This window comes from Mytilus galloprovincialis, chromosome 11, assembly GCF_965363235.1.
Source record: "Mytilus galloprovincialis chromosome 11, xbMytGall1.hap1.1, whole genome shotgun sequence".
Classification (NCBI taxonomy): Eukaryota; Metazoa; Mollusca; class Bivalvia; order Mytilida; family Mytilidae; genus Mytilus; species Mytilus galloprovincialis.
In genome coordinates this window covers 55,256,725-55,400,903 of record NC_134848.1, presented here as the reverse complement: position 1 = coordinate 55,400,903, position 144,179 = coordinate 55,256,725, and the positions used below count along the sequence as shown (strand labels likewise).

Here is a 144,179-nt window from a genome sequence, read left to right as displayed (position 1 = left end):
TTATAATTATGTTTTTATATTAAAAAACAAAACAACATGTTGATTTTATGCCGTTTTCCATCTCTATTTCTAAAGTAGAAACTTCGTGCTCATCCCAAAAAACAATTTAAATAATTTTAGAGAAACTTTCCTATGGATATTTATAAGATCCCGAAATGACAAATGTAAAACAGCTCAAAGGAAAACTAACAGCTCTAATTAATGTACAAAATAATGAACGAAAAACAAATATGTAACACAGCAACAAACGACATACACTGAATTACAGGTTCCTGACTTGGCATAGGCACATACTGAATGTGGCGGGATTAAACATGTTAGCGGGCGCAAAACCCACCCCTAACAAGGGACAGTGATGTAAAATAAGAACAAATTATAAAAATCAGTTGGAAAAGCCTTAACTCATCAGATGGATACAAATAGAAATACATCTTACAAAAATACAAAGTGGACGTGGCCGGGTACTTGTATATCCCAACAACAAAAAGACACTATAAGTACATATATGAGAGTACTTGCAGTTACGGACAGCTAGTTCGAAACCATTAACAACTAATTTAACACTAAATTATCAGTACATATCCAACATTAAATGCCATTGGATTTAGTGTAAAGACGTCATAAACAGTCAAAGAGAAAATATGACCCTGTGCAATGCCAAGCCACATGTAACAAAAGATTGTAGAGCCATTAAAATGCATATGTATATAACAAAATTATTTAGTATGCTTTTAATTTACTGATAACATCATCAATATTAATACCAATAAGCAATATTTAAAAATCTATTATAGTGTTCAATTAGTAACCTTTTAGGATAAGTTTATTCAAGAGTCGAAAGGTTTACAGGGATCGTTTCTTAATTTCCGAGCACGGTGAACAACATCTCCTTAAAAATAAGGATGTGCTATCCCGTTTTAAATAAGTTTTTCTACAGGTACAGGCAAACTTCAAAACCAAATCTTTATATATAATAAAAAAGAAATAGTGGATGTGGTGTGTTGTTGTTACGTATTTATATTTTGTGAGATGTGGGTCACTTTCTTCCTTGAAATGTTTTTACAATTGTTTCTGTTGTATATTTGTAAGACTCAGATCGACGTCCAGTCTTTAATCGACTTCCGTTCCTTTAATGGACGTCACAATAAAATATCTTTCCAAATCGGTGTCCAATTTTTTCATACATAAATAATATGACGGGGTTAAACATGTGTGTGAGCACTAAGCCTAGAACATTACAACATAAAACATAAAGCCAATGTCTTGCGTACAAAATGTATATGTTACCAAAATATAAGACTCTAAAAACGATTGACTGTACTTCTTTTTTGGTCTATTGTTGAAGATTGAAAAATGCTCTCTAGATGTCGTTTGGTTGGTTGGGTTTGTTTTTTTTTGTGTTTTTTTTTTGTTTTTTTTTGTCGTTACGGTGCTTTCTCCTTGACAACAATACATGCATGTCATTTATTAACATGAATAGGAATGACACACTACTATGTAGATTGATTCGATTATTTATTTTAACAAGACAAACTTTAATATGCACGATACCTATTTCGGATTGAAAAAAAAACAACTATATGGAAAGTATGTATAAATGTTTGAACCCTACAAAACATGTACATGTACACAGCTACTTTTGCATTAGTACTATTTCTGTACTAAAATATGCAGTACTGGAAATTTACTTTTAATATTTAGTACTATCTCTTTACTTTAAATTTATTGTAATATTTAGGTACTTGTACTTTACAGTACTTGATTTGTACTAAATATTTTGGTACAGGAATTGTACAGTATTCCATGTTTGAAAATCATAATTTTAAGAGATTTGAAATAGAAAAACTTTCAAAATGCTGAAAATGTAACTGTAGTAATCCAAAATCTGTAGTACCTAACTTTCAAGTACAAATCAAGTACTGTAAAGTAAAGGCACCTAAGTATTACAATAATTTTAAAGTAATAAAATAGTACTGAATATTAAAAGTAGATTTTCAGTACTACAGAATTTTAGTACAGAACTAGTACCTATGCAAAAGTAGCTGTGTAAAAGTGTAAACAATTTTAAAGGATTGTGCCTGATATTCATATGAAGAAGACATAATCTTTCAATCAGTTTAATTGAGGTCTGGAGCTGGCATGTCAGTTAACTGCTAGTAGTCTGTTGTTTTTTTATGTATTATTGTCATTTTATTTTATTTTCTTTTGTTACATCTTCTGACATCAAACTCGGACTTCTCTTGAACTGAATTTTAATGTGGGTATTGTTATCCGTTTACTTTTCTACATTGGCTAGAGGTATAGGGGAGGGTTGAGATCTCATAAACATGTAAAACCCCGCTGCAATTTTGCGCCTGTCCCAAGTCAGGAGCCTCTGGCCTTTTTTAGTCTTTTATTGTTTTTAATCTTAGTTTCTTGTGTATAATTCGGAGTTTAGTATGACGTACATAATAACTGTACTAGTATACATATTTTTAAGGGGCCAGCTGAAGGACGCCTACGGGTGCGGGAATTTCTCGCTACATTGAAGACCTATTGGTGGCCTTCGACTGTTGTCTGCTCTATGGTCGGTCTGTTGTCGCTTTGACACATTCTCCATTTCCTTTCTCAGTTTTAATATGACGTGCTTCTTTCGCTTTGTGAACAAACCCATGCTCTAAATCCAATAAAATTTGTTTACACATGCGTATATTGACTTCTGTAGAATAATGAATTTTATCAAATTATCATGCATTTAATATATTTTCTTAACTTTAAAACACTTTCAAACTCTTAAATGGTGCACCTGATGTTACTGATACATTTATTTTGACTGTAATGGGTTGCATTCCGACATATTTGGACGTCGATTAGAGAAACGGACGTCGATTTGAGGAACGGACGTCGATCTGAGTCTAACATATTGATCGCCACCCCCACCCCTTTCCCCCCGGTCACTGAGAGGGGACAAGGGATTATTTCCCCTTTTTTCGGCAAATATTGACAATACGAAAATGAAAATTTAAAAGGACATTAATTAGCCTCTAGATAAAATGACTGATAGAAAGGCTTGTATTTTTAACTTTTAGAAGTTTGTCATACCTCCCCCTCTAGTCTAACATGAGCGTCAATTTCAACCAAACTTGCAACTTGGTAACTTAGGCAAAATAAAATAAATATGTATGCAGGCTAACGGATTTTGATTAAAATGAGTTAAACCCATACCAATAAGTATTACAAAAATAAATTGCCCGTAAATGATATTGTCCTATAAGAAGATATTGTATGAATGCCAATGAGACAACTCTCCATCAAAGTCACAATTTGTAATATAGGTCAAAGTACGGAACATTGGCTCAAACCGAACAGCAAGCTATAAAGGCCCATAAAATGACTAGTGTTAAACCATTCAAACGGGAACACCAACGGTAAAATATATATATAAAAAAACTCTTATGAACCGCACCAAACGACAACCACTGAAAATCAGACTCTTGACTTAAGAAAGATGCATACAAATTCAGCCGGTTTAAACGTTTTAATACGTACCAACCTTCACTCTTATCTGAAACAATAGCGTAACATCGAAACATAAAAAATACACATTATATAATATCAATTCATTCAAATGGCTTAACTCAATCAAAAGATATGTTAACACAAGTGAACATACACTAATAGAATAAATTTGATCTATGATACAATGTAAATACGAAATCAATAAAATACGGGATAAAAAATAAAGGTAACAGTATTATACCGCTGCAAGATATTAAACTATTTAAACCAAATATATATACAGGTAAATGGAAATAATTTTCTTGTTAAGTAAACCGTTAAAATGGAGAAAGTAAATATGTTTTACAAAATAAATAATTTTGTTGTTCATAGCATGGGTGAGTGAAAATTTATAGTCATACCAAAAACCTATCAAAGCTGGTATATAGAAGAGATATAACTGTGAATAAAACATTTATAGTCCATTTGTTATCCTCAATTATATCAATCACATCTTAAGCCTCTTCTATGTTCTAATATCCGATACATACCATAAAAATCCCAGTCATGATTTTGCGCGTTTTGTTGGTCAACAGCAGACGTTAACCAATTACACTGCTGCGTCTTGTTGTTGAAGAAAACTGATGTACAATTCCAGTATAAACTACAATGTATGACACAACTAACAACCGATGAATGAAATAAAACATCCCCTTCGATTTCATTATACCCGAAATCAGGTTTTAAAAGAAATCTTGAACCTGCTTGCACAAAGGATGCATATATCAGAACTGACATAATTCTTGGTTCAAACATTCTCACCACTTTGAGAGAGCCTACTTAAAACGTAAAGACAGTATTCTGCAAAGGTAGGTATGCATACAGGCATATCAAAGCTTATCGCCAGCTTATATCTTACAAATTTATATATGAATATTTAAATACGATCAAATCGATATTAGTCGTTATCTTCCTATATTTGATACTCTGTCAAGATGTAAAAGAAAGTGAACATATATATCCGAGGGTTTTCCGGCTATAGTAAATCAAAGACGGAATACAAATACTTTAATTTTAATAAGCATGATCCGGACAGTACAAGACCTAGGACCTATACCGACTTCAAAATAACATACAAAAGTATATATAAAAAAACCAGTATCTATAGAAAAGGATTATTGTCCAAAGAAATTAACTACTTAATATCATCAAGGTTGTTTCCATTCCGACAAATATCTTTTCAACAATAGAATTAATTAAACCAAAGAAATGTAAAAAGTTAGATAAACGGATTACCAAATTGTCAATATAGCACTGAAAATATAATGTCTGAATTTGTTTTATTTCTAAATCACTTTGTCCAAATCTTCCGGGTTATACATATTTGAGAAAAAATTATGTTAAAATCTATCATGCAGATACGTTATTAAAAGATTTTAATTCTTTAACTGTTTTTATTGCGGCGTAAAAAAAGTACTTGACATGTGTATTTTTTTAAACACTTTTAGCATCTACAGTTCTCATTGTTTTTATTTGATAAAAAGTGAGAGGTTTAGTTAACTATAAAACCAGGTTCAATCCACCATCTTCTACATAAGAAAATATCTGTATCAAGTCAGGAATATGACAGTTGTTATCCATTCGTTTTGGTGTATTTGATGCTTTTGATTTTTGCCATTTGATTAGAGACTTTCCGATTTGAATTTTCCTCGGAGTTCAGTATTTTTGTGATTTTACTTTTCAATATGTACTACATTCAACACCGAGGTTACATGCATAGTAAACTCAGCTTCAACTAGCCCCGATATGAAGTAATGTGAGATAATTTGTTTAAAAGAGAGGTGAAAAGGACATTAAAACTATAAGTCAAAGATAAAATGACAACGGCATGGCTAAAATGAAAAATACATGAATGCAGACAAATAATCGTACACAAAACTTAATATAGAAAATTAACGACTGAACAACACGAACCCATTTAAACTCAGGAATTTCAGATCTATGATGGCTGATATTCTGACAATAAGAGTGATAATGTATGAACCGATGGCTGATATTGTGAGATATGCAAATAAGTTAAACTTGATTATATTTGTTTTATGTTAATTAGTTTATTAAAATATTATTATTCTAAATATATTATAATGTACATAATATGATTCACTTTTCATGAATATGACCTTCCGAATTAGTATATTTACCGGGTTTGTAATAAATATGAGCAACACGACGGATGCCAGATAAGGAGCAGGATCTGCTTACCCTTCCGGAGTATGTGAGATCACCCCTGTTATTTTTGTGGGGGTTCGTGTTGCTAAGTCTTTACTTTTCTATGTTGTGTCATGTGTACTATTGTCTGTCTGTTTGTCTTTTTCATTTTTAGCCATGGCGTTGTCATTTTATTTCAATCTTTGAGTTTGAATGTCTCTCTGGTATCGTTTGCACCTCTTTTATGCTTCATATATATGTAGGACTCTAAAGTGCGATGGTGTACGCTAAAGTGCGATGCCTCGATACGCTAAAGTGCGATGGTCCACGAAAGTATAGACGTACGAAACTTAGTTGGATTATGACGTTAACAATCGTTTATACAAACTAAAAATGAACACGCTGGAAGATAAATTACAAACATTTGATTAACAACTTATAAACCAAATGTCAATGACTAAATTAATTAAAACCTATTAAACCGTGCTTTGTCTTCTGAAACATTTTTTTTTATTTTTATAAAGGGCTTGTGTCCTGAAGTCGACCATTTTAATATTTAGATACAAAACAGTATTCGCATAAATATCCTGTATCTTGCTTTTATTGGAAGCGAACGAATACATAATTAATATCATTGTTTGTGTTGCAGTTTACTTTGCGGTCCCCGTTAAAATATTGTCGCTTTTATTGAAAAGGAACGTTGTTAAAAAAAATGTATACTAGTATGTTTGCAAGCGTAAATTATAAATTGTAGACTATATACATGAGTGTGTGCATTGTAGGAAATTATAACATGTATGTGATCTCGCTACGAAAAAGGGTAAAGCTCGGTGAACACCACCGTTTTCCAGCACTTCAATAAAAGCTTGTACAAATAAATATTTATACTTCTTAATGTTATTCCGACAATGACCGAATTTTATATTTGCAATTTAAAATTACGACTGTAAGGGGAGGTGTTCACATTAGTAATATACCGTGTGAACTGGATGCTAGACCAATTATCCAATACGCCCTAATTATTAAAAACTCATTTACAGGAAACATAGTACTTTGTGACATCTTTTTTTAGCAATTATTACGTTGTCAAACCTCTTAATTTAGATACAATTAAGCCTACCGGTAAATTATAAATCCTATCACATCATATGTTAAACCTTAGTATACTAGCTTTTGCAAAAAGACTTGTTTTTAACATCTATGTCCTTTCATGTTTTAGCCCTTAAACATTAACCTATTGTTCCATAGCATTTTAGCGTGCTATACCATCGTACTTAAGCAGACAAACAACCATCGCACTTTAGCGTAAGACACCATCGCACTTTATAGTACCATCACACTTTAGAGTCCTACATATATATCACATTTATTTCATTATAATATGATCATTTCAAATAAATTAAAATATTGGTATTTTAGATTTTTCACTTGATGTAATCATATAATTGTTATTGACATACAATTTTGTATTAAAAATTGAAGTCTGATTCATTATTTTTTTTCTTTTTTCGCCGATTTATTTCTTAATAATTTCATAAAAGAGGGACGAAAGATACCAAAGGGACAGTCAAACTCATAAATCTAAAATAAACTGACAACGCCATGGCTAAAGATAAAAAAGGCATAAAGTATAGAGGAATCGTAAAACGAACCTTAAATACGAATGCATTTACAGCCGTATTGATACAATAAGTCAAGACATTAATTGATTTTTTAGATATATTAATCACGTTTGGCATACTAGAAAAAGACAAAAAAAAAACATTTCTATATGTATATAATGATAAAAATGAAGTTGCACTTACAGATTCAGTTGGTGTAATTGAAAACAAAACAGGATATGTTTCTGAATGTTATACGTATTATGAACAGAAAGGGCCTTTTCAAGCAATTATATATTCCCTGAAGGAGTTGATGTATTAATTTTGTTTGAAGCGATAAACTCGATCATTTAAAGGTTTATATTCAACAATGACGACTGCTGTGCTCATATTTTTGACATTTTAAAGATTAGAGTCCAAAGAATTAACTACTTTTAATATCATCAAGGTTGTGTCCATTACGACACACATCTTTTTAACAATAGAATTAAATAAACATACAGAAATATAAAAAGGTAGATAAACGGATTACCAAATTGTCTCTATAGCACTTACAATATGATGTCTGAATGTGTTTTATTTCTTATTCACTTTGTCCAAATCTTCCGGGTTATTAGATATAGGACGATGTGGTATGAGTGCCAATGACACAACTCTCCATCCAAGTAACAATTTATGAAAGTAAACCACTATAGGTCAAGGTACGGTCATCATCACGGAGCCTTGGGCTCACACCGAACAGCAATATATAAAGGGTCCCAACAATTACTAGTGTATAACCATTGAAACGGGAAAACCAACGGTCTAATCAATATAAAAACGAGAAACGAGAAACACATATGAACTACATAAACAGACGACAACTACTGTACATCAGATTCCTGACTTAAAACAGGTGCAAACATTTGCAGCTGGATTAAACGTTTTAATGGAACCAACCCTTCTCCCTTATCTATAACAATAGTATAACATCACAACATAGAAAGAACCACTATAAAATCTCAATTGGAAGGCTTAACTCAATCAAAAAACCCAAATTCCTGTATTGATTAATCGATTGACCGAATGATTGATTGATGAATTGAGCGATTACTAGATTGATAGATTGGTCGATCTATTGATTGTTTTTGAAGATTAATTGATAAGTTTGTACAAGCTATAAGAAAACAAAAAAAGTGTTTCCATATGCATCTTTTATGAAATAAATAAAAGTGCACTCACAAAAAGAGTGGGTGCGATTGAAAACAAAACAGGAATTAATTCTGACTGCCATAAGAAATATAGTAGAAAGAACATTTTCCCATTGACTGCATTACCTTAAGGAATTCATGTATTAAACGTATCATGAAGTGACAAACACGATCGGTGTGATATACTATGATTTGGTGTGACTGCCGTTGAGACAGCTGTCCACCCAACACTTAAATGATTTAAAAGAACAGAAGAAGGTACTCATTCGGATCCGTTTTAAGGAAATCAATCAGATGTAGCTCCTATGTTTAAATTGTAATATCAAAAGATGTAAAAATCGCAAAATTGAAATTACAGAAAATATATATAAGGAGATCAACATTGAGTTAAAAACTATTAGAAAAGGGACATCATAATGAATTAGGCATATTTAGTCACAGTAAATTGTTAAGGAACTTAAGATCTACTGTAATCAAAAGATCTTTTATAAACAACAAATTTCCCTTGAAGCAAAAAAACAAAATCCTCTGGTTCTCAGCATAAGAAACAACTGGCGTGGAGATTGAGAGAGAATGGAACACGAACTTGCGCCTGTGTAAAACTGGCCATAGATATATCGACTATCCTATTCATCCTGATTAACTAAACAACAAACTGAACGTAAAACATGCTTCATTAATAATTTCAATGTTATTCTTTAAAATTCACAAGACAGGGATAGATAATTCAGAATGATCCTATGTATCAGAAAAATAATCAGAACAACCAAAGAACCAATGGAAGATTAGACAACAGAAAAAATCATACAGCAACAGTCATTTGTTTTGGTAGAAAATATATTTTGTTTTCTTTACTTCAAGACCGATACTTACTGGCTACTGCTACCCTTACACACGAATCATAAAAGATGGTCTGAATGGAGAATGATGGAGCAATGCACTTATTTGAATAAAGAAGTACCATTCTTATTGACTGGTATTACCTGTAAAGTAATGCACAGAATTAAATCATGCCTTTTAGCATGTTCAAATGACAGTTTGGATTTAATTGAATTGTAATACCATTTTATTTGAACTTTTACAAGATAAGATTCTCTTGACAGCAGTCGTCCATTAACATTTATAAAATTGATATGCTCTTACACCACTGCGACGTTTGGAATAACATTGTGTCTGAATAATTCATAGAAAATATATCTTGTAGATGCTCTCAGGCAATTAAAACAAGATATGCTTGCAATTAATATTAATTTTTTTTAACTCTACAGTAATGACATTATTTAAGATAAGAGATCGTGGAATTTATGTAGAGCCCTGGTATTTAATGGAGATGTAACGTGCGTGTATGTGCATCAATGTGACATATAAAGAGACAAAAAAAGGCAAAATTTAAATGCGTCTTAAGATGAAAACATATCAAATAAATGAAAACAACTGTCATGTTCCTGACTTTGTACAGACTTTCCTGATGTAGAAAATGGTGGATTAACCTGGTTTTATAGCTAGCTAAATCTCTCACTTGTATGATTGTAAATAGTTATCAAAGGTACCAGGATTATAATTTAGTACGCCAGGCGCGCGTTTCGTCTACATAAGACTCATCAGTGACGCTCAAATCAAAATATTTATAAAGCCAAACAAGTAAAAAGTTGAAGAGCATTGAGGATCCAAAATTCCACAAAGTTGTGCCAAATACGGCTAAGGTAATCTATGCCTGGGATAAGAAAATCCTTAGTTTTTCGAAAAATATAAAGTTTTGTCAACAGGAAATTTATAAAAATGACTACATTATTGATATTCATGTCAACACCGAAGTGTTGACTACTGGCCTGGTGATACCCTCGGGGACGAAACGTCCACCAGCAGTGGCATCGACCCAGTGGTGTAAATAGCTATGAAAGGTACCAGGATTATAATTTAGTACGCCAGACGCGCGTTTCGTCTACATAAGACTCATCAGTGACGCTCAAATCAAAATATTTATAAAGCCAAACAAGTAAAAAGTTGAAAAGCATTGAGGATCCAAAATTCCACAAAGTTGTGCCAAATACGGCTAAGTTAATCTATGCCAGTCGCACACAATTCCATTCTTTTGACAAGAATGTGTTAACAAAACAAAACAGACAAAAAAGGTAAAAACTTCAAAACAGGAGTACAGCAATCAACATTGTGAAATAACGTTATTCACTGTAAAAACAAACAATTTTTTCAAGATAGAAAAAAAATGGCATACAGACAAAGCGCATAAGCAAAAATGAAAGACAGGAATACACAACATGACCATTGCATGACAAGATATTGGCGTGATGCAGAATTACCGAACAATGCATTAAGGATATTAAGGATATTACAATAATGAACTAAACTGTTAGAACATTAGTAAATGTTAATAGTTTACAAAGATAAATAAAAGACCTCTTTAGGGCCTTTAAGACGTAATTTAGATGATTAATTACTTCAGTACCTAGAATCTATACTTCAAGACCATCAAGCATCATTAGTGAAGTTGATACGGAACATTTATCAACAAGGTATCGGTATCTTCCAATAAGAACCTGAATTGCAACTGAAATATCTTGAATGCCGAATGAGAATTGCAACTGAAATATCTTGAATGCCGAATGAGATAAACTCATCATAGATACCAGGACTAAATTTTGTATATACGCCAGACGCGCGTTTCGTCTACAAAAGACTCATCAGTGACGCTCGAATCCAAAAAAGTTGGAATTGTATATCATATTGCGATTATGGTGGGGACTTTAGTATTTAGTAATTTCAAAATTAAAATTGTCTCGTTTATCATAACTTCTGGCATTGAAATGACGTTGTATGTCAAATTCCAGGTATGTGTTTAATAATATGGTGGAGGAAGCCATCTCTGTTGTTTCTTTAATTTCGAGTTCGGGGGGTATGTTAATGGAACTCAATCAGAAAAGTTTGGACTGTTTATCATGTTTATGGAAAACATCACGTATGGTATCCCAAAATATAAAAAAAAAATAGAGAGTCTGTTACAATTGTCATATTGAGAAGCATTGTGGATTATGTTTTTAGACGACTATTGTTTTTCACCTCGAGAACGGTGGTAAACAGGGTTGAAAAATTTAAAGTTTTGATAAAATTTATTACAAAAAAAGCTCGAGATTTAGAACTACACAGGAGTTCTTTAGATATTTTTTTTAATTTTCACAGTATTTCAGGAGACTCTGTTTCACTGTGGACAACATTTTTGCCAATCTAATGGCTAATTTCTTTGTAGAACATTACGATGAGCAGTCAATATATCTTTGTTTTGTAAAGCTTGAGTTTCAAATACAATTAATGCAAGTCGTCAGATTTGCTGTACAATGTAATGATATCTTATTGAAAAACGACCTTTTTCCATGTTACGGTTATTCTTCAATAATATTATCAATACATAAATTACCGTTATAATTAACATAGATTCGATTTTAACCACTGCGTCAGTACCAAATCTGGAGTACTATGGTTATGATATTCTTATTGTATTTTAGAAGATATTGGACAAATGTGACTATTATAGTACTGATATCTTAAGGAAAGATGACATTTTTCCATGTTTCGTTAATTTCTTCAAAAATATTACCGTTATTGTTAGCATAGATTCGGTTCCCCCTATTTTTCATTAACTACAAAAATCAACAAGATGCCATGTGAATACCGTAGTTCCTATTGTCTGGTGACACTCCATTTTCTAAAAACTGCCATTTATGTATTTTACAATTTTAATTTTGGTACATTCTGCTTTACTTGCTGAATTCATCAGAAACGCTCAAACCAAAAACTGTAATGTCAAGAATATCTACTAGATTAATCCATGATGTGATTTATCACGTATTTTGAGGACGTACCTTAGAGGATAGGCAAAATCTACCCCAAATAAACGTTGCCGCCTTAAAAATATGGAACCATAAAAATAACCACATCTTGATCATGTCAACGTTGCCGCCTGCAGAATTTATAACCTTAAAGTATAAACAAACCTTCTTAAAGTCAACGTATATACCGTCCGAGGGACTTGGAACCTTAAAGGCTAAAAAAAATCTTTCATATCAACGTTGCCATTTAGCGGACTTTAAACCTTAATAAGCAAAAAACTACCTCATGTTAAAGTTGCCAATTCAGGGACTTGTATCTTAAACAGTCAACATCTACATCATGTTAACGTTGCCACCTAGGGGAATTGGAACCTGAGAGATTTACAACATGAAAAGTTAACCAAATTTATCTCAGGTCATCGTTGCCGATAGAGAGATTTACAACATCAAAGGAATGATCAAATCTACATCAGGTCATCGTTGCCTTTTGAATTAGAAACCGTAAACAATTGAGATTGGTACCTTAAAGGAAATTAACCAAATCTACTTCAGGTCAACGTTGTCGCTTACAAGTCGGAACCTCAGGTTCTTAAAAACTCAAAGATTTAGGATTTAGAAAAGGTATTTTGTTCACCATATAACATGTATCAGTACATCAGCATGGACAATTAAGCCGATACCTCCCCAAGTGACTAGTAGCGTACCAGAAACGGTATTTACCTATATGAAGAAAAGAAAAGTAAAATTTAAAAGAAATTTCGGCAAATTGATAGACAATATCTAAACACAATACAATTTGCATTTCAACTTTCGAATGTTCATTTTTCAAATATAAATCTCCATTTCACACAGGGATAAATACTCAGGATACCATCCCATCACGATTTGAGCACGGACAAATCGTCCAATTGTATTCTCCTGGCAAAACATATTGACGCTTTCTCCCGTAAGACCAGGTCCCTCGAAGGTTCCACAGATTCCAGGAAACGATACACCGTCTAGACTAGCTCTCACTTCAACGTCATGCAGCCTGTCACCTGTTAAAACATCAATTAAATCAAATTGACAACTTATTCTCTCGTTTATTTGTAACTGCCATTAAGTTGCAAATTTATTGAAATGTTGGTAATCGAATTCACTGAAAAATACATATAAATGAGTACATGTATCGTTACTCGTAACGATCCAACACCCTCGTAAGAGAGATCGATGACTGATATCTAGACATGTATGTATATATAGTACGAAGGCGCTTTATCGTTACGATTACATGTACAAAATAAATGAATTATATAAACACCTAAATTAAGGCAACAGTAGTATACCGGTTTTCAAATGTCCACAAAACAACACTTATAATAATAAAAGGAAAACTCAAATTTAATTATCTATAAATATTTCGAATAATAGATATCCTTCATTAGTATTATTGTGATATGAAATGAATCATATCGATGTATTCAGAATTAACTATATCAATTTTGAACTGATACAATTAAAACCAAACACAAAAAGGCTTTTTAAATTCTAAAATTTTAAAATGACGTAGGTTATAGTGTCTGAAAGGAGGTCCCCCGATTTTATGTTCTTCATGTTTGGCCCATCATTCACTATTCTTTATCATAAAATCCACATCCATTGTTTGCTGATAAAACGGTGCTGCAATACAAACTAAAATTATCTTTTGTATCGTAACTAACTTAATCTTGCCAAATACTTTACCATGTTCATCTTGTCTATTAACCAGGACAACTTTCTTTATTTCAAAAGTATCACGAAGGTCAATTCTAAGCCATGGATTAAATTCACCACGTGTATGCGTACACCAGTATCCATTTTGGAGTTGCAGGACAAGACCATCCGTTGCAAAGGCTGCGCCATACGTTCCTACTGCTTCAAACGTAGAGCTCTGTGTTGCGGGCTTTAACAAAGCGACGTTCACTTCGGCTGATCCCATTTCTAAAAAACAAACAAGTTTGAGCTGTCTAAATATCTGTGGACTGCTTCGCTCTATCATAGTTTATGGTAATATGTGTGCATCTGGTTGTTGATATGGTATTGGAAATGTGGTATTTTAAGATAATGATTGATATTAAATGGATATCTTCGATAGGAATAACAATTTTTGAACCAGCTTCAACCCACCATTTTTTTCTTAAAATGTCCTGTATCAAATCAGTAGTAGGTAATTCATGTGTAAGAATTTTCATTATAATATAGAAAATGCCATGTTTGATCATATTTATGATTGTATTTTACAAAAATAAGAATTCTTTTGTTTGATTCATTTTTTTCCAACTTTGTCAAATAAGGGGAGGCAACTCAAATGCAAGGGCAGATAATTCAGATAATGTTACTTTTACAATAGAATGTGTAAGGAATTTACCCATTTTTACATGTAGCAAGAAAACGAGTCCGGTGACCCCATTTTTTCTTTTTCTTATCTGTAAGCATAATATTGAAGCTATCTTCTCATATTTTATCTCAAAATTCTATGGTGTGGTTTGCATTTTATGGCGGAAAAATGGGTTTTCCATGCATAATCTATACAAAATCTTGACAATTTTGAACAACCTGTAGCGTGAAAATAAGTCCGGTGACCCATTCTTTTTATTAATGTTTTTATACAAGCAGGATATGAACTACATTTTGGCAAATTATTAAAAGATTCTATGGATTATAATTTAGACACCCCATCTACCTTAAGATGAACTTTTCTGAAATTTTAAACTCGCTGTTTAATGCTTAGTTGTCAAAGTGTTTTTGTGGAGTGTAGTTTTCTGTTCTTTCAGCTGGTAACAGAAAATGTCAATAACCACGGTCTAATATTTCAACACCCCATTCTCTTTCTTTTTGTTGATCTTTTTTCTTTTTTGTTTAATTTTTTTGTCCATTTCTATGTTTATTTGGTCTATACTTTACTTCTTTAAACCCCATCCAAAGACTCATTGATGGCTGATATTTTTTTCTGCTATCCTTCTTCCACTTCTGATGATCATTTGCAATATTACTTGTACCACTGATCCTTACAGAAAAGAGGATCAAAAGGCCGTGTGGCTTTGACGAGGATCGTGATGGAGAGAAGGAACGAAAATGTTGTATTTTTTTAAATTTTTTGTCAACTTTTATTTTCTCAAAAAAAAAAAATTTATTATTCTAATAGAAAGACAAAGGATATGGTCCTGTATTCTTGTTATTGCATTATCTTATAATGTTGTATATGTTCCAGACCATATGAGTATTTGGACCGTACGCGTACGGTCCGGACCGTATATGTATACTCGTACGGTCCGACCATACGCGTACGGTCGGACCGTATGAGTATACGCGTACGGTCCAGCTGATCATACGTTTTGGGATCATATGGGTTAAATTTAAACAAACATTTATCAAAATCTTTATTTTTAGTTATACAAATTGTTATTATTACAAAATAGATGGCCGATGATAAAGTGAATAAGCGAACAATTGAAATTAAATATTTGCTTAATTGTATATCCGTGAATTCTATTTTGTTACTCTGGCCGAAGGTGACACTTGCTTCTAATAAGTACGTCGTATTTTTTACATTTACATGTTTTGTTAATGCATGTTCCTTTGCGTATGCATTTCTTTTGTAAAGTTCATAAATATTCTAAAACAATTGTCCTCCCACATTATGTTTACTTCCGATATCTTCAATTTTAATGAACATACTGAGCTGCAATTAATGAATAACCGGCCTGCAAAATACAGGAGATTAACAGATTAAATAAGCGTGATCTTTTTAAATAGTTAGTCTAAGAATATTAAGTTTTTATGTAAAATGCTGTTGAACTTTTTATATTAATTGGAGATATAAGTCATGTTGATATGTTATATACATTTGTATCTAATAAGCTTGACCAACTTCTTAATATCAGTCAGACCGTACGCGTACGGTCCGACCGTATGCGTATTTTGAAAAAGTACGCATACGGTCCAGACCGTACGCGTACGGTCCAAATACTCATACGGTCTGGAACATATACACTATTGTTTTGACAATTTCCCTATATTATTCTGTTAACCCATACAAAACCCTCTTCTATTGATCCATAATCAATACATACCATAAAAATCCCAGTCATGATTTTGTGCATTTTGTTGGTTAATAGCAGACGTTAACCAGTTACACTGCTGAGTCTTCATGTTGAAGAAAATTGATTTACAATTCCAGTATAAACAGCAATGCATGATACAACTAACGACCGATGGATGAAATAAAACAGCACCTTCGATTTCTTTGTACCCGATATCAGATTTTAACAGAAATCTTAATTCCGACTGCACAAAGGAAACATAGATGAAAACTGATAAAAGACTGGATTTAAACATCTCAACTCTTTGCACAAACAGGTAAACAACGTTAAGACAACATACTCCAAGGGACAAGTATATAAAAACGCCTAGTCAACGATATAAATATGAATATTTAAATACGAGGAATTCGATACCATTCTGAATTTTATGTGTCATCCCGTCTTTAATACACAGCTATAATTATGAAAAAATTAATTCTGGAATGGTTCTATTGTTGTTCAAATAAAATATTTGTTGATGCAAGTCGAATGGTGATTAAGGCGAAGTGACCGTAATTTAACTTCTCAACAGATTTTTTTTTAAATAATTGATACGTGTAAATTCTGCTTGTGTTAAACGTAGCCGGCCTTCTGTCCGTCCTATTATCGTTTAAAAACTTCAACCCGCAAAATGTACGTGGGCATTCATGTCTTAATTTTTAAAGATATTTTTTAAGTTTTATATTACTTTTTTAAAAATATACGTATATCAGCAGAAGGATGATCAAAAGATATTAAAGGGATTTTCCACTAAAAAATCGAAAATGAACTGACCACGCCAAACGCTAGGACATGATAATAGACATCATAAAGTTAAAAAAAAAAAGGAAATAAAACACATCCTTAGACAGATTCCTTGCATGTCCTTTGTCTGTTTGGTTCTAATAGCTGTAATTTGCATGGGAAAAGCTTGAATAAAACACGTGGAATTATGGCATTGATAATAAAAGGTAAAATAATAAAAATACAGAACTCCGTGGGAAAGTTTATACGGAAATGGCAAATCAAAAGCTCAAACACATCAATCGAATGGATAACAAATGCCATATTCTTGACTTAGTGCAGACATTTTCTTAATTTTTAGAAAATGGTGGATTAAACCTGGTTTTATAGCTAGCTCAACCTCTCATTTACTACCATTGTACTACTATTTTACCCTGTTTCGTTCTTTTTTGTGTATTTGTACTTTTAACTTCCAAACGAAAACCATCAAATAGTAAACAGCATGTGTTAGAAACAGTTACTTATGTCTTGGAAACAAACCCTTTTTTCATTAAATTATCTCATAAACCTGATTTAAAAAACTTATTATACAAATTTAGAGGACACCGGCTGAAAAATTATTTATTTTTGTGCAAATAAATGAAGTATAATTGCCAACCAGGCAACTTTTAATTCGTCAGAATGTATCAGACGCTTGTAAAATAACGTTGACTTTCAAAGCAACTATGATCATCCGTGGGTACGTAGTTGTCTTTAAAATGAGCGTTCCTACACCGATTCGTAAGGTCAGGTAAGGCACAGATACCCGCTGTATCATAGACTATTATACTTGTCAGTTAACTCCGAGTATTTTCAGATATGTATATAGTGTCTTTATGTTGTTGGGATGTACAAGTACCGGGCCACGTCTACTTGTATTTGTATTCATCTGATGAGTTGAGCCTTTTTCAACTGTTTTTTATAGTTCGTTCTTATGTTTTACTGTTATACCACTATCCCAGGTTAGGGGATGGTTGGGATCTCATTAACATGTTTAACCCCGCCACAATCCATATGAATGTGCCTGTCTTAAGTCAGGATGCTGTAATTCAGTGTTTGTTCGAGTGTTACATATTTGTTTTTCGTTTATTTTTATGTCCCAACTACGATAGTGGAGGAGCATTATGTTTTCTGATCTGCGCGTCCGTTCGTTCGTTCGTCTGTTCGTCCGTCCGTTCGTCCGTCTGTCCCGCTTCAGGTTAAATTTGTTTGTCAAATCAACTTGAAACTTAGTACACATGTTCTCTATGATATGACTTTCTAATTTCATTGCCAAATTAGAGTTTTGACTCCAATTTCACGGTACACTGAACATAGAAAATGATTATGCAAGTTTTAGATTAAAGTTTTTGGTTAAGTTAGTTTTTGATCAAGTTTAAGTCCAATCAACTTGAAACTGAGTAAATATGTTCCCTATATTGATCTTTCTAATTTTAATGCTAAATTCGAGTTTTTATCCCAATTTCACGGTCCACTAAACATAGAAAATGATAGTGCGAGTGGGGCATTCGTGTGTTATGAGCTCATTCTTGTTGTACATAAATTAGGCCGTTCGTTTTCTAGTTTGAATTGTTTTACTTTGTCATTTGGGGCCTTGTATAGCCGACTATGCGGTATGGGCTTTGTGGAGAGTTTTCTCATTGGCAATCATACCACATTTACTTTTTTTTTATATTTACCGGGTTTGTAATAACATGAGCAAATCGACGGGTGCCACATGTGGAGCAGAATATGCTTACCCTTCTTGAGCACCTGAGATCTATCCCAGTTTTTTATTTGGGTCTGTTTTGCTTAGTCTTTAGTTTTCTATGTTGTGTCATGTGTACTATTATTTGTCTGTTTGTCTTTTCATCATTTTTAGCCATGGCGGTGTCAGTTTATTTTCGATCTATGAGTTTGACTGTCCCTCTGGTATTTTTCGTCCCTCTTTTTGCATTGTAGTTTCAGAGGAGAAAAAAAATTGGTAAAAGTTAACGGACGATGACAACGGACGACGGACAGGGACGTCTATTAAAGAGAAAAGATCACTTGAACCATTGGAAAAGATGAGCCGAAGAAGCGAACTTAGTTGTGCGTCGAACAAATACCATTTCAAAATAGATCCATCCATAGTTTTTAATTGTAATAATTGTTGGAATAACTCGAAATTTAAAATTAAAAACCAATTGTTCAGAGAACAATTGAAGGTCTTTCCACCAGTAAGAATCTATTTTAAAATGAAAATATTAAAATTTGATTTTAAATGTCAGTTTCAGCGTCAAATGACAGCTTATTGTACGCTGATTCCAAAAATATATGGTTTCTATATAAAAAAAAGGGAGATAATCTTTTACTTCCGGTTTAAAAAGTTTACTTCCGGTATTGTTTAATAGTTTACTTGACACTGATTCCAAAAATATAAGGTTTTATATACTTTTTTACATTGATTTAGTACAAAAAATAGCTACTTCCGGTTTACAAAATGTCACTTCCGGTTGTCTTTTTAAAGGTCACATTGCTTACAACCTAATGCAAAAAGTCCCATGGTTTTATCATGTGTACATATGTGGTAAAAGCAATGATCAAAATCTAGAACGTTAAATAAGCACATGACCTTGAGCTCAATTTCAAGGTCATTAACCAAGGACCTCAAATCAAAAGACTCTAGTCCTCTACTTCATATTGTTAATGAGTTATATTGCCTTATGTATGATATTAGATATAAAAAGGGGGAAAACTCAGGTCAAATGTCTACGTACCCTTTCGACTAAGATTTATGTGTTACGACATGTCGTAACTTACAATTTTGTGAAAATATTTTGTCGATATCTTATATAATTTCTGAAAATAAGAGATAACAAGCCAAAATCAAAAATTTGAACATGACCTTGACCTCATTTTCATTTTTTTGGACCAAGGATCTCAAATCAAAAGACCCTAGGACTCTATCACTTATGGTTTTCCAGTTACAAATTTATTTAATTTATTTCAATATAAAAGGGGAAATAACTCTCATATGGAGTCTTCGTAAAGATTCGGTCAAAATAAAACGTAAAATCCTGAGGATATAACGAGCAATTTAGAAAAATAAATTTGTCGCTTTCTTTTACGGTTGCGGAGGAGATCTGATAACAAGAAAAACAGTGTTTGGGGAGATAACTCTTACAAAGAAAAGTGTTCGGTTAAACAGGGTTAGTTTCAAAAGCGTATCTATAGACTGTATGATATCATATACAAAAAAACTAAGGCCACACCCATTTGATTCCTTGTTCGACGGACCCGCCCGCACCTATTTTTTTCAAAACAGAATTTTTTTATTTTTTTTTATTCCCGCTTCCCGCATCCGGAAATGTAATCATGTCCATTTCCCGCACCGTTGTTTTTGAAATATTATAAAAAGATATCAACATTTGTTTTTATAATCAGTCTAACCTGTATATAACGATTTTAAACATAAAAGCACCCCACCACACTTTGTAAATATCTGTGAAAATATTTGTTTCAGCATGAAACCTAATTATCCAAAGCGGGAGTGCTCCGAAATAAATTTATAACCGCGAAAATACCTGTAAAGAACAAAAAATTGGTTACTTTCCCCTTTATACTTATATTACCTATCAAAACATGTTCGTTGTTAGAATAAAGTACAAAGAACTTCTGAAGGATTTGCCTTCAACTGCAATTATATTGTATGCTGGTGAAACAAAACTATCCATAGCCGCTGCATGTTTATGCACCTGTCCTGATTGATTGAGGGGCCTGTCGTTCAGCAGTTATCGTTTGTTGATGTTGGTATTTTCCCGTTTGGATATACATGATATATAAATTAGATCGTTGGTTTTCCAGTTCGAATCGTGTACGCTAATAATTTTGGGGTCCTTTATAGCCTGCTGTTTGGTCTGTATCAAAGCCCTGTGTAAAAGGCCGTACTTTGACCTGTGTTTGTTATTATCAGTTTGAGAACAACCCTCCCTCAGACAAGGGGTCATTTTACTGATGTTGAAAAGAAAATAGAAATACCAAGGATTTGTATAGTTCTTCTATACAAAACCTTTGAAAAATTAGAATTTTGTACTTAAAAAGAGGAGAGTAACATCATATTTTAAACAACTTTTTCTAAAAGAGGGGTCCACTTATTTTGAATAATATTAAACTGTTAAAGTAAATGTGTTAACATGGTTAAAGTCCAGGAATATTACAAAATTCTTGGACATGTTTTGACCATTTAATACCAGAAAGATATATAGTTCTTTGAGAAAATATGAGCCCTTTTGTACAAACAAATATATTATAACTTATATTGATCCCTCATAAAACATGTAAAAAGGATATTTATAACATTAACAGTAAGGGGTTGTCCCCAAACTGATTATGACTTGGATGGAAAATTATCTCATTGTCAGTCACATATACATAGACCAGATTTAATTATTTCTTGGTGAACAGGGAAAAAATACTTCAGAAATTAAAGAAATGTCAAAGTAAAAGTGATAAATCAAGCTTTAATATTGTCAAAACCTACTATTTTATGTTTACAAAAAAAAATTATAATCGCTCGCCTTTACTTTTCAAGCTTCGCCTCAAAAATTAGCAAATTGAATATTTTTTTATTAAAATTTTCAAATCGCTCGCTCGCCCCAAATTTTGGAGTCCAAAAATCCGTAGAACAAGAAATTAAATTGGTGTGGCCTAAGCGACATCTTTTGAAACATTTTTACACCGCAAGAAAAAAATTAGGCGGAAGAAAAAAAATCAAAAAAAATCATCAGAACAAAATCAATACAAGTCTTTCCACACGGAAAGGTGGAAAGACTTAATTATACGCATATACAATTACAGAAATGACGATCATGATGGTAGATAAACATAACGGTCTAGGTTAATCTACAAAGATAGTATTACACTTGAAATTAGAGTGAAATCATTAACAATTGAAGGGAGATAGATTGAATTGGTAATATAGGAGACAAAGATCTTCTATTATTCATTCTTAGCAAACAATCAATATTCATGAAGGATCTACGGTGACAAAGAAAATATGATTCCTTTTTAAAGGGGAAATAAATAGTGTTTTCTTTAAGGGAAAGTTATGGTGTTCTTTATAATGATTTAATAAATTCACAACCCTGAAATGTCACGTTTTATCTTTCGTCTGTATTAAATTATTGTGTGTGTCTTTTTCAAAATTCCCTGCAAAATCAATGAAAGGGATTTAACATGAAATTGTCATTGAATATCAATAAGTCGGTCATTTTTATAAATTTACTGGTTGCAAAAGTATAAATAATTCCAAATACTAAGTATTTCCTTGTCCAAGGCATAGATTACCTTAGCCGTATTTGGCACAACTTTTTGGAATTTATGGGTCCTCAATGCTCTTCAACTTTGTTCTTGTTTTGGCTTTCAATTTTGTTTTTATCTGAGCGTCACTGATGAGTCTTATGTTGACGAAACGCGGGTCTGGCGTATAAAATTATAAGCCTGGTACCTTTGATAACTATCATAGACTTCTCGACTCCAAATAATGTTGATTTTCGATGGAATCTTGTTATCGTTCTCACCTCGAGTATGTCGGAGGTCATAGATTTAAACAAATATTTTTGAACTTGACTTTTGTTTACATTTCCGCCAATCATGCGCGCGACTCGGGCGTATGACACACTTAGAAAGGTGTTACATGTATGTCTTCCTGCAGACTGTTAGTTTGTGAGCTAGCAAATGTCGACTCGGCGTAGACATGGTCTATTACAAAGCAGTTTGTATCGCGTAAACATATGTTATCAATCTGTATATAAATACATACTTGTCGCTGGCTAGGTCGCTGGTGGTTAAAAAGACATAATTTAAATCAATCTTATTTTCACGGTCCACTGAATATAGAAAATGAAAGTGCCGATGAGGCATCCGTGAACTATAGACACATTCTTGTTTTACCAATACAACAGGGTCTGCATTAGGGTCCTTTATTTCTTTTCTTTTTTAATTTTATGATAGTTTAACCTATTGATACAGACATTAACAACTCTGGGTAACCGTACAGTCTTCAAAAATGAGTATAGCCATACCGCAAAGTTCCGTTAAGACCCGAATTGAATAATGTTGAATAATGTTAAACAATCATCATTACAATGATACACAACAACAAACAACAAGCACTGTACCATTTCATGATAAATATGTATACACCAGAAACATGTGCGATTGTGGTATTCATAGGCGGATTAAGGGGGGGCCCAGGGGGCCCGGGCCCCCCCCCCCTTTTTGGGAAAAAAATTGGTTGCTTATATAGGGAATCACTGAAGCGTGACTGGAGTGGGCCCCCTCTTAGGTCAGTCAGTGGGCCCCCACTTATGAAAATTTCTGGATCCGCCACTGGTATTATATGTCTCCGTATACACTTAAAGGAACAACACTGAGACTGTGGCAGTAGTGTACGACTCCAATATTAAGTGACTATGAAGTGTTACTTTTTCTGGAGAGGGTTTTATCTAGGCACTCCGGCTTTCTTCTCCAATAAAAACAGCAAAAGTATGGTGTAGTTGAAAAATTTATACAAAGTAATCATAACAGAATAAAAACCAAACGACCTGAGGTATCCATTCATGATACATCATGTAAATCAGTACACATACACAACAACAAATATACAAAAAGGAAGGGAACATTGACTTTATTGCTGTTCGTCATCTCAGAGTACGTCACAGTAAGGGCTCAACACGGAGCAAAAAAAACTCTCACATCACTGCAAGATTGAGACGGCTCCTAGCACCGGCTAAAGCGGAATTATATGCAAAACTAATTTGAATAGACTTTTTAAGATGTAAAACCACTTAGACGGTCCCGGTCAGAACGTTTGTGATGGAAAAGAGTCACAGTATCTGGTTCACTTTAGGGTCTACCGTAATAAACCAAGAAAACCTATGACTTTTTTTAATAAAGAGCGATGACGTCGGTTGGGTGAAAAAATAAAGACTGATGTGAAATTTTTTTTTTTTAAACAAACCAAGCACCACATAAATTCTTTGTCAGAATTTATTTTATTTTGATGAACTCCACATCTTGTCGTACCACGATAAACTCTGTACACTTGATCCATCTTTCTGATTGGCTGTAGACATAGAAGTGTCTTTTGATAAGGACGCGATTTCTGAAATAACAACAGATATATTTATAAAGTTCGCCAAATAATAAGTTTATGGTTGATTTTAAATTTTAAGATAAACTAATGGTACTAACAGTTTCGTTCTATTTAATATTTCAAAGTTACCTCAAGAATGAACAAATCAATAAGAAAAAATAGAAATAAAAAGTAGTTTTACACTATATTCAGCTATTACTTATGAAAATCCATACGGTAAATATAAATGATAGTAGATGTGAAGTGTACCTAATGAGATGGAAGCCCAAAGTCGACTCCCTCAATCTCGCTTCCCCCCAAAAAAAAATCATAAAAGTAAACCCCTCCCCTTAAACAACTAAAGCAATGATATAGACGTGTTTACACATAAAGTCAAGCTTTTAGTCGTTACAAGATATAGAGAATAACGCATTTTCTTGAAAATAACCGTCTCTTTATATTTGCACTTATGCTTTGTATCTGACTTTCAAGATAATTATACAGGTGTGTATTTTGTTAATATAAAAAAAGAAGATGGGGTATGATTGCCAATGAGACAACTCTCCACAAGAGACCAAAAGACACAAATTAACAACTATTATAGGTCACCCAGCGTGGCCTTCGACAATGAGCAAAGTCCATACCGCATAGTCAGCTATGAAATGCCCAAAATCACAATGTAAACTAATTCAAACGAGAAAACTAACGGACTAATTTAAGTATAAAAAAATAAACGAAAAACAAGATATATGTAACACATATAAACGAGAACCACTGATTTATAGGCACATACATACAGAACGGGGCGGGGTTAAACCCTCCTCCTAACCTGTGACAGTGGTGTCACAGTACAACATAAAAAAGAACTATAAAAATCAGTTGAAAAAGGCTGATCTCATCAGATGGATAAAAATACAAATACTACAAATATTAAGACATGTTTTCTTTCATCATTAATGATTTTACCTACGTTTACCTGATTTTTAATATTTCTTGTATTTTCATGTCTCTTTTGGTCATATATATATATTAATAAAAAAATGCAGTCTAAAACATCAACATAATATACATCTTCCCGTCTTTTGGTACTCAGTGGCGGATCCAGAAATTTTCATGAGTAGGGGCCCACTGGCTGCCTACGAGGGGGCCCGATCTCGTCACGCTTCAGTGATTTCCTATATAAGCAACCATTTTTTTTCTCAAAAAGGGGGGAGGCGGGCCCCCTGCCCTCTCTAAATCCGCCTCTGGTACTTATATTTTGTTCATACTGTAAACCAACATTTTTCAAATGTTCTTTATGCAGTTCAATAAGGAACAATGCAAGATTTATATTTATTCCTCAGATTTTTAATCGGGTCATATGGCTACAATTGCACTGTGGGAAAGTCTCAAAAATAAATTACTTGAGAGAATTAAGTTGTTTTACAGTAATTGGCTTTCATACTATTGGCCTCCAGCATTCCTGGAAAGTGTAGCTCCAAGTAAACTGCATCAGATACACTAAATGTATAAAATGTTATTTTCATTTTTGTATACTTAGCATCACATTACAACTTTGTTTCGTTGTCCAAAAAGCTATCTGTCATCGACGCTTTTTCCGTCTTTAAGCCATTGTTCCTGTTTCAACATAAACTATCATGATAAACGACATTTAAAAAACGATCGATCCTTTTAGAAGGTAATCCTCGTACATCTCTTGCGTAATACTATAGCTTGGTCCTAGAGGTCACCAATAGCTTGGTCCTTGTTCGAACGTCATAAAATTTTTGTTCTGATGTTAAAAATTATAGATGTCTACTTAAAACTTTTGAACATCTTACCGTCCAACGAACAGATTGGACACTGGTTTTAATCAATTTTTGAAAATCCCAGTGGACAGTCATCTAGAAATAGTGGACATGGCGTGGCCCCTACAAAATATGACACTCAACTACAGTTGAGAAGGTATGTCGTTCATTGAAAGGATTCGAGCGTCACTGATGAGCCTTTTGTGGACGAAACGCGCGCCTGGCGCAAATACAATATTTCAATCCTGGTATCTATGACGTGTTTTAAAATTATTACATTTTTGTTAGCACATATTGGATTTATAACATGTAAGAATTAACATAAAATTACAATGTGACAAGTACATGACGGACGACAGATACTTGCAATATGGAACAGGAGAAGGAAAACAGAAGCATATCAGGTACCAGAAACCGAAACCCACACGTGGATCGAAATTTTTACCGCGAGTTTGGTTGCCCCTCGTTTCATTCTCGGAATTTGATCGGGTTTTTTTTACTCAACCTCTACCACCAGGTATCCCGGTCCAAAGTCCGTGGAATTGTCAGAAACTTTTTATATCGTTTAAAACCGCTTACTTTTTTTAAGCACGTTCCATGTTAACTGATATCGTGTAAACAAAACTAGTACTTCATGCAATTTGCATCAAAATAAAGTGGCATTATCTACGAGGTATAGAAACATAAAATATGATTTTTGTTGGTCTAATCAAATAATGAAAAATAAATAGAGATATAATAAATCGATTTTAGCAGCCATTTTGGTACAGTTTTGTCAACATAAGCAAAGAAACATCGCTAATGAATTATTCACTTGCAAGTGAATTAATAATTCGACCACCTTAAATCCATGTTCATGTGATATTCCCTGGTACCCATGAACAAAGCATGTTCAGCTATTAAAAAAATAAAACAATGTAGGGGGGTAAACCATTCGGTTGGCTGATTTTGGCTCTCACGTCATACGTTTAAGTTATACTAATAGTATCTTACCACAGGAGCAGACTGTACAGCCAATATCATCAAACATCACGCAGGATTTAGGGCAGTTTGGTGGCAGTGACAAACATTTCCTCTGTCCTGTTTTAAATATGGACAAGTATATAGTCATTTTTATAAAATTTTCGTAATTTTTGCACATTGATTATATAACCTCCAAGAGTTACTTGATAATATCGATGAAAAAAGTCAAAGTTATCTAGAAGCTAGAATAGTTTAAAAATACATTCGTTAGAACCCTTATACACAGAAAAGTCTTTTGGCTCATTCATCCGATGAAATTCAAAAATTTGCAATGCTTATAGATTAGACCGTTGGTTTTCGCGTTTGGGTGGTTTTACACTGGTAATTTGTGTTCCCTTCATAGATTGCCTTTCGGTGTGAGCCAAGGCTCCGTGTTGAAGGTCGTACATTGACCTAAAATGGTTTACTTTTTTAAATTGTTACTTGGATGGAGAGTTGTCTCGTTGGAACTCATACCACATCTTCCTAATATATCTATTAACATAGGCGGACCAAGGAGGGGCTTGGGGCCCGCCCCCTCTTTGCTGGGAAAATTTTGTTGGTTATATAGGGAATCACTGAAGTATGACTGGAGCGGGGCCCCTTAGGTCAGTCAGAGCCCCCCCCCCCCCTAATGAAAAGTTGTCAAATGTGTGTAACTGTGACTGTAAACTTTGCCCAATGCACATAAAAATAGTGGTATGGGTGCCAATGAGACAACTATCCTTCCAAGTTACAATTCAAGTTATAAAAGTAAACCATTATAGGTAAAAATATGGTCTTCAACACCGAGCCTTGGCTCACAAAAGTAACAGTAGTCAGGAAGACATGTCAGCTTACTGGAACATATTTTTCCGACTCCGAGCCGACCAGTCTTTGCTCTTACCCCTTATGACGCGTGCTTAGTGGAGAGGCAGCAAATACCAATTTTATAATAAGAGTGAAATGGCACATGAATTTTATGATTTGAAACATCAATAGAACACACTTTTATATGTGTATCATTACCTTGTTGAAGTAGGCCGTCTTTTGAATTAGACGATGGTGGTCTTTTACCTTCAATGAATTACAAATATACATAGATATAATTAATATTAAAAAGAAGATGTGGCAGAATGCCAATGAGACAACTCTCCACAAGAGACCAAAACGACACATACATTAAGTTCATTTGGTTGACCGAATACAGTTATCATGTAATTAGAGAAAAGTAATTATTTTTAAAGATAAACAAAATTGAGTTAAAAATTAATGAATACAGAAATGAATGACCCCTAACCTCCATTCATAACCTCATTTGTGACTTCCATATTAGATATGCTGTCGTCCAACACTTGAACATATATGCCAAATGAAATGTTACTAGGGGTTTACGTTGAGCTATTATAATGTTACCACATTTCAATGTTTAGAAAGTGGACAGGGGGACTAAGGGGACATGAGAATAGGGGCGGGTGTGGTAGTGGTTGGTGCGGGAAGCAAGGGGAAAGAAGTGTGAGTAAAGATGGAGGGAACTTGTGGAAGACGGGTAAAAATAGTGATACTAGAATCTGTGGATAAAATTGATTAATTTTCGTCCTTGAGTAACGGGGATGGAAGTGAGAGCGGAGAGGTAATTGGGAGTAGAGTGGTCTCAAATTGGAGTTGGGGAATATAAAGGGAAATGGAAATCAGAGACACAATGTTCTTCTCCTCAATTTTATGTCAGCAACTTTACGATATTAAGAATCTAAGCACACCAAAACAATTGTACCCAGAACGAATTTTAATCTGCATCTGGACAACTTCGAACACACACATTATTTCTTGTGTTTGTGTAGTGTCAAATAACACTATCAACTAAGCAATATTTAAACAGTATTTTTTTTTTACTTATAATGGTTTGTGACTTGGATTGAGAGTTGTCTCATTGGCACTCATACCTCATCTTCTTATATCTAAATATAGTAAAGTTAAGATGATAACTTTCATAGTGATTGTATAAATTATAGTATATTTAAAGTGATAAACAATATTTTAAGTTTTATTTCAGAAGTATTATAGAAAACTTTAAACAACATAACAGCCTGAAATAAACTCACAAGAACAAGATGGACATCCGGTTTTCTTGTCCACTGAAAAACAATTCTTTGGACAGTTTAGCCAGTTCAGGCCACACGTGTTTCCTACCACCTGAAGTAATATATTCTTTAAATTATCTAAAATTGAAAACAAATAAAATTTATTCTATGTTGCAACAGAAAAGACAAATGTAAAAAATCTTACTAAAATTGTCTTGAAGTGTTCAAATGCACAATTGGATGTTCCTGACCTTCAGGTTAACCACGAATCAAATCCAAGTATATGCATAAAGGTTAAACTGCACCTATTTTATTTTGTTTGCAGATTTCTAAATTAATTACACTGCTGGTCAAACGTAAATACAATCCTTAGTCAAACAAGTATATTAGTGTTGTTTGCCCTTATATGGTTTTCCCGTTTGAATGGTTTTACATTACTAAAATTTTGGGGCCCCTTTTTAGCTTGCTGTTCGGTGTGAGTCAAGGCTTCGTGCTGAAGGCCGTACCTTGACCTATAATGGTTTACTTTTATAATTTTTATTTGGATGGAGAGTTGTCTCATTGGCACTCATTCAACGTTTTCCTATATCAAGCAAACCAAAGTCTTAAAAGAGGGACGAAAGATACCAAAGGAACAGTCAAACTCATAAATCTAAAATTAACTGACAACGCCATGGCTAAAAATGAAAAAGACAAACAGACAAACAATAGTACACATGACACAACATAGAAAACTAAAGAATAAACAACACGAACCCCACAAAAAACTAGGGGTGATCTCAGGTGCTCCGGAAGGGTAAGCAGATCCTGCTCCACATGTGGCACCTTTACAAGGCTGCATTAGGGAATTAGCTCTAAAGAATTACCTTGGTTGCCTTTAACAGATGCTTGAACTTGGTTGGCTGACCCCTGTACATTTTCATGTCCTCTATCACTTTGTATAATTCTCTGCATTCCGCCATTTCCAATCGTATTTGTCATACTTTTAGAAAACGGATTACTCATCAAGTTTATAGAATTCGAGGCTCCACTACCAGAATACATGTTTTTCATTCCATTGCCTTGTTTTGATTTTGAAATATTGTTCTGTCCGTTCGAACTTCCACCAAGCATATTCCCAGAAAGAGGTTTGCCGCCATTTTGCATATCGGTATTTGAAATCCTTCCCTGCAATGACCCACCTTGTCCATTTATAGAACTCGACTGCCCCGAATTTTCTGGGTTCATGAAATTCAGTAGTTCAGAATTCCCCATTGTCATCCCAATATTTCCACTGTTAGAATCGGTATTTTGTTGAACGATGGCAGCCATATTGGATGGATTATATCCTCCATTGCTGTCGATGCTTTGTTGCTGTTTATATAATGTAGAGGTCAAAGTATTAGTCTCCTTATTCTGATGCAGGTTATTGTATAAGGTTTGTGATTGGCTGGATTTCTGTTGCTTTAGCATACAGGCAAATGGTAATCCATGACAGTCTGTCAACATCTGGTCCAGGAAAAGACCTGTAAATTAAACAGATACGATTGAGCACCTTACGAATCCAAATTTTGCCACAAAAAAACAAACTAGTGCTTTTATTGCTGTTTTCTATCTTAAAGTTACATTGCGGGCAGCTTACATCAAATTCAAAACTGCCCTGGAAACCTTTTGGGGGATTGTTTGATAAATGTCGACACCGATAAATCTGTACATTGAAGTCCACAGTACACTGTATACGGTCTATAGCCTTAAAGTACCAAAATATATGGGGAACCTTCATTACGGTATTCTTTTGGGGAAGGCCATCTTTGTGAATCTCTTTTGGCCAATATTCTCTTTATCTGTATGCCAATTAGTTTGTATACCCCATCTAAACACACCCGATATTATATAATGATGACACATCGAATTGGCATTTTTTTTTAATTTCGTTTTGATCCTTTCAAAAATCAATCTTTTCAAAATTAATTCATTAAGTTAATAAAGAAGAATGAATGGTAGAACAAATAAACAAGAAAAAGAAAGAAAAGTCAAGATAAACACTTTAATATTTAAACTAAATAATATTTTTAGGGGTAGGACCCTCTCCAACAACTTAGATTGACTTTAAGTCTTGTCCTTGCGTCTTAAAATGGTTTACGATTTATCAGGTATAGTTCATTATTTTGAAGAAAAAAGACGAAAAGGTGAATCCTGACGAAAAAAAATGAATACACTGAAAACAGTACAATTTAACTTACTTCTGAATTGATTACTATTATGGTCTTACCTGTTACGGTATTTAGCAGACATAATACGAAATATAATTGACCTGACATAGCCTTCCGTTATTTCTGTTTTGGATGTGCCGTCACAATGTTATCTCCCCTTAACGCGACATCTGGATGTGTATTATCTAACCTGAAGATAACAAGGTCTAGTATGTCATACATTACATGCCCTGAATTTTATAACAACATCACACTAATTTTACAAAAGTGTAAGGAAAATGCTAATCCTGAAAAAACAGTTTTTTTTTCTTAATTTTTTATTCGTTTTTTTTTAATAAAGATAACGTTATCGGTACGATAAACGGAGACATGTGTAGTATACATGAACTTGCATATGTATCTGATATAAACTATGATCATTTGAAGATTGATTGATTGTTGAATTACTGAGATGATAATGATTTAATTTTAAAAACTATTTTTAATGAGATTTATAAATTAATAAACATTTCCCGAATTTATTTGTCGTATGCTCTAGAATAAAATGTTTTATTTTGAGATTTAATTTATTTAATGTGCATAAAAGTCATTTTTTTTAAATTATTTTCGTTTGCAATGATATTTAATGGTCTTTATTTTGTTTTTCAATTTGTGAAAATGTATCATTCACTAACAAATCTGAAAATGTCAATTGTTGATTTATCTATGCAGTCGGGGAAATAAATTAATAGACAATGCAAACAATGTAGAATCAATGTAAATGTATCTTTGACAATGTTGATATTTGTAACATATTCCCACGGTTGCAATTAAACATTACGCAAGAATTTTCATGAATGAAGTCTGGTCCATTGATGAGAGGGGTGTGAAGATTTGGAAATTAATGTGAAGTGCTATTTTTACTGCGAACATTTGATTGTATGTAATAAATATGCCCTAAATACTGATGAAAGAGGTGAAACTGGAGCATTGATAATCCAAATTTTACAATGAAATTGTTTGAAGTTGAAGGAAGGTCAGTTCCACTTCCCTACCAGACAACATAAGCACGTGGGACAGAAGAGTATTCCAATAGGAGCGTTAACAGGTAGATCTATATTTTTATGCAAATGTGCGGATTGAATTCTTCCAATCAACAGGTGAGTAAATCTGAGTACATTTATTAAAACCAATTCCCGCCGTTTCATTTCGGAATTGACATCTTCCCACGGCTACAGTTCATTTCCTGTCCGTGAGTCTGCTGCAAAACAGGTCATGGTAGGACGACAAATATTTATGACATGACATTTTCAGTTTCAACTAACTATTTTAATATTTACAGAATGAATGTCTTAAGAATTAAGCTGTTGCTTTTCCCTCAGAATGATTTATTGAAAAATTGATATAAACTCAATTCATGAACAGAAATTATGCTTTCTCCAGTTTCAAAAAAACAAATGGGTCAATAACCGAGCATGAACCCTTCATTATATAGGTGCACTCGATTGAAATATGTATTGTGTATATTGTAAAATGTATAAGTTTACCAACGTATTTTAATTATTGGTTAAAAAAAAATGCAAATAAGATTGTTCATGCCCGAGTATTTTTACATTGAAGACGGTAAAGGTATTTTGTCTGATCGTTGTTGAAATTAAAATGATATATGTATTCTATTATGTATAAAATTGGAGAATGGAAATAGGGAATATACATGTAAACCAGATAACATCTTGGGTTTCATTTTGACCTTCAAGCTAAACTGTTGGTGTTTACTCTTGACTGAGTACATGCATACCTGTTCACCTGGATAGTTTATGGCATGACCTAGATAACATTATAATGCATTTTTAATGTTTTAGAATATTAAGGATTTACTTGATAGTCTGTTTTTCAGTCCTATAGTATATCTGTCCTTTCGTCTGTCCCATATTTTTTGTTGTTTCCACACTCAAATTGAAGTTTTCTTCGTCCCATAGCAGACCTCCTTTTTGTGAGAAACATTTGGTTGAATAAAGAGGGAATCACTGAATTATGACTCTGACTGCCCCACTTCCTCCTTTTAGGTCAGTCAGCCACCAAACAAAAAGTTCTGAATCCCCCACTGCATCCAAAGGGACAATTGAGGTAAAAAAATTGCCTTGAAATAATGCTATTAACATAAAGAGTAAATACTTGGGCCGTGTTCACATTGACCTAAACTCGGTGTTGTGTAAGTGTAACTCACACGTAAACTAAACAAAATTACGTTCCCATTGATAAAACTCAATGTTTACATGTAGTGTAAATCATGTTTTGTCTACATGCAGTCGATACTCGATGTAGGCCTTGTGTAGATTAAGTGTACACAAAACTGGGCATTTAAAACATAAGTTTCACCGTGCATATTTAAGGAAGAAACGATTTAAAAAAAAAAATTATATTTATAGCAATTATTTATGAAGTTCTTTACAGAAATATTTGTCTGAACTTGATATATTTATTTGTCTTGTTTAGAAATAGAAGCTTTAATAACCCCTTATCAAGACTCAAAGCAGCATCATTGCCGAAAACATAATTCATTTGAAAATTAAGGTCTTTCCGAATCGACTTGACTTACACAGAAATATTTGCCACTGGTCTTTACTCAAACAAGGATTCACTCATAAATGCATTACTTAAAAAGTGTGAGGTAAATGTATTGTTTGTCTAGTATCTCGGATCCGTGAAATTACACTAAAAAAAAAGAAAAAAAAAGCATTACCTCCCCCTTTGCCAAATACTTCTTGGAGAAGAAATAACATTTGAACAAACAGGAAAGATAGAAATATAGTGATCCCTAATATATCAATCCTTCTTCTTCGTCTGTAAGCACGCTGATGCTTAATCGAGACATCTTTATTATTTTTAAACTACTGCAAATCATCAAAATGGCTTTCATAAAGAAGCAACCACTTAACTTCAAAAAAAAGGGGGGGGGGTATTTTGATTATTTATCTGAGTCAGAATTTTGCCGCGCAAACGTTTTATTCCGGGTTTTTTTCGATGCTGGTAATCATTTTTTTTTTTACTTCAACATTTAACACTTTAATGTATGGGGAAACTCTTGATTCAGAATATTTTTTGTCATCTGTAGAACCAGAATTGTTTTCTTTGTCCAATTGAGGTTCGGAATGGTCGTTCCCTTACTGCTAGAAAAGTTGTCCGAAAACGTTTCATTCGATTCTACGTAATGAACATTTAAATGACACAGAGTTTACAAATGTGAACAAATCTTATGTACAGGTAATTAAACAAGGTGTATAGATGTGAACAAATTTAATGTGAAACCAATGTCCAGTTCATTAAACTAATTGTAAACAAGTTTACTGTACATGGAATTTGGTGTGAACACGGCCTTGGTCATTTTTGTCAAGCCCTCGACTTCAGTCGAAAAAGCGAGACGAAGCGATCCTACATTCCGTCGTTTGTGTCGTCTTCGGTGGCGTCCACAAATATTCACTCTGTGGTTAAAGTTTTGAAATTTTAATAACTTTCTTAAACCATACTGGATTTCTACCAAACTTGGACAGAAGCTTGTGTATGATCATAAGATTAATATCCAGAAGTAAATTTTTTGAAAATAAAATTCAGTTTTTTCCGTATTTTACTTACATGTATAAATGGACTTAGTTTTTCTGCGGGAAAACATAACATTCACTCTGTGGTTAAAGTTTTAAAAATTTTAATAACTTAATTTCTTAAACAATCCTTGGTTTCAGGCCTCTACTATAACTTTTTTATCAACTTGTCCAGTAGGACAAGTACATACCAAAACTAACTTGTCCGAATGAAATTGTTACTTGTCCAAATTTTTTTAACTAAAAATAACCTTTTTACATTTTAAGTTAATCGATTCACAGCGGTCATCGTGGTGGATAGTTAACTTGAAAATGATAGCAGATAGCAAATACACTTTATTCCTAGTCTTTGTATGTTCAAAGTACAGAAAACCGCAAACCGGAAGTCTAAGTTCAAATTAAAATTTCTTCCAATGACGGAAAAATATCCTGACGCATTTTTTTTGTTTTTTTCCCAAAATAACCCAAACTGAATAATAAGAATGGATGACAAATGCGACTATACATGGCACCTATAGGACACAGAGACATGATGATTTATTTATTGTGGAAGGAAGAGAAGCAACACATAAAATGAGGTCTTCTCCTTTAATAGTATAGATGCTGCCTATCAAAGACCCTTCATTAGAGCAATAAATATTCTGTATTTTTTTATATTCTTCAAATTTATAGATAAACATGTGTTTTCATAGAATAGGAGCTATTGAGATGGTTTGAGTAAAGTTGTCTTAAATTCAAATGGAATTTATTATCTTAACATTTAAATGTACCATTCATTTTCTTGTTGGAGATTTTGAATTTTATAGGCTTTATAGATCTCTGAAGCTCCATCTGTGTTTGTGTTAAATTGACCTGAATTCAACTGAAATATTGCATTTATTTTCACAACATGTCTTCAGATAATAATTTATTGGAATGTAATTGAAGACCACCTGGTTAATAGGTTTGACCATAGGTCAGTGTTATTAGGTGGTCTGTGTCTTCATGGGTTATTGATACATTTTACATATGTCAGGTTAATTGATCAAACATAAAATTAATTTGCTTTGAAAGAAAAAAATTTAGTTAACATTAAATTTTAAAATCCCAATTAAGGTAGCACAATACAAAGATTTTTCATCCCCAATCAGACATCTTTAAACTGATGTAATTTCACTCATCTTTCTTTAAACTTTATAAATGAGGTACCAAAAGAAAGAAGGATTAATCTTTCAAATTGTGATAATTTTATTATGACTAATTGTTACATAATTAATTGTTATGTAATTAGTTGCTATATTGTGATGTCCACACTTGAATGAATTTATCTTCTTTGTTATTCATAGCATCCCAAAATATTTTATAGATTCTTGCACAACACAGTTTGACCTCTAAAACTGTGTCTCAGATTTTTCCTATTGTATTTCATTCTCTCATAAATCTTCAATGAAGTTTGCAACATCAATTCATAACAGACCACTAAATTCAATTGGGTATACAATTTGTTCTATTGATGTTTTTGGAAATCTGAGACACAGTTTTGGAGGTCAAGCTGTGTTGAACAGGAATCTATAAAATATTTTGGGATGCTATGAAGATCAAAGACGCTAAATTCATTCAAGTGTGGACATCACAATATAGCAACTAATTACATAATCATTAATTATGTAACAATAATGTCATAATGAAATTATCACAATTTGAAAGATTACCCAATCGTTCTTCTCTCTTTTGGTACCTCATTTATAAAATATAAAGAAGGATTAAATGAATTACATCAGTTTAAAGTTGTCTGATTGGGAGTGGAAAAATCTTTGTATTGTGCTACCTTAATACCTTAAAATTCTATATTCATTGAATGGTCTGCATATTTTTATTGAGAATGATCTATGATAATTTTATAAAAGATTTTAGGTTTCATTTAATTTTTTTTAAGATATTATTTTCCTGATAAAATTAAAAAAGAAAAAAATATATATATACAGAGGACTTATCTGTTCTGATTATTTCCTAGAAATTCTTTGGGAACATATACATGATATCCCAAGAGAAAATAAATCTGGAATCCCTGCTGGAATTTTGATGGGATTCCAAGTGGAATCCCACCTTATTCCAGTGGGATAAAATTTCGGGAATCCCGCCCAAAATCCGGGAATTCCGATGTAGATCCCGGTTGAAATATACTGGGATATTGTGGGATTTCAATTGGGATCCCACTGGGATAAAATTTCGGGATTCCCGCAAAAGAAGCGGGATCCTGATGTAAATGTACTGGGATAAAATTTCGGGATTCCAGTAAAAGAAGCGAGATCCCGATGTAAATCCCAGTGGAAATATACTGGGATTTTGATTGGAATATACTGGGATTCCCGGAAAAAAAGCAGGATCCCAAAAATAAATCCCAGCAGGATATACATGCACCAATTCAAATAGCACTGCCACTGGGATTCCTGGGTTATTTATGCAAAAGGATACATGTCATGTTCTCCTTTCTGTTACCTAATTTGCTGTCTCTGTACTTCCAACTAGTATATACTATTTATATCGCCCAGAAGTTGATCTGTTTCCGTAACGGTATTATAAATAAATTAAGGGTATCGCATAAAAATATTAATTACTGGCCAGTTTTAACTAAATATAAGAAACTAATACTTTATTAATCGGCACAGGGTGCATGCGGATAAGTTAGTGGCCGCATTATTTATGACAGTATTTTCTAGGGTCAAACTGTTCAGTACAATTGAAAACAAAAGCATGGTCATGATGTTTTTTTACATTTTACATTAGTTGAGAAACCAACGTTTTACGATGTCGATCCTTATCTTATCATTGATGCCGGACAACAACTAATAGAAACGCACTTATGTGAACTTGGGAAACATTAGAAACGACCAAGCTTGTCTGGCAAAACACCCGTTGACATTTCTCGGACGCCCTGTCATTTATTCGCGAAAATCTCGGCATTTTTCTGACTTAAAAATATCTGTCAAACTGAAAATTAAGTGACCCATTAAGTGATTGACTTCACCTGACAGCTTTGGTGTTATACACATTATTAATTAACACCAATACCCTGTACTTGATGTTATCAGAGACATATATGTACACAAACCAAACACATATTTTCAACAACATGAATTATGGTTCATACGTTTTCCTGTTTCAACTAGACTGGGATCTCAGGTTCAGACAGTTATCCCAATTGGGATCCAAGCTTTAGACGGTTCCGATTTGGATCCCAGTGTCAGATATTCATCCGGTTTCATCTAGACTGGAATCTTGGCTTCAGACAGTTATCCCGAATGGGATCCCAGTTTCAGATATTTATCCTGAATGGTATCCCCACTTCAGATGCTTAACCCGACAATTTCACCGGGATTTAAGGAGGCTCGCGGGAATAAGATTTTCAGAAAAAAAATAAAACTTTTATTTTTCATTACAAATTTTATTTATTACCTGTAGTAGTTGTTACTTTATCATGTGGTACAAAAATTATTCCAAAAAATCAATTCGTGTTGGCCCCAGGTGACTTTGAAAATGTTTATATCATGAAAAAAGCTCTAAATTATCTCCCTTTGGTGCAAAAATGCTATTTTTGTCGAGCCTTCGACTTTAGTCGAAAAAGCGAGACTAAGCGATCCTACATTCCGTCGTCGTCGGCGTCGTCGGCGGCGTCAACAAATATTCACTCTGTGGTTAAAGTTTTTGAAATTTTAATAACTTTCTTAAACTATACTGGATTTCTACCAAACTTTGACAGAAGCTTGTTTATGATCATAAGATAGTATCCAGAAGTAAATTTTGTAAAAATAAAATTCCATTTTTTCCGTATTTTACTATAAATGGACTTAGTTTTTTCTGCGGGGAAACAAAACATTCACTCTGTGGTTAAAGTTTTTAGAATTTTAATAACTTTCTCAAACTATCCTGGGTTTGTACCAAACTTGGACAGAAGCTTGTTTATGATCATAAGATAATATCCAGAAGTAAATTTTGTAAAAATAAAATTCCATTTTTTCCGTATTTTACTTATAAATGGACTTAGTTTTTTTTGCGGGGAAACATTACATTCACTCTGTGGTTAAAGTTTTTAGAATTTTAATAACTTTCTTTAACTATCCTGGGTTTGTACCAAACTTGGACAGAAGCTTGTTTATGATCATAAGATAGTATCCAGAAGAAAATTTTGTAAAAATAAAATTCAATTTTTTCCGTATTTTACTTATAAATGGACTTAGTTTTTTCTGCAGGGAACCATTACATTCACTCTGTGGTTAAAGTTTTTAAAATTTAAATAACTTTCTTAAACTATCCTGGGTTTGTACCAAACTTGGAAATAACCTTATTTATGATCATAAGATTGTATCCAGAAGTAAAGTTTGTAAAAAGATTACTCTGTTTTTTTCTGTAATTTACTTTCAAATGGACTTAGATTTTCTTACAATCATAAAATAGTAACAAGAGGAATATTTTTATTGATTTTTTTCCTCATTGTTGTTGAGCCTGTGATTTACAGCAAAAATAGGCGAGACACTGGGTTCCGCGGAACCCTTACAAATTTTTTGTCATTAAAATTGAAATATCTTTTTTTACTCATCGGTGACCTATATTTTTTATTATTGTTTTCAAAAGCTATACATTAACTAAATAATTGTAAAATTTAAGCGATTTCTGTAATTAAATTCGTTTTTTATTTCGATATCACCTCTTTTTCTCCTATTAGTTCAACAGAAAAAAAGTACCTTTACAAAAATGTATGCTTCTTTCGAAGTCAGATTGTGAGCGTAAATGATCGGTGACCCCCCTTTTTTATTTTATTTTTCTATTAGGTATAAGATAAAGTTCATTTATAGAAAAAATTGGCGAAATCTTATATTAAATAAAAAATTTGATTTAGACCCGCGAGCCCCCTTAATTGGGATCCCGTTTTTGTTTTCTCTTGGGATATGTATAAATAGAAATGGACCTTTAGCAATTGATATTTTTCAGAATTCTTGTATACCACCAATCAGTGAAGAACTAGTTGTAGTTATGAGATGCAGATTTGTGTGTCTTTTATTTTTTAGTACTATAGATCTTCAAGCTGTTAGTGTAAAAGACCGTTAGAAACATTTTCATATTCTTTTTATTTTTTAGCTCACCTGGCCCGAAGGTAATTTTAAGGAAATTTTGCTGTTTTTGGTTATTATCTTGAATATTATTATAGATAGAGATAAACTGTAAACAGCAATAATGTTCAGCAAAGTAAGATTTACAAATAAGTTAACATGACGGAAATGGTCAAATGACCCCTTTAAGAGTTATTGCCCTTTATAGTCAATTTTTAACCATTTTTTGTAGATCTTAGTTATCTTTTACAAAAATCTTCTCCGCTGAAACTGCTGGGCCAAATTAATCCAAACTTGGCCATAATCATCATTGGGGTATCTAGTTTAGAAATTGTGTGGCATGACCCCGCCAACCAACCAAGATGGCCGCCACGGCTAAAAATAGAACATAGGGGTAAAATGCAGTTTTTGGCTTATAACTTAAAAACCAAAGCATTTAGAGCAAATCTGACATGGGGTAAAAATGTTCATCAGGTCAAGATCTATCTGCCCTGAATTTTTCAGGTGAATCGGACAACCTGTTGTTGGGTTGCTGCCCCTAAATTGGTAATTTTAAGGAAATTTTCCCGTTTTTGGTTATTATCTTGAATATTATTATAGATAGAGATAAACTGTAAACAGCAATAATGTTCATCAAAGTAAGATTTACAAATAAGTTAACATGACCGAAATGGTCAGTTGACCCCTTTAGGAGTTATTTCCTTTTATAGTCAATTTTTAACTATTTTTTGTAAATCTTAGTTATCTTTTACAAAAATCTTCTCCTCTGATAATACGTGGCCAAATTAAACCAAACTTGGCCACAATCATCATTTGGGTATTTAGTTTTAAAAATGTGTGGGGTGACCCGGTCAACTTACCATGATGGCCGCCATGGCTAAAAGCAGAACATAGGGGTAAAATTCAGTTTTTGGCTTATAACTCAAAAACCAAAGCATTTAGAGCAAATCTGACATGGGGTAAATGTTCATCAGGTCCAGATCTATCTGCCCTGAATTTTTCAGGTGAATCGGACAACCTGTTGTTGGGTTTTACAAAAATCTTCTCTGAAACTACTAAGCCAAGTTAATTATAGATAGAGATAATTGTAAGCAGTTAGAATGTTCAGTAAAGTAAGATGAACAAACACATCACCATCACCAAAACACAATTTTGTCATGAATCCATCTACGTCCTTTGTTTAATATTCACAAAAACCAAGGTGAGCGACACAGGCTCTTTAGAGCCTCTAATTAAGAATTCTGATTTATGATCCATCAGTGAAGAAGAGGATGAGACCTAGATTCATGTTTATATTTTTATTTTTTCAGAATTCTGATATACCAGCCATCAGTGTAGAAGACTACGAGGCACAGAATCACTATCACAACGTAGACCTCTTCAAAAGTATAAATGCCCTGTTAAATAACACACTTGATTTGTCCTCTATTCCGGGGATGAATATTCAACAGGAACAACAAAAACGTAAGTGTTAGCTATATCAAATACTCTTTGGCAAGATTTTTTGTTGATTATATAGATATTAGAAGATGTAGTATGAGTGCCAATGAGACAACTCTCTATCCAAGTCACTTTTACTGTTCACGTCACATTTTGGGATGAAGGTAAAGAAAAAGATAAAAATGGAAAATTTACTAAGATCTGACATAAGTGATCAATAGATATAAAAAGATGTGGTATGAGCGCCAATGGGACAACACTCCAAGTCGCAATTTATAAAAGTAAACCATAATATTTCAAAGTACAGTCTTCAACAATGAACCTTGGCTCACACCAAACAGCAAGCTCTTAAAATGTCAGTTTGTCAGAAATAGCTTTTTTTGGTAAATTTTTTGCTGGTAAATTAATTAAATATTGCAATTTCAAGGAAAGTTTACTTGTATACACATGATAATATTGAATTTTGAAATGGAAGTTTTTATAGTACAAACATAATTGCTGTTGCAGTTAATACAGTAATAAACATGTGGTAATAATTTATAAACGGATATTAATGTGGTTTTTTACAGCAACTATGCCACAGATGCCGCTACAAATGCCACAAACAAGTCATGAACAAGTTCCTGTTTCATCTTATGATCAGAGTCTCTACAACAACATGTCGGCAATATATCCTGGTAACCTTTTATCCTTTTTAAAACACTTACAGCGGCACTAGCTGTTAGATTTCAAGTTCACTGATTTTAATCAAATTCTTATATTTGATTTAAAACAATGTAAAACATTTATCCGAACTATTAAAAGTCTAAAATAAACAATTACCTGGGCATGGGCATAATAATACGTAGCTTTGTTTCATGTGTATTTTAGTCTAGACGCCATCTAATTAATTATCGAGTTGACCTCTAAAGTCATCTTATGACCATATAAGCGATGTAAACATAAATATAGTATAAATAGATGAGCAAACTCATGCAATTGGATTATTCTAGGTCTATTTAATTTCATATTATAGATTAAAAAATAAATGTTTTATCATCATGATCATTATTTTTACTTGTATAAGTGATTTTCTGTGGATGGAATCCGTCAATCAAATGATTTACCTTTGCTTCAATTTCAATGTTCACATTCTTTTCATTTAAATAACTTTACAAACACATTTCACTTGTTATCCATATCAAGCTAAGGGGTTATATTTAATTTCACATGAATACAGGTTCAATGAGGTCAAGTTATTCACTTGCAAGGGAATAATTAACAATCAATGTTTTAGCTTATTTTGACAAAATTGAATCTTACTGGCTGCTAAATGCAAATTATTATATCACTAGTTGCATTTCATTAATGATTGAGCAATAAAAATAATATATTAGATTTTTTATATATCTCATAGCTAGTGCCCCTTTAACACTATTTTGTCTTATCTCAGGTAGGTTCTGTTCTGTTTTAAATGAAGGTCTTTGCAGGGAGTAGTATTATTATAAGACTATTTGGTTAGGGACTTTCCAGATTTATCTCATGGGGGAGGCACTCAAATTAAAATTGTGGGCAGTTGCATCATTTCTTTATGATTTTGTACGAATTAAGAGTAAAATAAAGATTTTATATTAAAAGGTGGTTAGTTTAAAAAACGCAACCTCCTACCTTCCAATGAAATTAAATGGGAAAATATTGTTGTCTTGTCTATAAGGCATGGATCTAGCCAAGATTTTGTAGTGTCTATTTTATCTTTATATAAATATGGAAATTGAGAATGTGTCAAAGAGGCGCAGCAACCTGATCCAAAGAGCAGAATATAGCCCACCAATACAACAAGAAAATAGTTTTCATTATTTGAAAAGAACTGTATCTCCCTTTAGAGTTCAAGTATCCTCCCATATATACACATATGAGAAGAACATCACCGGTATTATGCCAACAACCAGTTTTAGAATAAATGTATTTATTTCTGATGCAGAGACCCTTAATTTTGCCTTTTATTTGTTTCTGCACAATTTCCATTTATTTGTTATCATTTTTCTGTTTTTCTGTAAATCCTATTCTGACTTTCACAGTACAAGATGACAAAATTGCAGATCTCCTTTGTACTGATGGTAAAAGATAAAAAAAAAATAAAAAAATCTTCCCACATATATCTGCTTTGATTTTAGGAGGAAAATTTAAAGACCAATACATTACATATTTGGTCTAAATGTCAGAGTTGTGGACTTAATATATATGTATATAGTGTCTTCCTTTATATTATACTTTATACAAATAGTGCAACTTTACTTGAACATTGATGCTATTATACATTAATTCCAGGTTTACATTTATTTTCTGTACCTGCCTCTCAACAACAACAACAACAGCAGCAACAACAGACAGTCCCTCAATCCTCATTATATAGCTATAAACCTGCAGACATGTATCAGACACCACAGAAATACTCTAGAGCAATCAAAGGTCCAGATAGAAGCCCCAGTACACCCAGGTAAGCTTAATACAACAGGTATACAGTAGACACCCAAGACAGTCCCTCAATCCTCATTATATGCGGTGACCCCACTTTTTAATTTTATTTTTCTATTAACTATAAGATAAAGTTCATTTATAGAAAAATATAGAGAAATCCTATATAAATGATTTAGACCCGCGAACCCCCTTAATTCAATATTAAACAGATATATCATGTTAAGGAGGGGTATTTGTGAAAAATACCAGTCGAGAGAATGTTAAATTCGCGAGTTTACATTACATAAATGGCTTCTCATGTTCATTAAATAATGTCTTGTTTACATTTCAGTGATTATGGGATGTCCTCGCCTAATGCCTTGTTTACATTTCAGTGATTATGGGACGTCATCACCTAAAGTCTTGTTTACATTTCAGTGATTATGGGACGTCCTCACCTAATGTCTTGTTTTACATATCAGTGATTATGGGATGTCCTCACCTAATGTCTTGTCCACATTTTAGTGATTATGGGACGTCCTCTCCTAATGTCTTGTTTAAATTTCAGTGATTATGGGACGTCCCCTCCTAATGTCTTGTTTACATTTCAGTGATTATGGGACGTCCTCACCTAATGTCTTGTACACATTTTAGTGATTATAGGACGTCCTCTCCTAATGTCTTGTTTACATTTCATTGATGATGGGACATCCTCATCTAATGTCTTGTTTTAATTTCAGTGATTATGGGACGTCCTCACCTAATGTCTTGTTTACATTTCAGTGATTATGGGACATCCTCGTCTAATGTCTTGTTTTCATTTCAGTGATTATGGGACGTAATCACCTAATGTCTTGTTTTACATTTCAGTGATTATGGGACGTCCTCACCTGATGTCTTGTTTTACATTTCAGTGATTATGGGACGTCCTGTCCTAATGTCTTGTTTTACATTTCAGTGATTATGGGATGTCCTTTCCTAATGTCTTGTTTAAATTTCAGTGATTATGGGACGTTCTCACCTAATGTCTTGTTTACATTTCAGTGATTATCGGACATCCTCATCTAATGTCTTGTTTTACATTTCAGTGATTATGGGACGTCATCAACTTGTGTTTTGTTTTACATTTCAGTGATTATGGAACGTCCTCTCCTAATGTCTTGTTTTACATTTCAGTGATTATGGGACGTCCTCTCCTGTCTTGTTTTACATTTCAGTGATTATGGGACGTCCTCTTCTGTCTTGTTTTACATTTCAGTGATTATGGGACGTCTTCTCCTAATGTCTTGTTTAAATTTCAGTGATTATGGGACGTTTCTCCTAATGTCTTGTTTTACATTTCAGTGATTATGGGACGTTCTCACCTAATGTCTTGTTTTACATTTCAGTGATTATGGGACGTTCTCACCTAATGTCTTGTTTAAATTTCAGTGATTATGGGACGTAATCACCTAATGTCTTGTTTTACATTTCAGTTATTATGGGACGTCCTCACCTAATGTCTTGTTTTACATTTCAGTGATTATGGGACGTCCCCTCCTAATGTCTTGTTTACATTTCAGTGATTATGGGACATCCTCACCTAATGTCTTGTTCACATTTTAGTGATTATGGGACGTCCTCACCTAATGTCTTCTTTAAATTTCAGTGATTATGGGACGTCCTCACCTAATGTCTTGTTCACATTTCAGTGATTATGGGACGTCCTCACCTAATGTCTTGTTTACATTTCACTGATTATGGGATGTCCTCGCCTAATGTCTTGTTTACATTTCAGTGATTATGGGACGTCCTCACCTAATGTCTTGTTTACATTTCAGTGATTATGGGCTGTCCTCACCTAATGTCTTGTTTTACATTTCAGTGATTATGGGACGTCCTCACCTAATGTCTTGTTTTACATTTCAGTGATTATGGGACGTCCTCTCCTAATGTCTTGTTTTACATTTCAGTGATTATGGGACGTCCTCACCTAATGTCTTGTTTTACATTTCAGTGATTATGGGACGTCCTCTCCTAATGTCTTGTTTAAATTTCAGTGATTATGGGACGTCCCCTCCTAATGTCTTGTTTACATTTCAGTGATTATGGGACGTCCTCACCTAATGTCTTGTTCACATTTTAGTGATTATGGGACGTCCTCTCCTAATGTCTTGTTTTACATTTCAGTGATTATGGGATGTCCTCACCTAATGTCTTGTTTAAATTTCAGTGATTATGGGACATCCTCTCCTAATGTCTTTTTACATTTCAGTGATTATGGGACGTCCTCTCCTAATGTCTTGTTTAAATTTCAGTGATTATGGGACGTCCTCTCCTAATGTCTTGTTTTACATTTCAGTGATTATGGGACGTCCTCACCTAATGTCCTGTTTTACATTTCAGTGATTACGGGACGTCCTTATCTAATGTCTTGTTTAAATTTCAGTGATTATGGGACGTCCTCCCCCAACAGTACAATGAATGATACCCTATCTCCTGTAGAGAAGATACTGTATTCTAATTTGATATCGGGAAGTCGTAGAAGTACATCACCAGCTGACTCCGACACTAGTGGAATTAGCAGTGAAGGTTCAGAAGCAGCACTTATTGATATGATGGTAAGAACACTCCCAAGTGCCATCTAAGAATTAGTCAGTGGTGAAAACTTGACAAAACAAAAGCTGCTAAAGTTTACATTGATTTAAGTTCAGAATTTGTAATGTTGCACGAATATAACTTTATGCTGAGTTCACACGCAATTTGAATTCTATTCACATTAACTAATTCAAATTAGTTTATATTGCATTCGAAACGTTTTACATTCTAACATCAATTCTAATTCTAAGTGCAATGCGCATCAAATTCACTTTACTGTCTTTGATATTACTTTTAATTCACATTAACAAAAACTCGTTTTTGGAAGAGTGTGTGAACGAGATTAGGGAATTCGATTTGAATTCAATTCGAAATTAAATGTATGTGTAAACAAGGCGTTAGTTTCCTTTTCCTGTTTTATTTAAAGAGATAATTTTTTGAAATGTTTACTAGAAATTAACAATTAAGGGGAGATAACTCCAGAACTTGCTCTCCATCTAACATGTCTGAGGAAAGTTATCTAGATTTTTCTCGATTATCAGAAACGCAGCAACAAAAGACACCATTTCTAACTCAGGTTAAGGGTGACTTCAAAATAGGATGGTTATGCAGGTAAGTATTTTCTTACCATGTTTTTAAATTAAACTGGCACATAAATGCATTATTTTGAGAGTTGTTTTAAACTGTATTTTCAACACCACATGCAGCCACTCTTAAGAATTCTTTAAGCAGGAAGTGTTATATAAAGATATCAGCTAAAATTGTTGAAAACACAAATATAATTCTTTTATACACTGTATATGAAAACTAGGCTGAGCAAGTTTGTTATTGTAAATTTCTTCCGTTAAAAAAAGAAATATTTAAAGGAAATAAAATCAAAAATTTTACAGAATGGATATGAATTCCATATAAGCAAAAATACACCCAGACAGTCATTAAAGTGTTTTATTCATTCATTTCTAAATTTAGTCATTGTCTCTGTGGTCTGGTAGTTTGCTGTTTCAGAATTTAAGGGACTTTGGGCAATTTCATTGCTCTTTGCTTAAAAGAAAATAACATTGTAACATTTGTTGACTTTCCAGTGTTAAGAACATTGATAAAGTATTGGTGTATGCATTTGATGGTATTAACCCAGAATGCATCAGATTCAGAATCCGTGAACTGGTAGGGAGTCCAGGAGTGTGCTAGATAGATCTCTTCCCAATACAGTTTTTAGTCCAGTAAGAAGGATTATTTCTGACATGTTTTAAACATGTCTTTAAAATTTGATACTGGATGTTAATCTGCCGTCATTCTATCAATCATTTCATTTTTAGCACTCATTAAATATGGGAAACAGAACTAAACAACAACAGCAGCAGCAGCAACAACAGCAAATCCAACCCCAACAAACGCACGCAGATGTGGCGGCACAATTATTTCAGGCCCAGCAGCAACAACAGGCATTGTCAACCCAACAACAGTTACAAGCCTTACAACAACAAAGGGAGGGAACTGGAGCCAGTCAGATGGTACAAACATCAAGAGGTTACTCCGTTATTAATCCTTTCTTAATGGCAAATGTGGATCCATATGCTATTGATAGAGCAGCAAGGTTACATAGGAATGCAGCAGGTCAGTGATTAAATAGCAGGGTCCTATTGGAAAGGGGGTGGTGGTCTTTATTCCTTTATTTTTAAGGTTGGTTTTTATGCCCCACCTACGATAGTAGAGGGGCATTATGTTTTCTGGTCTGTGCGTCCGTTCGTCCGTCTGTCCGTTTGCCCTTACAATTATATGATTATGTGGTCCGTTCGTCTGTCCGTCCGTTCGTTCGTCCGTCTGTCCCGCTTCAGGTTAAAGTTTTTGGTCAAGGTAGTTTTTGATGAAGCTGAAGTCCAATCAACTTGAAACTTAGTACATATGTTCCTTATGATATGATCTTTCTAATTTTAAAGACAAATTAAACTTTTGACCCCTATTTCACGGTCCACTGAACATAGAAAATGAAAGTGCGAGTTTCAGGTTAAAGTTTTTGGTCAAGGCAGTTTTTGATGAAGTTGAAGTCCAATCAACTTGAAACTTAGTACAAATGTTCCCTATGATATGATCTTTTTAATTTTAATGCCTTATAATATTTTTTACCCATTTTCACGATCCATTGAACATGGAAAATGATAGTGCGAGTGGGGCATCCGTGTACCTTCAGGGACGATTCCAGGTGTTTTCAAATGGGTCCCTTGAACATCAAATTGGGAATGTTTATCCCAATTGGGAATTTTTATGCAAAAGATCTAAGACGAAATAATATCATTTTCCTGTAAAAGCGGAAAATGTATATTAAGTTTAACATGTACACTGATGTAAGAAGTTGTAACATTTTGAATAATTATGGATGGGCTACTGATTATGATATATATGATTCTCAGAGATATGATCACCATATCACTTGACAGTTATTGGATTGAAACCAGGGAAGTTGTATTACATGAATATCATTGCACATGATACACTATCATCTTAGCTATGGTAACCCAAGCCTTTTACATGTACATAAACATCTATACCAGCTAACACAAATTGATGGCAAGCCGTTTTGTATTTATTCAAATGTCAAGATATCTCATGTAATATATTAGATATATGTAAGATATCTCATTTAATATATAAGATATCTTCTATAATTTCATTTATATAAGATGTCTTATGTATGATATAAAATATCTTATATTATATTCTATAAGATATCCCATTAAGTTTATAAGATATCTTATATACGTTATAAGATATCTCATAAAGTATATGAGATAACTTATTAATATTTTTTTTAGACAAGACATCTTTAATAATTTACCAGATATTTTATACAGTTTATAAGATATCTTATATAGTTTATAAGATATCGTATATAGTTTATAAGATATCGTATATAGTTTATAAGATATCGTATATAGTTTATAAGATATCTTATATAGTTGATAATATACCTCATATAGTTAATAAGATATCTTATATAGTTTATGGGATATCTTATAAAGAAAATTATATAAGATATCTTATAAACTTATTAACTATATATGATATCTTAGTATAAACTTTATAAGATATCTTATCAACTTTATATTTAATAAGATATCTTATATACTTTATAAGATATCACCTAAAGTTATTAAGATATCTTATTAATATATTTCATATAAGATTTCTTTTATAGTTTATAAGATATCTTTAAGATATCTCATAAACTATATAATTTATAAGATATTTTATATTGTTTATAAGATATATCTTATATAGTTTATAAGATATATCTTATATAGTTTATAAGATATATCTTATATAGTTTATAAGATATCTTATATAGTTTATCTTATATTGTTTATAAGATATCTCTTATATTTTATAAAATTATTTTGAAAATAGTAAATTTCATGAACTTTATAAGGTATCATATATAATCTATAAGGTATTTTATATAATATCTTATAAACTATACAAGATATCTTATAAAGTGTATAAGATATCTTAAAGTTTAATTAAATAGCAAAACGGCTTGCCATATACACCACTGAAAAAAATCATTCATTTGGTATTTTTTTCAACAGGTCATCTTTATAAATTTACTTTGATTCAAATGGAATTCAAATTGAATTGGCCCATTGTCGTATTCAGAAAAGCAATAATAAAAGTGTATATACTTAATTGATAAGATATTGAAAGCAATAGACCAGTGAACTTCAACATTATTTTTCAAAAACGCTCAAACTTTTGTCTTTTTTAGGAAATATAGCAAAATGCTCTATTTTACAAAAGAAGTTTTCATCAAATTATATAACCAGCTCTGCTGAGCGATCTGCTTTTACGAAATCGGCGCCCATTAAAATGTATTCATCAATGTTATATATCAAAATTTGAATTTGCTCTTAGCCGAGGTTTGCTTTGACGCCCATTTTGACAAAAAGCATGTTTTTGATCAACCTGCTGGGCGATCGTCTTTTCATGACGAGATCAAATACTCCCATCTATACTATTAAACGAGAAGACCTCATTTTGTGTGTCGCTTCTCTTCTTTCCACAATAAATTAATTAACACGCCTCTGTGTCCTATAGGTACAGTGCATAGTCGCATTTGTCATCCATTTATATGATTATTCAGATTGAGTTATTTTGGGAGAAAAACGAGAAAAAAGGCATCCGGATATTGTCCCGTCTATGGACGAAATTTTAAGTCAGATTAGACTTCTGGTTTGCATTTTTCTGTATACTTTGAACATACATATACTACAAATAAAGTGTATTTTAATTCTATCTGCTATCATTTTCAAGTTTACTATCCACTGCGGTCACAGAGTTTATTAAATGGAGAGGGTCTGTATACTATATCAATTGACCACCATTAGTAAACTTGGAATTGAAAGTAAATACACTTTATTTATATAGTAATGAATGTTCATAATATATAGATAAGCGCTAAAATTATTCATGTGAACTTTTGATACCTTTTCTGAAATTCTCCAGTCATAAAAACTTTTACAAAATTCATTTATTACAACAACAAAAGAAGATGTGGTATGATTGCCAATGAGACAACTCTCCACAAGAGACCAAAATGACACAGAAATTAACAACTATAGGTCACCGTACGGCCTTCAACAACGAGCAAAGCCCATACCGCATACTCAGCTTTAAAAAGCACCGAAATGACGAAGTAAAACAATTCAAACGAGAAAACTAGCGGCCATATTTATGTACAAAAAATGAACGAAAAACAAATATGTAACACATAAACAAACGACAACCACTGAACTAAAGGTTCCTTACTTAAATGTTCATAACATTCTAAATGTATGTTCATATTGAAATTGATAGAAAACCAAAAATTGGGAATTTTGGAAATGAAGGAGGAGGGATAAAAAAAAACATTTTCCTGTCCCCAATAACCTATGACTTATGGTACATTTGCTGAAATTCTCCAGTCATTCAATATCTTACAAAATTCTTCCACCAACACTTTACATACTTTAAACTACGCTCTGAATGCCCGCGATTTCGCGGGTGTGTTCTAGTAACATTTTAATCAATTGAATCCGGCTGCTAAAATTGTTAGTACCACATGTTGACATAATCAAATCTTTGCATGTTCAGGTTCCACTAAAGTCAAAACAGGACACTTCATTAACATCTAAACTTTGCCTATATTCAACCTATAAAGAATAAAGTCCCAAACTTTTGCGGAAATACCGATTTTTATTTTATTTTCATGAATTGGGAATTTATATTAACAAATATTTTTTTTGGGGCCGCTGGCCGATTTTAGGGCCGCCAAGCGGCCCTAAACTATATAGTGGAATCATCCCTGACTTTGGACACATTCTTGTTTTTATCATCTTTCGTCCTTTATTTTTTGCCCTTCTCCATTTTTGGTTTTCTGTGAACATCAAGACCCCCTGATAAACCTCAATATCTGAAGAAGTTGATAAAAATTCAATACCATAATTCCAGGAACAATGGTATAGTATCAAACTTTAACTTTTTAATCACTGAGTTAAATATTTTTTATGCCAATTTAGAGAAGAAAAAAGACTTGTTTTATCCAACAGATTCTTAGAATTCTATTTCATTAGATGCATGTTTTACCATGTTTACCAACTTTATACTTATTCAGTTTGAAGGTTCAGTACTTTTATGTTTTATTCATATATTTCAGAATAATAAATATCAAGAGAGGAAATTGATATTTGACATGTTTGTCCATATTTGTAATTTACTATAGTAACACTGTCGATATATTTCACTTTCAGCAATGTGTGAAGCCAGTTGTACGTGGAGTGGACAACTACCTCCCAGAAATCACAAGAACCCAACCTACTCATGTAAAGTTTTCCTTGGAGGAGTACCCTGGGACATCACAGAATGTATGTATACATATGGTATAGGGTTATAAAGACATCCCCCAAAAGCGGAAAAACTAAAAAAACAAAAACAGACATGTATGTATACATGTATACAGAGGATGAAAATGGTGGATTGATTGGTTGATTGAAGGCCTCAAAGTTGCATATAATTGGTAACATCCACTTCATTTGAACTTTGTGATGGATAATTGTCTTGTTGGCAATCTCCTTATTTTCAAATTATTCTCACATGTTTTACAACCATCGAAGTTCCCTTGGTTTGTCAAATTTTGAATTGCAACAGTTTATATTTGTGAATGAAGATGTTAAACTTGGGTGAGAAAGCAGCCCATTCTAGTCCATATGTAAAAAAAAAGTACAGGGTATTGTTCAATAAGACAGCAAACCAAAACAAAACAAATCAATGTTAGTAATTTCACTGTGAAATGTCATCTGTAAGTATAAAAACATCTATAGATTCATTTACTTTTCATGCCAGTTTTCCTCGATATAGGAACCATTGCATTTTCATGAATATTTGATTTCCTGGTTTTGAAAAATCTGCATACAAGTATATATAAAATCAGTACTCAGTGGCGGATCTAGAAATTTTCAAAAGAGGGGCCCACTGACTGCCTAAATGGGGGGGGGGATTCCGTCACACTTCAGTGATTCCCTATATAACCAACCAAATTTTTTCTGAAAAAGGGGGCCCCCCTAAATCCGCCTCTGGTACTTCAATGAATATTTAAATTCCAAGGTTACTCTTGGTCCACATAATTCTATCTTTAACAATTTGTCAGGTCATACAAGGTAGATTTTATAATTAGATATATTCATAAACACACCTATTATTTGCAGCAGTTCAAATCTTCAGAATTTTTACAAAGATGTAAAAAAAGGCATTTTATTTGTTACTTATGACTTTACATTATTTACAGCTGGTCTACAGACATCCTTTGGAAAATTTGGAGCTTTTAAGATTGAATGGCCAGGAAAAGATGGTAGTATAACATTAATATGGAATTTTAAAATAATTATTCAGGAAATAGGATAAACGTTTAAATTTGACATGCATGAATATTACTCCTTTGTATAGGATATGTTTAATTAGCACTGCTATTTGCATCTCATTTTCAAATTTTGTAAAAATTCAGGTAAATCTAGATGTAAGTTTTATTTTTTCAGGTTTATTTTGTTAACATTATCAACACCAGTAGGTCCAGATCATAAAGAGTTCTACTATTGACTGTTTAAAAGTTTGTTAGCAAATGCAAATGCAAAATAAAATTGAGAATGGAAAATAAAGTGCAGTATATGAGACCAAGTGTCCTCATGTTGTACTCCATTGATTGTATATTTGTATGTCCTATGATAATAAAGGTTCAGATTAAAGTTTTGGTCAAAGTAATATTTGATGAAGTTGAAGTTTAATCAACTTGAAATTGAGTACACATGTTTCCTATGATATGATCTTTTTTTAATGCCAATTTAGAGTTTTTACCCAAATTTCACGGTCCACTTGTTAGTGCGAGTGGGGCATCTGTTCATCTCTGTTTTGATAACACTTTTCTGAATTTAAATGTTCTACATTCAAGTTCATAAGGTGACTGTTGGCAAGGCATACATTCTTGTCTTGTATGTCATGATAGGTTTGGTGGTGGGATGATATGAGTGTTTTTTAAACGACTAATATTTTTTTTACAGGTTATGTATATTTATTATTTGAGTCAGAGAAAGGTGTAAGAGGATTATTACAAGATTGTACTCATGACTTCAGTAGCGGAGACTATTATTACAAGATATCAAGTCGGAGGATGAGAGCTAAAGAGGTAACATTGGGGGTTTTCAAGTGAAAAAAATAATCATATTGCACTTTGTCTTTATATATGAATTAGTTTCTGTATTAGTTCTGCCCCCTTTTCAAAATTTGTTTTAAATAACTGGATGGAAATTATATTTAGAAATTTTAAGATACAAAGATGGTCACAGTCTGAGATTCTGCTTCAATAACTTTGTCAATTCTCCAGGGAATGTTACAGACTCTGGACTAAAGCTTCCTCAAGATTATGAAACAGCATCTGAAATATAACTTTATATTTTTTTATTAATGTTCCATATTTTGCTAATACATATCTGAATATTTGGCAGTCAGCATCATATTACTTTTACCCTGTCAGCAGCAAAGACGGGGACAAGAAAGAGTCCAATGGATCCTTTCTGAACCATTTGTAAATTAATAAATCACACCTGGTTGAAAAAAAATCTAAATTAGGACACTAGGATACATTTTCCATTCTTTTAAAGGGAGATAACTAATCCTCACTTACATAGTCAGCATGGACATTTGAACATATTACACAATAGCATATACAGATCATCAAACTTTATATAAATCACCAATGCATACCTGCCAATTTTTCAAAATCCCCATGTGGGTTTTGCGTGCAAGATGGCTGTCAGAGACCAAAAAAACCTTCTAGGGGGCCTGCAAATACCTTTAAATGCTGGTTTTTTTTTTAGCTTCTTCATACTTTTATAAGCCTTAAGTCATTGTAAAATTAATTGTTTTGTTTAAATTGTGGACAAAATGTGCTCTTTCAAAATTTCATTTTGGAGCCTCCATGGGGAAAATCACCCGCAAATAGTGACAGTTGGCAGGTATGCCAATGCTTGTCACATACTTAATACACCTGCCTAATATTGCATGTTCCATTAGATATCATACATTCTTTAAACAGATAAAATCTCATGCATTCACTATAAAGATAAATTATATTATTACATTGTTTGCAATGAATTACATTGATTTCCCAGTTAAATAAAAACCAATAATTTCACATGTGAAATAAACGTTATTTCACTCTCTGACGTCAAACAACAATAGGCGTTGTCAAGACGTCGATAACGGTGGGTCAAAACAAATTGTGAATGCGTAGAAAAAAGATATAGTTCCTTACACGTTTTACATTAATTTCTTTAAAAAAAGCCATTTGCTAATGTAATAAAAAGAATAACTAATTAAAGAATTCAAATAGAGAAAAATATTCAACTCGTGACCGAACAATATTGATAATTAACTCATGCGCTACGCTCATTCGTGAATTAATGTATTGTTCGGTCACTTGTTGAATATTTTTCTCTATTTGAATTCTTCGATTAGTTATTCTATAATTATTTTGACAGGATATATGAATTAATAATTATTTCATTATATTTTCTGTAGCATGTTTTTAGTATTTTTAAAAGCTTTGCATTTCTTTAATTCTTGTTGCTCATTTGATTAGCTGAGTTTTATTTTCAATAAAGTTTGAAAATGTTACTATTCAAGTGCTCTTGTATCAAATCATTCAAAGCAAATCATGATACAGAGTTAGCATTATTTTGAAATTTAGATATAATCTGATTTTACACGTATTATGATTTTTTTTATTTTCTAATATCCTTATTTTGCAGATTTCATACTTGATTTATGTATTAAATCCCAATGCATGGACTTTTTCAATCAATGTGTTGTATATGGAAAACTAGAAGAAGAAAAAAATATCCCTCTATGTTCATAATTATAAATTACCTGTTAACAAAAAAGGTTTTTCTACCATAAGAATAGATTACCTAATTAGCTGTATTTGGCAAAACTTTTAGGAATTTTCAGTCCTCAATGCTCTTCAACTTTGTACTTTATTTTTTAGCTCACCTGGCCTAAAAGGCCATGTGAGCTTTTCTCATCACTTGGCGTCCGTCGTCGTCGTCTGTCGTCGTTAACAATTTTTCAAACATCTTCTCCTCTGAAACTACTGAATGGATTTGAATGAAACTTAACATGATTGTTCCTTAGTATATCCTGCACAAAATGTGCGCTTCGATTTTTGATCCGTCAAAAAACATGGCCGCCGTTACTTAAAATAGAACATAGGGGTCAAATGCAGTTTTTGGCTTATATCTCAAAAACGAAAGCATTTAGAGCAAATCTGACATGGAGTAAAAATGTTCATTAGGTCAACATCTATCAGCCCTGAAATTTTCAGATGAATCAAACAAACCATTGTTGGGTTGCTGCCACTTAATTGGTAATTTTAAGGAAATTTTGCAGTTTTTGGTCATTATCTTGAATATTATTATAGATAAAGATAAACTGTAAACAGCAAAAAAGATCAGCAAAGTAAAATCTACAAATAAGTTAATATGACCAAAATTGTCAATTAACCCCTTAAGGGGTTATTGTCCTTTAATGACAATTTTTCACAATTTGTTCATCATATTTGCTAACTTTAAAAAATCTTCTCCTCTGAAACTACTGAATGGATTTGGTTAAAACTTAGCATGATTGTTCCTTAGATTATCCTGCACAAAGTGTGTGCTTTGATTTTTGATCCGTCAAAAAACATGGCCGCCGTTACTTAAAATAGAACATAGGGGTCAAATGCAGTTTTTGGCTTATATCTCAAAAACGAAAGCATTTAGAGCAAATCTGACATGGAGTAAAAATGTTCATTAGGTCAAGATCTATCAGCCCTGAAATTTTCAGATGAATCAAACAAACCATTGTTGGGTTGCTGCCACTTAATTGGTAATTTTAAGGAAATTTTGCAGTTTTTGGTCATTATCTTGAATATTAATATAGATAAAGATAAACTGTAAACAGCAAAAAAGATCAGCAAAGTAAGATCTACAAATAAGTTAATATGACCAAAATTGTCAATTGACCCCTTAAGGGGTTATTGTCCTTTAATGACAATTTTTCACAATTTGTTCATCATATTTGCTAACTTTAAAAAATCTTCTCCTGAAACTACTGAATGGATTTGGTTAAAACTTAGCATGATTGTTCCTTAGATTATCCTGCACAAAGTGTGTGCTTTGATTTTTGATCCGTCAAAAAACATGGCCGCCGTTACTTAAAATAGAACATAGGGGTCAAATGCAGTTTTTGGCTTATATCTCAAAAACGAAAGCATTAAGAGCAAATATGACATGAAGTAAAAATGTTCATTAGGTCAATATCTATCAGCCCTGAAATTTTCAGATGAATCAAACATCCAATTGTTGGGTTGCTGCCACTTAATTGGTAATTTTAAGGAAATTTTGCAGTTTTTGGTCATTATCTTGAATATTATTATAGATAAAGATAAACTGTAAACAGCAAATATGATCAGCAAAGTAAGATCTACAAATAAGTCAATTTGACCAAAATTGTCAATTGACCTCTTTAGGAGTTATTGCCCTTTAAAGACTTTTTTCACAATTTGTTCATCATGTTGACTTACTTTAAAAAATCTTCTCTTATGAAACTGCTGTATCAATTTCAGCCAAACTTAGGCTAAATGACTTTCAGAGTTTCAGAGTATCTAGTATAAATTTTATATTTCATTTCCTTGTATGTCAAGAAACATAGCTCCTATGGCTAAAATAGAACATAGGAGAAAATGATTTTTTTTTGCTTTTGAAGAAAATAGGACGATTCAAAGAACATTTAAATAAATTGAAAAGCCAAAATAATCATTGATGAGAGATTAAACCAAAAAAATTCAGGTGAGCGATTCAGGCTCTTGAGAGCCTCTTGTTTATTCGAGCATCACTGATGAGTCTTTTGTAGACGAAACAGGCGTCTGGCGTAAATATAAAATTTAATCCTGGTATCTATGATGTCTGACGAGTTGATCCTCAACTAGAGATTTTTTACAACTGAAAATTCATATTAAAAAATAAATAATTTTTGAAATTCATTGTTTCACAGCGAATTCTTTTTAAGGTAATACTTAGTTATAGTTTAGAAATGAAATTCAGAAAAAAATGTATTTCTAAATTCCATGACTTAGTTAGAATTAAAAAAAAAATATATGCTTTCCGAAGAATTCATGATAAAGATATAGTCAAGTATGTATTGATATTTGTGTGAAAGAACGGTGTGGTATTGCATGATTTTTATATAGTTTTTGAATTTTAGACATCTTTGAAATGGAAAACGGTAAGAATAGTCCCTTGTAGAGTAGAATTTGTTGTATATAGTAAAAAGTGTGCTGTTAGGTTAGATATGGCTTACTTACTGTGACTTGACTGTAAGTGTTGCTCTTTACCTATTGCAGCTAATTCATTCAAAATTCTAATTCAATTGGAATTTGTGGAACTGGTCAGAAATTTTAACTAACTGCTTTAGAAAACTAATTATGTCATCAGTGCCAGGTGCTAAACGAGAAATAGGTGGAGAGCAACACTTCAAGTCATGTAAACGTAATTCAGTGAAATTAGTATGCATTTTCAATAGCCGTTAAGCACTAAGTTCCAATTAGATTTAAAAAAAAAATTTCCCAGTAATTTACAGATTGGAGGCTGGAGCAGGGTTCACACTCACAACCTCAGTGTTGACGGCTAATGATAGAATATTTTAACTTCTTTGACCACTTGGACACCGAATCCCACAGACAACAGGGAAAGCTTCCTATAATTAATAAGAATATTTAGTATATTGAACATTAGCTTAAACATTTTGAAGGGGCTTTGTTATTTTCGCTTGTTTCCTGAAAATGTAAAAATGTAAAATGCATGAATAGCTTATAAAAAGAAACAATAATAGCCTATAGGGCTATCGGATGGTACAGTGAATGAATTTAACCCCTGCGCTAAAAAAAAACCAAATGCATTAACATTCAAATTTAAGCATGTTGAACTCCATATTTCATGTGGTATCTTGAATAGCACTTGCAAGTTACACCAGAATTCATTAAGAAACATATTCATACAGAGTGACGGTTAGACAAGATCTTGTTAAGTTAAATTCAACCCTAATATTGAATTTGTATAGGATCATTTTTAAAAGTATCCCAAATTGTAGGTTGGAAAAAATCTGACAGCACACTTGATAAATGCTGAGTAGTCGGGCTATCCAGATGGTTTTTACCAAAATAACATTGAGTTATCTCCCTTTTGCCATCTGGAAATCCTGATAACAAATAATTGTGGTGGAATCTGTAGTATAGTTTTTATTTATCAGTTTATCTTGTATTATATATAGATTAGTATTTTTTAGCTTTATATAGAGTAGTTAGTAGTAGTAGTAGTAGTATCTTGTTTTAGTTAATTTTACTGCATGATATATCTTTTCATAGTTATAGTTTTATATTTCTTTTGTTATATGGGATTTTTAAGAACTTGTAGAGTTCTCAAAATGTGACAGTTAGGACCGACACAAATTTGTGATTTAACTTTTGAAATGTGAGGACCAGCAATTTTTCATCAAGAACCATCAGAAAAAACTGGTTTTGAGAACTCTTGCCTTTAATTTCAATTTGATTGAAATAATGATCATGCCTCAATTGCAAAATATTTTGGTTTTCCCAACCCTACCTAAAGGTAGAGACAGTGGGTACTGGGTAGGTAGGTATGCATTTTCTTTTTTTTTTGGCAAAGGGAAATTGAAATGTCAGATGCATATTTGATTTTTGAAAAATCTTGTCAGGACAATACAAAATTTTGAGAAGTTGCTATTTTCTGGGTAGGTGGGGTTGTGACAAACAAATTAAATGTATTATTCCTTTTAATGGCCTCATGAGTCTACCCTTGTTTCAAGAATCTGACAGCACTTGGTTCTGCTTTCTTTTCTAGTGACTATTACATCAGCCAATGAAATTTCAGCTATCAAATTTTTGAAGTTGTGAATCAGGATAAAACCAGAGTATTATGAAAGTTCATTTGAAACAGAAAGTAGATTATCTCTTGCATTGTCAGATTCTATTTAGAGTTATTGCGCTTTAAAGTAAATTTTTCACAATTTTTCATAAATTTATGCAATTTTATACAAAAATCTTTTCCTCTGAAACTTCTAGGCCAAAGTCATTGTAGATAGAGATAATAGTAAATAGCAAGAATTTTCAGTATAGTAAGATTTACAAACAAGTTATCATCACCATTAGCAGAATTTGGTCATGAATTCCATACTTGTCCTTTGTTAAATATGCACATAGACCAAGGTGAGTGACACAGGCTCTCAAGAGCCTCTATTTATTATATATAAAAAAACTCAATATTTAAATTCATTGGTCAGCTATACCCATAGAACTCACAAAATTTGGTTCCCCACCAAATAAATTTAATAAACCAATTGCCAAGATCATAAGACATTGAATTAATACTGTATATGTTTTTACAGGTCCAAGTGATTCCTTGGGTTCTTAGTGATAGCAATTACGTCCGCCAACCATCCCAGCGTCTTGACTCTAACAAGACCGTATTTGTTGGAGCACTACATGGAATGATGAATGCAGAGGCACTAGGATGCATCATGAATGATCTCTTTGGCAATGTAGTGTATGGTGGCATAGACACTGATAAACATAAATATCCAATCGGTAGTGGACGTGTAACATTTAACAGTAAAAAGAGTTATATGAAAGCTGTTCAAGCTGCCTTTGTAGAAATCAAAACTCCAAAGTTCACAAAAAAGGTAAATATAAACTTCCAAAAGAATATCTCTTGGACTTTGTATAATTCAAGAGGACCCTGTACTTTCCAGGTAGGGCATTAAAACTAAAAAAATCTACTTAGAGGGCAAGTATAAACTAAAGAATAAATCAGACACTTAACGTGGACCCTGTTTTAGGGTTAGAGATTGTTTTAGATACTGTTTAATATGCATAGTATGGAGAACAGACTGACATGCTATGCTCTATATTGTGGTCTTGTATGCAAATATTTTTGAATTATTCCCTGAATAAAAATCTGATGTAATGGTATGATTGCCAATGAGTTTAGACCAGGTTGATTTGAGCAATTAAAGGTCTCTGTACCGCCTTGAAGAACAAAAAAAAAGACTTTTTCACGATTCCAAATAGCTGGCTATAAAAGGCTTTAAAATGGAAACCAAAACAATTCAAACCAGTAGATTATCGTCCTAATTTATAGCAATACAAGTTACGAAAACAAATGTGACCGACTTAACCAAGGACAACCGCTGAACTACTTATGTTAACAAAATTCGTTATTTTTATATGATATTTTATCAAGTAAGAAATTAGTTTTATACATTATGAATTACAGATTCAAATTGACCCATACTTAGAAGACTCTATGTGTAGCTCATGTGGAATACAACAAGGACCGTACTTTTGTCGTGAAATGGTTTGCTTTAAGTATTTCTGTAGGACCTGTTGGTATTGGCAGCATGCTTTAGATAGTCTCCGTCACCACAAGCCAGTCACTAGGAATACAAAGACATCAAATATCATTGCTGCTGCATCTATGTAAGTTAAAGTCCTGATATGTGGGGGTTTCTATTCTCCATGGGCCTATGTTATAACTTTGGATAGTCTCCGTCACCACATCAAATATCATTGCTGCTGCATCTATGTAAGTTAAAGTCCTGATATGTGGGGGTTTCTATTCTCTGTGGGCCTATGTTATAACTTTGGATGGTCTCCGCCACCACAAGCCAGTCACCAGGAATACAAAGACCACAAATATCATTGCAGCTGCATCTATGTAAGTTAAAGTCCTGATATGTGGGGGTTTCTATTCTCTGTGGGCCTATGTTATAACTTTGGATAGTTGCCGTCACCACAAGCCGGTCACCAGGAATACAAAGACCACAAATATCATTGCAGCTGCATCTATGTAAGTTATAGTCCTAATATGGGGGGTTTCTATTCTCTGAGGGCCTATGTTATAACTTTGGATAGTCTCCGTCACCACAAGCCGGTCACCAGGAATACAAAGACATCAAATATCATTGCAGCTGCATCTATGTAAGTTATAGTCCTAATATGGGGGGTTTCTATTCTCTGTGGGCCTATGTTATAACTTTGGATGGTCTCCGTCACCACAAGCCAGTCACCAGGAATACAAAGACATCAAATATCATTGCAGCTGCATCTATGTAAGTTATAGTCCTAATATGGGGGGTTTCTATTCTCTGAGGGCCTATGTTATAACTTTGGATAGTCTCCGTCACCACAAGCCGGTCACCAGGAATACAAAGACATCAAATATCATTGCAGCTGCATCTATGTAAGTTATAGTCCTAATATGGGGGGTTTCTATTCTCTGTGGGCCTATGTTATAACTTTGGATGGTCTCCGTCACCACAAGCCAGTCACCAGGAATACAAAGACATCAAATATCATTGCAGCTGCATCTATGTAAGTTATAGTCCTAATATGGGGGGTTTCTATTCTCTGAGGGCCTATGTTATAACTTTGGATAGTCTCCGTCACCACAAGCCGGTCACCAGGAATACAAAGACATCAAATATCATTGCAGCTGCATCTATGTAAGTTATAGTCCTAATATGGGGGGTTTCTATTCTCTGAGGGCCTATGTTATAACTTTGGATAGTCTCCGTCACCACAAGCCGGTCACCAGGAATACAAAGACATCAAATATCATTGCAGCTGCATCTATGTAAGTTATAGTCCTAATATGGGGGGTTTCTATTCTCTGTGGGCCTATGTCATAACTTTGGATAGTTGCCGTCACCACAAGCCGGTCACCAGGAATACAAAGACCACAAATATCATTGCAGCTGCATCTATGTAAGTTATAGTCCTAATATGGGGGGTTTCTATTCTCTGAGGGCCTATGTTATAACTTTGGATAGTCTCCGTCACCACAAGCCGGTCACCAGGAATACAAAGACATCAAATATCATTGCAGCTGCATCTATGTAAGTTATAGTCCTAATATGGGGGGTTTCTATTCTCTGTGGGCCTATGTTATAACTTTGGATGGTCTCCGTCACCACAAGCCAGTCACCAGGAATACAAAGACATCAAATATCATTGCAGCTGCATCTATGTAAGTTATAGTCCTAATATGTGGGGGTTTCTATTCTCCTTGGGCCTATGTTATAACTTTGGATAGTCTCCGTCACCACAAGCCAGTCACCAGGAATACAAAGACCACAAATATCATTGCTGCTGCATCTATGTATGTTATAGTCCTGATATGTGGGGGTTTCTATTTTCTGTGGGCCTATGTTATAACTTTGGATAGTCTCCGTCACCACAAGCCAGTCACCAGGAATACAAAGACATCAAATATCATTGCAGCAGCATCTATGTAAGTTATAGTCCTAATATGTGGGGGTTTCTATTCTCTGTGGGCCTATGTTATAACTTTGGATAGTCTCCGTCACCACAAGCCAGTCACCAGGAATACAAAGACCACAAATATCATTGCTGCTGCATCTATGTAAGTTATAGTCCTAATATGGGGGGTTTCTATTCTCCGTGGGCCTATGTTATAACTTTGGATAGTCTCAGTCACCACAAGCCAGTCACCAGGAATACAAAGACATCAAATATCATTGCTGCTGCATCTATGTAAGTTATAGTCCTAATATTGGGGGTTTCTATTCTCTGTGGGCCTATGTTATAACTTTGGATAGTCTCCGTCACTACAAGCCAGTCACCAGGAATACAAAGACATCAAATATCATTGCAGCTGCATCTATGTAAGTTATAGTCCTAATATGTGGGGTTTCTATTCTCTGTGGGCCTATGTTATAACTTTGGATAGTCTCCGTCACTACAAGCCAGTCACCAGGAATACAAAGACATCAAATATCATTGCTGCTGCATCTATGTAAGTTAAGTCTTAAACATGTGGTGGTTTCTATTCTCTGTGGGCCTATGTTATAACTTTAGATAGTCTCCGTCACCACAAGCCAGTCACCAGGAATACAAAGACATCAAATATCATTGCTGCTGCATCTATGTAAGTTATAGTCCTAATATGTGGGGGTTTCTATTCTCCTTGGGCCTATGTTATTACTTTGGATAGTCTCCGTCACCACAACAAATATCATTGCAGCTGCATCTATGTAAGTTATAGTCCTAATATGTGGGGGTTTCTATTCTCCTTGGGCCTATGTTATTACTTTGGATAGTCTCCGTCACCACAACAAATATCATTGCAGCTGCATCTATGTAAGTTATAGTTCTAATATGTGGGGGTTTCTATTCTCTGTGGGCCTATGTTATAACTTTGGATAGTCTCCGTCACCACAAGCCAGTCACCAGGAATACAAAGACATCAAATATCATTGCTGCTGCATCTATGTAAGTTATAGTCCTGATATGTGGGGGTTTCTATTCTCAGTGGGCCTATGTTATAACTTTAGATAGTCTCCGTCACCACAAGCCAGTCACCAGGAATACAAAGACCTCAAATATCATTGCTGCTGCATCTATGTAAGTTATAGTCCTAATATGGGGGGTTTCTATTCTCCTCGGGCCTATGTTATAACTTTGGATAGTCTCCGCCACTACAAGCCAGTCACCAGGAATACAAAGACATCAAATATCATTGCAGCTGCATCTATGTAAGTTATAGTACTGATATGTGGGGGTTTCTATTCTCTGTGGGCCTATGTTATTACTTTGGATAGTCTCCGTCACCACAACAAATATCATTGCAGCTGCATCTATGTAAGTTATAGTCCTAATATGTGGGGGTTTCTATTCTCCTTGGGCCTATGTTATTACTTTGGATAGTCTCCGTCACCACAACAAATATCATTGCAGCTGCATCTATGTAAGTTATAGTTCTAATATGTGGGGGTTTCTATTCTCTGTGGGCCTATGTTATAACTTTGGATAGTCTCCGTCACCACAAGCCAGTCACCAGGAATACAAAGACATCAAATATCATTGCTGCTGCATCTATGTAAGTTATAGTCCTAATATGGGGGGTTTCTATTCTCCTCAGGCCTATGTTATAACTTTGGATAGTCTCCGCCACTACAAGCCAGTCACCAGGAATACAAAGACATCAAATATCATTGCAGCTGCATCTATGTAAGTTATAGTACTGATATGTGGGGGTTTCTATTCTCTGTGGGCCTATGTTATTACTTTGGATAGTCTCCGTCACCACAACAAATATCATTGCAGCTGCATCTATGTAAGTTATAGTCCTAATATGTGGGGGTTTCTATTCTCCTTGGGCCTATGTTATTACTTTGGATAGTCTCCGTCACCACAACAAATATCATTGCAGCTGCATCTATGTAAGTTATAGTTCTAATATGTGGGGGTTTCTATTCTCTGTGGGCCTATGTTATAACTTTGGATAGTCTCCGTCACCACAAGCCAGTCACCAGGAATACAAAGACATCAAATATCATTGCTGCTGCATCTATGTAAGTTATAGTCCTAATATGGGGGGTTTCTATTCTCCTCGGGCCTATGTTATAACTTTGGATAGTCTCCGCCACTACAAGCCAGTCACCAGGAATACAAAGACATCAAATATCATTGCAGCTGCATCTATGTAAGTTATAGTACTGATATGTGGGGGTTTCTATTCTCCTTGGGCCTATGTTATTACTTTGGATAGTCTCCGTCACCACAACAAATATCATTGCAGCTGCATCTATGTAAGTTATAGTCCTAATATTTGGGGGTTTCTATTCTCCTTGGGCCTATGTTATTACTTTGGATAGTCTCCGTCACCACAACAAATATCATTGCAGCTGCATCTATGTAAGTTATAGTTCTAATATGTGGGGGTTTCTATTCTCTGTGGGCCTATGTTATAACTTTGGATAGTCTCCGTCACCACAAGCCAGTCACCAGGAATACAAAGACATCAAATATCATTGCAGCTGCATCTATGTAAGTTATAGTCCTAATATGTGGGGGTTTCTATTCTCTGTGGGCCTATGTTATAACTTTGGATAGTCTCCGTCACCACAAGCCAGTCACCAGGAATACAAAGACATCAAATATCATTGCAGCTGCATCTATGTAAGTTATAGTCCTAATATGTGGGGGTTTCTATTCTCTGTGGGCCTATGTTATAACTTTGGATGGTCTCCGTCACCACAAGCCAGTCACCAGGAATACAAAGACGTCAAATATCATTGCTGCTGCATCTATGTAAGTTATAGTCCTAATATGTGGGGTTTCTATTCTCCGTGGGCCTATGTTATAACTTTGGATGGTCTCCGTCACCACAAGCCAGTCACCAGGAATACAAAGACATCAAATATCATTGCTGCTGCATCTATGTAAGTTATAGTCCTAATATGTGGGGGTTTCTATTCTCTGTGGGCCTATGTTATAACTTTGGATGGTCTCCGTCACCACAAGCCAGTCACCAGGAATACAAAGACATCAAATATCATTGCAGCAGCATCTATGTAAGTTATAGTCCTAATATGTGGGGGTTTCTATTCTCTGTGGGCCTATGTTATAACTTTGGATAGTCTCCGTCACCACAAGCCTGTCACCAGGAATACAAAGACCACAAATATCATTGCAGCAGCATCTATGTAAGTTATAGTCCTAATATGTGGGGGTTTCTATTCTCTGTGGGCCTATGTTATAACTTTGGATAGTCTCCGTCACCACAAGCCAGTCACCAGGAATACAAAGACCACAAATATCATTGCAGCAGCATCTATGTAAGTTATAGTCCTAATATGTGGGGGTTTCTATTCTCTGTGGGCCTATGTTATAACTTTGGATAGTCTCCGTCACCACAAGCCTGTCACCAGGAATACAAAGACCACAAATATCATTGCAGCAGCATCTATGTAAGTTATAGTCCTAATATGTGGGGGTTTCTATTCTCTGTGGGCCTATGTTATAACTTTGGATAGTCTCCGTCACCACAAGCCAGTCACCAGGAATACAAAGACCACAAATATCATTGCAGCAGCATCTATGTAAGTTATAGTCCTAATATGTGGGGGTTTCTATTCTCTGTGGGCCTATGTTATAACTTTGGATAGTCTCCGTCACCACAAGCCAGTCACCAGGAATACAAAGACATCAAATATCATTGCAGCTGCATCTATGTAAGTTATAGTCCTAATATGTGGGGGTTTCTATTCTCTGTGGGCCTATGTTATAACTTTGGATAGTCTCCGTCACCACAAGCCAGTCACCAGGAATACAAAGACCACAAATATCATTGCAGCAGCATCTATGTAAGTTATAGTCCTAATATGTGGGGGTTTCTATTCTCTGTGGGCCTATGTTATAACTTTGGATAGTCTCCGTCACCACAAGCCAGTCACCAGGAATACAAAGACATCAAATATCATTGCAGCTGCATCTATGTAAGTTATAGTCCTAATATGTGGGGGTTTCTATTCTCTGTGGGCCTATGTTATAACTTTGGATAGTCTCCGTCACCACAAGCCAGTCACCAGGAATACAAAGACCTCAAATATCATTGCTGCTGCATCTATGTAAGTTATAGTCCTAATATGTGGGGGTTTCTATTCTCTGTGGGCCTATGTTATAACTTTGGATAGTCTCCGTCACCACAAGCCAGTCACCAGGAATACAAAGACCTCAAATATCATTGCTGCTGCTTCTATGTAAGTTAAGTCTTAAACATGTCGAGGTTTCTATTCTTCCTGTAAAACTGTCATTTCTTTATTATACCCCTGTCCTGAAAGAATCAATGATTCAATTCCCACATGTGGCAGTTGCACTAGACTCTAATTTGTTTGATAAGAATTTTTCATTTATCCTACCGAAGGTCGTTGATTCCCTCTTCCACCACAATTAAAAACTGACCGCCACAAAATACAACAATAGTGTTGAAAGTGATAGTCAAAATCAATCTATGAAAGAATCTATGTAAGGTAAAGTTCTGATATGTGGGGGTTTCTATTCTCCCTGTGTGCCGATGTTATTACTTTATTATACCCTGCTCTTAGATAATCTATGTTATGGGTAGTCCTAATATGTTGGGGTTTCTATTCTTCTTGTTTACTTATGTTAATACTTTATTATACTCCTGCCCTGAAAGAATCTGTTTCGAACTCCACATTGGGCAGTTGCACTAGACTCTAATCTTAATTGATTAGTTCATCTTTGAAACTTGTAATGTATGTAGAATATCTTTTTATTCATCTTATCCATGTATTTGATTTTGTTTTTATTTTTATTTAATTTCAGAAATGGAATTGATATGTAAAGACATTTTCCTACAGATAGCAAATGAACATGGGAATAACTATGAAGAATTAAGTGCTATATTTGTATTATAAAGTGCTAAAAATGTACAATAGTGCTTTTCAGAAATTTGGATTCATACTCAACAATTGATACAGTTAAAAGAGGTTTTATATGCATTTTATGAAGAGAAGTAAATAAACTACAGAAAGATTGATTTCAACAACTTAAATTTTTATATAAATAATAAATTGTATAAAAAATTCAAGATATTTTATTGGACCCTTATATGTCTTCTATTTTTTTCTGTTGTCAGATTAAAGAACGTTAAAATATCTTTCTGTAAGAATTATTTTAATTTCAAATTCATAAAAGCATTGAAAATTTTAGTTAAAAGTTTAATGAATGAACATTTAAGTTTTAAAACATCATACCTGCTTTGCCTATTTAATGTCGATCATTAAATTTTTAAGTGAAAGATTAAATTCAAATTTGAATTCATTTAAATTTTATTAATTAATGTAGGAAAATTTAATGTTGAACATTAAATTTTTATTAAATTTTGCAAAGGTCAGAATATATGGCTCTTGTTTTAGTATAGTAACAAAACAAGAGAAAATTTAATGTGGATCATTAAACAAAATTTTTTTATTAAAGAAAGTACTAATAACGTTTTTAAAGTATGAAATTATAGGGAAATATAGCTGTTAAATTTTTAAAGAAAGAAAAATTTGAGTTTTAGAAATAGCTATTTGTCAGATTTGTCTTCATTTAAAGAGATGTACATATTTTATTGTATGTGTAAGATGCAATTTTAAGAATATGGGAGAAATATTTACCAAATACATAACTTGTTCTCTTGAGAAAAAAACCTAGCAGAGTACCAACAGCTGACATTACAAACTAGTTTATTGATAATTGTGGCATATTTGAGATGATCCATATTTTGTCATTTACGTGTACATATGAAGATTTCTGATTTTTCTACATATGTTTGAACTGTTTATGATGTGAACGTTCAGAATGGGTTAGTAAACAAAAAAATATATAAAAATTTTGAAAAAAGTGCTGTTTTTTTTTTTATTGTTAATGTTGTGTTGTGTTTTGTATTTTATAACAAATTTGGTCTCGGAGCACCAATTTTTCTTTTTTGATATATTTGTATGTATATAAATATATGAATATTTTGATCAGACGACCTGACTTGATTTTTAAAATACCATTTAATGGTGTATGTTTTTTGCTGTTCTTGACGCTCCCTGGAATTCAGAAAAAATGCACATGTAATTTATGTCAAATTTATTCAAATTGAATATTTTATTAAGAATGTGCTGTATATGGACAAGTCTAGATTTTTTAAATACTTTATTTATTTCTGAAAACATTGTGGAAATTTGCAATTGACCATTTAAACTTAATTGGGCCAAATGTTGGCCTTCATAAGAATTATTCTTTTTCTGGACTGTTTGGCATGTTAAGGGCCCTTATAAATGCTCAAAAAGACCACAAGGGGCCTGTTGCATTTTTCAAATATTCTGGTCAATTCACTATCCAAAAAAACTAAGAGTAATGAAATATGCAATTGGTTCTTTGTATCATTGAATTAATTGACTGTCAATTGATGCGGTTAAGAGTTGGAGACTCCAGTTTCCTCAACCAATCAAAACTAGCTATCGAAACTCAACTTGCCATTTTAACCTGAAATATCAATCCTTTTTTTTTTCTATTGGTTCATGATGACGCGACATGTATCATTTTAATAAAATCTAGACTTGTTTCATTTTTAGGGTTTTTGACTAGGTTCTTTAAGCCTTTTATTTCATGTGTTTACTTTTTACTGTGATTATCTGAAAATGTTACTCTAATAGTTTTTTTTTAATTTTCTCTTTTCTGTAATCTAGATTTTATCCTATTTAAATAAAAAGAATTTGCATATGACAAAAAAGTTCACAAAATTAATAAAATTTATTATGATACTTAAGGCATGATAAATGGAAATATTGGCAATAGATCAAAGTTTGAAAACAAAATATATTTTTGCCTTCTGTTGACTTGAAATTTTCCCAGTCAGTATTTTAACAAACTTTTGTCATATGCAATATTTTATATATTTATTTATCTATACAGTATTCAAAAGTATTTTTATTTCAAGGAACTGGCTATGCAATCAATGAATACAAAAAAACTTAATAATATTCTTGTGCAAGTCTAATGAGGTTTTAGGCCCGAAGTATGGGGCTCATGAAATTTTGAATGCTGGATCTTTTTATATTTTCTTTAAATGACATTTTATTCTATTTTTGTCTTTCACTGTCATTTGAAATTTGCTATAGTTCTCAAATATTCTTCTTTTAACATAGAATTTTCTTTATATAGTTGAGAACATTTTAAATATAGGAATATAGGTTAAGTTCAGAGAGAATTTTATAGAGCTACAAAGAAATTATTGCATTTATTTATAGATTTTATTGCAAAATTTCTGAAATTTAGCTTTAAACATAGATTTGTTACTTTAATGTTGCTTTCTTTTAATTCATTAATTTTATTTTTCAATGTAACAAGAAAGGAGTAGAGATCATTTTAAGTTATTTATAAGAATGGGTAGTTTAACATAAAGTTTTACTCTATAAAATGAAAAATTTAATGTTTGTATGTTATGTCTTTAAAAGTTTGTATTACTAAGAGAGATAACTCTGTTTATAAAATTGAGAATTGAATTGAATATGAGATTTTCCTTGATCATGTCGTTCAGAATTTTTGTTCTCTGAAATACCTCATTTATTTTAATGTTACAAGTTACAGAAAAAGAATGTTAATTTTCAAAGTGTTATTATAGTCTGTTTGAATTAAGAACTTGGTGTTAAAATTAAAGATTTCTACTGAATAATTATGATATCAGTATTTCTTGGATTTAAGTATGAAATGTGATCATTAATTCATATTTAATGTTTGATACTGACTGCCAAATGTGTAATTAGAATCAAATTGTACTCTTGAAATGGAGAATTTTTGTTACCTTATCCAATGCAATGCAGTGTTCGATTAACTAGCAGGGAGCTATGATTTTTTTGTTATTCACTCGGGGAGAAGTCCTGTTTTTGTAATTTTGATATTATTTATTTTTGTTTTGCACTGCACTTATTTTGAGGCCTTTTGTTTAAAATATATTTTTGCAAAAATAAAACATTTTTTGCATAACTTTATGTTGAATGTATGTGAAGTCAAACATGAATATAAAAATAAGATGTGGTATGATTGCCAATGACACAACTCTCCACCACAGACTAAATGACACAGAAATTAACCACTATCTGTCCCTGTACTGCCTTCAATAATGAGTAAAAGTCATAACACATAGTATGAAATCTAATACCCGTGATAGTTGTATCAGTAGGTATTTACATGATTGCAACACATTTTTAATTAGCATCTGTCCTCCACTATAAAATCACTCATGATTCCAATTGACCAAACTTGTCTTATTTCGAAGTTGTACATCCACTCACAAAATGGGTAGTTTATTGCAACTAAACTTAAAAAAAATTGTACACCCACTCAAGAAATAGATGTTCTGCATTGTAATGACCTTGTATGTATACATGTATATCTTTAGATTTTGTTACATATTACTAGTTTCATGACGAATTCGTTTTTTTTTCAAGTTTGCGACTTTTGTTGCAGAAAGCTTGACAGGGATAGTGATCTGGCGGCGGTTTTGGCTTACTTCTCAAAAGCTTTATATTTTAGAAGGTGGAAGACATGGATACTTGATACTTTGTATATATGTCTTATGTTACTAAGTTTCACTCTTTCATATGTCCATTGTCCTTGACCTCATTTTCATGGATCAGTGATTACTTGAAAAAAGTTAAGATTTTTAGTATTCTTAATTTCTCTCTTTTTTAGTAATAGGATAACTATATTTGGTATGTGCATACCTTGCAATTTCAAAAATTGATATTATAAGCAATAGATCTTCTATATTTGGTTTATGGAATGATTGAAAGATGTGCAGGTGTCATCTGACCTTGACATCATTTTCATGGTTTAGCTTGTTTATTGATAAAATCTTAAATACTAAAAAGAATAGGTCAACTATATTTAATGTATAGATTGATTGTAAGGTATACATGTCTATCTGGCAGGATTCATTTGACCTTGATATCAATTTCATGGTTCATTGGTCAATATTTAGTTTTCTTTGTTAAATCTGTTTCTTAGAAACTATAACATGTATAAGAAATAAGAAAAGTTTATTTGTTGTATTGAATGATTGTCAGGTGTTCATGCAATTCTCATTGGTTTATCTGATCTTGACTTCATTTTCTTGGATCATGTTAAGTTTGTGTGATACTTGTAGTAAAGCTTTATATTTACGACTCAATTTAAAATATATAATTAGAAGGGGAGACATTTCATCGTGTACACTCTAGTTTATTTCGGCTGAAAAGTGGTGTTCAGATCTACAGGACAGTCAATATATTAACTTAACTGTTTGATGATACAGTGAAACCCGTTTAAACCAACCTCTTAGGGATTTAAGATTTTGGTTCGTTTTTATCAGGTTTAAAATGCATACAATTTGATATGACGGTTTTTTATGCCCCAACTACGATAGAAATGCCCAACCTACGATAATAGAGGGGCATTATGTTTTCTGGTCTGTGTGTCTGTTCGTTTGTCCTTCCGTACGTTCGTTTGTCCGTCTGTCCTGCTTCATGTTAAAGTTTTTGGTCATTAAGGTAGTTTTTGATGAAGTTGAAGTCCAATCGACTTAAGAGGGGGGGCAAGGGGTTTAACTGTTATGCTGTTATGGGGCAATTTAATTCTTTGTTATCTGTTATTTTGAAAATATATTTGCTGTTAGCTGTTATTGTCTTATTCTTTGTTAGCTGTTATTGGGCTTTTAGTTTTTTTGTTATCTGTTATTGTCATAATGTTTTTGCTGTTAACTGTTATTGAAAATTGGAATGTTAGCATTTTTTTTGACAGTCAATAAATCATAATCTTTCAGTCAGTTTAATTGAAGACTGGAGCTGGCATGTCAGTTAACTGCTAGTAGTCTGTTGTTATTTATGTATTATTGTCATTTTGTTTATTTTCTTTGGTTACATCTTCTGACATCAGACTCGGGACTTCTCTTGAATTGAATTTTAATTTGCGTATTGTTATGCGTTTACTTTTCTACATTGGTTAGAGGTATAGGGGGAGGGTTGAGATCTCACAAACATGTTTAACCCCGCCGCATTTTTGCGCCTGTCCCAAGTCAGGAGCCTCTGGCCTTTGTTAGTCTTGTATTATTTTAATTTTAGTTTCTTGTGTACAATTTGGAAATTAGTATGGCGTTCATTATCACTGGACTAGTATATATTTGTTTAGGGGCCAGCTGAAGGACGCCTCCGGATGCGGGAATTTCTCGCTACATTGAAGACCTGTTGGTGACCCTCTGCTGTTGTTTTTTATTTGGTCGGGTTGTTGTCTCTGTGACACATTCCCCATTTCCATTCTCAATTTTAATATTCGGTATAAATTGAAGATCATTGGCCATTGGGGTCTACCACTACTAATATGTTTGTCCCGTATTCAGAGAAGGATTCCATTAACATATACCCATCACAGAAGTGAGGTCCAGGACAATTCAAGTATATCTTATGATTATCCTTTGTAATAAATTCCATTTTTTTTTTATGAATGTGTATTTAGAATTATCTTAATTTTTTGTATGAGAATAATGTTCCTTGTTTTCCGTACGAACATATTAGATTAAAACAATTCTTAATATGACAAAAAGGAAAACATATGGCCAGGAATATCTGACAAGGATCTCAATTAAGGACTTGGTCCTAACAACCACTTAACCTTTTATATAATATGGTACATAGACTCAGCTCTGTAATTATTTTCAAAGCAGAACCAAATGCATTGTACAATGAAAGTTCCAACCATGTACTTGGGTCCGAAGCTGCAATAACTCATTACAAACAAAGATTTATTTCGTTTCAAGCCATTGTTTCCCTACTAAACTATGTTTTCTACTTATTAGACCACTTGGTACAATCAAAAACCTCAGCTGATAAAAAATTGTTCAAATAAGGCCTTTGAAAATAGTGGAATAAATTGCTTTTAGAGTGTCAAAATTCGTTCGAAGTACTTGATAAATTGCATGCTTATAATTGGTGCTTTTGATTTTTCTACCCTATATACCACTTTGCCTCATAGTTTTATTAAGAAAAATTCACACACCTCATTAAATGGTCATTTAGAAAAAGTCAGAATATTCAAACTCTTTTAGGTCACTTTTTTTATTAGCAACAAAGGGAGCTTCAGTCAATATATATAAACAATACACCAACGTTTCATGAGAACTGCTGAAAACATTTTTGTGTTAATGTCTGAAAACTGGAAAATCACCCCTTTTTAATTAATAAACCCTTAACTCGGAAACGTAAAATCTAAAATTTATAAAAATTGAAAGCTACCTCATGTTAATAGATATAAACAATTCACCAAAATCCCTGGCTTTGTGAAAGCATTTTTGAGATATTATCAGAAAACTGAAAAAAACCCACCAATTTTATTGAATAAAAACCCATTACCCAGAAACTTAAAATCTAAAATTTATAAAAAAACAAAACAAAAAGGGAGCTCACGTCAATAGATATAAACAATTTCCCAAAGTTTAATTGAGTTAATGTCCGACATGTTGACAACAGACGGACAACAGTATACCATAATACGTTCCGTAAACGAGCGTATAAAAAATATTATAATATATTGAGTAGTAATTTAAACACATTCTAGATACATAAATTAATACTAAAAACATAGTCCAAAAAAATGGAATGCATTACAAAGGATTATATCCGTAATAAGAAATACTGATTTGTCAAAGACCGAATTATTTTAATATTTCATTTACTGTTATCTGTTTTTGTCCATTTTAATTCCTTGTTATCTGTTATGAGCCAAATCAATTTGCTGTTTTGCTGTTATTGGGACCCCCCTTGCCCCCCCTCACTTAAACTTAGTAGGCATGTTCCCTATGATATAATCTTTCTAATTTTAATAACAAATTAGAGTTTTTACCCCAATGTTATGGTCTTTTTCCACTGAACATAGAAAATGATAGTGCGAGTGGGGAATCCGTGTACTGGGGACACATTTTTGTTTACATGTTTATTTTATACAGGTTTTCATTTTATGCAGATTCGGTTTAGCCAGGTTTCACTGTAATTTGAATATTTATAATACCCACAGAAGTATTCATTTGTAGATTCTAATAAATTACTTGGTGGTCTGTTCGATCTTCAGCCATTGTATTTGCTGCTTCTCCCCTAATCATGAAGCATTATAAAGTAGTAAGAGTAATGACTTTTAGCTCTGGAGGCTGGATTATTTTTCTGAGAAGTATGTTGCCTCAAATATTTAAAGCAATAGGTCAACTATATTTGGTATAAAAAAAGATGTGGTATGATTGCCAATGAGACAAAAATATATCTCTCCACAAGAGACCAAATGACACAGAAATTAACAACTATAGGTCACTGTACGGCCTTGAGCAAATGAGCAAAGAACTGCCTAATTTATGTATGGAATGAATGAAAGGTACACAAATCTATCTGACCTAGACCTCAGTAGGGTTCTTGACCCAGTGTTATCTGTTTACTTTTAAGTCGTTTTCTATGATACTACAAGGGGTGTATCTGACCTAGACCTCATTTTCATGGTTAAGTGAATTTCTTTGATACAAAGAAAGGTTCACAAATAAAGTCCACATTATGTGTTCATAGTTAGGTCCCTTCCTCAGATATAAGCTAGAAATAACCAGTACATATATTTGGTGTATGGATTGGTTGTAAGGCATACAGCCACATCCTGCATTTTATCCCTCTGATGAGTTTAGCTGTTTTCAATTGACTTTAAAGTCATATGAAACCTCAAGTTAACAAAAAATGATACTTACTGAATAGTTCTATTATAAAACTTATGTGCATATGCTTTTTTCTGGAGAAAATATTTTTAATTTATCCACATTTAGAAGAGGTTTAGTTTTTTTTTAATTGATTGCTTCAAGGAAGCAATTAGACAACATATTTTCTGCATGCAAACGACCGAAGCGTGACCCTTTCTCATAAAAATCCAGTGATCACAATACGCATGGATCTGTCATTGAAATAAACTATTATCTGATTGTTCATGTTATACAAGTGCTCAATATCCATGCTTCTTTGTTGATTGTTGCTGTAAGGAGACAATATGTAAACTATGGCTTCAAAACACAACAAATAATTAGCTGCCATATTTTCCCAATGTAACAGAGAAAAAAAGACAAGTTTATGATATATACATCCATTGGTTCAAGAATTGGATAAACATTTTTTTTCACAATTCACTCGTTTCATATGACTTTAAGAGTTTGTTCATTTTACTGTCTGTGGTTGACACCTTCAAACTAGTTTTAACCCTGCCATTGTGTAAATGTCTTATAAGTCAAGAGCCAGTTATTCAGTGATGGTTGTTTGTTGCTTTATATCATTTGTTTTTTTTTCTTTATTTGTACATAATCAGACAGTTAATTGAAGAAATATTTGTTGTATAAGTTGGTCTTTTACTTGCAGAGAAGTGCGATGAAAATTACTCCAACAAAAATCAATGATTGCAGAGGGTGGTAAAGGGTTATTTTTGTGCAATGTGTTTTGTGATTTTTATTTCACGTGCAGCCGTGAAAAAGGTTCGCTATTCACCATGATTCCTGAAACCCGTAAAAAGAGCAGTGTGCAAGAAATTTTTAATTGTTCGTTCATCGTGAAATGGCCATTTTATTTCACGTTCTTCAGTGCAGATACCTACCTTTATTCCCCTCTTACAAGACCACCCAAACAAGTATTGTTTAAAATTGGTTATGTAGTTTCAGAATAGATGAAAATTTAAAAGCTTTCTAACTACAATGATGAAAGCTAATTACAAGTAATGGCAACAAATCACATTTCGAGCAAGATGTGCTACAAAAACAAAGCAAGAGTGGATAAAATAGTTTATTGTAAATATTGAGATATAACAATATATAGATATAACAGTATCATGGTGTTAACAAGTTACAGGTAGTATAAAAATACCGTTGAAATTTCATCATCAGTCTATCAATTGTATTTGAATTCCTCATTCTAAAAGTTAGATTGTCATTCCTCATTCTCAAGGTTAGATTTGACATTTAAACACATGTTCTACATGAAATCAATCTTAATTGAACCTGTGACACTAATCACAGAAACTTCTTCAATCTAACATTTATGGTCTTTACCCTCAAGCCAGCACCCTATGCTTGAAAAATTGCTATAAAGTCTGGAAATATTATCTACACTAGCCTTCAGAATCTTACTAACGTTTTCCAAAAATTTAGCGGCAGTCCTGTAGATTCTAAGTTTATCATGAATAAAAAAGAAGATGTGGTATGATTGCCAATGAAACAACTCTCCACAAGAGACCAAAATGACACAGAAATTAACAACAATGTCACCCTACAGCCTTCAACAATGAGCAAAGCCCATATTTAAAACACCTGCTGAATATGTTGTTTCTCCCCATACTCTTGTCTCAATACAACAATAAAAACCTATAGTTGTGTTAAACACAAACAACCAGACCTTTAGAACAAACTTTTAAATTATACAAATTGATTGTAATTTACACAATGATAAACTTTCAATGGTACTTTTAAACATAGTGTAAGCTATTTTTAAATTATATAGAACAAGAGTAAAGAATTTATTCTGTAAATGACATGCCTCTAATAATTCATGTATCACAGAAAAGTTAACTGAAAAAAATGTCTGAAGAATTCTGTTTAGTTTGATTTTTACCAAATTCAGTAAAAAAAATTATAAAAGTAAATTTTTAAAAGGAATAAAAGAGATACAACTAATTTTCGTGCATTTAAAGGGTACTTCAATTTGTGGTTTTAATGATTTATGCATAATTGCCTGATATGGAATCGGTCTTTTGTTGAATATTTGAGTTTATAGTTCATCTTTTCCCCTTATATCCACAAATACTAGTACCCATTGAATTATAAATTATAGTACTTGTTTCACAAAATAACAATGTTCCCAACAATAGGATTACAAAAAAATATCACAAAAGTAGGTTTCTTGTTTACATTAAACATTTATTAAAGTTAACAAAAGTGAAAAAGGTTTATTTTTCAGTGTGAACAATTAAATATCTTTAAATTTAAAAATTAACAATAATTATTTATAACAATAACCAACATTTTATACCAAGTTTAAATCTACCATAAAAAGCAAGTTGATTGTAAATTTCAAAATAAATAACGGACATATGTTGGCAAAGGAGACCTCATGCATTATCTTGTTCCAGTACTTGACCTACAATTCTTAATTTTAAGGTCTACCAGATAACTTGATTTACATTCATAATCATAAGGCGCACTTAACTGCTTGTTTCACAATACTTCATTTTTATGGTAAATCTAAACAAATGCATATAACAACAAAGTTGGAATGTATTACAATTTCTCTTCATGCAAAACAGATAGACAACAAGACATAAACAACACGGAAATTTTACTTTTAACCTCCTTTTACAAAAAGTCACAATTAACATTAAAACATACAAAAATTCATATTAAAAAAAATGTCAAAAACTATTTTGAAAATATTCAATCTGAATATATTTTATATTCAAACTTGGACATTATTATTGCACTATAAGATTGCAAAAGGAGTAGGTTCCCAAAAGGTCCTTATTGGCCCTTAAATTCTAAGAAATTTACCCATAGTAATCAAAATAAAATTTTCGTTACAAAATATACAAGTGTATTAAAAATACAAATTCTACAATCTCTGATGCATTAGAACAATTAAAATGTCCACTAAAGAAGATAAGCATAAAGTTTGACTAATTTTTTGCCTAAATTATTTTTTTTTGCTTCAAACGATTTTTGGCCACATGCAAGGACCATAATTTTTTGTTGAAAATGTTCATCTGACACATATACATCTTTTTATAACAATTTTATTTTGGTCTTGGGGTGTGGTCAATGATTTTTTTTTAAAGGAAATAGACCTAACAACTGCATAAAAAAAGCCAATGTAGCAATATACTTGTTAAATATCACACTTTTGAAGCTGTCAACATTGTAACAAGGAACAGCAAACAACAAAAATGTTTTAAAAGTTTATCTAGATTTTCATATTTAAGATTGCAAATATAGGTCCTTTACATATGATATTACAAACTTTGATTTTTAGGGCCAATTTAAGGCCTTCGTGGCCATACCGGTACTCCTTTACATAATTATCAATAATTCAGCAGATATTTAGTTATAATCCATTATTTTGTTATTTTATATAATCAAGGGTTATTTTTCACTGTAAAAATGCACATGATTTTCCCCTCATATTTATAAAAAAAAACAAAAAACTATCATTATTTTCCTCTACTTCTTTCGTTCTCATAATCATAAAATCTACCCGACTAACTTTTACTTATAAAGATGATTAATTAAAAAAATTAGGAATTTTACATCTTAATTATATATTAACTATTAGGACCACATCTACAATGGCAGTGGCTTATATAAACTTAATAATGTTAATAGCAAAGTATTGATTATTTAAATATAGTTAATAAAATATATTTTGTGTAATCATGCATTGTTAAAAAGATGGGAAAAAAATAATAATTTTAACACTTCTGTGTATTGATGCAGATCACCATTACATCTAGATCTGTGGCATAATAATTTATTTTGAATCAAATATTTTAAATTTCATTTATACCTAAGCATTGTGAAAATAGGCCACAGTGGCAGATCCAGGGAGGTAACCTCATGTAATTTTCATTTATACTCAAGCATTGTGAAAATAGGCTACAGTGGAGGATCCAGGGAGGTGACCTTGGGTAAATAGATGTTCCTTTTTTTTGACAATCTATACATTTGAATGGGGACATGTAGTTGGAATCCCCCTCTTTGTCCTGGTTTAGGAACTGGGAACCCCACCTTTTTTAAATGACTGGATCCGCCCCTGGCCATATATTCAAAACAACTATTTAGTTTCTTTTAAGTACAATGAGAGAAGGTATATCCTTTTTCAATGTTGATGGTCAAGCAGAATACACCATGAGAAAGATCTTCGTCTGAATTAGTGATTTATTTTAATTTCCCCATATTAAAATAGGCTGTAAGGCATCCCCCCTTTTAATGGTAATATGACCCATCTTAAACCAGAATATATATAACTATGTTGATAAAACTATGTTAATACTACTAATTACATTATTTTACAACCTTCACCTTTTTACATTTATTAATTTAGTATACATATGTTTATATGTGGCAACTTCTTTGAATATATTAAATATACTATTAGATTTTTTATTAAGTCAGTAAAATAAAATAAAGATATTACAAAAAATGCTCTCATTTATTTAACAGACAGTTAAGAAAGTCAGAGACTAGATATTTTAAGATATCACAAAGATCGTGTATAATAATAATCCAAATTCAAAAAGATATAATATGACTATATATACATATTGTGAAAAGAACAAGCTCATTACTTGTTAGAGGGGGGATAGGACCTGTACCGTGACTCCGGGATCGGGTGTTTTTAAGCTCGGGATTGACCCTTTCGGGATCTGGGAATTCTTTTATCGAATTTCGGGACCTCGGGATTTCGTGTTTTTTAAGCCCGGGATTTCCGGATCAGGACCCCTCTTACCCTCCCTCTTGTTAGAATTACCAAAGTATACTACATTACTCATTGTCTAGAAAAACTTTCAAAAATATTGAATACCTTACATAAAACAAACAAATCTAAACACTCTGATGATGCAGTTAGCGTGTTGATAGAGAAAAAGCAAGTATTCATCCAATAAGAGATTAGTTCCTATAAATACACCTTTGTCATGCAGATTTATTGATAAAAAATTCTTTATCGTGCAGATTTTTTGCTAAAAAATCTCCTTGTCCTGCTTTTTTTTCTGAGAGAGAAAAAGGGATTTGTGCTGTAGTTTTTGTTACAAAGCAAAGAAGATATAACAGAAAAAAACATTATACAAAATATATATACAAAAAAAAATCCACTTTCTTCTCTTCATAAATGGAACTATATTCAGTTCTTTTAGTGCAAATAAATTAAAAGAGCTACTGTGAATTATGCTATTATACTATAAGCATATTATGTTCTCCTTCAATATTTCTAGATATCTAAATTGTATTTCAATAAACCATTTCTAACTATCGAAAAAAAATATAACAGAATTAATCATAGAACTACATTGAAGTGTGCCATAATTTCTGGACACATTTCTGTGTGTACCAAGAAAACATGGAAATTTAATATCTTCACAAATGTAGCTGTAAAAATATAAAATTACAAAAAAGCAAGAAAATAATCTCTTCACAACCAAGCATCTGATCCAATTATCATGTTTTCATAAGATAATTAACCATACAGACTATTCCATTTTAAAGAATGTGGTAGGGTGGGAAGGCTATTTTTCTTTTAGTCACAATTTGTTGGTCATTCAAGGTTGTAAGCTAGTTATAATGGGAAAAATTATATTATGAATGTTTATTTGTTATTATTTGAATTTTAAAAAGCCCTCCTCCAAATTGTTTTAATGGAATAGCCCAATTCTAACTGGACAGACCTACAACTATAACTATTGATAGTCTTAAAAACAACCATAACAATAGATATAAGAAGATATGGTATGAGTGCCAATGCGAAAAACAACACATCCAAGTCACAATTTGTAAAAGTAAACCTTTAAAGGTCAAAGTACGGTCTTCAACATGTTTATTTAATGGGATTTGTTATCAAAATAAAATGAAGCAAATTTTATTTTTTCAATAAACTAGGTCCCACTTGTAAATGTATGTCTTATTCATCAATTTTTCTTTTTAAAGCACAATTCAAGGGGACATAACTCAAGAAAATCACAACTTAATCAGTCTATGGTGGTAAAAAGCATTGTATAAGTTTCACAGCATTATCTTGACCAAACTACTGTTAGAGAATGGAAACAAAAGTAGGAACATAGGGACGGAAAAGGTTAAAACTTTATTATGCCCCTGTTGCATAGTGACAAGGACATAAAAAGACTATAAGAAATGGTCACTTAGGTGTTATGTATTGATTAAGATATAAAAAAAAAAGCCAGTATAGATTTAGCATTTTGCATATAATTATGCAATCACTGTAAAATGCATATAATTTGAAATGCATATAATTAGGTCACAGTCTGGTGTTGGAATTATGAATTAAATGTACATTTCTTCTAGAATCCTAATCAAAAACTATAATCTAGCCGAGCAAAAGCTCCTTAACGGATATAACATACAAATACATAAATATAAACTTAAACAACAAAATGTTACGTAAAATGTAGTTCTACAGATCAACAAAATAACATTGGAAGGATGGAATGACAACAGGGAATTACAGCTAATTTCCTAATGCTTGTAGAGTAAAACTTTGGTTGACTTACTTGCTCTGTTTGTATAAACATTTACTCAAGCTTCATAATCAAGATTGACATCTTCAAACAAATATATATAGGCATAGTTAAACCTGTATCTATTATATTTAAATATAATTGGATGTTGTCCCAATTACAATTGTACAATATGCAAATATAACAAGTAATCAAGCTAACCAAAGTCTTGCTATACATGCATTGGGAAATTAGCTCTAAAAAGACCTAAATATTTCATCATGTAAAAAAAGATCAAATTCTCTATGGATTTCTGTGGTAAAATATTTTCTGAAAATGTCAATGAAAAGTAAAAGGGTACAGATCTATAAATAGAATAACAGCACCAAGCTTCAATAAAGAACATCTTCTGCTTCCATGTTTTCTAGAAACTGAAGAAAACCCATCTTATAGTAAATTATGAAAGAATAGAAATAATATTTCCTGTTAATTGTTATTTTGTACTTTGTTGCTAGTTTAAACATCAGGAAACCTTAAATTTACATTAAGATTCAAGGTTCCTGATGGAAAATCACAGTATTAAAAAAAAAATGACACAAAAACAAATGTTCTATAATGGATTTGCTGGTTTGATGAACGATACAGGAGGGTTTGGATGGGGTTAAATGATTAAAGAATAATGCCCTTAAAAAATGAAGATTAGAGAATAACAGGCAAAAAAATGAAGATAAGAGAAAAAATGGGTTATTTTTTTGAAGATTAGAGAAAAAAGGGGTGAAAATTAAATGTTTACAGAATAACAGACCCTCCCCCCCCCCCCCCTCCCTCCCCATCCAGACCCTCATACAGTGCAATACAAAAAACTAAACATTTAACTTGTATATGACATTAAATAGTTACAGAAAACAAATAACAAAAGTAAAAATGATAAATAAATGGATTTCTGACATAAAAATTATATGAATTGGCAGGTCCTTATAAATATTGGGAATAGTTTATATTAATAAGAAATAAGCCAAAAAAAAAATCAAAAAAAAGTGGCAAAAACTTTCATTATCTATTAATAATGTCATTTATCATATTTCAAATACTTAAGAGAAATTATCAGTGGTATGGACTTAAGTGACTCTATTCTTTTTTTAATTTTTTCAATCACAACCATACTCAATACAAAAATAACTACAGATATTCTTGACTACAGCCTTCCTCAAAATATCTTGGAACAAAAACATTATACAACCAAATAATATCAATTTAAACAAAGGGCCATGCATATAGAAGCATGCTACGACAGCACCAAATTGACAGGGATGTCAAACAAATCTATTTATCTAAATACAGTCGACTCTCGTTATTTCGAAGTCAGCCGGACCAGAGAAATATTTTGAGATACACGTAGTTCGACTCAAACGAACACCGGAAGTTCGACAATCTAAGGGACACAACTCTTGCTTAGCTTGGTAAAGCTAAAATAAATCCGGGTGAATATGACAAGGGGATCGATATTCTAGTATCAGATCGATGTATTTGTATGTCACAGTCTTTTATTATTATAATGACTGTTATTTTTACTTATTCAATTGTTTCAATTAAAAAAAAGATCCTATGGCTTTTCCAAGAGAGTAATTTCCAATCGACAGTTTCGTAATTCAGGTCGCTAATAGCTGACAAAATTGTTTATTCTCGGATACAAGAGATTTAAGAAAATTTTGATTTCTATTCATTTTGTTTTATCTCACTCTTTGTTTTCAAAAGAACATATAATAAGATTAAAGACGCCGTTTGAGTAGTTTTTAGGTGATCATCAACGGAAGCCATAATCCTCACTTTAAACACACCCAAGCTCATTAGTGTAAATCACAATTAATTGTTTTGTAAACAATTAAAATACTTTTTCATGAACATTAACAATTTATCACTAATTATTTATAAAAATTCTACAAAAGATAATCTTAGGAAAACACTCATGGAAATAGCATGTCATAAATCAATACAGTGGTCAGTGACCGGAAATTTAATTACACGTGTATTGTCAGATTAACTCTTCAATCCATTTAAATCCCGGAGGTCATGTTTTGACATATGTGTATAAGTTCGAGATAAAAAATGATTTTTGAATGCTTTTGTTAACCTTGGGACCGTAAATTTAGTTCGACTCAACCGAAATTTCGACTCATCCAATTTCGACTCATCAGGAGTCGAATTACATACTTTTGTATGGAATAAAGTTCGGGACCACGTGAAAACTTCGACTCATCCGAAATTTCGAGTCAACCGAGTTCGAGACAACGAGAGTTAACTGTATATCAAAGTAATGCTGTCATATTTCTAGAAATCTCTTGCAATTACAAACTGAGCAAACTAAACATAAAAAATCTTATCAATGGATGAAAGATCAGGCCTTGAAGTCATAAAACTTTTGAGTCAGTTTTTTGTACTCAAATGCCAAAAATTGACCAATCAAAATGCTGGATTTCATGTTTCGAGCATGATTTTTGTATTCCGAGCACTGAGCAAAGTTTTATGACGTCAACCACAGAACTTTTCATCCAATACAAATATATTGGTTCATTAGAAATTATTATTATGCTTATTGCCTATAAAAATTTATGGCATTCTGGAAATTATTATTCAAATTTTAACAAAAAGCTTTGATTGGCTATCAATATCCTAAACAATGAAAATTTAACCAATGACATGGCTTGGTTTTCATTTGGGAGTAAGAAAAGGAAATCTCCAATAATCCTTTAGATAATAAAATGGCTAATTCCTTATTAACCTACAAAGAGTTGAATTTAAATAAAAAAATATGACATCCAATTTTCAGCCTTATCTTTAATTACTTTTTCACCATTTTGTGGGTTTTATTTTTACAATCATTTATAATATAAGAAAATTAATTTCATTTTCTAACTTCATTTTGGGATCACAATAGATAACAAATAAGTGCATCTTCACAAACACTGCAGCGGCCATTTTTCTTGCAACCATTTTTTGTCTAACATCCACATCCGCCTTCCCCTGCTTCGTCCATATGGTAACCATTCATCTGAGCATTACTTCTGATCCCTGGCAGTTGAGATTTGTCCACACAGCTCTCCATCCTCAACATTACCATGTCTAACAAACATTCTATAGACTTAGCTACATTCTGACCATTGGCTGCACTTGTCTCAAAATATGGAAGCCTGAAAGAATCATAAAGCTATATATATATATATGTGTTTTTTTAAATTTTAGTTCATTTATATGTTTTGCAGTTTAGTGTGACTTCCAATTTAAATGAACTAGTACAATTTTTTGTTTCCGGGCCAGCTGATACCTGCTTCCGTGTGTGGGATTTTCTTGCTGTGTTGAGACCCATGGGTGGCCTTCAGCTGTTTTCAGCTCTTTGGTCGGGTGGTTGTCTATTACTCATTTCCATTCTCAATTTTATTTATTATATACAAAAACAGAATTTGACATTTCATAGTCTGAAGTATTTTATATAATTTATTCTCAAGTGCACAATGTGGAGTGATTCATCATTCTGGATACTAGGGACAATCCAACAATCTCCAGCACTTAAGATAAGCAGATCACTGAAGAATTTTTTAAGTTTAGACTTGCCCTAACTTGAAAATAAACATTGTTTAAAGGCTACCAGCTTTTTGGGATTTCCTGCTTCACTCCAACTACAAAAGTAACCAAAAAAAATTCATATTTTCCATTTTTCTTTGAATGTGTTTATCTTGAATCACTCATTTAAATGTCCACAAACCAACAATTTCTTCAAAAACTGGAAAACTGATACCAATGAAGAAAATACAAATACAATATTTAACCTAAATATCAATAACCAGTAACAAAAAAATCTGAATCTTTCATTGTTTTACATACCCAAATTTTTCTGCAGTTTCTCTCGCTCTCTCGTCAGAAATACATCTATGGTCTTCAAGGTCTGACTTGTTACCACAAAGTACAATATCAGGGTTTTCACAATAAGCATGTGTCTGTAATTGACTAAGCCAGTTCTGTATGTTTAAAAATGATTGCTCATTGGTTAAATCAAATAATAAAAGGAAGCCCATTGCATCTCGGAAAAATGCTGTTGTTAAACTCCGAAATCTGGAATAAAAAAAATAATGAAGCATGATACCAAATTTCATAGAGCTCTGATTTGTTGGGAACATGAAAAATATAATTAAGGCAATTAATAATAAATTTTCCCTGATTGAGGAGAAACAGGATATTTTATTTCATTGTTTTGCATAAGTTTGTGCATGCTATATATAAGTCAGAAGCCTGTAATTCAAGGTTTAGGGAAATACACCTCCGAGTGCGTGAGTTTCTGACTGCATTGATGACCTGTTGGTGACCTTCTGCTGTTGTCTGTTCTATGGTCGGGTTGTTGTCTCTTTGACACATTCCCCATTTCCATTCTCAATTTTATTTACTGTCTTTTAGATTTATTTTTTGTTTATTGTTTTATCATTCATCAGGCTATTTGTTTAAATTGTTTTACAAATTACATTTTGTCATTATGTTGCCTTTGTATATCTTACTATATAGTATGTGCTTTAACAAAGAGTGACCTATAACTATAGCTGCTTACAACCTTGTCAAATGGTCTCTGGTCTGGTGAATAGCCGTTTCATTGGCAATCATGATCATAACAAATCTCTGTTTCATTGGCAATCATGATCATAACAAATCTCTGTTTCGTTGACAATCATGATCATAACAAATCTCTGTTTCGTTGACAATCATGATCATAACAAATCTCTGTTTCATTGGCAATCATGATCATAACAAATCTCTGTTTCATTGGCAATCATGATCATAACAAATCTCTGTTTCGTTGGCAATCATGATCATAACAAATCTCTGTTTCGTTGGCAATCATGATCATAACAAATCTCTGTTTCGTTGGCAATCATGATCATAACAAATCTCTGTTTCGTTGACAATCATGATCATAACAAATCTCTGTTTCATTGGCAATCATGATCATAACAAATCTCTGTTTCATTGGCAATCATGATCAAAACAAATCTCCTGATATCTACATAGTTAAATTGTCAGACAAAACCTCATTAGGACTTAAAAGATTTTGTTAGGTTTTTGCAGATTCATAGTTTAGCATGAACTTTGATGATATGACTGAACATATGAACATGTCTGATAGAGACAGGTTTTCAGTTTATGTAAGATTTAGTTTAGTCTAGTTTCACTGTAGTTAATAAGTATAGATTATAACATGCCCTTTTCTATATTGGCCCTGGTATCATCCAGAGACTCCCATATCGGCATCAAGGCTTTAGCCGAGGGCCGATACATATGCAAAACACAACGTATTCGTAACAAATATGTGATAATCCCTGATATTACCTTTCCTGACCAGCAGTATCCCATAACTGTAAGTGTATTCTGTTACTCTTCCCTACAGCACCATCCACACCTGGAACTCGGTGTACCTAGAAAAGGGGAGATAATTCAAATATTATTTTTCATGGGGAGATAATTCAGTTTTATAAAAAAAAAAATTATCTTCAATAGAAACAAGAATGTGTCCCACAGGCACTTGTCTCAGAAAAAAATTTCCTATATACCTTATTATAACACAAGGTACTTAACTTGCACTTTAGAAAAATGTCAGGTGGTGACGAAGTTCCGTTATATGCCGCTTTATAGGCTGTCAACCCCGCTAAAACTTGTTATATGGGCAGGAATTCGCTAGTGAAATTTTAGGGTCAATAGTGTTTATCCAATTAAAAAATAAAGAAATCATGCAAATATGGAGAATAAACATTGTTTAAATATCAAAGTGGGTTAGTCTTTATTGCCAAATGCAAAAAAAAATGGATCCAATTAAAAAAATCAACAAAAAATCAGCACTTGTTATGTGCTGGTAGTTGAAAACTGTAGACAAAAAGTGTGACATTTCTGCAGTGGCAAAACCCCTAGTCATATTTAGAATATGCCTGAAGAATTGTTCTACTATAATAGTTGAAAATCAACTGCAAAATGATCCGTCTATCATTTAGAAACCCCATTTTGTACAGAATCCGATTATTGCTGCAAATAAAATACGTTTGAAAATGGACAAGTGCATGTAACTTTTCCCGTCAACAAATGTTACATGCACCATTTCATTAGCTGATTAGCTTTGGAAACAAGTTTTTGGTCCAGCATGGCAAATTTTGAAAGGTGTCAACAATGGGTACAATTTGGATTTCAATCAACTGAAGTTTGAAAAATATAGAAGGTAAGATAATTTATTTCATTTTCGTGTCAATACTGCCCAATAATACTCATCTTTTTATAACAGTTGTATACTTTTTATAGTAAGCATTACCATAATTATTTTTTTCACATTTCAACCCACTGACAATTACATTAAAATGTGGCTTTGTCATCTTTCACACTAGGCATCTACCAGTGATCAAGCAGATGATAAGAGAGTGGGACCAGGTTAATTTGACCTCACAATGAAGTGTTACATGCACTTTCTGTGTAAATTAGGTTCTTTGATAATGATGTGTAACTTGCTTTGCAATTTTGTCAAAAAATATAAGTTTATCTTGTATTTAAACAGGTTTGACCCTTACGATATTCATTTTATTGCTGGAGAGATTTCTGTACATAACATTGACACGAAAATATTTACCAAGGAAAGGTGTCTATGATACATGCAAAAGCTTTTTTTTGTACGGTTTGCCTTATCAATCTAATTTTTTACATGAAATACCACAGATTAATTGCCAATTTGATTAACTAGTACTTGTATTTATTCTCAGCATTATAAAGATAACTGGCCACTTAATTTGAAAACATAAAATGTAACATTGACACCAGAATAAAAACAATATTACTTTATTACACTTAAAGCATAATTGGCCAGTGCATAATATTAAATCAAATGTAAATTTATGCTGAATTCTTAACAGAGAAGTTGTTGATCTTTCTTGATTTCTAGACTTTACAATATTTACTTGTAATTCTTATCGTTTAAAGGCATGTAACATTGACACATCTTCTGCGTCCAGGTTACATGCTACAACCTAATAAATGTGCATACAATTATTCAATCAATAAAATCTGGTTGAAATTTAAATTTGCTTCATTAAAATGATATTAAAGAAATAAATGAGTTTTAATTATTTGTGTTTATTTTTTTCCTGATTGACTAGCAATTTTTCCTCATCATTTGTTGGTGTTTCTGTCAATGTTACATACATAACCCAGAATTATAATGTTTTAAAAGCATTGATTTCCAAACCTCTGTTATGAGCTTTAAAATGAGTTTATCTGAGTTTATAAATGACTAACATCTGAAATATTGTCATCACACAATTTCTTTGATGCTTCTAAGATAACTTTATGAGTAACATGGACTACGATTTTTGTATCAGGTCTTTTTTGTGTTACATGAGAAGATTTTACTGTGTTGAAATCAACAGTTAATCTAATTTTTAATATTCAAAGTTATTATTATGATACCTATTTTAAAAAATAATGTATAAAGTAAACCCAAATTAAACTTTTTTTTCATTAAGAAATTGTGTATGTAACATTGACAGAGTCTATTATTTAGACTTTTACATGTTCAGGCCAGTGTTACATGCGTAAACAAAACTTACTGCCATATGGAGCTATTATCTTATTTTTATTTTACAAAATTAAAGCGTTTTCATGTTTTCCTGTTTAATTTGTCTTTTAACACTAGTTAGTAACATTGACAACAATATTTTGTGTCAAGATTTTTTTATGTTACATGCAAAGGTATTACTTCCTTAAAGTCAGACATTTATATAACATTTTATAACCTAAATGATTAATTAGATATTACTGGGCAGCAATTATATTATTTCTCCAAAGTTGACTATTAAGCACACCACTTTCATCTTCTGGTCTTCATGTTTTTAAGATGAAATGGCATTGAAAAATCAAAACAAGATATTTGAGAGTTTCTATATTATTGTAAATTTTATAATCTATGCATGGATTTTGGTTCTGATTGAGGGTAGATTAATTGTTGTTTTGTTTTTTTCTTTTTTCAGATAGATAGTTGAAGATGTTGGAGACAGAAAACAAGAAACAAGAAACTTGTTTTGAATGTTTGAAATAAAATTTATTGTTTAAACCTTAAAAAGTTATCATAAATGTAAGATTAACCAGCAGAAATAAAACGAGATATAGGGTAATATGTCTATCAGACAACAACCTCAAAGATGAAACCCAAATTGTTCTTTATAGAAGTTATGTAAACGATTGAAAATAAGATTCTCAATAAATGCAGCTGTATCAATCTCTCGTAGATTTGTCCATATTTTGTCTTGGTTTTTCATACTATTAGTTTTAAGTGTAACTGTGTCACATGAATGAGGGATACATGTAATCATTTTGTACCCTTACTTTGTCAGTATTAGTTATTGAGTGAGAAACTTTGTGGATGCTGATGGTTGTGTGGTTGTCTTCTTATCAATCTCATCCCTGTGCATAAAAAAAAACGGGTTGCTTACTGACTGATATAAAAATGTTTCATGTTGTGGAAATTTTGGATGACTCCTTCATCAATTGATCTATCTTTGGTCTTAATTTTATTTTTCTGGTTATTTTGACATTTGAATATCTTTTAATTTAGCCTTCCATAGTGTACTACCATGAACAAGCATAACTACTGGTATAGTTAAAAAAATATGTCTGCTGTCTGAAATTTAGGTGAATGGTTTTGGTATTAACCACTATTTAAATAATATCATATATGAGAAATGTGGCAGTATAATTGTATAATTTACATTCAGATGGTTGTTTAGAGGCTTTTTATATCTTTTAAGGTCAATTCTGGCATGGTTCATTATTCATATTTTTTGTGTCCACGTTACATGCAACATTTAAGTCACTATTTTATGACAGAAATGAGATAATTGCAAAAATATTAATACAATTTTTTAATGTGAGGGTAACACAATGAAAAAGAGCCTTTACATGTTCAGAAAGAAAATGATTCTTACTGTATTTATCTCTTAAACATTGCATGTAACATTGACAGAAAAGTAGAGGAAACTTGTTTTCACAAAATTTCTGAAAGAAATGAAAATATACATTTTAGAGTTTTGATGATAGACAATGTTTTGTGATCAATATATATGATGTTGAATGTTGAATAAGTTAAGGAATCATTAATCTCAATTTGGAAAAAGTGTCCATGTTACATGCTCCAAATTCATTATTTGCTTTGGTTCCAAACTGACGCAAGTTTAAAAATGATTTTTTTGGTTACAAATAGAAGGACACCATTTGTAGCAATAATTTGTAAAAAATTTAGAAGCTTATAATGATTTTTATTTTTTTCTTACAATGTCACACTAAAGTAGCATTAGCGAATTCCTGCCCATATGGTAAATCTAAATTGATTTATCTTTACAATGGTGTACAACATGCCTACATTTGTTGTCGGAATCATCCGTAGCAATCCTACCAAAGTATGTCAATCGTAATAATTTTGCAAACCGCTGAAGGATTGGCAATACACGTCCGCAGTAAATGATTTTTTATAAAAATTGTTTAAAAAAAACCCTGTTAGTTTTCGTATGAATATAACTTATCATACTGTTAGTAAAATTGTATAATATACCGTGAAAAAAATCTAACAAGTGTTGTTTGTGGTATGTCTAATAAGTTACAAATTTTCCCATGACGTCAATGTCTTGCAGACTCTCTCTTGACTTTACGTATGAAATGAAACAAGATCAGATAACTCCGAGAATCATTTAGACTTTCCCATAGAATTGACCAATCGGAAACCGAGATATACAAGGAGATGTGACGCGTTTATTGCCAATTCTTCAGCGGTTTGCAAAATTGTCACGATTGACATACTTTGGTAGGATCGCTACGGATGATTCCGACAACAAATGTAGGCATGTTATACAACATTGTAAAGATAAATCAATTTAGATTTACCATATAACAAGTTTTAGCGGGGTTGACAGCCTATAAAGCGGCATATAACGGAACTTCGTCACCACCTGACATTTTTCTAAAATGCAAGTTAAGTACCTTGTGTTATAAATAAGGTATATGGAAAAAAATTTCTGAGACAAGTGCCTGTGTGTGTCCACAGTACACGGATGCCCCACTCGCACTATCATTTTCTATGTTTAGTGAACTTTAAAATTGGGGTCAAAACTCTAATTGGGTATTTAAATTAGAAAGATCATATCATAGGGCACATGTATACTAAGTTTCAAGTTGATTGGACTTCAACTTCATCAAAAACTACCTTGACCAAAAACTTTAACCTGAAGCGGGACAGATGGACGAACGAACGGACGGACGGATGAACGAACAGATGGACGGACGCACAGACCAGAAAACATTATGCCCCTCTACTATCGTAGGTGGGGCATAAAAATTGGGTAGTATATAAAACTTAGTCTAATTTGATATAAATATGCTATGTCAGGATTTTTATGGCCCCGCAACGAAGTTGTCGGTGCCATTTAGTTTTACCCTTGTCTGAAATTCCGATATTCCGTAATTCCGTCATTCCACAACAAACCATTATACGGAGTTTTTTTTCTAAACGCCTTCAGATATTGGGCTGATTTTTGGTATGTGAGTTTACCATGATGAGTTACAGATCAAGTTTAAGTTTTGTTTCGTTCCACTAATTTTTGACGAAATTACGGACTTTGGACTTTAATAAAATGTTGAAAATCACAGTTATACTGATTTTTTTCTAAACGCCTACAGATATTGGGCTGATTTTTGGTATGTGAGTTAACCATGATGAGTTACAGTCAAGTTTAAGTTTTGTTCTGCTTGGCTAAATTATGCCGAAATTGGGGGCTATGGACTTTGATAAATTGTTGAAAATCACAGTTATACAGACTTTTTTTCATAAGGCTTTCAAATATAGGACTAATTTCTGGTATGTGAGTTACCCATGATGAGTTACTGATCAAGTTTAAGTTTCCTTCCGCTCTGCAATTTTTTGCTGTAATTTCAGGCTTTGGACTATGCTACATTTTTGAAAATCACAGCTATACAGCCCTCTTTTTCTAAATGCTTTCAGATATTGGGCTGATTTTTATAATGTGAGAAAACCCTGACAAGTTACAGATCAAGTTTAAAGTTTCGTTTCACTCTCAGGCCTCTACATTATCATTTTTTCTAACTTGTCCGTTCGGACAAGTTGCAAGAAAATCAACTTGTCCGAACTCTTAACTCACTTGTCTGAATTTATAAAGAAAATCCTACATATTGATTATACATGTTACATGCAATAATAACACTTGCGCTTTGATTGTACCTATTAAAGATCAATAAAGGAAGCATTTTGTTATGTTATATGAATACCACATCAAAATTCATTTTATTATTTCAGACTAAAGGATTATTTGCAAGAGTGAGCTCTCTGACTCATTGTCACTATCATGTGTCGATCATTAAATCATATCTCTTCCCATACCACTAGGTTCTCCTATTCATGGACCTATATTCATTCTGAAGTAGTGGTGTGGTTTAAACCAAATACACCTGGCACCTTGTTTATAAAATAAACCTTTTTAATTTATTGATGGTGTAGAAAAAAGATTTTACTATTTATTTTGATTTTTACATACATTGACATGATTGATATATGATCATGAAGTACATAAAACATTTTAGTATAAAATCGCCTTTTTAGATTTTATTTAATTTTTACATCTTAACTTATTATTTTAACATATAGATCTTATTAAATAAAACCTCTTTTAATGTATTGGTTTGCCTAAAAGCAAAATCAAATGATACAAACTTTAATTTAAAATTTTAAAGTTAAGGTAAAACTCCATATCATGCATATGGAGGTGCTTCTAATTCAAGGAGGCTTAAACTAAGAAGAAACAATAACATTGGTTTCCTTCCCCTTACTTATTTCCCCCTGGTCAATGCCAGCATGTACAAAATAGTTCAATCAGAGACATATAATACAAGTATTATATGTCTCTGGTTCAATCAATGAATATTTATTTCATTTTGTATGATCAATAAAACAATCATTCATATTTTTGGGAATGTATAAGTCTTGAATTATTTGATCTATTAACATCTGACATCGATTTTTTCACTTGTCTCATCGGACAAGTAGTATGATGAATCTACTTGCCCGACACCTATTTCCACTTCTCCAGGACAAACGGTAATGTCGAGCCCTGACTCTGCTTATTTTGGCCAAAATTTTGGGTTTACAACTTTGAAAATCACAGGTGTACTGAATCTTTTTCTATATGTCTCCAGATTTTGACCGGATTCTTGATATGTGAGACTACCATCATGTTTGTGTCCACATGTGTTATTGAAATTGCAGATCTTTTAACTTTTTGATGCTCTGCTAATTTTGGCCAAAATTATGGGTTTATAACATTGAAAATTGTTGAAAATCACAGTTATACAGACTTTTTTTCTATAAGCCTCCAGATTTTGAGCTGATTCTTGATATGTGAGACTACCATCATGTTTGTGTCCACATGTGTTATTGAAATTGCACATTTTTCAACCTTTTGAGACAGGGCCATTCGTGTCACTTTGACACATCTAGTTTTATATATATGTGATAGCAACCCAACATTAAAGTGAAATAAAAATTGACATGTAATGCTGAAATAAGGTTTTCACAATGTATACCAAATAGCAGAAGTGAAACATTTTTAAAGAAATGGAAATATTTACTTACCACTCTCTTCTCTTTGAAATCTATGCCAACTGTTGAGATGAACTTTGTACTAAATGTTTTATCGACATACTGGTGTAAAAAACTGGTTTTACCAACACCAGAATCACCTACAGAGAAAAATTATCCATTATCATTAACAGTTGTAAAATACATATCATGTATATATAAAACTAGATAACAGTGTTTCATGTACAACAAGCAAAAATACAGGTAATTGGCTATGGTATGAAGCCTTATAATCAATTATTTAATTATTTGATTTTAAACATGGGCAGCACAGCAGGTTTCATTTTAAAATGTGGAGCTGTCAACGTATATTTGTTCCACCTAACAGAAGTTCCAATGGAAACTTTGCTATAACCAGTGTCATGATATCTGTTCCTGTTGGAACAAATATTCTATACCATTTATTCCGTTAGGAACATTTACTGTAATATTTATTCCAGTGGAAACAATATTCCAGAGTAGTGTTTCCATTTGGAACTTATATTATGAAAGAACTTCTATTCCGTGACAGAGCTATATTTTAGTACAGGCACCCACGGAACTTCGTCAGTTTCAAAACGAAAAACTGTAGATGAAGAGAGTAACGAGGCTGAAAATTCATCCCCCAAATATGCCAAATACGACCGACAAAAGCAGGGGGGAAAAATTACGGATTGATTCCCCTGGGCAAGGTCGGTTGTTGCTGATGAAAAAAACCCAGAGACGATGCTCTGTGAATATTGTCGTTATTTCCCCAAGCACGCCAATAAAAAGCCTGCTAAGTTAGGTTAAGCACCAACAGAATAAATAGAAGATCAACAAAGAATATTAAATACAGTGTATAATATCGCCTTCAAAACAGGGACACCCACTTTGTTGTATTATGAAGCAAAATCTAATTTTTAAGGCATACTCGGACTAGCCGGTCAATTTTGATGGACAAGCAGTTCTTCAAACAGGGCTAGTAAAATACTGCTCCCTATAAGTCCTGTGCTAGTTAGCTGTAACAAAATTTTTTAACCCCTGTAATAACCCTTTTTTGTCAGGGATTAGTTTATGATTTGATTCAATTTTTTTTCTCTCACTGATTTCTCCGGTTTGGACCTTGTCAGTAGATCTTTTTTTTTGGCAATGAATTTGTTTGACAATTAATCTTTTTTTTTCTTTTGGCCATGTACTAATCTTTGAATAAAAGTCAATCCACAGTTAATTGCAGTATCAGGTTGGTAACTAAAATTATACATGGGACCCATGGCAAATAAATCAAAATATCAACTATAGATTGGTGTTTTTGGACAGTAAAGGTCTAGCAGAAGTTCTACAATTGCCTCTTAAGATGATGGTTACATATGTACATGTACATCAGTGATGTAACTCATATATGATCATTTTCAAATTTATCATCTCATTGGCCAGGTTATTGAAATACAAAATAATAGGGAATATGAGTGCATGTCAGCACTGAAAGTGTAAAGCTTGCTTTCAATTTGCATACATGATGCATTGAGAACATAAAATAAAACTTGGCATTTGTTTATTTGAACATTATTGAGTTATTTCCCTTTGTCCTTAAAAAATATAGATTGATTTTCAAAATTCAATGCATGAGGATCTGAAACAGGTTATATAAATGAAAATTATCGAGGGAGAGGAGCAGAAATTCTTATAGGGGCTGGGGATCTTTGTTTGGCACATCAAAGGTTGAATGTAAACTCTACAATTCACCTTTTCAGAAACTAGAGGACTATACATGTACGTAATTTCATTGTTCGTACACCAAAATGAAGATAATGTTACATCATTGGTTGAATTTCAATTGTTTAGAACGTTTTTAACCAATCACAATGTTTTGGTGTACGCTTTTGAATATATTTCCCAGAATGCATTCCATTCTGAAACGGCGATTTCCGTGCTAACAAAACAGTGTCAGCAGATGTACACTTTGAAAAATCTTTTCTATTCCCTACAATAGTAAATACTCTTAGGTACCCAATCAGTGGTCCTAATCTTGTGGTTTTTAAGGCATGTTGCAACTTTTGGGGATTATTGAATGTGTTGATATCTTTCTTTTCATGATTAAAACATAAATCTGATAAATTAGGTGTAAAACATGCAAAAAATCTTTTATGACAATGAAATTTAACAACTAATCATTACCTAATGTAAGAAACTTGATGAGATAATCGTAGTCAGTAGTGCCATGTGTTGGGGTGGTATCACCCATTTCTAGCTCTGAAATTAAATAATATGTGTATTATATTACAAATGTATTAATTAGATTTACAAAGAGATTGACACTGACTAACTGAAAGTGAACTAGCTTCTCAACGCCCATTGCTCAGAACCTTTACAATTTTTTTTCATATAAAAAAAAATTATTATAAATTATAATAATCATTATAGACAGTAAGACATAATCATTCATCAATATTCATCTTTCAGAAGAAAAAAAATCAAAACCTTTATCGTGTTTATACAGGAACAAAATATTTTTAAAACGCATTTGAAGTTCCTCAATTCATGACCTCACATTGAATAAACTGGTCTTCAGGGTCCAACTAGCAGATTGCACAATGATTTTTTTTTTTTTTACGAGGACAATCTTCAACCTCCTCTATAGTTTATTCATTCATTACAAATATGAGAAGGTGCTTCCTTTAAAATATGCAGTTGTTAGTTATATAATTAAATTAAATTTTGGAAAGTTGCATTAGGTTGGTTCAATGAATGTTGATTGATCGTAGGTGAAAATGTAAGGTTTATATGGCAAAAGATTGGGTGCCCCATGTATTTGATACTCAAATGCTCTCAGAAAGTTATATTTCATGAGATATAGGGGAATTAGTACTATATTACCTCTTTTTTCTAAAATAGCAAGTTTCAGTAATATTACAGTTTTTAGTATTAATATTGTCGTTATATTAGGTAAAAAATAAAATATTGTTTGTTTCCCCTCACACGACCGACCCGGTAAAATCACAGCGACCCGACAATTTTTATTCGCCATTCTTGTCCACTATTTTTTTTTTTGGCTATGTTGGTTATTGGTGTTATCTTTCCGATGCTGTAGTCAACGAGCGTTGGTTTTTGGTGATACCTTTCCGATGCCGTAGTCAACAAGCGTTTTAAATCAAGGCATTTTTGCAAGGAAGCGCCTACATGATTCTGAATCAAGGAAACAAACAAAATGCTTTGCCTCACGATTTGTTAATGTGCAAGGGTGATCTTTTTTAAAAAATAAATAAATTGGAGCATCTTTCAACCTGCTGAGTGCATCTTGATTTGCTTCGTGTCTAACCTCTGTTCCTGTTTGAAGGATAAAATCTTAAAGACTTTGAGTAAAAAATGGTCTGAATCGTGCTTTAAAATCTATCCACTTTGTCTTTGAACAGGTTGGGCACAAGTCAGGCCAACCTTAAAAAAATGTTTGTTTGCAGTTTTCCGACTGTACCTTCAGACTGAAGGGTCGGTAGGTAGGAAAAATATTTTATTTTATCAGCCAAAATACAGTTTAAACAAGCAGTTACACTAAACCAAGTTTCTTGTGAAGAAAAAAAAACATTTTAAAACAACAAACACAGGACATGCTGAAAACCAACATCAAATGAACAGGCATTTTCAGATAAAAAAACTTTTTAACCAAAACTGAAACTTTAACATAGTGTCATTATCCAATTTATGACATAAAATATGGTATAATTATTAAATACTGGAACACTTATAAACCAGGAATGTCATTATGACTAGAACTGTTTTAAAGAAATATATTCAGACATGTATGCTTCTTGACTAGAATGTTTTCATGAGTAGAGTATTTTCATCAGAAAAATGTAGATATTAAAGATTTATAAGACAATGTATTAAAGAGTGTATTTTTAATAAAAAAAAAAAAAAGCCATTGAATCTTCCTCAATTGAAAAAAAGGCAACTTGAAAAAAAAGTATTAAGACATTTGACTGTTTTCATATTTCTAACAATATTTAATTATATGTGATAAGGTTATATTTTTGCCAGGCTTTAATGAAAACCAAAGAAATCTAAAGTTTGGGGTGAAATCCATATAGCACCCCATTAAAAGTAAATGGTCTGTACTGAAATGTTTTTAATGCATAAAAAAAATTGGCAGCATAGCTCCTAAGGACATGTTTTAATTGAATTCACACAGGCCACACAGTTTGGGTATATTTAATATTGTAAGAAAGAGAATAATTGCAATGAGTGGGGCAGCCCCCCTTATCCTAAAGGAGCATACTCATTGCAATCGAAGATAGATTTAATATAGAGAGAGTATATTTATTTTTCAAGCTAACCATTCATTTTATCTACATCTTTGTGTAGTTAGGGTTGCTTCTTATTGATTTGGCATGATCTATATCCATTAACATTTCAAATGAGCCCTTCCTCCGTACAGGCGTGTTTACAGATATCCATGAAGATTTAAGTCACGGAGGAGTGGTTTCATCTTTGTCGTCTTCACAACGATTTGTAGAAAATATGCCATACTGCAAGCTGCTGTCGAATTATTCAACCACTGAAATTGGTTCTTTAAAGTCAGGCTCCACAGATTCTGTACCCGATTTGTTTGAGACAGAATGGTTATCGTGTCAGTTATGAATATCCGCTGCATCATCGTCAATGATATTATCACACATCATTACATGTGCCTGAATCTGAATAAACAGTTTACTAATAAACTTTTTTGTTTGTTATTTGTCTTAAAATTGACACGAGACGACAGCGTAAAGTACTCCTCCGTGACTTCATGAATACCTGTAAACAATTTCCATGTGCTTTATCATTAAATGGTCACATGAACGCTTGACGGAAGCTAAGAAAAACCGAACTTGAAATGCGTAATTGACCCAGACTTTAAATCATTTCCGGAAAGGACCCAAAGTTCCAGATCGCGTCAATAGAAGTATTAAAAAAAATTTCTTCAAATTTAAAGCAATAAAATTTTTACAGTCGGGAGGATTTTCAAGGGTCGGTCGGTAAACTGCAAACAAACAATATTTTAATTTAACCCTCAGGAAATGTGGGATACATGTATTCCCTGCTTTCAGGGAACGTTCCTGTTTCCTGGTGTAAAAAAAACCCAGTTTTAATGGGATTTCCTTTTTCAATTTATGGCATGAAAATTACAAAAGGGCACGTTTTAATGTTATAACTGCATCAGTAGAATTTGTAAATACTTTAAAAGTATTTTAGGAAATACAAAACATGAATATAAAGTGAAGCCTTGTTTCTTCTAGAACTTGAAAAAACATACAAATCTTTGTTTAGGAATCAATTGACCAAGCTGCATGATCCAGGTGTAACTGAACATAACTAAATTATGTTCACTTCTATTGAACATTTTTATTCATTGAATTTTAATTCCCAAGTGATTAACATATTTGTATCTTTTTGTCATCTCATAATTGATGATCAAGGTATGACTTGGTGAACAAAAGAATTGTTTTGTTGTGAGTTATGCATCAAATTAGACTTGAAATAAGCTTGACTTTTTAACTAAAAAACCACTTGCTATCATTAAGCATTGTTATCACAAGTAGAATGTGCGCTTTTGTAGATTTCATTACATTAAATGAATAGGAAAATAAGGAGGTCCCTGTATACTGTTTTTTTTTTTAACACCAGAAAACTGAGGTGTACACTGAATTAGAATACAGGGAATATCCCACTTTTCTTGACTTGAGCCTTACCTGTTGAAGGAAACGTATCAAATATAAGAGAACTACGACACAACCAGTCAGGGGACTTACTTAAATAAGTGATTTTCTAAATCACTGATTCAAGTAGCATTATTTCCATAAAGGTTGGAATTTAGAGTTGTCTTTCTTTAACAATCACCTATTTAAGTAGTACAAATTAATCACTAGAAGAAGTGATTTAATTTTATTGTAGCTCTTAATATATATAGAATACTAATGATCCAGGGACTAATTATGTTTCTAAACTTATCAGAACCAACATCTGTGTTATCTAGGATGACCAGGTCATTTCAGGTGATGACCTTGTACTGAATCTAGGATGATGACATAAAAATCACTTGTTTAAGTATCAGACCTCAATTTCCTTCCCAAAAATCACTTTCTTTAAGTATCATTCTTTTAATAACCCCCACTAATTTCAACACCCCGGAACAGTGAAATTTTTATCGCGAACAGTAGAATTTTATTACATAATCTGAAAGATGAAACCTTGAACTTCACAGGAAAAATACTCCCACTGCTGGGAAAAATCTTTTAAGAAAGTATCAGTTCATTATGTAAAGCCACTATTATAGCATTTTTTCAACTACAAAAAAAATGTAAAATAGAATTTTCAGCTAAATGATAGCATCAAAGCCATAAACCTTGCTACTTAAAAGAAGCAAAAAGTTCATTTTTTTTTAAATTTTACTAATTAAAAGATATTATTTAAACCTATGTGTTTAAAATTTTGAAAAAACTACATAATCCCAATTTGTGACAAAACCTTGAATTTGCTTAAAAATCACTTATTTCAGTAAGTCCCCTGACTGACAACAGAGACACAACAAATTCAACAATTCAAATGAGAAAACTAACAGCCCTATTTAAAAAAAAAATGAACAAAAAACACATATGTAACACGTAAACAAAGGACAGGCTCCTGACTTGGGACAGGTGCATACATTAGTCCTATAACATATGACTTCACATTCTTATTCAATTTTTAACATTTTTATACTGATATTTTCATTTTTTTGTTTGAATGCTTGGGTGGCAAATTGATAGTAAAAAAAAATATAAGAACAGCAAATAGAAATAGTAAATAATGCTTTGAGGTCATACATGTATGTTAGTTATGGGCCTTTTTCAAAAAATGTGGATTTTCTTGTACAATCAATATTTCTAAAAAAGTGTAAATATTTTTATCCAATTTTTAGATACACCATTTAGTTTTTAGTGTGTGTAACAAGTTCCAGCAAATTCAATATGAAATTTAGCTACAGAAATTGCTTCCAGTGGGTTTCAAAGGGTCCAAAAACCTCAAAATTGCTTGTACGAAATTGAAAAACTAGTCTTTTTTAAATGCTGGTTTTAATACCCAGCGGAAATTATTATTTTTCTTTTGTTATTATAAATATATAGGTATCACTGCAGGTATGTATACACAAATACAGGGAATTATTAGATTTTATTAGCATTTTTTTTTACTTTTCATTTCGTACGTAAAAAAATGTCAACTACATAACACAAATGAAATAATGTTGCCAATAAACAACTGATTATATCCCTTGTAACTAAGGAAGTGTTTTCTACTTACTCTTCATCCTCTGATGACGTGCTTAAAGTTAAGGATGACATCATTGATTCATTTCATTATAGATTAGTTTTGGTGAGTACAAATTACTCCGTAATTTTATTCTATGTCAACTTTGTAACGGCAAAAACATTGATCAATTTTGGCATAAATATTTTTTTTTACATAAATCATTCAAAGTCTATAATACTGACTCTAATTCAATAAAAACCATTTATCTGGTGTTATTTTAATCATGTTAACTGTTTTGAAAAAAGTGTGATGATTTTTATGGAAATATATATCAAGCAAAATGTAAATATCATTTAAAAAAAATTAGGGACCGAAACTAAATCCGTTATGTAGTTGACATATGTCCCATACTTGTTTCTATGTTATTTTTTGAAATATTTTTGTAGTAGCATTTAAGATTGCATATTTTTATTTCAGGTTGTATTGTTGTTAAACTATTCAATTTCATACATGTCATATATTAAAGTTGAAAATTGAATATTTTTTTGTATTGTTATTTCACAACTGAAATATCCACATTTTTTGAAAATGACCCTTATAAGCGCATACATAAATAATGTGGTGGGTGCACTCTATGGGAAACAGGAGTACTCTCAGAGAGTATCAAAAGGGAAATCAATGTTTAACTGCAAGGTGAAATTTGACGCCAAATTTGACAACCTGAGGTGCACAAAATACCCATTTTTTTACAGTTTAAAACTCCAGTATAGGAATAACATGAATTAATACACCTTATCGCTATTTGTCCGTCATTGCTGGATATCACAGTTTCCCGTAAAATTTTGACGTCATAAAACAAAATATCTGACGCCACAATGGAAAAGTGATTGTTGTTGACGTCAAAAGTTCGAGCGGCCGGGTCAGCCAGGATTAGCAATAAGGTGTATTGAGTGTGGGAGACTTCCTATATTATATATATGAAATTTGTAGCGTTCTCGGTTTCCAGCAGTGTAGTCAAAGGTCTCAAACATCAAGAATCCCCAATTTGATGCATAAAATTATACTAAAAATACAGACTTACAAAATGTACAGTGCGAGAATGACGATAGAAATTTACCGACCAGCATCGTTCTTATATTTTATATAAGGGTGTGACATAGAAACATTTTAAAGTTAAACAATCAAGCTTAAGAAGTGAAGCTGTAGTAAAATGCATATCGATAACCTATACACTTAAGTATTAACCTGGAACAGACAGTTTGCAAGATGAATACTGTATAAATATGTCATTAAACTTGCCAGCAAAACTTTACCAATATTTATACAGATTGAGTTATCTCCCTTAGCACAGACGGTGAAGATGAAAATATTTCCGGGAATGCAGACAATCTGTTCCGACCATAAAGTGCAAGACTGATTTAGTCCGGAAAATTTTTGTTACACTTCAATCAAGGATTTTTATAATTAAAAATAGCTAAACAAATCTTTGTTTCAATATATAGTTCTACAATCATCGTTCCCTGCTAATAAAAGTAGAAGCAAGTCAAATTTCTTTACCCCCCCCCCCTTTTTCAGTCAGGTTCGTTACTTGGGTTGTTTATTTTCTTGTCCACTAAAAATCTAGTTAAATCTCGTTAAATATTCGCCCCAAGTGCATTTCTTCTCTTGTTAAATCTATGTTTTTTCGTTTGCTTTTGAACAAAGCTGGGAACTATTACTATATGATATCAATTTTTATATTTGTTTTTTTAGGTGGACCCCCTACCCGGCCTTACAAATTTGCAGTCGAGTATGTTAAGATTTTCGGTACTTATCTATCAAGTTCGGATTTCAAATGATTGGCTTTGAGCGTTCCTGATGAAGGTAAATCCAGAAAAGCGCTTCGGTCGCAAGAAATTATTAAACGTGTAGTTTTCAATTTCTTAAGCTTTCTCAAAGTTTGGATACTCAACATGTACAAATCAAGTCTTCAACTTCGTACTTTTTTTGGCCATTAATTTTACCATTTTGTATTAAAGCGTCACTGATGGGTCTTTTGTAGACGAAACGCGCGTCTGGCGTAAATATAAAATTTTAATCCTGGTATCTTTGATGATTTTATTTAAAGAAAACATGGAATATACATTGTAGTCTTTTGCTAAATAGACTTATTAATATATATAATTATACATACAAGTCTAAAAATAAAACAACGTCCAAACTTATGATTGCGTTGGATAAAAGCCGCAATTCAATTTATACACGTGCGTGTGAAACAAAGGAGTAGGTCCGGTAAGGACCGATTTTGGCCTCATATTTCAGGTTCATCTGACGAAAGATTTTGACCAGTTTTTAAACACTTAAGTGTCTATTTCATTTGAATCAATAAGTTTTGGTGAAAGATTTTAACGGATTTAGTCATTAAAAACGATCCGATTCAAGCTCAAATATGAAAAATCTACCAAATATGCTGAAAATGTCACTTTTCAGATGGTTTTTGTCAAAAATGAAAGTGGCCGCATCCGTGTTCATCCTCAACCTTTATATATATATATGTTATGTATTATCATCAAATACAACTTACATTTCAACATTAAGGATGAACACGAATGCGGCCACTTTCGTTTTACACGAAAACCGTATAAAATTTAACTAAAATGCTAGAATTGTGTAGATTTTAGTAATTTAGCATGACTTTAAAGGATTCTTAAACCCTGCTGACTGCCATTGACGATTGCCAAATTAATTGATCACAGTATGTTACAAAATGGATCTTTATATTAATTTAATACCAAACAGAAAACAATAAACGTGCGGCAAAAATGGTGAACCACAAAGATGAGGTGCTAATTTGTACACCATATACGGATTTCGATGTCTCTTCAGTAATGTTAGGAATCAAAACGGTATTTGGAAGGCCATATAATTAAACTTAATTTAGGATAGACACTTGATTTTTTTTTAAAACAGTCGAAATAGGACGAACGGATTATATAAACCGGAGGGAAAATATATATCAAACCCAAACGAATAAGATATAGACAAGTTTAAATTGAAAACAACCGTTCAATCAATCCTATGATTACATTGGATAAAAACCGCAAATTTTATACGTGTGCATGTAAAACAAATTTCGTTGCAGAGGGGCCCAAATACTTCACAAATAAGTTTCCAAAAGACCAAAAAAGTGAAAAAAGTATATTTTAACAAAACGCATATCTATATATATAGGTCACAATTACAAAATGTGTGAGGTGCTTATATTTAATTAACAATTTGACTGTTTTTATATTAAGGGGAGAGGGAGGTATAAAAAAAAATCACTTAAAAAAATGCATAAGTTGTGTTATGTACACGTAGTCATTAATCATTGTTTGAAAATAACAAGAACTTGGAATGACAGCAGCCTTTAGAAGTGACATGCATCGTCAAACCCTTTGTCTATACCCCTTTCAATGTTGAAACTCCTATGCGTTTAACAAGTTTCTTTCGACATTGAAAAAGGTGCACCGTAATGGACCGATATACCACATTTCTCTAATACTCATTGCTTGTCTCGGGCTGTTTCTTGTCCTTTTGTCAGGTTGTTGTGTCTAAATTGGTCACATTCCCCATTCCCATTCTCAATTTTAGATATTATTGAACAATTTTAACAAGGTATATTCAATAAGTTTTTGACATATTGGCGTTTTAGAATTACTGCTTATGTGTTTAAACGTAATTGTTTTGTTTTGTTTTGCGGCTAGTTACAGATTGGGGTTGCTCCTCTTAGTAGAAACTGCAGAAGATATATACCAAGGGAACACAAAAAAATAGTATATTAAAGAAAATTAAAAAAAAAATCTTAAAGCAATACAAACGATGAAAAGACATACAATAGTCCTTCCAAAACAACAAAGGGAAGATAAAGACTGGGCAACATGAAATTCTACCATGCAAAACCTAGAAAAAGATTAGGGACTCTAGAAGGGGAAACAAATCCTATCCCATGTGTGGCATCCGTCGAACGGAATTTATCAACAAAAAGAATTAAAATCATGAATGTCTAGTCTCCGCTAACATTTTTGTTCTAAGAGGAGGGAATAAACTATGGGTAGGCACCTCGGGTTGTTTTCTCTTAAGGGAGCTACCATTAAATTTTTATGGGGGCTAGGATGAAATTTGAAAAAAGGCAGGACTGAAGTTTTGAATAATAAAAAAAAGGCAGGATGAGCAACTTGGCAAAAAAAAAAAAGGCAGGATGAGCAACTTGGCAAAAAAAAAAAAAAAAGGCAGGATGACAATTTCTGTAAAAAAAGTCAAGATAAACTAAGAAGAAAAGCAGGACAGAGATTACACCTAAAATAAATGCAGGACACAATTTTTCATCCTAGCCCCCATAAAAATCAAATGGTAGCTCCCTAACTGTTATATAAGAAGGACCCAATAAGGTATAACGTATATGTTCATTAAAATAGTTATCAAGAAACCTAAATTAATCTACATTTAAGAGGTAGGTAAGAGCTTTAAGAATTCGTGGATTTTGTTGAACGTTCAGTGGCAAATATTTAAACATATTTATGACATGCTGAACAGTAGTTTTGAACAGCATAAATTGAACATATAAGCTTCCTAATAATAAAAATAAAGCGGACTATTATCTCATTTCTCATTGTTCAATATACATGCATTTTTAGACAGGTAGATTCTAGTGCTTTTCCGTTCAAGTACATACATGATCTTGCTGGATGAGCTTGTAATCATGAACACAACTTAATACATGCAATATTTTGCATCTTCCCCAATCCCCAAAAGATATTTATAAAATCTGACCCATTTATCTTTAGGTTTCTTTGTAATTCTGACGTACTTGGAATTTACAGGTAAATGTGTACCTAAATAAATGTACCTAAATAAACTTTTTAATAAAATGGCCGATAGAAAGGTATGTAACGTTGAAAATCATATATGAACATCTTTTTCAAGCTTTAATGAAAACTTTTAATGATCTTAACTTGTTTAAAATTGTCTAAAAATAAAATAAAATTGAGAATGAAAATGGGGAATGTGCCAAAGACACAACGACCCGACAAAAGAGCAGAAAACAGCCGAAAGCCACCAATGGGCATTCAACAAAGCTCAGAAAATCCTGCAACTGTAGCCTAGGCGGGCTTTTACAGTTGGCCCCTAAATTTGTACTACATGTAGTAAAGTGAAAATGGATGTCACACTAAACTCCAAAACATATAATGAATTAAAAATAAAAAGAATACAAGACTAACAAAGACAAGATGCCTGACTTGGGGCAGGCGCAAAAATGAGGCGGGTTAAACATGTTTTGTGTTGAGATATAAAAAAAAAATGTTTAACCCCGCCGCATTTTGCGGCTGTCCCAAGTCAGGAGCCTCTGGCCTTTGTTAGTCTTGTGTGATTTTTGATTTTAGTTTCTTGTGTTTAATTCGGAGTTTAGTATGACGTCCATTATCACTGAACTAGTATACATATTTGTTTAGGGGCCAGCTGAAGGTGCGGGAGTTTCTCGCTGCATTGAAGACCCGTTGGTGGCCTTCGGCTGTTGTCTGCTCTTGTGGTTGTCTCTTTGACACATTACCCATTTCCATTCTCAATTCTATTTGTGTATCTCTCTATACTTCTAGCCAATGTAAAATAAACAAACACTCATCAATACGCACAGTACCCGTGTCAGCATAGGTAACAAAAGTAACTAACCAAAATGACAATGTTTCATAGAATAACACAGGACTACTATCAGTAACTGACATGCCAGCTCTATACCTCATTAATTACAAAAAAATCAAGCACAATCCCACCTGTTTGGGGTTTAGTATCAAATCATCATAAAATATATATGAGAAGAACTTATCCCTATCATGTAAACAATGGTTTTAGAGTCGAAGGGTTAATTGTCGTTGCAAAGGCCTTCTGCATGAGTGAATCAATATTATACGTAACTGGACATTTAACAAATTTCCATTTAAATAACAACATGCTTCCACAACTGGGCTGCTAGCTTGACCCTTACTTCTATTGATGCAACCGATTTGAGGCTTGGGATTTAGGACGCAAAATTCAGCAGATCTTTGATTGTTGATTTGCGGTGTTAAATGAATTCATAATTTTGAAAGGTGATTTTTGTCGAGCATGCAACTTTTGTTGCAGAAAACTCGACATAGGGATAGTGATCCGGTGGCGGCGGCGTTAACTAACTTCTTAAAAGCTTTATATTTTAGAAGGTGGGAGACCTGGATGCTTCATACTTTGTATATAGATGCCTCATGTTACGAACTTTCCGTCAGTCACATGTCCAATGTCCTTGACCTCATTTTCATGGTTCAGTGACTACTTGAAAAAAAGTTGAGATTTTTTGTAATGTTAAATTCTCTCTTATTATAAGTAATAAGATTACTATATTTAGTATGTGCGTACCTTGCAAGGTCCTCATGCTCGTCAGACAGTTTTCACTTGACCTCGACCTCATTTCATGGATCAGTGAACAAGGTACGTTAAGTTTTGGTGGTCAAGTCCATATCTCAGATACTATAAGCAATAGGTCTAGTATATTTGGTGTATGGAAGGACTGTAAGGTGTACATGTCCAACTTGCAGGTGTCATCTGACCTTGACCTCATTTTCATGGTCCAGTGGTTATAGTTAAGTTTTTGTGTTTTGGTCTGTTTTTCTTATATTATATGCAATAGGTCTACTATATTTGGTGTATGGAATGATTGTAAGGTGTACATTTCTAGTTGACAGGTGTCATCTGACCTTGACCTCATTTTCATGGTTCAGTGGTCAAAGTTAAGTTTTTGTGTTTTGGTCTTTTTTGTAATACTATATGCAATAGGCCAAATATATTTGGTGTATGGAAATATTTCATGATCTATATGTGAGTTGCGCAGGTTTTATTTGACCTTGACCTCAATTTCACGGTTCATTGATTAGTGTTAAGTATTTGTGTTTTGGTATGTTTTTCTTAATTTACAAGCAGAAGGTCACTATATTTGTTGTATGGAAGAATTGTTAGCTGTACATGTCTGCCTGGCATAGTTCATCTGACCTTGACCCCATTTTTATGGTTCATTGATCAATGTTTAGTTTTCTTGGTTAATGTTGAGTTTATGTGACAGTTGTAATACAGCTTTTAGGCTTATATTTAGGACTATCAACATAATATCAATGATTAGTAAAGAAGGCGAGACATTTCAGTGTGTGCACTCTTGAAACTAATATTTTTTTGTTACACACTGGGTTGCTTTCACATTGACTAAACCATTTTTGTATCATTCATATATGTATATTGCCTATATGAATATCACAAAAAAATATTTATTTATTGCTAATATGAATATTACAAAAAATATTTGTATATTGCCAATATGAATATTACAAAAAAATATGTGTATATTGCCAATATGAATATTACAAAAAAAACATGTGTATATTGCCAATATGAATATTACAAAAACATGTGTATATTGCCAATTCGAATATGACAAAAACATGTGTTTATTGCCAAAATGAATATTACAATAAATATGTGTATATTGCCAATATGAATGTATTTATTGACAATATGAATATTAAAAAAAAATGTGTATATTGCGAATATGAATATTACCAAAAATATGTGTATATTGACAATATGAATATTACAAAAATAATTTGCTTATATATTCGATTTTCAATTTTAGTCGACCACGAGTTATTTTTCCAAGATCTGTGGCCAAAATGTCAATGTCAAAGCAGACACTGCCGAATGGAACATTTCATACTCTGGTGGTAGATTATTCACATGTCAGCCAATCACAGCCGGCCAAACAATTGTTTTCAACCTCTTTGGCAGTGGACATGTAGAGTTTGGCCTTTTTTGCAAAGATCCTGAAGAACTTATGAATGTTTCTTCCATTGAAAATCAAAATGAATTCAAGTATTTGCAGACCACCAGAGTACATAAAATTGGTGGGAAAATACACGTGATCTGTTCAGAGGACGGCTCAAAAGTAACGTTCAGGCGAGACAATCAGGAATGTTGTTCCAACATAGATATTGACAAAAAGACGTGGATAACAGCCAATCTTTTGTTTGGTAACATAACCGCTCAAATAGGTCAGTTTATATATTAGTACACGGATGCCCCACTCGCACTATCATTTTCTATGTTTAGTGGACCGTGAAATTGGGGTAAAAAGTCTAATTTGGCATTTTAATTAGAAAGATACTATCCTAGGGAAAAGGTCTACTAAGTTTCAAATTGATTGGACTTCAACTTTATCAAAAACTACCTTGACCAAAAACTTTAACCTGAAATTTGCACAATCATTTTCTATGTTCAGTGGACCATGAAATTGGGGTCAAAACTCTAATTTGGCATTAAAATTAGAAATATCATATCATAGGGCACATGTGTATAAAGTTTAAAATTGATTTCACTTCAACTTCATCAAAAACTACCATGACCAAAACCTTTAACCTGAAGCAGGACGAACAGACGAACGAACGAACGAACGGACGGACGGACGGACGGATGGACGGACGAACGAACGGACGCACAGACCAGAAAACATCATGCTATCGTAAGTGGGGCAAAAATATTGAGTCTCTTTTAAAAGAGTCACTCACCTGTATCTTCAAAAGCGAACCACTTTTTGGTAAATACAATTGAGAATGGAAATGGGGAATATGTCAAAGAGAAAACAACTCGACCACAGAGCAGACAATCGCCGAAGGCCACCAAAGGGTCTTCAATGCAGTGAAAAAATCCCGCAACCGGCGGTGTTCTCAGCTGGACCCAAAATAAAATTGTGTACTAATTCAGTGAAATTGAACGTCACACTTAACTCTTATTATAAAAGAGTTATCTGACAACTTCAGACAGGTTGAATTATGATTGTAGATTATTTTTCTCTATTATAGTTTTACCTTTCAATATAAGTCTGATGATAGGATTAGGAAAGTTGTCTCATTGGCAAGCATACCACAATTTCTTTTTTATGTAGACTTATATTTAAAGGTCAATAACTCCAATAACGGAATAACTGAAGATTTCGACCATATGGCTTATTTGTAAATTTGGTCATTCTGATATTTTTTTTATATTTAATATTTCTTTCTATCTATCTATCTATCTATTATTATTTATAGTTATGAAGATAACCTGAGAAAATCATCATTAAAGGTCAATAACCCCAATTAATCAAAGTATTGAAGTACTGAACATCGGATGACCGCAAGTACATGTGGATGGTCAAAAGCACTTGTCACAGAAAAAGATCACATCTCTTTACCTGAAACTGAGGTTGATGTACAGAGATGTGTTTTTTTTCTAAGACAAGTTTGTGCGTGGATGATGAATAAATGACAGGAAATTCAACCGCACCGTAATAACTATTATATTGTAGTGATACAAATCAGTATACACTGGTTTGTTGTTATATATTATATTAATATAACAGTTACATGTATATTTAATTTTCATCCATTTGTATATCATTCTATTCTACTAGTCTAATAGTGAAGTGTAAGTGCATGGTGGACACTCTTCTGTAAAAAATCGATTTTTCTAAAAGATTGGATATGAGTAGTCCTTCATATTTTCCCGCAAAAACAATTATAGAGGTACCGGTCGTTGCCGGTATTGTCGCAAAACGTTATTGAGATATTCTTCCGCATGCGTTAACACATTTTTTCGGTACGTGTGTATAGATATTATCAATGATTTTTTTTACTGTTCTATAATTCATATTATATATCTAACGACAAAATATTTTCATATTATTAATTTAATGTTTAATGTTTTAAACATAAATATTTTTACTAGTATTCATTGAACAGATGTATTTATAACAAACGATAAGGAATGTTAGTTTGCACTAGTTAATATCCGCGTATTAATCATGTTTATAGATCGGTAACAAACCCCAAAACGAAAGTTACGTGTGGAATCAAGACGATATCAATACATCGAAATGCCCACAAGGTCATCTCGATGTAAAAACGAATTGACTGACGATTACGAGCATATTGACTGTAAATATATATCTGTAGATCTTGACTGTTGCTGAAAAGTTTTGCTATGTAAAGCATCTATATATTTATATGTTATAGTTAAAAAAAATAGTTATCGGAAAAATTCTTCGTTGAAAAACAATGACCCCTTTAAGAAGTCTTCTGACAGTTTTGGTGTCAACAGGCAGTACGTATCGTCATTTAAATATTAGTTTAAATATATTTATTTATAGTGGATTGGGAAACAAGTTTTGCAACTTGTATATTAATCCCTTTCCCCTTTGCGGGTGCGAATGCTGTCTTATAGCGGCATTATCCTGCTTTTTTTCGAAATCTACAAGGGTGTCTTTTACCTGCAAGAGATATGACTCTCATCCCGGAACGGGACTTGAACCAGGAACCTTGAAATATTAGTGCTCCTGTAAGATTTTCTCCATCTTCGGCGGTTTTTATGATACTATAGATATGTTGAAATATATATTATCTAATCTACCATTGGCTTCATGTACGTGTCTTTAATACATTTTTTCGTATTTTAGAAAACCCATATATGTGTTTCCACCGGATAAAAGGAGAAAATATCAATCTAACAGAAACCAAGTCTAAGGCCAATTTAAAGACAATAAACCCATCGACAGTGTGTTATATTCCACACCGACTTCGTACTAATGACCAACTCCAATTACATCTAACGCCAGTCAAATTTGATGGCAGGCCACCTAGTGTTTATTTTGTCAAAACGGCGGTCAGTGAATATAACCCAGAAATATTCATGAACAATTTAAAACCAATCCACTGTTTAGAAGACCTTCCGGTAACTATTATACCACCAGAAGTTTGTTCCTCAGAAGGGGATATACATGTGGAAATATGTGACAATAAAGTAATTACGAAACAAAGTAGTTTACCGGAAGTTGTCGCAAACACGGGCATCGATATATCCCGAGGTTTCTATTGTTTGTTTGAGCTTTATCGAGTAAAGCTGTCGTGTCTTAGAATTGGACCAGCATTAGAGTTAAACATTTCTTCGCAAAATATACCCAGTTCTAATCTTAATGGACTCTCACATAGTAATTCAACCAACGGAGTGGACCAAGAAGACAGTCATAGGGTAACAGGAACAAAATCCGAAAGCCAGAAAGAGAAATTTGATCAAATATTTGATATAATCGAAGCACTGGAAAAAGAACACTGTGATAAGTTAGAGATAAGAGAAGACTTTGAATGCGTGAAATGCAGACTATCCGAAATCAAAAACAAATTAAGCTCGTCGTCAATAATCCATACTCAAATTCCGGAAAGTGAAATAGCGATGAAAATTAGAGAAAATTATTCTCGACTTCTGATATGTATTGATCCATTAACATTATCGGACCATCTTTTTCAAGAGAACATGATATCATTTGATAATCACCAGCACGTGCGAAACAAGTGGCAAGTAGACCCAACAAATGCCAAACGAGACTTACTGGCAATGTTGATGGTCCGTAAATTGGATAAGCACGTGCTCAGAAAAGTGTTAACAAATTGCAAACAGGAACATGTTCATGATATTCTTTTTCCAGAAAATGCAATGTAACATAAATTTTTATTGTTAAAATGATTTGTATTATTATTGTTGTGACTGTTTTCTTTTTTGATTCTTGGCATTGAAATGATCTCAAAGTAATTTCATTATTCAACCTTAACTTACCTCACACTTTGTAATTTTATAAAAGGCCAGTGGCATATATTTCATGCATATTCTAGACGACTAATTAGCATAGAGATGCAGAGAATACAACAGTGAGACAGCAACACAACGACAAAAATCACAAAAAGACATCTATGGCCAACAAACCAATGTTAACGCATTCAACAATCTATTTCTGTAACATTCTTTAAGATTGCCCTAAAATAATAAAATTGAAATAAGACAAAATGCTGAAACATTTATATAAGATCTTGGACAAAGTCCAGATTAGATGTATAGCCATAATACGATCAGCAACAATCAACTTATATTGTCTGTTGGGTTATTTACTTTGCAAAGACATTAAGGTAAAATTGTACTATCTGCAGAATAAATTGACACGGCATGCATGTATAAAATATGGTCGTTAAATTACCAATATTTTAACACTCATCTCCTATATCGTCTTGAACAAGCATGAAATATTTGCCACTGGACGTTAAATAGCCAACACCTTTAACAAGCATGAAGTATTTGTGACTAGATGTTAAATAAACAAACACTTACATCTCCTTTATTATCAAGGGTACACATGACATATTTGCCTCTGGACTTTAAACAATCAACACTTTAATCGTATATCGCTTTTACCATCATGAAATAACATGACATATTTGCCACTGGACGTTAAATATCTAACACTAATTTTATATCTCCTTTTTCGTATTGAACTAGCAGGGAATTTTTCCCGCTGGACGTAACATAACCAACACTTTGATAGTATATCTTCTTTATCATCACGAACAAGCATGACATATTTGCAACTGGACTTTTACTAACAAACACTTTTATCGTATATCCTTAATCGTCACGAAAAAGCATGGCATATTTTCCACGGGACATCGAATAAAAAACACTTTTATCTAATATATCCCTTTTCGTCATGAATGTGTATGACATATTTGCCACTGGACGTTAAATAACCAATACTTACCTTATATCTCCTTTTTCGTATTGAGCTAGCAGGGAATATTTGCCACTGGACGTAAAATAACCAACACTTTTATCTTATTACTTTTTATTACCATGAACAAGCATGAAATAGATTCCTCTGGACGTTGAATAACAAACAATTTTAACTTATATCTCCTGTATCGTCATGAACAAGCATGAGACATTTGCCACTGAACGTTTAATAAGCAACAATTTATCTTAAATTGAAACAGCAGGAAAATGCCACTGAATGTTTAATAAACAAACTTATATCTTATATCTTCTTGATTGTCAAACACAAGCATGAAATATTTGCCACTTGACGTTGATCAATCAACAACTTTATCTTATATCTTCTTTATCGTCATGAATAATAAATGTAAGAAGATATGGCAAGTGTGTAATTGTGATATCTCGCCATCCAAGTCACAATTTGTTAAAGTACAGTCTTCAACACGGAGCCTTGGCTCACACCGAACAGCAAGCTATAAAGGGCCACAAAATTACTAGTGTAAAACCATTCAAACGGGAAAACAACGGTTTAATCTACATAAAAACGAGAAACGTTTAAGAACCACATCAACAAACGACAACTAATGAACATCCGATTCCTGACTTGGGACAGGTGCAAACAAATGCCATTAAACATTTAATAGGTATAAACCTTCACCCTTATCTGAAACAATAGTGTACAATCACAACATAAAAGAAACACAATACAATATCATTTGAAATGGCCAAACTCAATCCAAAGACATATTAACACTAGTGAACATACACTGACCGAATAAATTTGAACGAGCATGATATATGCCACTGAACGTTAAATAACAAATACTTTCATGTTATATCACCATTATCGTCGTTTACAAACATGAAATATTTTCTACTGGACGTTTTAATAACCGACATCTTTATCTTATATCTCCTTTATCTTCTTGAAAAAGAATGAATATTTGCCACTGGACATTGAATAACAAACACTTTTATATCATTTTTCTTCTATGGTCATCGTCAAACATGAACTATTTGCCACTGGACGTTGACCCATCAATACCTTTATCTAATATCTCCTTTACCGTCATGACTAATAGATGTAAGAAGATGTGGTATGTGTGTCAATGAAACTTCTCTCCACCCAAGTCACAATTTGTAAAAGTAAACTATCATAGGTCAAAATTCATCACAACATAAAAAGATACTCTATAATATTAATTGAAATGGCCAAACTCAATCAAAAGACATATTAACACTAGTGAACATACACTGAATGAATAAATTTGAACAATCATGATATATTTGCCACTGGACGTTAATAACCAGCACTTGTATTTCATATCTCCTCTGTCGTCATCAACGAACATGAAATATTTGCCACTGGAAGTTCAAACCAATTTTTGGAGACATTTGGAACAGACGGACTAACAGACGGAGTGGACATTGGTAACAGTTAAAAATAACACTAACAACAGAATAAATGAGTTATTTCGAGGCTCTGGAACAGTACTAAAGAAAAATGAGCCACCATAATAAAGAATAGACAAAAATGAAAAAAATAAAGATATGGGGCTCTTTTATGTCAAAAATAAAGATATGGGGTTCTTTTATGTCAAAAATAAAGATATGGGGTTCTTTTATGTCAAAAATAAAAATAAAGATATGGGGTTCTTTTATGTCAAAAATAAAGATATGGGGTTCTTTTATGTCAAAAATAAAGATATGGGGTTCTTTTATGTCAAAAATAAAAATAAAGATATGGGGTTCTTTTATGTCAAAAATAAAGATATGGGGTTCTTTTATGTCAAAAATAAAGATATGGGGCTCTTTTATGTCAAAAATAAAGATATGGGGTTCTTTTATGTCAAAAATAAAAATAAAGATATGGGGTTCTTTTATGTCAAAAATAAAGATATGGGGCTCTTTTATGTCAAAAATAAAGATATGGGGTTCTTTTATGTCAAAAATAAAGATATGGGGTTCTTTTATGTCAAAAATAAAGATATGGGGTTCTTTTATGTCAAAAATAAAAATAAAGATATGGGGTTCTTTTATGTCAAAAATAAAGATATGGGGTTCTTTTATGTCAAAAATAAAGATATGGGGTTCTTTTATGTAAAAAATAAAGATATGGGGTTCTTTTATGTAAAAATAAGCTGAGAATATTAGCCAATATTTGTAATGTATCAAAAAAGACATAAAACAGAAATAAAGACCTCATAGTTTTAGATATGGAGTTAAATTCATTATACGTCATTACATCTGTAAAACACCTATGTCAACAACGCAGGTAAAGGTATATCCCAAGGTTGATGTGTATATTTAGATAAAAAAAAAAATCCAACTGCCAAGTGTATTATGCATATAATAGATATTTAAATTTTGATTCTCCGAACTGGGTGCATGGTTGACGTCACACAGTGGTTAAACCCTCTGGAAACAATGGCTGAATCATTGGGACAGTCTAACCCGGTAGCTGTAAGTTATTTTCTTATTTTTATTTTGTTACGTGACCTGTTACAAATTAAAGACCTTTTATAACCAAAAAATTAAATTTGAAATAAATCTTCCAGCTGATACTGCATTTATATTTCCAGGCTGATCGACTCAACAAACATCCTGGTACATTACATCTACCCTGATATTAAACAAGATAAAACGAAAGTTATTTATTTATAAGTTGCACCTTAAAGCGTTTTGCTTTTTTTAATTTGTATTGTAAAATTGACAATATCCATACCAATGCTAGATTTTTGTACTTAAATACTTTTCATACCCGGAAGTATATGCTTACATTACAGTAGACAATTCAAATCGACATTTAATTTTAATTACATTCATTAGAATATTGCTGATTTGCATTCAAAGGTTCATGCAGCTCCTCTGGCAAAGTTGACTAAAGATGAATTTTGGCTATATTCTTATGGAAATCTCTGACTTTGGTCATCTAGCTCAAGTATTGAGTGGACGCCTTTGGCTTTAATTTTGTTAACGTTCCCGACGAACATCGATATACTGATCAATTGTAAAGTTCTATGTTGTTAAGGGGCGGGGAGGTGGGAATGTTTTGTGTATTTATCTACGCTGTATTGAGAGACCTAGGCGATGTTACTAAAATTTCTTTACAGTTATATCATATTATTATTGTTCACTTTGAGGGTAGAAAAACACATACTAACATTACATGTATTTTACAGAAAAGTTTATATCGAGGAACTCTACACGAAACTAATTAAACAAGTGGTTGAAGTGCATATATCTAAAGCGCACTATAGATGAGCTATAATACATTTTTATATTCATATGCACTATTTTTTACTTTTAGTTCGTAGGTAGGCTGCATCAAACAATTAAAATTTTATTTTGGCCTAAATGTAAGGGCTCCATTTTTAATCTATCGGGTTGACATCTTGTAAAAAAAATAACGTATCAAAATATGAGGAAGGAAATCAAAAGAATCCTTAGGATTTTTTTTTGTTTCATTTCAGGACTCTGGATGCTCATTTTCGTCTCACTGCGGTCGGAATGTCATTGTTGATGGCGCAACAGCTAGATGGAACAGTGACGTCTCAGGGGGCAGAGTTGTTGTCGACAAACCAATACCTCCTAAAGCAGAACTAAAGCTGTCGTTTGATGGCAAAGGACATGCCGAAGTTGGAATACTCACTAAAGATCCTGCTTCAATACCGGACATCAACCAAGTGGAAAATCTGAAAGAATTAACTGTAATACAAAGTGCAAGAATTTACAAGCAGACGGGTACTGCCAATATAAAACGATCAGATTGTGGGAGGAAAATTATAACAGAAGCAGATAAAACTTCTAGCGTTACAGTTAGAAGGAATGATAAAGTATGGGTTACTGTTAATATTATATTTGGAGATCTGGAAGTAGAAATAGGTAATTAATCTGTATAGAAACTTACGTTATACATCAAAAGACAATTTTACATGAGTTAGTTCTTTTTTCGACAGTATTGATTCTTTTAAAATTGTTACCGTTCTGAATATGCATGAAATGTCTGACACTGGACATTAAGCAATTATCAATAAATTAAAGAAGCAAAGATAAAACTAGAGATCATTTATAATACATACCACTCATACTTAACATTAACAACACAAAATATTCGAACTAATTAGTTAGCTACGCTTATTGTGACCTCTTTTGTTGGAAACATTCAGAAAAGAGAGTGGAAACGGAGAATTGGTCAAAAAGACAACAACTCGAAACAATAAAATACAGCCTTAAGCCACCAATGAGTCTTCAACGCAGCGATAACATTTCACATCAAGAGCGGGGCATCAGCTTGTTCCTATACAGTCCTGGGGCCGTGTCAACGAAGCTGTTGTCTTAGGATGGTCTTAGGACACGTCTTAGTCCTAAGTCGGGTTAACGAAAGTCTCTTAAAATAAGATATGTCCTAAATTTGGTCCGAAAGTTAGGATATACAATTAGGTGTCTTAGGATAGTCCTAAAGGTTACATCGTTCTAAAACGTAATAAAAACAACAAATATGGCATAAACTCAATACTAAAAATACTAATACAAAATTAAACTATCATTAGACAAAATTAATAAAAAAAAATATTGTTTAATGTTTGTTACAGATTTAATTGTATTATATTAAATCATTTCGTGCTGCCTTTTTTGAAGCCTAAACAATACTATCATCATAAGCAACATATTTTAAATAATTCAAATATGGGAAAAAGTTTACTTCTTTTTTTACCTAATCCTGAATTCGATACATGTAATGAAATCGAGTGGACCTAAGGACAAAACTAGTTTATGTACTACAATTGCAGCACGAATATCATATTTAATAACGTATTTATAAGTATTCCGTAAAAACTTTAACTTTTATTTTGCGTTAATCGTTTTCTATATAAGAGTCATCCTCCCTCTCTTTACATATAGGTTCTAAAATACAATTCAATCTATGTCATACAAATCTCTACATATATTTTCAATTAAATAAATGTGTTCCTAGGACCATCATAGTTAGGACAGTCCTAAGACAGCTTTGTTTTACGTCCTAAGACATGTCTCAGACACGTCCTAAGACCATCCTAAATAATGTCCTAAGACTTATCTTAGGACATGTCCTAGGATACTTTCATTGACACGGCCCATGTATACTAATTCAACAGAATGGATGTCATACTTCAAAACACCTAAACATACGAATGAACAAGAAGTGCAGCGGGGTTAAACACGAAATCTTGATACCCTCCACTTATACATATAATGGCCAATGTTATGTCTTTCCATCAGGTTCCAGTATGATACATTAAGTTTTAAATATTTTTTTCTTTTTTCAGAGACTGAAGGTTACAATTTTTCAAATAAAACAGGAGGAAATATACAACTCGAGAATAACGATACATGGGCGAATTTAAAATTCCCCAATCCCTGCGCTGTATGCTTTGTTGGAAAACCTATCAGGCGAAAGGAAGCATTAAACTTTCAGATTGATCCGATCTTAAGAGATGGTAAACCTTCAAGAAATTTCAGTATTAAGATAGCGATATCACAGTCTAATCCAGTTTTCTTTATGTCAGGAAATGATACCTATGATGATATTACGTCACTTCCTGTCATTCATTTCGATGAATTTCCAAAGAAATGCAAAAATGAAATTAAGATTAGACTATCACAGAATGGAACTGTTCAAATCACCTCCGAAAAAGGGACACTTAATAAAGAAACCAATAACGATCAAATATATTGCATTTTCGAACTTTGCAGGATAAAACTTCATTGCAAAAGTAAAATCGTAGACTTTTCACCATCTGTCGAGACTGCTTCGCCGATTGATCAGGTCGACACCATTGTTGTTCCTCCTGACTCGGAGTATGTTCGCAGTAAAAAGATGCTAGAATCTATAAGATATGACGCAGAGTCTATATCGATTCACTCAAACGATTTCAACCCAGCTTTGGAATCCAGAAATATCATCGGCGATGTTTCACCTTTGTTGGTCAACAATGGTTCGAATATAAACAACCCAGCGGAATATCGTATCAGAAGCAATGAAGCATCGTCACCAGTCGATAATATATCACCGAGTCATAACAAAGAAGAATTAAATTTAAGATTGCAGACAGTTGAAGAAACCATCGGTAACCCTGAAACTAGAAAAGATGGCATGCTACAGTCTCAATATCAAGAACTAAAATCGGAAATTCAAGACCTCAGGAAAATGCTGAGTGAACTATTATCGGTACAATCTCCACCAAATTTAAATACCCGTGCACGTAATGAGTCAAATGAATTTAAACCTAAGATGTCACTAAATGAAGTTTTACAGAAGAACTATGCAAACTTGATTAAAATGATCGATACGGTGCCATTGTTGGATCTTTTATATGAATCAGATTTCATAAGTCACAACGAATGCGAAAGATTAGTAAAACTTTCCCAAACTGACAGAGAAAGTGGTAATCGTGATCTGTTAAGTATTATAATACGCAGGCAAAGTATTGACCTTGATCACTTTGAGAGTCTTTTATTTCGATCAAAACAGATTGGAGTTTTGGCAGTTTTATTTCCATAGATAAATCATGATTAAAATAAATGAACAAGTTGTTTTAAAGAAAGTTTGCCTCTTTCTTTATGCTTGTCTCAAAGTCATGTCTTCCTTTCGGTTTTATCTCGAGTTTATTATGGGCGTGCTATTTATGAAAATGGGAAACGAATGCTTAACTTGTTAGAAAAATTTAGAACTTACATTCGTACTCAAAGGGATGAAACAGTTATTTAAGATCATGTTTTTTTGCATTTATCTTAGAGATGGAGCTTCATAAAACATTATGTCTGTATGTCAATAAGTTTCAAATTGTAGCAAAGCAATTTATAAACAAATTAATTAGTTTTCGATAATGTCTCTCAGATAAAGATTTATCTGTTTCACCACTTTGAGTAAGAATGTTACTAGGAGAAAGGTACAGTATTCCATGAATTAGCAGGCCTCGTATTTTATATTTATATTTAAATTTATAAAACTGACATTAAGATGTATGCCAAATTCTAATTCAAACTTAAAATAACACAATATTAATTTTGTGCGTTAGAAGCGCTTTTCCGGATTTACCTTCGTCAATAACACTCAAACCAAAACACTTAACAGCCTGGTATTCATAATTAGAATCATATTCAAAACAGTGTGGCTGTGGCCATTGATTTACGACCTTAATTATCCCATTGACTGGGACAGATTATGTGAACGTTTGTCTGTAACAACCACTGCTCACTATGTACTTGTTAAAGACACTTAAACTGTGGGGTCACCAAAGGTTCTCAACACCTAAATGAAGTAATTCGAAAAATTAATCGGGAATAACACGATGTTATGATTAATATCAATAATATAAATCAAAACATAAAGGTTATTCCTGATTAATTTTTCGAATTATTTTATTATTGAAGGCGTTAAGAACCTTTGGTTACCCCACAGTTTAAATTCTATAATAAGTACATAGTGAGCAGTAGTCGTTACAGACAAACGTTCACATAATCTATCCCAGTCAATGGGATAATTTAGGTCGTCAATCAATGGCCACAGCCACACTGTTTTGAATATGATTCTATACAGAAACGTTGTAGCTATACGAACAAAAGAGGCATAAAAGAGATAGTCAAATAAGTCAAATACATTATTAATTTTTGGAAGAGTAGTATGCTTTTGTACCAATCAATTTGTTTGAATTGATTGTCAAAGGTAAAATTTCCAGATGCAATCGTTTCATACTGATGGACAAACACACGATACATTGTATTTTGATTTGAGTTTTCTTGGGAAATTGTTGAGTTACCATAATTGCATGCATATTAAAATACAAGAACAGTATACAATACATACAGATTGTAGGTTAATATCAGTGTGTCGACAAGGACGAAAGGCAGACAAAACGGACAGACTCTGGTAAATACTATAAATTATATGGATCGCTAATGACCCCTACATAAAGAGGGTTAGTTAAATCCATATAGGGTGAGATCGAAGCATCCTGCACAGCCAAAACGGAGCCAAAATACTCTTCCGTCGTGGATTTCACACCAGACAGGACAACTCCAACCAACATATATGTACTTATAAGTTTCTAACCTCATTTGGTCTGTACACAAATATTTAGTCGCTGTGTTAAAGACCCATTGGTGACCTTTGGCTGCTTTTCTGCTCTTTGGGCGGGATGTTGTCTCTTTGACACATTCCCTATATCCATTCTCAATTTTATAGTACATATAGCTTTCTCCTTGTTGTGATACCACATCTCCTCATTGTGTATCTGTACACAAGTTATTACATTGGGTTCATTGAACATGAAAATAATAAACTAATTTCTGGTAATTTCCCAGATCATTAATTATTAGTAATCATCTTTTAAGAATTGAATGCTTCGTTTTGTAAATTCATTATGGTGTAAAAGCGTTGACCGCAGTTCATTTTGTCTTCGCTTCATTTTAAAAATGTCCATAATTTGATATCCGATATCATTTGACTGAACATTTCAGACCTTTAACTCAAAACGCAACCAAGGGACCTCGGTGGCCAAGTGATGTTACTAGAGTTATTACTTAGTCTAGTCCGTCAACACTGAGGTTGTTATACGTTCGAACCCCCGCTCTATCGGTCACACTCGACTCAAATGTTCATTAACTAGGATTGTCAGTTTTCATATTGAAGGTCGGTGGTTTTCTCCTGGCACTCCGGCTTCCTCCATCCATAAAAACTTACCGCCACGAAATAGCACAAAAGTGGCGTTAAAACACCAATTATCAATCAATCAAAACTCAAACATGTGAAAACTATATTAAATGGTTGCTGCATTACATGTACGTATTAACAGGCTAGTTATTTATGTTATAAAAGTTGGTCTGTCTATTTTAATGGTTCTCAATATGATACCAAAAAATTGCAAAAAAGTGTTAAATTCGTTTTTTTAAGGCAAAAGTTTCAACAAGACTTATCTGACAATTTATCGATCGTTCGTGTTGACGTACGTTGAGCTGTTCTTGCTATTTAAACTACTTATTTAGTTGTCTGAATTTACAAGTTAATTGCCAAATCTCCTCCTCACAAAAAATATAAATAGTCTTTCGATGGAACATATTGTAACTTACAAATAAATAGACATCGACTGACGATACGGTTGTTTGCCTGTCCATGATCATACAAGGTTCACTAATGGTACAAAATGGCCTAAAATATCAACTTTATCATAAAACACCAAAAAAAAGTCACAATTTGATTCTTAAATGGGTCTATTTCTAAAGCCTAAATGCTAAATAAATCAGTTCTTTTCATAAAAGTACATAATATTCTCCAAAGGTTGGCCTATTTTTGACATTTTGTTAAAATATGATGATTTTGTGCAATTTTCTGACCTAAAAGTTTTTCCACATTAAAAGGGGGTGAGCACTCACAAACATGTTAAACCCAATCATAATCTTTATGTGCCCGTCTCAAGTCAGGAGCCTGTTAGTTCAGTGGTTGTCGTTGGTTCATGTCTGTCCTATTTTATTTTCGTAAATTGTTTTGTTACACATTAGGCCGTTAATTTCCTCAATTGAATTGTTCCTATATTTTAATAGCCAACCATACAATATGTTTTTACTTCTTCTCATTTTTGAAGATCGTACGGTTGCCTATAATTGCTTACATCCACTTCATTTTAACTTTGATGGATTGCTGTCTCATTGGCAATCATACCACATCTCCTTATTTTCATATAAACTGTTGGACTTTTCTTACTTATCACGTTTACTTTCTAAACGTTCTCTCTATTTAGTTTAGATTTCAAGATAATGACAAAACAAACGCAAACAAATTACACAAATTGTATCTAATAACCATTATACCCTTAAGGGGTCACCTTGCATCCTTGGTTAAAACAAACAAAAGTTAGATCTCGTCATTTTAATTTTTTTCCTCGACATTTTTTATAGAACCGTTACGATTCATGCTTGAACGGTTTTTAAATAATTGACAATTATACATGTAGTTATCCATTATTTCTGATTGGGTCATTATGACCCAATACGCAAACAAATACACTATGACCGATTGCGGTCAAGTTTGTTTTGCAATTGATCTGGTTATTTCACAGAAAAATGTTTTGTAAAAGTTCTAGTAAACGAACGACGACAGACAGCTGACGCAAAGTAAAATCAATAGCTCACAGTGGCACGTTATGGAAGGCGAACTTAAATAGCAAACATTTAGGAAAAAGAAGAGTCCACGAAACACTACACAGAAAATCAGAGGTTGAGCAACAAGCATCTTATTTTGAGAAAGAGGGCTTTCCAGGAGCTCCAGTATAGCTAAGCGGTTCCTTTTTTGTTTTACTATATATATAGCTAGTGAACGTGAGCTAGTGACAACGTGTCATGTGACCTATTACAACTACAGTACTGTATTGATAACGGACGACGGGTTTGATGTACAGGTTTCCAACCCTCTAATTGGGAAATTTTCTACCTTTTATCCTTCCGATTTACTTACATAGAGGATAAATTGCATGAAATATTTTCCACTGAACGTTTAGCAAGCACATATTGTGAAACCAGTCGTAATTGGTAAATTATATAGATATTCAACGAATAATAGAATATGAGAAATAAAGGTGAACAATGCTATATTTAGAATTTAAAATTCCATAAATGTACAAAATATATTTTGCACGCATTGGTTATTTATTTATAAATTGTTCACCTGTTTCGATGAAATGATACGCTTTGTGACGTCACATGACCAATCTAATTTAGCGAGAAAACAGTATGGCTGAGGAACCCAGAAAATCAAGTAAAGAACTTGTAAGTGTTTTACATTAAATCTTGATTATTCCTATTTTACATTTGATTAGCGGTACAAACAGTCTTTTATCGAGCATCCTACATGGCCAATATGAACCCGGAAGTTGAAGATTAAGAGGTAACCCCTATTTTCCTTTGATTTATTTCTCATCAGGGTCATTTAAAATATAGTAATTTTGACTTACATTCATTTAAGAATTGAATGATAATTTCTGTAATTATATTAGGACGTAAAAACGTTGACTGATTCACATGTTATACAATTCTCGGATCATCATTTTTACAACCATATACAATTACAGAAAGAGGCACTCAATTCTTAGGATAACATTTATCGTGAATACTACAACCAAGAAATTGCGTGCTATGTCTATTGTTTCCTTTTTTCCCCTATGAATTCTTGTGACGTGGTCAAGGAAATGACTCACTCCGAAATCACGGACTGTTATTAGTGTTGCATTTTATTGGAAAAGGAAATCTAAAAATCTAAATTTAGCCAGGACTGCCTCCCTATTTTTGTATGCCAATCAGAATTGTCTGAAACAAAATTGTTTTACATTGTTATTTCGGGCCTTTTGTAGCTGACAATGCGGTATGGGCTTTGCTCATGTTGACCTATAGTGTCGATTTGGTCTCTTGTGGAGATCGAGTTGTCTCATTGGCAATCATACCACATCTTCTTTTTTTTTTTATATGAAATACGTATTTGTGTGCTTTGTTGTTGCTGTGTAATATATTTGTTTTTCGTTTATTATTGTGTACATAAATTAGGCCGTTAGTTTTTTTCGTTTGGATTGATTTACATCTGTCATTTCGAAGACTTAATATCAGACTATTGAGTATGAACCTTGCTCATTGTTGAAAGCCGTACAGTGACCTATATATTTGTTAATTTCTGTGTCATTTGTGTCCCTTGTGGAGAGTTGTCTCATTGGCAATCATACCACATCCTTTTTATATGTCGTCGCTGGGCTTCTAAAATGTTGTAAATTACAAATTTTTCAAGAAAAAAATATCTCACAAACAGGCTTTTAAAATTTTGGCAAAATGCATGCTTCCAAAATGTCGTATGTGAACTTGAACATTTTTGTAAATAGCAGAGAAATAAAAACTTTGACATTTCTGGATTATCCAAGAACTTAAATTATTTTCACAGAAATAAAGAAATGTACAATTATGTTTTACCCAAAGCCATTCTACAACGATTTTCAAGTTTTCATACAACATTTTGGAAGCAAACTTTACAAACAACTGACATTGGCAATTTTGTAATATGTCTTATTTCACACATTTTGATTGGTCTTACTGTATGCCATTTTGTATACCAAAGATTTCCTCCCGCCCAGACCATTGGTGTCAAAAAACATTTTTAGCCAAAAAAGTCATATACGACATTTGAGAAGCCCAGCGACGATATGTAATATTATCTCCGTTGTATTCTCTATTATGAAAAAAATCCAGAAACTGTTGCTGCAAATGATGAAACGACAGATCGCATTGGCCTTTATTAACTCCAAACGACATAATACGGACTGAGTCCTTTGGCATCTTAAGAATGTGACGTCACATGTATAATACCGTAACGCGCGCCTAACGATGTCAAACATAAACACTAGGCGTATTTATACTTATGCAGAGTTGAAATATTGGCAACAAGAAGATTTCGATTTTTTTAAGAAATAAAATACAAACAAAATCGAAGTTCAAAATGTTGTATATATCGTTTTGATATTGAGAGGGTCGAAACCAAGAAAACAAAATTCAGAAAGATTTTGGCCAATATCGAGTAATTATCCTCAAAATGTATATGAAGAAGTACGCATTGTCTTTTGATACAATTTATTTTGGTTTCTTTGTTTTGTTATAACCTGATTTGGTGTTGAATTGTTCAAAAACTGTAATTTTGAATCAATGGTAACATTTATTTGAATAGCATTTAGATTTTAAGAAAAAAATGTTATACATATTTTAGGAATTACATACTATATATTTATAACCTAAGGGTACCCAAATTGCACCTATTTTGACAGTTGTTTAACCTACGTTTATTTATGCTTCAGACAAAAGTTTTAATTATGTGTTTATTTTGAAGATGTATCATTATTTACCACAAGGTTTCACCAATTTAATTTTGAATCCATATGGAATCATAGAAAATTGGTCTGAACTGACCTCCAAACCATCAATGATTTTGTAATGAGGAGTACCCAAATTGCATCCATGCTTAAAATAATATCATCCAAAGTCGAATAACAGATCTTTTGTTTAATTTCTTCAAATATTTTGAACAATTGGATATTTAGTCCATGCTAACTCTTCATTTTTTAAGAAATGGATACTTGTTAAATATTGTATTTGCTAATTTTAAAAAGATGACGTCGCATGGCGACGTTTCCGTACATTTTGGTTTTTTTTAGTACACACTTCATCTGTTGATAAATACTATGAACGTTTTGTGCATGTCTTAATATTTTTACCTTTGTAAAGACGTGCATAGTACCAAATCATAAAAATACAAATTGTTGAGTCTCTAGGAAATCGTGTAAGATTTCCGCTGCTTTTTTTGCTAAATAGGTGCAATCTGGGTACTCGGTGCAATTTGGGTACCGTGAGGTTATATAAAGACTCTAATGTTCAATTTCCATGCAGTAGTACTAGACAACTTTTATACTTTGATCCTATATACGAATCTCTAGTAAATATCACGTACATTGTAAATATTTGAAACAAAAAATAAATATGGTTTTAAGACAACCTTGGGTGCACAATATTTACAATTGTTTTGTTTTTAAACATTGTCACAAGTTGCTACATTTTTTATGGTATAAATGTGCCATTCCTTGCAAATAATTTTATTAGTTATATTATTATGGTCCCAGGTTGATATAGAGTACGTTGTCAGTTGTTGTATCGTGTTTTTTTTTCTTTAATTTCAAATAGCACCAAACAATGGATTTGTTTGCAGTCTCTATTTGATCATTCGTAAATGTAATATACTGCACTGTCTTGCATGTAAACAGCTCTATCGAGAAATGCACCAAATATTGACCGAACTACACATGTATGTTCTTCCTTATTTTCTCTGGCAAATTTTATTGCGAGTTACATATCTACAAGAAGATGTGTGAAATATTTGCCACTGAACGTTAAGAAAAGCAACTATCAATCAATATGAATGCAAGAGTGGTCATTAGGTTATAGAAATTAATAAAACTATAGAACATAAAATACAAATTTGAAACACTGTACCTTCGTCATTTTATTTACATTATATTTCTATTTCAGGACAGGGAGTGTGTATTTTCACCAACATGCGGCAGGAACATTTGTATCGATGGCTGTACTGCTAAATGGATTAAAAATGACCCAGGAGGTCGTTTCTTTATTGACAAGTCTTTATCTCCTGACGAAGAGATTATTCTAACATTCAGTGGAAAAGGTCATGCTGAGGTTGGGATTATCTCCATAGATCCTATAACAATAACAGATGTCAGTCACGTGGGAAATGTAAAAGAACTTACTGTTATACAGACGGCTAGAATCTACAAGCAAGTAGGAACAACCAAAATAAAAAGATCCAAAGAAGGGGATAGAATAATTACAGAAGCTGAGAACAGAAACTCAAAGTCAAAAGTTGATAAAGAACAGACCATCTGGATTACAGTCAATATTTTATTTGGGGACCTCAAAGTCAAAATAGGTACGATTATACATACATTATGTAGTATAAGAAGGACATAAGGGTTATACTGCAATGAGACAGCAACACAACAACACATGTTATAAAGTCAAAATAAGTTCTTCGACAACAAAAAATATGTCAATACATTTTTTCAATCTTTTAAATTGCCCCAAGTCTAGGAAAGTTGCAATATGATTTAAATATAGATCATGTGCTTTGCTTTCAAAAATCTGAAACTCCATCGTCGGTAGCCAATGGTTACGATTCAGCCCCTCCTCTCCGGAGGACTGGATCACAACCCTTGCCTAGCGAATCTTCGAAATGTTTCATAAAACAGAAAAAAGAAATAGGAACAGAGAATTGTCAGATCCATGTAAGGAAAGCATGAATCTGTATTCTAATCAGTCTGGACAAATTGTGAATAAATTTCAAAGCTTTTCATTACACAATAATGAATTTTTAAAAATTGTAATACTAGTATCATTACAACCAAATTACGTTGTGAGTGCCATATATATAAGGCCGGTATGGATTGAGGTCCTTTATTTTTGTATTCTTTGATATTTCGCTCATAATGTTTTATCTTAAAACTAATGGTTATTTTGTAATTACTTGAAATTATTCTTTTCTGTTAAAATTTAAAATATTCTTTATTATTTGCAGTTATTCTTCATATTTTAGCACCCTTCAATTCTCTATTCTTTATTTTATTTTGCTATTTTTTTGTCTATTCCTTATTTATTTTCATCTTCGCTAGCCAAGGGTTACGATCCACTCCCATTCTCTTCACTTGTTGCACAATAAACACGTGGCAATTGTTTACAAACACTTTCTACATTTACACGTGATCATGTTAGAGGCGCATTTTGATTGGATGCAGCGAGTTTCGACTGCTACCAATAACAATCCTAACCTTGTGTCTCCGAAATTTTATCTCAATCCACCAAGGGTGAAGAGAACGGAAGTGGATCGTAACCCTTGGCTAGCGAAGATGATTTATTTGCCCATTATTAACTATTCTGTAAACCTCATCCACACCCAAATATATACCGCAGCCATATTTTCTGTCCGTCGGTCAATAAATTCCGTGACATACCTAAACAGCTGTAGTATTTTAAAAGGGTAAATAATGAGATTTTTACATGAAACATTAGGATGACTTGTATCGTGTAAGCGATTTTGAAGTCTGCTGGGTAATATAAATATCTGTTTGACGATAGTATTACCCGCTGTACATTTAATTGTTTTGTTAAATAATTTCATGTTTTATTCGGGTCTTTATTTTGTTCAGTTGAATTGTCATTGTATATATATACATAGACAGTGACTTCCTGTTAGTCGATACTCTCAGTACATCAAATAAGAATACCCAATGACCATGACGATGTGTAACAACGAGGCGGTTATTGTTTTACATAACATCGCGTGTAACAGTGGTTCTTCAATGATAAAAACAGCAATAACAATAAACTTATATCTCCACACAAAATAAATACCATAGCAAACATCTTAACAAAAGTAACAGAGAAGAGTTTTATAAAAAGTACGAAAGGAGCAAATGAAGTAAAATCTTCACAACCGGATATTTCGTTCTAAATCATCCTAACTGGTAAATGGAAATAATTGTGTGAATTATGTGAACAAAAAGCGCACTACATGGGCACTGGATAAAGGGCAGTTATTTAAAGAACGGCAATGAGTCAGCTGTTGCAGACATTTTTGTTTCTTCTATATCTTCTATATATAAATATACATTCTGCAGTTGTCTGTTATATGGTCGGGTTGTTGTCTCTTTGACACATTCCCCATTTCTATTCTCAATTTTATGTATGCATCATGAAATCTGGTATTATAAATTAAACGTCTAGTCTAGGAAACTGTGTTCGGTCCTTGCTAGTTTATGTGTAAAATGTGTGTGTATACTTAGACCTATAATGGTTTACTTTTACAAGCTGTGACTTGGATGGAGAGTTGTTTCATTGGCACTCATACCAGGTTAAAAGGAAGTAAATAAAGATGACTGGCGCCACCTGGATTTTACATCACCTACCTGGATTTTACATCCAAGATAATAGGTAGAAGTAAATTTATTTTCTGCTGCCTTGGTAATTAGAAATTAAAATTGAAATAGTGAGAAATGGGTGTTGGCCATTGGTGTAGAAATAGCGAGAAATGTAGAGAAAACTCTCTGTGACAAGCAACATTTTCTGTGCCAAATTATGCAAGGGGTGTTCTTCATTCATACTATTTCGAAAATTCCGGAACCGTTGAGTACCCTTAAAAAATGCCATTTTTCTATAAAAAAAAGCTGCGGCACCATATGTGTTTGACCATTGTAATTACACCCAAAAGTGTTGATAATTCAGAATTCGAAATTTTTTTCAATGGATCTTTGATGGTGAAAAGGCAGGACCAAATAAGGCTACCATTGTCGCCTATGTAAATAATTACTTCCTTGTAACCACCACATATTCTTATAATTATGGTTATACTTGTTTTAAATTTGAATAAATCGTAATCATATTTCTATTTTTTTCAGGTTCTAAAGGCTTTAAATTCTCGCCCAATAAAGGAGAAAATATTTCAACGAAAGATGAATGTGCAACTTTGAAATACCCATATTTATGTGCAGTTTGCTTTGTTAAGAACCCTATAAAACGTGGGGAGACTTTATCTTTTCAGGCCGACGATATTAATAAAGTCGGACCAGCATCGAAAAATTGTAGCTTTAAATTAGCAATATCGAAATCCAACCCAGAGGAATTTATGTCAAGCGCAGATAAATATTGTGATATTACGTCACTGCCTGTTATCCATTTCGAAAAAATTCCGACAAAATGTAAAAATGCAATTCGGATAGAACTGACAACTGAAGGGACTGTTGAAATCAATTACGAAAATGATACAATTAAAAAAGAGTTATACACTGAACAAGTTTATTGTGTTTTTGAGTTAGGCAGAATCGAACTACGGTGTGAACTTAAAGAAAGAAAAAATAATGAAAATATTGTTATACCAATAGTTGAAGATGATACCGAACAGCAAACCTCGATCGACCAATCAGATGTACCTGACTCTGTATACAAGAATAGTAAACGAGAACTAGACAAAATAAGACACGATGCTGAAGAAATATCGATATACAGCGATGATTATAATCCAATATTTGAATCCAGAAATATCGAAGGCGCAATTACCAGTTCGGAGAACGAACCAAATATTAAGTACACTAGTGAATCTAAATTCAAAACAACTAGACTAGGAGTAGTCGATTACTCCCTTCATGATAAAATTGAAAGTCTATCTTCAAGGCTAGTTTTAATAGAGGAAAATATAAATAAACTGAATATAGGAAAAGAATCAACCATACAATCATCTGAAATGCAAGATCTAAGGTCTGAAATCAAAGAGATCAAAACATTACTTACTAAGCGCCCTAGCAACGAAGAAGGCGACTCTTATGCATCTAATGATCTAAACGTAAAATCTCAATCAGAAAACTCTAAACCATTACACGAAATAATACGAGAACATTTCCAAATGCTTGTGTCAATGTTAGAAATTAATTCAGTCTTAGACTGTCTCTACCAAGCTGGTAACATAACCATGGAGGACTTTCAAAGGTTAAGACAATTGTCTAAATCGGACACGGCAGAAGCAAACCGTGAACTGCTTTTTACCATATCACGCAGACAAAATCTTGATACAGAATTTCTTGAAGACATTTTAATCAAATCAAAACAAGATGGAATTTTGGCTGTAATGTTTCCACACAAATATAATAAAAAGTTACCTAATTGATTTTAAAAACAAATTGTAGACTTGATAACATGGGAAGATGTGGTATGATTAATAATGAAACAACTCTCCATTAGAGATCGAATGACATATAACATAACAGTTAACAAGTCACCGTACTACTATCGTTCGATTAAAAAAATTAATACGGGAGTCACCCCTTTATTTTAATGCCGAGATAGTCCTGTGTATGCATGCCATAATTTCCACTTATAAATGTAAAAATATTGTATAGATTTTCCCTGGACCTAAGTTAAATCAAAGTATTTGTGCTTTGTTTATAGATCAAGGAATTGTATATTTAATTTAAATATACAATTCCTTGGTTAGATATGCAATACTAGAGAAAATGTCTCAAAAAGGTTGATGTACACCAAGAAGGGAATTAAAACCTATTTTGAAAACAATTCCATATACTGGTTAAAAAAGAGACTAATAAAATTGAGAATTGAAATGGGGAATGTGTCAAAGCGACAACAACCCGACCATAGAGTAGACAACAGCCGAAGGCCACCAATGGGTCTTAAATGTAGCAAGAAACTCCCGCACCCATAGGCGTCCTTCAGCTGGCCCCTTAAAAATATGTATACTAGTACAGTGATAATGGACGTCATACTAAACTCCGAATTATACACAAGAAACTAGAATTAAAAATCATACAAGACTAACAAAGGCCAGAGGCTCCTGATTTGCGACAGGCGCAAAATTGCGGCGGGGTTAAACATGTTTATGAGATCTCAACCCTCCCCTATACCTCTAGCCAATGTAGAAAAGAAAACGCATAACAATACGCACATTAAAATTTAGTTCAAGAGAAGTCCAAGTCCGATGTCAGAAGATGTAACAAAAGAAAATTAATAAAATGACAATAACATATAAATAACAACAGACTACTAGCAGTTAACTGACATGCCAGCTCCAGACCTCAGTTAAACTGATTGAAAGATTATGTTTTCATAATATGAATATCAGGCACAATCCCTCCCGTTAGGGGTTTAGTATCCTACTATCATAAAATATATGAGAAGAACATAACCCGTGTCATGCCAATAACTGTTTTTTTTTTTTTTTTTTAAATAAATGTGTTTAGTTCCGATGCAAAGACCCTATAAATGAATCAATATTAAAGCCAAAATATGCAATTATAACAGTTTTTTTGTCGTTCCTGTTATATTTAGAATTCGGGTAACTCGAATAATTCAATCGCTTTCCGTGTCCGATTTTCTCCCACAATAGGGCTTGAACTCCTTATGATCATTGGCCGCGTCGCCTGCTCTCTGTGAGAGAGAGCCAATCGGCGGCGATCAGGATAATGAGTCTGCGCAACTGTCTTGTAATTGTCTTACCAATCAAGTGTGTTCAATAACACAAATCCGATAATAATTAATTAACATCAATTAACATCAGTTTACATCATTTAGTATCCGAAACTCCTCCTTCTTTAACTGCCAATTTAAATCAAAATTCCCATATTGCATAGCGGTGTGAATTTTCCGGTTGACGGTCTTGATCGAGGAAGACGTTCAGGCGTTAATGTAGCTTTCGTAGATCAGTAACTCGAATAATTACAGCGCCCCCTTACGGTCATTGTCCTCCAATGGAGTAATCGAAGTGATCGTAATATAACGACTGGATTATTCGGGTTAGTAGATCAGCGGAATATAACGACTGAATTATTCGGGTTAGAATTCGGGGGGAAAGTCACTAGATACTGCTGAAACAAAACTAAGTTTAGCTTTACGATGGTTTATATATAACTTCTTCAATAGTGCAATACATTAATTACAGTGAAAGTTCAACGGTAAATATTCCGAAAAGATACAACAAATGGTAATTCCAATAAATGTTCTATACTAAACACAATGAATGTCACTGTCAATGCACGACGTCCATACAGCTTGACCACTGATATCCAACTGTCCATTTACCTAGAAACGATATAAAATGTATTACATAATCTTACTTGTAATAATGAAATTTGTCACGTAATGCTATAAATAAATAATACAATTAAAAACATATATATGATAACAAGAAATGGACAATGCAAGGATTAAAATGGATTAACTTCTTAACATGTAAGCTACCATTTTGGAGAACAATAGTCGCTTGTTTTTACATAAAGTTTGAATTATTACAAAATAATACACAGAGGAAAATATCGCTGTCACACAATCTTTAATGACCTGACGACAGTATCGGAACTATATTCCTTCTTAATAAGTCTGTTTAAAGGTTTTGTAAGATTTTGAGGTGAATACTGACATTTTTGTGCTTTGTAAAGAATATTACCATACAAGATTGGATGTGAAATACCTGAACGTATAAGATGTCTGCATGTTGAGTTATATTTACGAATTATTTCCTTATACCGATGATAAAATTTAGTTAGTGTTTTGAACAGTTTGTGATATCGAAAATCCTGGTGTAATAATTTTTCAATGATATATAAATTTTTCTCGCTAAAATCTAATACGTTGTTACATATACGAGCGAATCGTACTAAACATACAAAAAGGATATTCAAATCATAAGTCGAAAATAAACAGAGAACGTCAGGGTTAAACAAGAAAGAGACCAACAAACAACAGTACACCAAACACAACACAGAAAACTAAAGACTGAGCAACACGAACCGCACCGAGACCGGGCGAGGGGAGGCTAAGGGTAAACTCAGGTGCTCCAGGAAGGTAAGCAGATCCTCCTTTTGAATAATTATTTCCGAAGACCGTAGCTTAACTTGTCTTTGAATTTCCAGAAGTTGTAAATGAGTAGGGTATGAGTGGTTTGAAATTTGGAAAGAATACAAGCCATTTAAGAGTATCATGGTCGTCATTTGATACTCGGAAATAAATGATAACATAGTCACAGTTTTGCGATTGGATCGAAAAGTATTTTGCAAGGAATCTTAAATGCAGTATGTTTTAAAAATCTGTAAAAATAAAACATGCGTCGTTTTAACAAAAGTCGGAAATTTAAATGACCAATAACATATTAAGATGAAAAATAACCTTCTTAAAAGAACAATGAGTGACAAAAATGCTGAGAAAGTTGTTAAAATAAAAAAAAGATTTGGAGTCCATTCTGATCACATTCTAAAGCATCAACTATAAAACTATGATATTTGAAACTGAGTCGAAAGTGTTACTTGATATTTCTTCATGATTTCTATTAAATCAACACGAACCCAACCAAAAACTGGGGTAATCTCATGTGCTTCAGAAGGATAAGCAGATTCTGCTTAATATGTGGCACCCGTCGTGTTTTATATTTCTATTTTGTATTTGTTTCAAGGCAATATAATATTAGTCATCTGTTTGATTTCTTCAAGTGCGGAACCTTTGTGACTAAAACATTACTGAACATCGTCATATAGTTTAATTTGAAAACTGGTATTAACATGCGCGTCCGATGAACCTTTTCCTTGTCAATGGATTAATCCTGGCTTTTTTGTTGAAAGTACATGCTATTCCCTCAGTTTTTATAAGTTACGTTGATTTGTCTTTAAATTTGCTATATTTGAGCGTCGTTTAACTACTATTGTCAAATTAAAATATTTACTGAAGAAAGCATTGTTTTGAATACATTCCGATATACATAGAAAATATACATGAAAGTACAAAAGTCTTGTTCATAAATATCAGGGAATAGCAGGAACGACCAACATCACCGAACAGTACAACAGAACATCAACTAATACCCTTCTGACTGCTCCGAAAAGACAAACATACAGAATAGTGCTCTTTTATCTTATTTTTACAGTTTATTCGAATTCTAACATGTTTTATGTTGTGACAATCAATTTCGACTAACAGCTCCAAAATATCCTTAGCTGTGTCATTTTTAAAATGTATATAAAATTCCTGATGACAATATGAATTGATACTATAGTATCTATTTGAAGTGACTTATAGGTCCATTGGGTGGGGTGTAATTTAATTGAAATATTTCAATATTGTACATATCATGTTATACACAATGTCACTATAATAAACATAGAGAATAATACATGTCAAAATCCGTATCACATGCCGTATCACCCTCGACCAATATCATCCCTTGGGCCTAAAGGGGCCCTCGGGCTGATATTGGTATCTCGGGATGATACGGCATATGATACGGATTTTGCAATGTTTTATACGCGTTATCATATATTTTAACAGGAGAGTATATATATATGAACTGCTTTCTGATCCCTAGCACCTGAGTTACCTTCAGTTCTAACTGTGTCTTGTTCCAAAAGATTTAAAAGAACTGCGCAATTACTCATCTGAAACACCTTTGTGACCTCCTTACATGTACATTTTGCTAGCTGTTTTTTTTAAACATTTTGTTTATTATGTTTTTTCAGTTGGAAAGCAAGTCCTTCGATACGGCCGTTGTCGTCAAGCTCTATCAGCAACAATAGCAGGGGGAATTAATTAGGTGGCGCTACAGTCGTCCGTAACGTCAAAAAGTCCGCCAAATCAATCGGCTAAAAGATTGACGTTTAAAGTATTTTTTGCAACTTGTCATGCTTTTATTTTAATTAAATTCAAAAATTTGTAGGTTTTGTGACCAATATAATTTCTTTACGACATACAAACATTACAAAAATAGCTTGTTATTGCTATTCCTTTATCCTGTCCGTTCTAAAAAAAAAAAAAATAGCCATCTTTTTTGTTCGCCAAAAAAAATCAATTTTTCATAATTTGACGTTTGCGTATCCAAATACAGAAAAGAACGGTTATAATCTTAAATGAAACCGGGAAACCTATTTCAAATTTATACACTGTTTTGAAGCCATCATTTTTTACTTTTATACATCAATTTTAGTGACCACCAGCCATGTCAATTTTTATCTGGTTTTAGCTACGTTTCTACTTCAAAACAGTAAAGTTTAACTTCTTTTCATTGGTACCTGTTTCAAAGTGCTCTAAAATACTGATTTTATTAAAGACATGAATGAAATTTTGATTAAAAGTTGTGGATTTTCACAATTTCATACGATACTTGCATTTTAAAGTAACTAAAACCCCTTTTGATCCCCTACACAAATTGACGGTGACATTGTTTTCTTTTTTCAACATACGTCATGTAACGTTTATAACAAAATATGTGTCAGGGTCATGTGCATAGTAAAAATTTACACATTGGAAAAGTGAAACAACAAACAAAGATCTTCTTTATTGCGTTAAAAGCTAAACGTCTTGGAAAATTCTGACAGATCCGACAAATTATTGATAGCCTAGATCTATGTATGGATGGACAAAAGCACAAAAATAGCAATAGAAAATGCATTGCAAAGAAAATTCTGTAGGAAAAAAACATATGAAAAAAGAAAATGAAGGTCAGTTAATAAAATCTTGCTTATATTATTATCTCTTTACTTAGTAAGCTATATTCAGGGCCATTCTGGTAATAAGAGCAAAAACTAGCTTATCAAGCCAAGTCGGCCAAACAAGAAGTTTATTCATAGAGATGTGTTCTTACAAAATTGAATTTATTCAAATGGCAAATTCTTGTCAAATTTAAGCATCTTTGATCATTGCACAAAATTTGTCCCACCAGTTTCATTTCATTTCCTATTACTAGTATTCAGGTAAAGTATATACACAAAACTTTGTTTATAAATATGTAATTATTTAAAGAAGCTGATACAGCAACCTGTTTAAGAGAAGAAGCCCCATTTTTTCCAAAAAGTTTACTTTCATAATCTATAAAATACCCTGAGAAATAAGACAAAGGGCTACTGTGCAAGCTAATCTTATAGTTTAATTTTACAATAATAATGATTCTGAAATTCAAAATTGTGTCACTTTCACTTATAATTTAAAGCATATTTTTTTACAGAATTTCTGTCAATATTTTTGGTATAAAACTTATAAATCCCTTTTTTGTATTTTACTGTTCAACTAAGAAACATAGGCTTGAGTTTAAAGGCTCTCTTAATTTGAAGAAATTTGTTGTGACTCTTGGTCACACTTTAAAATATAAAATATATATGATCAGTACTATTTATTTAATAATTATATCAATTTTCAGAAAGATTATTGAAATTGTATAAACTATGTTTTATTGCATAAAATATAATCAGAAGTGTTTATAAAAAAATTCTGCTAGGAATGATCCCACATATTAAAATTACATGTAGAATATTTCATCCGCCAGATCTAATTTCTTTCAATATAGCTAGGTTTTTAATTTTACATGTATATAGGTGTCATTATCCACATTTCTGAATTGTTTTTTTTTTTACTGCAGTAATATTTTGTCTTTTAATATTTGAATTTAGTCCTTCTCTGAAAAATAGGGGGAAGTATCTCTTCTTTATATTATCATAACATAGTTATAAATCGAGTTTCGTTTATTTTCTTTCTAATTTTTGTAGGAGTAAACTCCTTTTTTAATTTTTATGCATTTTGCTGGGTTTTTATTTTTGACTGGTGATATTAAGGGGAGATAACCACTTGCACAAATCGGCATAAAAACCACCGCTTCGGTTTGAAATCAATTTGACGTTGTCATTTTTAGTTTCCTCGTAAATATTTAGATTTTTCGTTCAGGAGACTTGACAATTTTCACCCAAACTCCAAGTTTGCAGATAAAATAAAGAATAAAGGACTTTGATTTGATGGGTGAGCTTTGACGAGAATAAACTATGGATACTCAAGATTAGTTAGGTCAAAAAGTTTTTATTACGACAATAGTATTCAGTGAGTTAAAATGAGGTTTGTCTCATCCGTTTTTTTACTGAATTTTCACGGTCACGTGACTCTATTGTTGCTGATAAACTTGGGGTCAAACCGTGACCTGCTTTCCAACTGTTTTGTGTGTTTTTTTATTGTATTTCATTGAGTTTTTTGTTATAGTTGCATATCGTGTGGCAGAAAATATACTCGACGTTTGTGACGTCACATGCCAAACAATGACGCCATTCAATAAATTGCGTTAGCCCAAATGACAGTTCATTTAGGACCCATTTTGAGGAAAGATATTTCTTGAGGAACTTGCATAAACTAAAACGGACTTAATAAAAATGAAAAAAAGAGTATGGGTGTGATAAAGGGTAGGGGTGTGATGAAGGGAATGCTACAGGGAGCGCACCAAAGTTGCGCGATATGGATATAACAGCAAGCTATTACACTAAATCCATTGGATGTTGGATGTGTACGGATTGATAGTTTAGTCTTAGATGCATGATTTTTTTTATAAGTTGTTAGTGGCTTTGAATTAGCTGTCAAATAACTGCGAGTACTCTCAGATCTGTTCATTGTGTCTTTTTGTGTCGGGATGTATAAGTACCCGACCACGTCCATTTGTATTTTTGTCCATCTGATGAGTTAAGCATTTTTCAACTGATTTTTATAGTTCGTTCTTATGTTGTACTGTTATACCACTGTCCCAGGTTAGGGGGAGGGTTGGGATCCTGCTAACATGTTTAACTCCGCCACATTATTTATGTATGTGCCCGTCCCAAGTCAGGAGCCTGTAATTCAGTGGTTGTCGTTTGTTTATGTGTTACATATTTGTTCTTCGTTCATTTTTTTTTAATATAAATAAGGCCGTTAGTTTTCTTGTTTGAATTGTTTTACATTGTCTTATCGGGGCCTTTTATAGCTGACTATGCGGTATGGGCTTTGTTCATTGTTGAAGGCCGCATGGTGATCTATTGTTGTTAATGTCTGTGCCATTTTGGTCTCTTGTGGACAGTTGTCTCATTGGCAATCATACCACATCTTCTTTTTTATATTTATCAAATATTCAAAAGTACTGTATTTACTTCTAAATATATGATAACTATTTGTATTGTATTTATTGTCATATTCCTAATGTTCCGTTCTGAAGTCAGGAGCCGATAGTGGTTAGTGGTTGTCGTTGGTTTGTGTCTTCCTTATTTATTTTTCGTTTATTGTTTTAACATTACTGATAATATTATATTTTGCGTATGTTTTTTTTCCACATCTTGTCGTGCTAGGGACTGCTATAGCTATAGGTGACTATACGATATGAAGGTTGCTCATTTTTGAAGTCCGTACGGTTATTATTTACACCCACGTCCATTGGTTCAAATAGTTTTTCTTTTTAATCATACATATATTTACATTTCATAGAAAACTAACGCATGGTCGAGATATATACTGTTTTAAAGATTACTAATAATGGACTTTTAAAACTGTAAAGTTAAGAAATATATAAAGACGAATAAATAGAACGCTATAACACGTTATATATTAAAGATGATGAACAACGTCAGTACCTAGAATCAATTCTTAAAGACAATTGTTACTTTTGTAAAGTTGCTACGGATTTTTTTTAATACTATCTTCCGAAGAACTGTTTTAGAAAAAAAGAATGATACACCGTTCGATATAAAAGTGACGTTTTATAAAATCTGTGTAGCAGCTACAAGCTCTAACATACCGAATAAGTAGGAAAATGTATGTCCCATTTGAAGGTGAAGTTTGAATAACGTTGCTAAGCGGAGGAAAATTTACAAGTAAGATATGCTTTCACTGAGATGACCACTTATGTTAAAATAAAAAAATACAATTGAAAAAAATTGGCTCATGAGATTCATTTTTGGTATGTCGTGGAAATAATAAATATACATTAATGCATATCTTGTTACATTCATTTAACTTCAAATAAAGTTTTTTTTAACAATGGTTTGATCTTTTTCATTTGATTCTTATCGTGAAATGTTTGAGAATGTCCATTATAGGAGTTGCTATGCAACCCCCTTGTGGATGGTCAGCGATTGCCATTCCGATACAACCTCGAACTGGACTCAGCACATATATACACGTGCCTGAGTCACCGGGCTGAAACGGTATACTCGATACGTAAAGCTGATTGTAAACTCTACGGGATGTTCTTTTTACAGCCATATTTTGACCGGTCTTCTTCAGAAATGCTTGCTGCATATGGACATCCCCTATTATTGCTGAAAATCTACTCTGTGTATTACAGAATATAACTTCATGAATAAATCTGTCAAGATCCTCACCATTTCTGCGGAGATATTAGGATCACAGTTCTGTTCAATTTTCATTTTGATTGCATGTTCGTCTGGGGGAACTTTTAAAGGAATTAATGGAAGAGACTTGAAAACATTTTTCACATTTGTTTTAATTTCGTCCAGAATGGCCTTGCTGTATGAGTCCTCGATTGATTCCAAATCAATATTTTTATCTTTGTTTTCATTAACCTCGGCTGTGTTGCTCTTCTGAAGTCCGGAAATAGCGCCTACGCAGAAAGTATGTAATATTGGTTTTAGTGTGGAAAAGCATAGAGGTCTATAGTCCACACAGCTATCATTTACATACTCAGACTTCATGGCTGTAAAATATGATATGTCAAAAAGGGTACAACATCACCATTAAATAACTATAAAATATACAAATATTAGATATATTTCGGATAACAGATATCCTTCTTCAATAATAGCACGATGTCAAATGAATCATGTCAATATATTCAAACTGAGATACTTTTTCTAAATCTTGAATTTATACAATTTAAGCGAACACCACAGACGCTGATACAATTTTAAAATTTCCAAACACGGCGCAAAGATTACTAAGATATGCCAAATGAAAGTAGTTATTTTCGTTGTGAACTGGCACAACTCTAGATTTCCAAAGGTTGTGACAGTTGAGATGTTATAACTGCATTGAGGGCAGTCCTCAAACAAAAAGATCAAAAATGTCCTAACCGATCCAGGATGGTATAAATTAGACAACGGTAGGGCAATTACAACAGAAACTACATATTTAAGCCTCCCAAACGAATAGCAGTCTAATAATGAGGTAAAATAATTGAACGTGGCAACGTACTTATACATCATCCCGAATCAAGGGAAACCTGTAATTTAAACTGTTATTTTAAAAAATAATTTCGAACTGTAAAGCCAGTACTAAATCCGGCGTTGTTTGAAACAGGTGGTCACAGGAAAATGAAGGACTCGTTCTATGTTTTTTCATTTATGCCCTCTGGGGAAACTGTCCGTAACTTTCTTATCCAAAATCTTTCCCGAGCGACTCTGTCGGCCTTCGACCAACCCTCGTTGTGGTCTATGATTGTGATGGTAAGGTTTTTGAGATCAGCTTGTGTGTGTCCAGGTGATCTCAAATGACGACTTACGGGTAGGTCGGGCTTGCATGTGTAGTCACTTCGATGACCATTCATGCGTTTGTTAAATGGCTGCTCTGTCTCGCCAACATACTGCATGCCACATCGACACTGAAGGAGGTATACAACATTCTGGGTTTTGCAAGTTACATTGCAATATATAGTGTACACAGACCCAGTCGAGTGGCAAGTGAATGTTTGAGTATTCAGTATTTGTTGACAAGTCAGGCAACGTCTGGTACCACATGACTTGCACCATCCTGCAATTGAACAGCTTTTATTTGAGGAGACGTCAGCTCTAACAAATAAGTCTTTCAGACTTGCTGGTCTCCGAAAAGCTAAGACAGGAGGATTGGGAAAGATCTTGGATAATTTAGGGTGTTTGGCAATAGTTTGCCAATTGGCACGGATCAAACGTGAAAGGTTATTAAAGGCTGGATTGTATGTAAGAACAAACGGGACTATTTTGCTGCGCTTCTTCCGTTTGTACTGTAAGAGGTCATTGCGGCTGTTA

General features: G+C 32.8%; 5 protein-coding genes and 1 long non-coding RNA gene across 6 annotated transcripts; 4 read left to right on the top strand and 2 right to left on the bottom strand.

The window, feature by feature from the left end:
- Positions 1-24,160: 24,160 nt before the first annotated feature.
- LOC143051240 (uncharacterized) lies at positions 24,161-31,504 on the bottom strand. Its single transcript, XM_076224209.1, has 6 exons — positions 31,377-31,504; positions 29,992-30,630; positions 29,147-29,263; positions 28,074-28,121; positions 27,057-27,143; positions 24,161-24,306 (listed from the first exon to the last, which is right to left on the bottom strand). Exons 1-6 carry the CDS (start codon positions 31,423-31,425, stop codon positions 24,197-24,199), a joined length of 1,050 nt encoding a protein of 349 aa, XP_076080324.1. The 5' UTR covers positions 31,426-31,504; the 3' UTR covers positions 24,161-24,196.
- Positions 31,505-32,472: 968 nt separating this feature from the next.
- Positions 32,473-71,411, top strand: LOC143052403 (uncharacterized). The gene is made up of 12 exons (XM_076225435.1): positions 32,473-32,574; positions 41,293-41,446; positions 41,992-42,099; positions 43,730-43,898; positions 46,287-46,458; positions 47,752-48,049; positions 52,216-52,329; positions 53,250-53,312; positions 54,016-54,140; positions 60,455-60,748; positions 61,342-61,544; positions 68,217-71,411. The coding sequence occupies exons 1-12, from the start codon at positions 32,572-32,574 to the stop codon at positions 68,233-68,235; spliced, it is 1,722 nt and encodes a 573-aa protein (XP_076081550.1). The 5' UTR covers positions 32,473-32,571; the 3' UTR covers positions 68,236-71,411.
- Positions 71,412-85,526: 14,115 nt separating this feature from the next.
- On the bottom strand, positions 85,527-103,954 carry LOC143052398 (ras-related protein Rab-27A-like). Its single transcript, XM_076225425.1, has 6 exons — positions 103,855-103,954; positions 97,525-97,599; positions 95,383-95,489; positions 88,047-88,132; positions 86,556-86,783; positions 85,527-85,864 (listed from the first exon to the last, which is right to left on the bottom strand). The coding sequence occupies exons 2-6, from the start codon at positions 97,589-97,591 to the stop codon at positions 85,675-85,677; spliced, it is 678 nt and encodes a 225-aa protein (XP_076081540.1). The 5' UTR covers positions 97,592-97,599; positions 103,855-103,954; the 3' UTR covers positions 85,527-85,674.
- A 3,513-nt stretch (positions 103,955-107,467) lies between these two features.
- Positions 107,468-114,207, top strand: LOC143052397 (uncharacterized). The gene is made up of 3 exons (XR_012971109.1): positions 107,468-107,512; positions 110,279-110,693; positions 113,132-114,207. It is a non-coding gene; the product is annotated as an uncharacterized LOC143052397 (long non-coding RNA).
- Positions 114,208-117,591: 3,384 nt separating this feature from the next.
- Positions 117,592-121,850, top strand: LOC143052396 (uncharacterized). Its single transcript, XM_076225424.1, has 3 exons — positions 117,592-117,732; positions 118,743-119,154; positions 120,579-121,850. The coding sequence occupies exons 1-3, from the start codon at positions 117,658-117,660 to the stop codon at positions 121,811-121,813; spliced, it is 1,722 nt and encodes a 573-aa protein (XP_076081539.1). The 5' UTR covers positions 117,592-117,657; the 3' UTR covers positions 121,814-121,850.
- A 4,120-nt stretch (positions 121,851-125,970) lies between these two features.
- Positions 125,971-133,562, top strand: LOC143052394 (uncharacterized). Its single transcript, XM_076225423.1, has 3 exons — positions 125,971-126,072; positions 129,358-129,772; positions 132,294-133,562. The coding sequence occupies exons 1-3, from the start codon at positions 126,037-126,039 to the stop codon at positions 133,553-133,555; spliced, it is 1,713 nt and encodes a 570-aa protein (XP_076081538.1). The 5' UTR covers positions 125,971-126,036; the 3' UTR covers positions 133,556-133,562.
- The last annotated feature ends 10,617 nt before the right edge of the window (positions 133,563-144,179 follow it).

Excerpts from the sequence above, each read along its gene's own strand:
- LOC143052403 (XM_076225435.1), top strand. Across the intron at positions 42,100-43,729 it reads CATGTCGGCAATATATCCTG|GTTTACATTTATTTTCTGTA; the intron begins GTAACCTTTTAT and ends CATTAATTCCAG. Across the intron at positions 48,050-52,215 it reads GTTACATAGGAATGCAGCAG|CAATGTGTGAAGCCAGTTGT; the intron begins GTCAGTGATTAA and ends TTTCACTTTCAG.
- LOC143051240 (XM_076224209.1), bottom strand. The coding sequence starts at position 31,425 with ATGTCAGGTCAATTATATTTCGTATTATGTCTGCTAAATACCGTAACA. Across the intron at positions 29,264-29,991 it reads ATCTGTTAAAGGCAACCAAG|ATAATTTAAAGAATATATTA; the intron begins GTAATTCTTTAG and ends TTTCAATTTTAG. Across the intron at positions 28,122-29,146 it reads CGGATGTCCATCTTGTTCTT|GTAAAAGACCACCATCGTCT; the intron begins GTGAGTTTATTT and ends AATTCATTGAAG.
- LOC143052394 (XM_076225423.1), top strand. The coding sequence starts at position 126,037 with ATGGCTGAGGAACCCAGAAAATCAAGTAAAGAACTT. Across the intron at positions 126,073-129,357 it reads GAAAATCAAGTAAAGAACTT|GACAGGGAGTGTGTATTTTC; the intron begins GTAAGTGTTTTA and ends TTTCTATTTCAG. Across the intron at positions 129,773-132,293 it reads GGACCTCAAAGTCAAAATAG|GTTCTAAAGGCTTTAAATTC; the intron begins GTACGATTATAC and ends TATTTTTTTCAG.
- LOC143052396 (XM_076225424.1), top strand. The coding sequence starts at position 117,658 with ATGGTTGACGTCACACAGTGGTTAAACCCTCTGGAAACAATGGCTGAA. Across the intron at positions 117,733-118,742 it reads GACAGTCTAACCCGGTAGCT|GACTCTGGATGCTCATTTTC; the intron begins GTAAGTTATTTT and ends GTTTCATTTCAG. Across the intron at positions 119,155-120,578 it reads AGATCTGGAAGTAGAAATAG|AGACTGAAGGTTACAATTTT; the intron begins GTAATTAATCTG and ends TTCTTTTTTCAG.
- LOC143052398 (XM_076225425.1), bottom strand. The coding sequence starts at position 97,591 with ATGGGTGATACCACCCCAACACATGGCACTACTGACTACGATTATCTC. Across the intron at positions 88,133-95,382 it reads ATTTCAAAGAGAAGAGAGTG|GTACACCGAGTTCCAGGTGT; the intron begins GTAAGTAAATAT and ends CCCCTTTTCTAG. Across the intron at positions 86,784-88,046 it reads GATACTGCTGGTCAGGAAAG|ATTTCGGAGTTTAACAACAG; the intron begins GTAATATCAGGG and ends TTTTTATTCCAG.